Raw genomic sequence first — 144,179 nt, forward strand, 5'->3', positions numbered from 1 at the left:
TTCCCGTGAGTTTAGAGAAAGCGAAAGCTCGTTGCAATAGAACGCGAGTGAGAGCGTAGCCATCACGAGAATTCATGCTGAAGCGGGAGCCATGGGTGCCGCCATGTTCGACAACGCTACTTCTTAGCGTCCGTAAACATTGCGAACGTTAAACTCGCCAGATAACGTACGTTATCATAGCGTGCGTATACCGCAGAAATCTAATAGCGTTCCGAGCATGCGCAGTGAGGACGACGCTATTTCTTTACGCACGTAATGCTGTTACGTTCGGTTGCAAACGCTAAACTAAAGCTTTCTAATGTATCTGTCCTTGATGCCTGGGTGCTGTGCCCGTTGCACCTGGTGCTACGACCGCGGTCGACATTATAACATACACTGTCCAACAACAGTACCGCCACGGCAGATGCAAAAAGGGTTTTGTTCCGTCAGCACATCGAGCGGCTTGCTAAAACGGCACGTAACGGAAACACGTAACACTGTTATCACTCGTGTCTTTGTAACCGTATACTGTTCGTGCGCCCTGCTTTAGTGTCGTTGTGAGGAAGAAATACGTCATTACTCCATCATGAAAGCGTCGCGTCCGCAGGCGGCGCCGTTGTTGCGCTACGCGTGACGTAATCAGAGCCAAATTTAGCCTCTCGCTCGCCTTTTGGAGAGGCGTAGCTCGGCAGTACGTCGAGCTGTACGTTTATCGATCCGAGCGGGTATGGTCACGTCTGAGAGAGCTAACTCCGCCATAATACGAGAGTTTATGATTCATCAAAGTCAAAACTTTACTCAACAAGCCTTATAGAGCTTACAAGTGCTCAATTTGTTGCATACATCTCGTGGTTGCTCGGCTATGGTGCCCTCGCGTTCGACACGTATAGTCCAGAAATTGCGTGAGAAGGCTCGGGCACCAAGAACGAGAGATGCCGATTCGCGCCCTGCCCATCCGACCACAGAGGGCCATCACGTCCCTGCAAGGTTAGGCCTACGTGAGGGAAGTGTTATTCCCGGTAGTGGCAGGTACTGGAACGAGTGTTTAAGAGAACACAAAATAAAGGCGCACAATGTGGTTCAAGGCCACACGAGACTTCACTGGCGCAACGGTGGCTGTGTGCCCATTCTTAACCGTGGCGAAGTGTTGGCAACGCACAGCCTTTAGCTGATGTTCAAAAGTATACAAGCAGAGCAGGTTAAAAACTTTGTAGTTTTTTGGTTAGCACTCCGCTTGTGTGGCGCTATCATCGAGTAAGATAGTGGTCCCAAATCTATTGCTGTTTCGTGCTACCTGCAAATGTTTAGCAAGTTATCGTTGAAGATTTCCTTGTAGTAAGATATGACGCCTTATAATTATTTTTCTCCTTCATGCACGAACATGTGATCTTTGCGATGCTGTTGGAAGCATGCGCTTCATGTGCCTTTCTTTCTGTCTCCTCGTGTGCCGTATCGTGCTTCTTTTTTTTATCAATTACCAACTAAGTCTAGCTTCCTGTCTTGCCAATGTGAGCACGCGACACGATGCCCGATACTCTCGAAATTGGGTTGACGTAGCGAGTGCGTGCACTAAAGCATGACATCAAGCAGGAAGCAAAGAGTCCTGTCTGAAATAATTGAGCTTACGTGAGGGCGGAGGCAGTTAGAAGGCAATACAGGAGGATGTATATCCTCTATAGAGGATATAGATCCTCTACTCGCGTATACAAGAGTAAGTTTTTTTTTTCTACTCACACAGGTGTGATGCGGAGCTTTGTGCAGCGTGCCCGAATTAAACGTGACGAAAATATCAACATCACATTGTTTATTGGCCTGAGTATTCGAATAAGCGGACAACAACGACGCATATCTATTACGATTACGATAATTCAAGGCGAAGGCAAGGCAATGTGAGCGCCGCAAACCGCGATGACAGCTGCCTGGACCATGGTCAGACGAGCGGGGCCATAGGTTGGCTGCGATTCCGTGGGCAGGGGAGCCGGAACATGTTGCTGTTGGAGCGGAACCACTTGTTTGCGACTGCAACAAAGGGCGGCGAGCTTTGATGAGCGTGAGTGTCTGAGCGACTGAGCTTATGGCGAAAGTAAGGACAGCGCAAGAAATTGGGGGGCGAACCAAAGAAGAAGCTGAATGAGGCAAGAACTTATTGACGCAACGTAATTGCCCCGAAAACCTACAGGGCACAATTACCCATGCCCAGGGCGAAGCTAATCATCAGAAAACATTCCACATACCGTCCCCCTGACAGAAACGTTACTATTTTGACGTATAAGGCGACATTCTACTAGCGCGTAAAAAAGGACACGGACAGGAACATGAAAAGAGACACACCGAATGCTAGCCTGTTTTCATGTTCCTGTTCGTGTCCTTTTTTACGCGCTAGTGCGATGGCTTAAATGTGGCGGAGGATCACGTCAATGGTAATATATCAAAGTAACTCGATGCACAAGAACAAGGGAAAAAAAATCAGTGCCCATCATATTCAGTCTCCGTATGGCTAGTAAGGCATTGCGCACGGACCCCTTAGTCAAGATTGGAATAGGTTAGTGGTCATCCCCATTCTACATTTGTTAATCAATAAGCTCTTGGTTCTCGAAGCCTTGCATCTTCTCACATTTGGGACTTCCGGAAAGGTTTCACTCTGCTTATCTGAATCTCATAAACTTTGACGGTCGACTAGGAAGCGCTTCCAATTCGGGGTAAAGGTTTCTGGTATAGGGGGCCGCGGTGCCAATATTAGGAATTTTCGAGCAGGGATTTGAAAAACTGCTCTATAAAGGTTATTTCACGTAACTTCAGGCAAACCTTTAATATATGCGAATGTGACGTAGCTGGACAGGACCAAGGTAATCTTGTTTGCCGTCGCTTGGAGATACCGTGATTATTGTTTTAATTCCATCTAATTAGATAATTATTATTATTTAATCAATTTGTCAATCATTATAATTATATGAAAAGCGTCATTTAGAAAATTGTATAGCAACATGAAAAGCTCCCGACACAGCTTTCTGTTGCTCAATACGTGCTGCATAACATTGTTTTTCCGAGCGTACAAGAAGCCCGCAAATGCACACAAAGAGCCTCGAGCGGCCAGTCGTGCGGCAATTTTGTCTGTATTCGGGAGCTTCTTTCACGCTCCGAAAAACACTGTTATGTAGCACTTACTGAGCAACAGAAAGCTGTATCAGGAGTTTTTCATGTTGCTCTACTTTGTTCTTATGGACACATTTAATCTAGTTATGATATTGGGTAAGTTGATTAATTAAGACTGATCATGTAATTAGGCGAAATGCAAAAGTAATTTGTGTATCTGCAAGCGACGGCAAACAACATTACCTTGGTTACTGAGTAATAGAAAGCTGCACGGGGAGTCTTTAATGTTGCTCTTCAATTTTCTCAAGGACAGTTTTCATTGAATTATAATTAAACATTGATTAATTAATTAAGATTATTTATCTAATTAGGCGGAATGCAAAAACAACACTCGCCTTTCTGCTTGCTCGTGAGGCTATGCAACATTTTATGTCGCTAAGACCGAAAAATTGATTGTCCATTGTTTTTTTCTTGTCAGTTTAGCCTGCCCTAACTGGTTCAACTAGTCCCGCCGTCCAAGTCAACAACGTCACCTCTTTGCTCACTAGGATGGGCCTCATCACTGACAAGCGCCAACCACGAATGTCCTTGGCTGGACCAGACGCGTGAATGCCCCCCCCCCTCCCCCGCCCCGTATAGCTCGTGCAACCCCGAACCCGATCTTTCCTACGCCGCCGCTGACCATGCGTCGGCCAATGCGATTGCACCGACCGCTCTGCACGTGATCTGGTCTACAGGGGAGGGGGGGGGGGGGGGTTCCACCGGGGTCCGGACAGTGCGCGTTTTTTGTTTCGCCTATCCGTTTCGGCCTCGCAACGCCGGGTCATTTGGCAGCTCCGACCAGAATCAAATGACTGCGCTGGACTCTGTCGTCGCGCATGCGACTCAAGTTATAAACGGCCAGTGCGTTTTCCTTTGATCCGCGAGCTTTGCTATGATACGGCGCGCTCATCGTCTCGCAGTGCTCGTGCCAGTAAGCGGACCTTGAACGCAACACGCAGATGGGGTTTCAGGCCACATACATATAGAAAAAGAATAGAAGAGAGAGAGAGAGAGAGAGAAACGCCACCGAACGTGTACGCCGAAACGTATCACCGAGCCCAAGTTGTGAGCTGCCGCAGAATCAATAGGTCGCGGGTGCGCTGCACGTAAACTGCGTCGTCGCCGTCAAGACGGATAGAATTCGTCGGGAGATGCGGTGGCCATAAGCGGCTTGCGTCTCTGTGCGACCGAGGGGCACGTGAAAGGAGGTTTGTCTGTGCGTGGTAAGAAATATACTCTCCTCAAATCCACCAGTGTTCTTCATTTGGACGCACGAGCCCAGCGGTGTCAGTGTTTGTTTGTCTTCGTTAAGCCGCATTGAGTTGCGTCTAGACGTGCGAGAGACGATTCCTAAGATTGCAGTGTAACCGGGCACATGACTTGCATGCATATGTGCACGCGCCTCTGCTCATGTATATACTTATTGCATGTTCCTTCTTTCTTTCTTATTTTTGATGTAATCTTTTTACAGCTTCTGATCCCTATGGGCCGGCATGGTGGAATATGACAGCGCTGCGTGCGATCCCTGAATTGTGCGTGCGCTGCACGTTTTTCACTGCTCCCTTTCTCTCTCTTCCATTGTCCTCCACCCTAGCGCAGAGTAATGAAATACCGAAATTCAGCGAATCCGGCGTCTGCGCTTGTGCGTAAATTAGCATATATTTTTGGTTTTGAGGTTAGAAATGAACCGCTACTGGTGAGCACCTGTACTGCGCGCGCTTTTATTTTGTGGTCACTTTTTTTTTGTTGTTCCACTAAATTCTTGCATTTAGTGTTCAATACACCAATGAGTCCAACCATGTGGGATGGACAACTATATCTCCGCTCAACCTCTCTACCTTGCTATGCACCATTTTCCTTTCTCTATACCAGGGTAGCAAATCGGATGTACTGTTCTGGTCGATCCCACTGCTTTTCCACTTCCTTTGGCTTCACTTTGTGTCATATAATGTCCAGCTATTCCTGTTATTTGTGTCGATTTATAATACCAACACTAAGCTTCCTCTGCCCTAGGTGACTTTAGTCATACCTTTCGAATTATGATGGACGCACCGAGCTGTAGTCCCTCCTTCAGTGAGCACTCTGTTTAACAATAGATAGTTTTAGCTATATGCTGCGCTACAGTACGGAAACACTACTGACAGCACTGCCAACCTTTCCGTCTAGCTGAATTTCCATTCAGCTAGACGGTACAAGGTAGACACTGTAGTGTGCGCAATGTGCGCAATGATTTACATTATGTTCTACGCGCCTACACGCGCCTTGAGGTCCCAAGGGCAGTCTCAAAAATCTGCTTGAGACTTATGCAACAGCTCCGTCGGGCTTTAACATATTCTTGTACAGGGGAGCAGCGATCATAGTGCTTTGCGTGCGACGAAAGCCCTATTAGACCACCTCCGGAAAACCGGCCTGGTACAGACGCTCTACACGCTTGTTACCGAGTATTTTTGTGCCTGTTGCTTGGGCATTCCGCGCGCGTGCGTAGCGTGTAATATATATCTATATACAGAGATAGAAAGCAAAGAGAGGAAAGGCAGGGACGTCAACCAGACGGACGTTCGATTTGCTACCTTAGATTAGGTCTCTATAGGTAGCGGAGAGAGAACAGAAAGAGGACCTCAGAGAGAGAGAGAGAGACAATCAACACTGCATATACTCGGGAAGCTTTGGGTTACAGCTTCGCCGCTTTCGCGCCGCGAGCGCAGCGGAGGAGGACCGGGGAAAAGGAGAAACATCGGAAGTGACGTCAATATTGGAATGACATGAGCGTTCCGCCTAGCTCACCGGCTTGGGAGTAGCCATTTGCGCGTATTTTCCAGGCTTCTGCGTTGATATTTGGCAGAAAAAAAAGAGTACTTAGTAAGCGTACGTATATCTGAACTATCTAACACTGTACCTGGAATACCAAGATCGTGATGACAACGTTTTGCCTGAGGTTCTAAGCCTGTCATAGGGAACTAAGCCTGTAAATATGGAAACGTACACTCTCACCGGGAGAATAGATAAGCCGCAAGAAGACGCAAAAGAGGAAAGACGGACAGCGACTCCATCTTGAACGTTCCGTGCCCGCTCGCCATGACGTCGCAAATTTCGACGGCTTCTGCTTGAGTCGAGTGATATTTATGTCGCTAAAAATGGGCTATATTAGATTCTAAAGCAGCGAAAAGCTCAACGTAGCAAGCTTTGAGAACGTTCTCTCAGACACAAAAAGCCCTAAATGTGAGAAAATTACTTTCAGATCTCTGATACCAATCCTGGCATATGTGGGCGTGGTGGTTCCGGTGCCAAATGAATCGGATTGGAAGTTCCCGATTTCAGTTTCCCTTCTAAAATTCAACGTCTAAGGGCCGACCTACGCCCAAACTGCACGCGACACTACGCGCCTGCCGCACACGTGCGGTCGTTCAAGAAAGTGCTCATGTTGCATACAGGTGCCCACATTTTCAGCTTGCAATGCGTCAGCACATGAACCGCAAACCAATATTTTTGCACCTCTCTGCGACATGTGCAGTGTTCCTCATGACCGCACGCGTGCGGCAGGCGTGCGGTCTGAGCCTTGGGCCTCTACCACAAAATTAACGAAGATAGAGCTTTGAAGGAATGCTCCTTCAATCCAAACTGCTTTAGCGTTTCACTTCTGTGTCCCTTAATTAAGTGATTTAACGCCATGTTATTTCTACGTGGACAGTACAAAACGGGGACTTAGTGTTTTTGTGAAATTCTTGATGTCACGAGTTTGTGGCAAATGCTTTTCGAACACTCTAGCTAAGAAATATAGCTCTCAGTTATTCTACATTTTGTGGTATCGAAATTGAAATGGCATTTAGAAAAGCCAGGCAGTTCACTAACCGCGAGTCATTTGCCATCGATATCACTTACTCCACTTAGAACCATACAGGACGGGACAACCTCCGTGTTTTGTCAGCTTCTCCCCCTCGCCGTCCGCGTTCAGGTTCCACCAGAAGGCTGCATTTCCCTGATATAAAAGAGAACAACACCGGATGAATGCATGTGTAAAACAGAAGCCAAGAAAGAAGCGTTAGTTTCATAAGAATCGACTGGAAGCTCGGTTCATGCATAGCAGTATAAAAGTTGCAGTTGTCTATCAAACAATCATTTTATTATTAAGCTAGCTGGTCTTGCAGTTATGTGTCCTCCCCAATTACCTATCATCTCTCAGTGATGATAGGTAGTTTGAGAAAGTTGAGCAACGTAAAAATTGTTGGACCTGATTGAGAAACGACAAAACCTTTTTAGAATTTCAAACCTTGTATAACGAGACTGAATTTGATAAAATGGAAGTCTAGCACTTTAGTATTAGCACTTTAGCAGTACACACTTTAGTAATTTCCATGTTAAAGCAGTCAGTTTAAAATGTATAAAGGATATATGCAAGGTATAATATACCCCTCTTTTCTTTCTGCTAACTTAGAGAAAGGGATACGTTAAAGTCTGTACAAACACTTTAATAATACGTGTGTTGGTAGCGGTGTGATAACGAACTTTGTCTGAATTTATCTCCCTTTAGTAGCTGAATTCTACATTCTGCATGCAGAGCGGTAATGGTTCATGAAAGCTATACGATTGTTACGACAACACACGTGAAGCAGCAACTGAATTGTTAGAAAGAAAACTGCATAATGCACAGCAAAACGACATTCACTGAAAGTTAACATCCGCGGCAAACAATACCAGCTCTCAAGCATTATCTGTCGACTTCGCACTTACGCATCATTCTTATGACAAGTATTTTACAAATTAATGCGGCTGGAATCAGCTATTAGCACACTGAAGGCGACACCATCAATGTTTGTTTGTAATTAGCATACAATTACAACACAATAATTATATCAATTATGTAGATACAACAAAAGTGCAGTTTTGCGCTTGTGTTCATCAAATTCATAGTCCTTCGTCTTTCAGCTTGTGCCCAACAAAGTAATTATTATGGATTGTTTCTAACTCGCCCGTACCAGTACCCTTCTTGTAATTCTAGTTACAAACTACAGCCAAAGGCCGAAAGTATAGGCTACTATAATTACTCCCTTCGTTCATGTAACTATAAACGAACCTTAAGCCCGTCTTCATAGTGTTAAATGTGTAACGTTTACAAAATATGAATCAGGATACCTGACACTGCTTTTCGTCCATCTGCAGAGCGTCAATGCTTTGCGTGTTTATTTTTTTTAACATACCTCTTCATTGCGCAAACGGCACGCCAGCTCTGGTAATCTGTTTTTCTTTTTCAGGACAAGCGTTTTGGCAGTGAAGTGTAATAAAACCGAAGCGTGGAGGCCTCCGCCGGGCGACGTCCGACGGCGCGATATGAGGCCCCATCTGCAGCCGGTGTGACGTCATCACGTGACGTCACATCATGTGATCTCACTTCAGGGTCAATGGTGGCCACCGCCGGGAGGCGACCGACGGCGCGATATGAGGCCCCATCTGCAGCCGGTGTGACGTCATCACGTGACGTCATGTCACGTGACTCCACTTCAGGGTCAATGGTGGCCACCGCCGGGCGTCGCGCGAAGGCCCGAAACCTACGTTAATATGCTTCGCATAAAAGTTTTCAGGGAAGAACCGGGCTCATATTCACAAGACCTTCTTACGGCAGAACTGTTAGCAAAAGCAAATCCTGTGAAATGTTATAAAGGACATGCTATTTAGCCATGGTGGCCGGCCAGCGGAAGACAGCTCCGACGAAGCGAGAACAAATTACGAAATTCTCATGAGCAAAACTCGTCCCGCACTACTTATGACATGCCTCGAAGCTCGCTACAAAGTAGCGAGTTGGAGTAGCCTCACCTTTTTGGGCTTTAATCGCACGCCAAGATTTGGGAACACGGTCGCCCCTCCTTCTTCGACATCACTTAGCTGCAAAGAGGAAAGCATGCTAAGCATAGCGCAAGCGCGATATGATTATTACCAGAACTGACACGTGAACAGTTGCACCAGCAATCGAATAGACTAAAATGACTGAGCACGTCTCGGAAGGACTATGAAGAATGACAGTCCTTATATACTATACATAGAAGTAACATGAAGTTAGTTGCGGTTTTAACTTACCTTAGTGTTGCGTGCACTAGCCAGATGTTTTCGAAACACAGTCTAACCGTGTAGCAAGACATCTCATAAACTCCGACAAGAAAAATTGCAGCTCCTTGCCTTTACGCGGTGCCGCCAGCAATGAATGCCAATGCTGAACAGCGTTTCTGGGTTGATTGTCAGGGCAAGAAATCGCTGACAGTGGGAATGATAACGTGGGGAAAGCCCGCGAATTTTCCACGTTGCCCGCTGCGATATTACGGCTTGCTTCGTTCGTTGTTTGATGATGAAGTATACATATTTTTTCGTGTGATTGTAAAATAACCGCCGGAGAAAGTTCGTATGTCCGTCAAAGCAATAATGGTATGGTAATCGGATGTTTCACAATCGAGGTTCTTCAGTTAATGTACAGACTCAGTCTTTTCTATGAGTACGTTGATAATGTACTGGTTCACGCTTTCGGCGACAGTAATTGCATTGCAATGCAGTACATTCGAATGTGTTTACGGCGGAACTAGCGGAACCACGAATCTCATTGTGATATCCTTCGTTTATAACTATTATTGCTGCAGCACGTACAGGTATGAAATTTCATGAAACACACTACGCACGCGATAACACAGCTTAAAACACAAACAAGTCATAACAGGCTAAACTATAACTCCCCTTCTCGATTGTGCTTTGGAAAGTATATCTTGCGTGGGCGTGTGCACGTGCGTATGCGTGCATGTGTGTGTGTCTGCGCGTACATTGCATAGAATTGTTTATCCCTTACGTAAATCTCGGTGGCAGCAGCATGTTAAGCTATCAGCCACTTACTGATACAGCATCATACTTTTGTGGAATTAATCGCGTGAGAGAAGGATTGCGACGTGCATTTCCCTTCTGAGATTCCAACAAATTTTCATTACACATGTGATAAACGCAAGTCATAGAGTTCGTGAGATCCGCAATTGACTTACGTAAAACATAAGCGTAGCTATTCGATCACCTGACGTACGCCCGAAGTCGTCAATCTGTAATTGAAGCGAGACAGTAGTATAGAGATTGCACAAGTTCAGAGTAAGAATGAAAAGGACTGGCTCACTACAGTTGAACTGCGGAGCCCGTCTGAGGGAGATTAAGATGCACAAAATGGAGAGGCCACAGGCAAGAAAGCAGTTGTTATGACGCGAAATAAAATTAAGTGCCTTCGAAGATACACCACAGTGTAATGCATAAGGGGGCCCATTCTGTATTGCAGTCATTGCTGTCTTTTTCGTTTGCAGTGGAAATATTTTGAGCACGATAAGTGTATCGAGAGTCGATTTTCAATCGGAGTGAATGAATATATCCCCCCGCAGGCAGTTCAGGGGCATATAGCAAGTCGGTTCGCATAACTGACTGGTGTCTTACCGCATATTATAGCGCTGGAGCTGTTCGTAAAAACCGGCTGCTACGAAATCGTCATAATTTTGAACATATTATTAGCGAAAACGTGCTGGCCAATGGCAAAGAGCGCTTACGAACGGACAGCTTTGCGAATTTTATTTCCTGAATCCACAGAGTCGCCCTGAATCCACAGTGTCGCGGCCTACTTATCTACTTCTATACGTTCCACGGAAAGGACATGTTCAAGTTAAGTGGGCGGTACTTGTCAGATAGCGGAGACACTGTCGGAACGTTGAAGGATTCCGTAACTTGTTGAGTGATAAGAAAAAGTTCCTGCGATACGCTTTCGAAACATCACACGTCGACTCCACTTGTAAGATGACGGGGGCTGGCTTCACGTTTCGGACATCATCTCCATTCCAGAATTCATTTCTTTTAAACCTCCTTGATCCCCACCAATGAGCTCTTCCTGAGCCGTAGCTCTATCCTGAATCCTCACGCAACAAACATGGCGGCTTATCGCTACTCAGCCGCCAGGACATTTTTGGAGCAATCTTCGTGGTGTTTGTCGCTCACCGTTCGGTTAGGATCGGCGAGGATATCATCGAGGTAGTCAATGTGCGCGGCAAATTGGCCTCCTACGCCATAGTTGGCAATCTGCGAGATAGAGAGGAAAGAGATTAAAACAGCATAAATTGAGGAACATCAGCATACAGTTGCCCATGATAGCAATCACGGGATCAGGAATCCATTGCCTTTGTAACTTATATGACAAGAAGGCGATCTTGCCGCACGAATGCAGGGCCGGCTGCTGCTTGTGTCCCGAAGCTTCAGTATTTTCCACATATGGGGCTATACAATAGCCTTGTGCATGTTGCATACACCTAACACACACACACACACACACACACACACACACACACACACACACACACACACACACACACACACACACACACACACACACACACACACACACACACACACACACACACACACACACACACACACACACACACACACACACACACACACACACACGCACACGCACACGCACGCACACACGCACACACGCACGCACGCACGCACGCACACATATATATATATATATATATAGAGAGAGAGAGAGAGCTAGCATTGCTATTGTACATGTATGTGGACAACATGTACTCTTCTACGTAAGAGTATAAACGCCAGATTACACGGGAACGCTTGCTGCACGCTTGCGAACAAATGAGCGCTTCCACTTAACATTCACAGCGTAGAATGACAGTAAAAGTTGAATGTTCACATGAGTGGCGCTATTTTTTTTAGAAAAGGGCTCACGGTGTATGTAGGTCGAAACTAATGACACCGAACTGTGCCACTATTCATAAGGAATTATTTCTACGCTGTTGGTTCACTAGGGATAACATTGGACTCCTTCGTGATAAGAATGCCTTTTAAACGTATTCACATAGCTTACTTACGTTTCCTGCCTAGCATATTGTATGCTTGCTCTGCATTGACTGTGTACTGCCTGCCTTTATCTTGCCTGTGCTGCCTATCGACTTGAAATGAAATGAAATGAGCTTATTTGCCATCACGTACAACAAACTGATGGTAGTACTCCAGATAAAAGCTGCAGTTATGCAGTATGATGAGCTCACAGTCCCTAGCTCTGTATACTATTCCTACGTGGCTTACGTCGCTTAACGCAATAGATTAAAATGAACTATATTGCTTGTTAATAGGACAAAAGAAAAGAGAGATTGGCGTGTGCCGTTAGTCTACATTGTATAGCCGGATATGCGATAACTGAATATCGTGCCTCACAGAACACTCACCTTTGCCAATATTTGGCCTCGTTTTCTTTTTTTTGTCTTTTACCTTATCAGCATGCAGCAGACCCAGCATTCGGTCACCGAGTTCGAGTGGTGAGCCTCTTCTTGTCGCGCATTTTTTGCCGGCCTCTCGAAGTCAGAGGCTTCATACTAAAATTACTCTGGGGACGTATGACACTGCAGTCGTATAATTGCTAGATAATCATATGGAGTATATATGGATTATTGTAGTCATACTCTGGTGCGTGCCCTCTGAGAATTTAGGTGTTTTACGCTCACACTAACACAATGGTTACCTGATTAGGTACGAATAAATAAATTATGTCACTTTTGGGTGCATGTCTTGCTGAATATTGATAAATGTTGTGGTAGCCACTACGCATAGTTATGTGCGTATCGCTGAACAACTACTTTTGTGGTCTTCCGAGAGCAACCTAACGTAAAAATTAAAAGCTATAGGAGAAGCTACTCAATGCCATACAAAGAAGTTGCAATGAAAGTATGTATTCGAGCAGATTAAGGTAAAAATCTGTAACGTCGTTATGACTCAGATAGATGAAGCTTGGGCAGATCATAGAGTTTCATAGAATATTACTGGAGGAAACCCTGCCGCACCGATCGTCCAACCACCATGGGAACGATGGACGTAGTAAATGTACTTGTCTGGTATCCATACTTGCGGCTTCAAACGTTTCTTTAGCTTTGTTTATTACGCTTTATCTGCCTTTATTGGCATCAATGTCAAGGTAATCACTAATTTTCTAAAGGTAGAAGGCAATGAGACTCTCCGAACATGCATAATCGCTGCTAATTGCAGTGGTTCGGCCTGTCGAGGGATTTCATTCCCCGTGGCCAAATCAAAACGTGCCCAGCGATTCAACGCTCTTGCTTGCCTGCGGGAAATTCCTACGCTATTCCGGCTGTCGACGCCTGCATCCGTGGCTCAATGAGTACTGCGAGAAGGTGGCTGCTTGGGCTGCTTAACGAAACATTTTCTTTAAACAGTGCGTTCTGTGCTTTGGCCTTGTTCCTTTCTTCCACGTTTTGCGCCCTAAGAATGATTTTTCTTTGTCTAAAGTAATGATTACAATATCGCGCTTCTGGGCTAGAGGTCCTCCGGTCAAAAGCGGCCGTCGCACGATATTGTACACGTTTCCTTTATTCATTTGTAACGCAATATTTGTCGGAAAGGTTCAGTTTGAAAAGTCATAGAGCCGTTTGAAGCCGTGAGGAGGAAGCTTAGGCAAATCCACCTGCTAACCAGCATTCCCTTGTTGGCTGAACTGCCCTGCTTGCAGCTCCCGTATACATTAGCACCAGTGCTCCGTCTAGTGAGTTCAATGGAAATGTCTGCGGGGCAACCATGGCGTGCTGGCTGAGCAGCGACACAAATAGTGCTATCACCGTGGATGTTTCCGTCTACTATTGTCAGCGTGAAGCCCAGTGGAAGGAGCAAGTGTTTTTTGCTACGAGGTCTTCGTAAGTTTCATCGTTGTCCTTCCTATTAGTCCATTTGACGGGGACTACGTTATCGCTTACCTATTGCACCAGATAATGTAATCAATATAGGCCTGCACGCACCAGCAGTCTACCACGCTGGCCACGGCCGAGTCGTTCAATCCACACCGCATATCTGTACTCCACCTCGTTTGCAGCGCTGCCGAAGATACGAGGCGTACGCAGGCAATATACCTGCGCAGCGGGATGTAGTTCCGGGCGCAACTGTCTGATTAATGGCAGGATTATACTCCGTTTCAGGCATAAGGTGCAATGCCGTGGAAGCTCCGCAAAAATTTCGGTCTCGAAAATTTATCGCTCCGCTCGTTCGGTCCACGCCTCGATGCACGCCAAAGGCGTTTGCTCGCGCGAACATGCACGTGAGGCTGCCGCGACGGGCTGCAAATAGAAAACCAGAAAAAAAAAACTACGAAAGGTAAAATATGATCGAAAACAAAGCATTATCAGCCGTATAGCACAGTTAGTGTGCTTTCAAGAATAAAGACTTCCTGCGTTCAATACTGAGCCTATATAAAAACAGTTTCCCACCGCTGCGGTAAAAAAAAAAGAAAAAAAAAACATCGCACTATTTTTAAGCGCGAACGCAGCCACTGCAGAAAGTCTGTCTATCCTTCACAGCGTTGCACTTAATGTCTGAGACGGAGTCTAGCGAGTCTTGTATTTGCTTGGTACGTGATACAATACAGCGATATGTGACACGTACGTTAAGGCCTTGGCGCTTGCACGTTGTATACGGCGAATTCAGCAGCCGCCGAGTAAATGACGTGACGCAGATGAACACATGTCGAGGTGCGTTCGGCCTTCCTACTGGCTAAGGATTCCTGCAGCTTTTACGGCCTTGCGAATGACTTGCGGCATGGAGTATAGCTTATGGATAAAGTGTGCATGAGTACGCTGGGTCGACTTTGCCACTGGTCTATTCTTAGCCTATCGCTGCATAGTTTTACTGAGTCGTCTAACACAATGCTTTCGCCATTGTTTGCATCATCGCAGGAAAAACACACTCATTCTCTTCCGGCACGTAAATAGCGTCGCATAATCACTCGCCTGTGCCTGCTTAATTCTTTCCTTTATAAGTCACACGCAAGGCTCGCGCTACTAAACCCGTTGCTGAGAACATTCTCATGATTGACCCGCACACGTTCAATGGCAAGCTTAAGAGACCGAACATCGGCAATAAACAGCACTTTCTTTCTGCAAAGAATAACTCTGCGGAACGCACTTCCTCGTAGCCCATTTTCATGCTCGGATAGAGCAATGTTTCACAAAGCTTCGCTTCCCACAGATTCCAACATGTCCGTTAAATCTACGTAATTTTTACAGTGAAGCTGTTAGCGTCTAGTCGGTTGAGATATTTCGTGGTGCGTCCTCACGAAAAAACAAAAATAAGAATACCTCCATCGAGCAAAAAAAAAAAAAAAAGAAACCTTCAGTGACTGAAGTGAAAGGTGCGTGCATTCTTTGGTATCACGCATACAACATACGGCGCAGCATTCGTTTCAATAAAGAGCAAGTACGAAACAAGCATCCAAACGACACGATTAATGATAATGCGCTCCTGATAGCAATGGGAACACATAGCGCTCCCCCCATACATTTTTCCGGTAAAGATTACTGTTCGGCAAGCTGCCGCGGCGACGGCAGCTTGGGGAGTGACATCACTAGCCTTTCACATTTAAAAGAACCAGCCTAGCAACTGATTTCGTTGTTGTTGCACTACTGTGAGAAGGCAACACATAGTTAGGACGCCCGAGGAGCAGCGTCAATACGAGGAGCGGCTAAGGGTAAAAGAAACGGCAATACAACCACCAGCAGTGTGCTGCCAAATTACCATTATTCACACTGCTACCATTACTCTAAATTACCATTAGTACCATTACTCTAAAGCAATAAAGCATTGCACACCTCCCTCAGAAGCTGTAGTGGTGGTTTTCAACAGCTTCGCTGGATATCCTCTTCCGCAGGGCGGAGATGACGAGTCAGTTTTTTCCCCTAATAATGTCATAACCCGTGGAAACGCCAATTGTATAATTTTGCTAGTGTCTACATTTTAATGCATATTCAATTTTTATTTGGGTCCTATTAAAGCGAATAGCTTTCTTTAACTCTTTCGGCCGTTTTAGTGGTAGGTACGACGATGGTTGGAGGACACTGGATGGTGATCGGACTTGTGCGAGGGACGTCGAGGAAACTCCCTGAGGAAAAGGGCGCGCGCTCTAGGGCAACTGAGTTGCGAAGAGGGGCATGGGGAAAACATCGAAAGGGGTGTTGGAGACGGTCGCGCGTGCGCTCGCGGGCAAGCGAGTTGGCGAGAGGACCCTGAGCGAGGAGGAGAGGCTGTCGCTTGCTCATTCACTCTTTCGTCTGTTCATTCGTGCTATTCGCTTGCATTGGCAATCATAGTCGATGCTTGCTGCATAACATCTTTTGGCAGTTTTGTTTCCTCTTTTTTCTTTCTTTTTGTATTTTGACTTAAGCATTTCGATGTATGCCCTTAAGGTGCAATAACGAAATGAATTCAAAATTCCTAGGAGCTTAGAAGTTAAAGTCGAAGATCGCGGTGCGGTGGCGTGGCAACTCAAGCATCCAGAGTTTATTTGTATGCTTCTTCTACGCCGTTTTCTTTTATGCACGTCTCTCGAAGTCAGACGATGAGTGCAATTAAGTTAACAATAGTGAAATATCGATACAGAAAAATAAAAAAGTGAACACTCGGACGCGTGGGTCTTGTTCACCAGAGATCCATGTGCTCACCTGATAATGCTCCGCTTCTCCTTTAAGGTATCGAGCTCCTACACCCAGCAGGGACTCGAGGAATCGATTTAATCGCGTTGCCACAGGAGCATCCTCGTCACCTAGCCAAGCGCTGCGAATGGGTAGATCATTTAGCACTCGCGATACGCTTATACTAGCTGTTTAACCAATGAAACGAGAGGTGCCATTGTGAACATTGTCAAATTTTGCCATGTTTTCAACTTTGCCATGTTGGCATTTCCAGCCAATCAGAGAGGCCTCGGCAGCCCTGTGAGTCACTCACGGCTGAGAAGATGGCGAATTTGACAGTATTGACAAGATGACAATTTGACAAGATGGAGGAATTTGACGATGCCCAGAATAGCACTGCAGCATAGAAACAGATGACAGTACGTACGGAGAACACACTGCTGGACCAAAAAATGTACCAACGTGAAGTTTGAAAGTGTGTTGGGTTTATGTCACGACTCATTTCACCTCAGCGGCACCAAGGGTTCCGTTTAGCCGATGGTTGTCGGCCTAGCGCTATGTTGTGTCTACGTCCTCACCTCTGTGCCCATATTACTGACACGGGTTAAACTGATGCTGCCCCACCAAGCATCCCAGTATGCAACGGTGTGGCAGTACTTAGATCAATCATGTGATTCAGCACCTCAGTCAGGAACTCTCGCAAAAGTCCCTCACGAAAGCATTGATTCTGCGGATGAGTATTCCCCCACTGTTTCTTTTGTGTAATTTTCATAAGTTATCCTTAGACAATGATGAGAAATGGACTTGTAAGTTTCCATGCTCACAAAACGTATTCCAAAGAACGAAGTCCGAAATATTTACAAATGTCATTGCAGTGTGCTGAAATCACTGTGCGAACGCGGTCTAGTAGGAGAAAATGGAACAGTGGCTAAAGAATAATCATAGGTTTAGGGTAGAAGCTTGGGCAAGTTGGTCGTAGTTCATAACGGTGGTATTGCGTAGCGCGCGAATGCGCTGTTTTCTCTGTCGTTTTCCCTACATTCGCACGATACGCAATGCCACCATTACCATAGGAATAAAGCTGCTCTTGCAAAATTATCACGCCTTCTTATTGTAATACATCATTTACGACCGTCTGACAGGTATGTGCTCAGGATATTTAGCTCATCCGTGTGTTAGTAAGAAAAAAAAAAAAAAAACGCAGAGCGTTCTTCAATAATCCACATTCAATGGTTACGATTATGGCAATTTGTAAATAAATTAGGATAAGCCCGCTCCTGGAAGGTCAGTTCATTTACGTGATTGACTGAACATAAATTTATTAAACGCTTCCGAAAGAAAGAAAAGCAAGCGAGCAGCCTGGATCGTTTACTGTGTGCATGGTGTAATTGTTATAGAGATGAAAGAAGCGTGAAATATGAAAGCGTGCAACCGGTTAACAACACAGGAGCCCAGCAAAAGGAGACGTTTTGGTGCTGACGCGAACGAGAAACAGGCATTTTTGCTCTCAATCATTCAGCAGGCTCTGACTTTCTTGTACTGCATCGAGTGTCATCGAGTGTTTTTTTGCGCGTCTTGATTCTTCAATTCCCTTACCGCCAGAGCTGCTTAACGGATAATTGGTATGGCTGGTGCGGGCAATGATTACAATAATTAGAATAGTTAGCAAACGTTAAAAAAAAAAAGCAGCGCCGTCTTACGTTGAGCTGGTACGGATCAGGGATGTCTCAATACCATCGTCTGCGAAGTGAGTGGATCGGGAAAGCTGTGAAAGCAAGAGCAACGATCACTCAAGTGTATGAAGTGCAAAGCCTCGCGACGTTATAAAGCACATTTGAAGCGCGGTGACCTTTTAAATGCGATCATCATTCTTTAGAACCTTTACCCACTTTGCATCGTGTTTGTACCCAACCTCTTTAATGCCACAATTTGAGCCACTGCGTATGTGCTACTGGATCGGTTCCCGAATACAAAACTAGGACCACTTGGTATTGCGCCACTGAGGCTGAGCGGCAATAAGCAACTTGGACCACAGCATGTGCAACAAGGTATGTGCGACCGGATATGTGCCCGTTCCCGGTCAGTGCACCAGAGTGGGTATGTGCCACAGTCATAACAAATAGTCTAAAGCTTCACCGGTGATGAGCGGAATCCAAGTCGCGTCACGTGAGTTTTTCAAGCGCAGCAACGTGACACGTTAGTGCGCTGTGCCACGAATGCGCCTGGCTACCCGATGAAACAATTCGCAGCGTTCGCAAACACCGATGCTCTACGCGTCTCGGAGGCCATGCGTGGACTTCGCGGCGGCGCCGCTAGCTGGCGCAGCGGGTCCACAGGGAACCGCGCGAGAGGAGTCTGGCTTCAGTAGACGCCTCATGCAATATGTGTTTCGGCGATGGCAATAGGGTGTGCCGTTGCGTTGCTTCAATGCTAAACGCATTAACATCGACATTCGTGGTGAGATAGCTTGTGCGATAGTTTTTGTTAACGAATACGATTATGTTGCTATTTGAGACTCAATTACATAAGCAATGAGTATTCGCACTCATTCTCAGTTGTATTTGAATGAGCTGCTCTTCATTTAAGTGCTGCATTTGCGCTGAGTGGCATGCATCGGTCTAAGTGATTCGTACAGTGGCTTCTCGATTGACGCTGCTAGAGATTAGCTCACGCGCCTAAGTGTAACACCTGGACCTTACACCTAGGTCTAACACCTGTAACACACAAGTTTAGCAGCTTAGCTGTGGCCCACATGGTAGTGTTAGCATTATTCGGGCGGATGCAGCGGTAGCCTGGCATGAGCCCTTCGGTGTCAGCGACTAATGTTCACGAAAAGTATTGGCTTAGAAATCCATGCAGTGAAGGTATCTATTGATAGTTGCTAAGTGACCCTTATGCTGTAGAGCGGCAGTGATGTATGTACCTGTTGCACTGCAGCTGAGCATCTGCACAAGAGGAGAGCGCCTCGCATGAGGGGTGTTTATTCAGTTACGAGATGAGATCGTCCTACGATTGCAACATAGCGCGCTTAATACATTATATATATATCTATATATTCCGTGAATATAGACACCAACATGCCCAATGATATAGTTAATTGTCACGTAGTGGCAACGCTAGATGCCCGCATTTGCACATGAGTTTGTAAATTGCACGTTTCATTTATCAAGCTCAGCGGAAGGACATTAAGTAAGGGAACTCTCAGACCGAGCGCCGACACTCAGTGACCAAAGTACTCTCCGCGAAACTGACCATCCGCTGGTAACAAGGTGCGACGTGAAGCGCACATGGCCATTGTGTGCCGCCATGCCGCACAGGGTCGTTATGCTACTAATGCGCCCATACGGTTTCGCTAGGAGATTAGTAGGAGCATGAGCCATGAAGTACTTGGAACCACACCTAAAGACTGAAGCCACTAAAGTTGCAGTAAATCCGGGCATTTCTCTTGCCCCTAAATAGAAACGAGTTTCTGAGCTCTCTGTTGGCCTTGCTTTATTGTAGGCCTGACGTGTCCACTTGGTGCTACGTCAACGTAGTACATGTTTTTGTATTAGACAGTTTTAGTTACACGTACGTAGAGGCTTTGCGTACGCAGAGCTTCTACGTATCAGCAGTGCGCATGCGTACAACGTAGCGGGCGCGCGCGCGTCTCACGGACGTACGTGAGATTCAATTCTTTGCGTGCGTTTCTTGCGCACGTAGACAGCTGCGCGCGGGAGTTCCGCGAGATCACGAACAAGCGATAGCGGGCCGCGCGCGCGCAGACGGCTTGCATCGAAACGCGGCGACAGGATTGAATTGGCTACCGCCGTGTTCACAATTCCCGATAGATGTAGCTACGGGGTCCCTCTTGGCGTGCGTAGCGTACGTGTAGCTAAAAGCGTGTCAGATGGCGTGCACGTAAGGCACGTAGGCTTTTCACGTTTGCGTACGTGAAGCCTCTACGTACGTGTAACTAAAACTGTCTATTGAATGCTTACAACGTAGGCGCAACACACGTAATCTTAACTCACCCGAGGCGTGGCGAACTCGATCAGATCGTTTATGTCACGCTCGCCGATGATGTCGTGGAAGGTGATGATGTACGGCTTCAGGTTGGCCTCCTCGATCTTCACGGGCTGAAGCCGAAAAAAGCCACCTTCTCCGTAGAAGTACCGGCATCGAAGCTGGCTGTCCATCTTTGGCGTCTGCGAGTGGCGGGGGAAAGATATATTTAACTATATATTTATTGCTTTATTTGATGGGTATTGAAAGTGCTGTCCACCTTTGTCGCTAGCCTTTCAACAGTCGAGTGTCATATGAACAGAAGGAAATGATATGACGGGAAGGCAAATAATTTATTTATTTATTTATTTATTTATTTATTTATTTATTTATTTATTTATTTATACTGCAGCCCAACACAGGGTTGTAGCAGGAGTGGGGACAATATACATTACTATACACTACACATTAACAACTGGAACACTCGAGCATAAACACTGGAAGAAAACTGTTCTTGAATGTGTTAGTACAGGCATAAATAGGTGTTATGTTTAAGGGGTGGGAGCTACGGGTACAATTTGCGTTAGCAAATGTGATATATTTACAATCAGAAAGAGCAGAGGTGGAGTTATTAATTGCACATAAATGTTTTAAGGCTTTAATGTGATAACGTGAAAGTAACGGCTCAATGTTCAAACATTTTTGAGCCTGTGTTGGTGAGAAAGTGCGGCTGTAATTTTGGCAAATGAAACAGATAGATTTTCGTTGAACATTATTGAGCGAGCATATTTCGCATTGTTTGTAGGGGAACCAAACGACAGATGCATATTCCAGAATAGGGCGAATTAGCGTTTTATATAATAACAGTTTAGTATCGCGGGGGGTCTTAGCTAAGTTCGGTGCAAATAACCTATTTTTTTAGGGCTTTCCCGTTCTCATATTCAATGTGCTTATAACATGAAAGATGTTCGGTTATAATGACATCTAAGTATTTATACTGAGGCACTCTTTTAAGTTGGATGCCATCCGGAGAATAATCGAACCAGAGGGGGCTCTGTCTATCGAAAAATGACATCACGACTGTTTTACTACAATTGATGTTCATTTGCCACGTTTTGCACCAAGCGAAGATAGACATAAGGAATTGGGCAAGACGGTGGTGGTCATCAGTGGAGTTAATAGATTCGTGTAATAAGCAGTCATCTTCATAAAGTCTGATTTTAGATGTGGTGCTACGAGGTAAATCATTGATGTATATTAGAAATAATAAAGGGCCTTAAACGGATCCCCGAGGAACGCCTGCCGTTACGTCGACAGGAGTTGAGTCCACTGAGTTAAAAGAAACAAATTGTGAGTGATAACGAAGAAAACTGGCTATCCAAGAAACAAGAGAGGGATTGTTAAATATGGCGTTTCATTTTACCAGTAGTTTGGAATGAACAACAGAGTCAAAAGCTTTAGAGAAGCCAACAGAGATGGCATCCACTTGATTACCTGTGTCTAGGTTATAAGCGATATCATTACCAAAATGGTCTAACTGAATGATAAATGAAGAACACTGTTTGCAGACCACTGCAAGAAACTGATCTACCTGTAAGAAAAGCAAATGAAGTGCAGGTTAACCCGCTGACACGCTGTACATGATAAAAAAATGAATTGTTTTTGAGTGCCTTCTTTCTCATCGCTTGATCCGCTCTTCCTATTTTGCAACTATTTTTTATAGCAACCGTATTGGGAAGTACTCCAAGACAGCTGTATCGACTGCTTCCAAGTTCTGGAGCCCGAAACAGGACTATGTTGCTAATGTCGCAGCGCGACGAAGAATATACAATGCGCTGATATGAGCAGCGAAAATATTATATGCCGGCAAAAATACATTGAAAAGAACGAGGAATCCGGTGCGCCGACCGCTGAGCAAAACAGGTAAGAAAAGCAACTGAAATCCAGCCTAACCTGTTGAGCCAGTCTACCTTATCAAATGATGAAAGACTTTTGAGAGCTTTCTTTCCCATTGCTTTTCTTGCTCTTCTGATTTTTAGCCCCCTTAGTGCCACCACGTTGCACGCTAAAAACAGTTGCACCCTTTGGGGTGTATATTAGCCACACCACAATAATCGTTATCTGTCTTGCTTGCGTTTCCTTTCTTGAAAACTCCGCGCTCGTTACTTTCCTGTCTGGAATGCTGAAAATACGCATGTCATGTCATGCTGAAAATACGCATGTCGCTCGTGATGCCGCGTTCAGACTACAGTCGCATCCGCTATAAGTGGCGAATTTATTGCAATTTACGCAACTGCTGGAACGACTGTTTACGCAGCTAGCAACCGCCTACGTTCACACTGAGCCTTTCGATAAGATACGTTTTTTACGACTGGCCAATCACTGTTCTGGGACAGCCGCGTTTCGCATTTTTTAACATGGCGCCGATCAGCAAGCGGCTGTTAGCGCAGGTCGAGGCTCTTCAAGCCCAAAGTTTTCAGGCGCTGGTCATAGAGTACCGGCCTCTGTCACACTTCTTCAATTAGTAATTCATCACTGCACAGCGAAGAAGCTTCCGCACTTAGCATCATCACTAGGCGCGGGCAATGTGCACAACACAATGAGACCGGAAAACCGCACTGCACTCAGGGACACCGCGCGCCTTCGGCGCGAACCCGGGAAAACGCGGATGGCGTCGGCAGCAGCAGCAAGGAACAGCGTTGCAACGCCGCATGGCTGGGAAGGCGGTCACCGGATGAAAACGCGGAATATGTGGAGGCCGGAAGCTCCGTGACCGGAAGATGCAAACCGAAACTGCTTCGTGCATTGGCGGCGTTGTAACAGTCGTATCAGTGCTTGTCGTAAAAGTAGCGGGTACTCCAACATTTACGCCCAGGCTGGTTGCGATTGTTGCGTACTTTCCGCTAAATGCAGCAGTAGTGTGAACAAAGTAGTTGCGCTTTTTGCGTTTACGCTTACGTTGCGTGCGAACGATCCGTACGTAGCGCACGTAGTCTGAACATAGCATGACTTAGCACTGAACATAGCAAATCCAGTCTGGATGATCTCCAGACTTGTCTTATGGCGAGTATGACGAAGAAATTCTGTTAGCCCGGTACTTTTGATAACTTTGTTCACGTATATAAGTCGTTTTTCTTTGGTCACGAATGTAGGTCGATAGCTCATTGTAGGTAAAACTCTAGAAAAAGAAGATATGGTCGACTTATATTCGAAAAGATACGGTACGCCGCATCTTGAGGAACCAAATACTCGAACCAGCAAGGAGGCTGTATTTCCTGGAGAGAGGTGTTGCACCTCCTCGTGAAGCTTTTTTTTTTTTCAGAGGAAAATGACCTTTTCAACCAGTTTTGAAGTGTATTAAGTAATGCTAAAATTTACCAGTCAAGTAATGATGTTGATGGACTCACTGGGTACGAAGTGAACTGCAAGCTGCGATTAGCTGCTTATTCTCGCGCATGTTTATCTTCGCATTCAAGAGGAGTCACTTGGGCGGAGCAAATGCCCAGCATGCCTCTACTAAGCTAGACCCACCAATATCTTCTACCATCATGATCCACCATCATCTTCCTTTTCCTTCTCCTCCTCCTCGAACTAGGAAGTTTAGAGAACTTTCTTTGCCTTAAGACGACCTACACATCGAAAAAATAAGAGCTTCGAAAATTTTGACGTCGTGTCCAGGGCTTCACCGCGATAATCAAAACGAAAAAGTTCGGATTTCGTTTCCTCCAGCATTATTTATTCTTTTTTTTGTTTCCTCTCCAAATGAAGCACGACGGAATTCTGAAAGAACACTTTTCTGGTCTAAACTTTTGTTTTGTTGCTCTACGGTTTGCGTCCCTTTTAACATCCACCGAAGTGCTATTTTTTCATGATCGTTTCGATGATATTTCAAGTCCACTGCTGAGTGTAGTGGCATCGTACCAGTACTAGCCTGTGGGCTGATATTGTGACGGCATAAAAGAAGCTAAGGAATGCGCAACTATCTATGGCAAGGCCTACCGTAAATGACAGCTACATGCCACATTAAAGTGGACAAGTTAGGCGTAACGTTAAGAAACAAAAGAATAGCACAATGTATTAGAAATGACGCGGAAATATGATAGTATCGTTGAGTTCGATCGGTAGAGGTCAAACTAGGCACACGCTGTAATCTGTAGAACAGATAACGGCGGACCGTCGTCATCTCTTGTGGCTGCGTCCTGGCGTAAAGGACAGGCACAAGATGCTAAGGGAATCCAAACTAAAGCCGGATGTCCCAGATGACTTTATCCGCTGAATTCCGAGCAACAAATATGTGACTTTATTGCTGCAGTATCTGCATCAAACAGGGCTACACGCATTTATTTTGCACCTCTTGCAATTTTGTTTCTTTGTGTAAGTAAGCATTGCGGCAAGTCCTCCGAATAAATAAAATGAAGGGGAACAATATCGGTGGCATTTTAGAGCGGCATACAGGAAAGAAAACATAGTTGAGGAGTGTAGAATATTAGTTGGCGGGATAAGATTATGAAATTTGCAGGCAATGAATGGAGTCAGCAGGCGCAGGACAGGGGTAACTGACGATTGCTGGGAGATGTCTTCAGACTGCAGTTTGACTTGAGTAGTCTAATAATAGCGATGATGATGATCATCATCATCATGATCATGATCATGATGACATTTTCTTTAGAACGAAGGTTTTAAACCAGAGTTCGCCTAATTGCCGCTGTCTTGCTTCGGCCGAAGCAGTCGTCGTACTCACTTTTCCTCGCTACAGTCGATAGTTAATTCAATTACGCGCCGGCAGGAGTTGCTCACCCTGAGCTGTTCTCCGCGGCAGAGGCGCTTGTAGTTCTGGTCCTCCTGCGCGATGGTGAGGTTCTCCGTGAACAACTTCGTCCGGAACTGCAGCCGTTTCTTGTTCCGCTCGCGGACGGGCACTCCGTACGTCTGCCATTCGAGTCCTATAAGATACCGCGCGCAGGACAAGAAAATTGGAATGAACACGGGCGACGCGCCGGTCACTTCGGGGCTCGGCCCTGGTACGAGTAACATACATCGGACAGTTTTTGGGTTAAACGAGTACCGATATGACATTCCCTAATCTATTCCTGCTGCATCAAATGAAGGTCATCGACCACCAAACCGTCGACAAAAAAAAAAAAAAAAGAAGTACTGACACGCCTCCTAGCGTCTTAATCATTCACTACAATAACTTTTCTTTTCAAACCGGCTTTGGTTTCGTTTCCCGTGAGAGCTATATGTCTTCTGATGTCATGATGCATATCGTATAATCATGTGGGAGCAGTACACCGTGACGTTCCTCTACGCTCTCCAGCTCGGTCGGTTGTCTGCAGCACTGGGCTGGCCAACAAGCTTCGTGATAGCTGTGACAGTTAAGTCAGTGCAGCGAACTCTAGGGAAATTTCCTAGATCTCGGGATTTTCACATCCGTTTAAGGAAACAAGGAAATATATCACAATCTAGGGAAATATCGCACTAAGACATTGATGCCGTGGAAGTTCTGACGCGACGGCGTGTTCGAATTCAAGACACTGCAAATTACCTTTGCTTTAGCATGCAAATTGTTGAGCTTTGATCGTAGATTGGCGGCAGTAAAAGCATCTCGTCAAGTTACACGACAGGGTGTGGATTCCCGGAGCCTTTTTTCGAACTGCAATGTCTGTACATTCTGAATTAAATATTTATCAGCAAGAGGCATCAGAAGCGTATGCTGGAGCACCGTGCAAGCAAATAAGCACGTGCAAATCTGTGCGTAATCGGGTGCATATACCTAGCATCGAGCGTATTAGTGTGAGTGAAAAGAATGGAAGTAACGCCAGGGACCAAGTCTTTGTTTTTTTTAAGCTTCACACGCATTGCTTGATCTGTAGGAAACCAGAAACTATAGATCATGTATTTCTAGATTGATGGGCGGGTGTCTTCTTTTGGGACGTACTTCAGAGTACTATCAAAAAAGACTTTCCTTTAGATCCACACACCCGCCGTGGTTGCTCAGTGGCTATGGTGTTGGGCTGCTGAGCACGAGGTCGCGGGATCGAATCCCGGCCACGGCGGCCGCATTTCGATGGGGGTGAAATGCGAAAACACCCGTGTACTTAGCTTTAGGTGCACGTTAAAGAACCCCAGGTGGTCGAAATTTCCGGAGTCCCCCACTACGGCGTGCCTCATAATCAGAAAGTGGTTTTGGCACGTAAAGCCCCATAATTTAATTTTTTTTTTAGATCCACAGGGTATTAGATATTTATCTATAAAAAACGATGATGGACTGCCGTTTGGCCTTTTTATGCTAGTAGGCCTTCACTGTCTATGGCGCGCTCGTATGGCGGGGTATCACTGCGATCCGGATGCTCGGCCTGCACAAATACTTTTTCGAGAATGCATGTCGAGGTTTGCAGAAATTCAGAAAGCACAAGATTGTGTACCTGCGTGGCTGTCGAGGGTGTAACCCTTGACCGGGCTCGAGGAATTCTAAAATACTCATTCCTGTAAGGCTGACACTTGGTGCTGAAAACTAATTTATCTTGTTTTCTCAGATGCCATTTGTTGTTTCATATAGTAGTACAAAGCAGGCAATAAATAAATAAATAAGAAGAACACATTAATGTGGTTGTGGCACTAAACAGCCGACTGGCGATCACGAATACAAAAATTTACCGGGAACTGCTTACAGGCAGAGCCACCTTGGACTGTGAAGTGTTTGGGTGAGTTTTGCTTTGGAGGAAAGATGTAAGTGTGCCATGTATCTTCGTGCTTCGCTGCAAATGACGTGTAAACGCTGAGTGTTTTGGTCTTAAGTTAGGACACGGCAATGACAAAAAATTTGTTCACATCGTTTGCGTTGTTGTCATGAAGTCGAGCACTGTTTTGATACTGTTACTTTTTGTGAGAGCTCCTGCGTCCATCTTGCTTAAAGTTCGAGAAAGGTTCCGTGCAATCTTGGCACTTAACATGAAAAACAAATTTGAACAACAACAAAGTATATAGGATGTCCCAGTTACCTTAAGCCAAGCTGTTCCAGGAAAAAAAAAGTAAAGAACCCTGCGCAACATATGATTTAAAATTTACGGTGTTAGATTTTGAGACTTCTTTCTGACACCATGTTTTTAATCTTTTTTTGTCTTGAAACAGCTTGGTTAACGTTAGATGGGACACACGGTATACGTGTTAACGTATTCTTTTGCGAAAGTGACTTCAATCAAGAGGCTGTGTGCTTCGCATAACTTGCACTGCGTAATCACTTCAGTTTGAGTTCGTCACTTCATCATCTTGATATGTTAAAACGAATATGGAAATAAAGGGATGCTATACAATTTGCAGTGTAGTTGCGTAAGGGAAACAAAAGCTTATCTCTACAGAAATCACATTGAAAAACTTTACAGCCACATTTTGCAAAAATCTAGGGAACCCTAGAGAAACTTTTCGTACGAGTTAGGGAAAAGACTGTATCTGGAGGTTGACAGAACTGCTCAAGCGTTCATCATCTCGTGTAGGAACGCGAAGGACTAGCGATATTCTGGAGAAAGTACTGACCTAAGGAGGTGACGTCGCTCGAGGACTGGGTTCGGCAACGTGGTGACGTCAGAGGGACACTAAGTTCCGAATATCTGAAGATTAACCCTTACACCCTTACGCTTAGATCCTTCTCACTTACCCACTTCGCCTAACAGGCCTAGAGCGATCATCTGTCCGCTCTCTGTAAGTGCGCTTAGACTACTTAGTAAAGGTCAAGAAACTCTAGCTGATCAAAATCGGCAGCCTTTAATGTACCAAGCGTGCGGACTTGGAATATAACACATAAAAAGCCGTCAAACTCCGCTTCCTCGAAACAAAACGTCGCCTCTGGGCAATGAGGCCCTTTGTTTTCCTGCTTTAATTGGAAAGGACTTGCGGATACGTTGGTGCACGTATTCTTTTGTTCCACCTCCAGGTGAGCATACCGAAAATTAATTAATTGCTTGGCTGATTCATTAGTTGACATCGGAAATGTTGGTGATATTGTTCGCCGGCTTTCCCGCGAGAGTTTATTGCCAAATGACCAGGCAGGAACGACATCGGAAAACGAGACAAAAAAAAAAATACCGGAGGGACGTTAGTGAATGCGCGCATCCTGCGCATACATTTATCTTGCTACTTGTAATTGTGACACATATCTTTGTTCTCAGAAAGCAAGAAAAAAAAACGTGTTGAACTCTAGACTTCTAAAATGATTGCAGTAAATCTGTACTAATATTTGTACGTACAAGTCAATGTTGCTGTGTCGTACGTTTTACCGCCTCTGTTCTCACATTACGTGCGCTTGCATTTCTAGTGGAAGACTAGGTTTTCTTTCTCGTTATTGTTTTACACAACGGCTCCCAGGTGCCGCCGTACAGTGCACACAATTAACTATGTTCGGGGGTGCCCCACTCCTTCTTCTTTCCCCTCTTTTCTAATTTTACTACCGTGCTTCCTTCCCCTAGTGCAGGGTAAGCAACCAGAACTACATCTTGTCAACCTCCCTGTGCTTCTATGTCACCGTTCTCTCTCCCACAGCCACAATTCTTTCGTCTGTTGTGTATACTGTCAACAGAACGAAGACAAGGCGACTCGATCATCAGCGGTTGATGTCAGATCCCACGAACGCCAAATTGGTCTGAAACTTCCAAGGAAGACATTTTCTTTAAACGTAAGCGAAAGAAAAGGAGTATGTTCAGCCTGAATTCAAGTCCCTGTACATGTTTGATTTAATCGCTAAGCAGCGTTATCTTCCCCCTCCCTCACGGCCAGTGTCATCCGCCACGTTGTCCCTTACGCGCATGCGCAGCGCGGAAAGAGTACATAGCTTCGCGTCGTCTGCCACTTTTCTACATCACCTTGGATAAGACTATCGTCTCTCTCAGTCTGCACGTCCCGTTGTTTGCGCCGCTATTCGTTTTTTTTTTTGTCAAACATGTACCAATGAGCCCAGGCTAGCACTTTATTCACGATAGATAATGCAAAGCAAAAAGAAAAAGAAGCACATTTAAATGGATACAGATCGCAAGTAACCAAGCATTGCGATGCTACGACCGACTACCGGTATGTACAGAGTTGAGCATAAAGGACACGGACACGAGAAAGAACGATGGGACACACGACGGTGTCTGTGTTTTTCATGCGCAACTCTGCGCATGTTTATGGCGTACCAGCAGGCCCAAATAGGTACCTTAGTGACGAATACCGGTTTTTTGTGCAAGCGGTGGTCGGCGAGCTGCATAGCTTGTGTCCGATACTCGCGGCATCATTTGCCGCGATCTGTATCTGAAACGCATCGTTAAGCTTCAACATGCACTTCTTTGTCAACAGTGTCAAACCTAGTCAGTAGCAACACGGTGGACGGAAACAGCTTCCAGCCGGAAATCCAGTGCCGACGATTCAGGTACGTCAGCAGCACTTCGAAAGTTTTCGCTATTCAGCTTCAGAAAAAAAAAAAAAGAAAGAAACTGCATACTGGGAGTTTTAGACCGAATTATCAGTGCTGTCAAAGCATTACTTCTTTTTTTTTAATGACTGCTAGTATTTCGTTCGCTATTTAGAGGACTGAATGGTTAAGAGATGCATAATAACCTTCGTTCATTTAGAAAAATAAAGAAACGTCGCAGACGAGAAAATAATGACATTGGACGTTATGCAAACGCGAAACAAATGCTGTAGAGATTATGTACGGGTCAAATGAGTGGCTCACCGGCTTTTCCCACGGAGTTCAGTACGTTGTCGTGCTGTGACGGATAAACAGAGCGACAGAAAGAAAACGTGAGCGATGGAACAACGTCAGCAACTGTACACCAGCTGTTATATACCGAGCTCGCGTGCCCACCACGACAGCACGAACCGCATGTACACGGCATTCGTGAGCTAGCCGAGCGTTTCGCACCACGCACGAACCGTCAAGAGCCCCTCTGATGCAAGCTGCCCATCGGATGTGAACCGTTCTCTAGTGACAGATGCGGTGACAATACAGTGCTGTTGACATCGCCGAAAGCGCATGTGTTCTTGTCAGGTCCGTTAAGAATGGTCGCGCAGCTCAGTGCTACCTTTCTGCTGCGGACCAATGAGCCAGGCCGAGGGGGGCCCAGCGGTTAGTTTACCCGGAAATTGAATTTTTTTCAGAACAACTTCGTTTCGCGATGATCGATCGGGATCTTAAAGCTGGGCGGGCGAAATTTCACGGCATGCACTTGTATCTTGATACAATTAAAAGTAGCGGAAACTTTCAGTCACGAGAAGCTTGATTCCAGAGACATATTGATGCTGCGAATTCGTCGTGTCGAGTCGACGTAGTCCGTATACGTATGTGTACGTGGATTTGATAGCAGTCTTTAAATGGAGATATTGTGAGGACCTATACGGAATGAACATTTGCGTTGTCTGTTATGATATTGGCTCTAATGTGTAGCTTTTGATATAAGGAGGGTTACCAACTTATTTGAAGTGTGAGCACATGACGCACCTTTTTGATGAGTAAATCAAGGTACTTCGCGAAATGTCCTGTGGAGATTGACGGCGGATTTTCATTTGCTGCCTTTTCTAAGGCTCGCTCCACCCACTCCACAGAGCGATCGTAGAAACCGTTGTGCACTGCCACTTGGCCCATGAAGATGCAGTCCCGTGCTGCGCGAGAAAACAGAGGTTTCATTAATTCACTAATCTACATATTTCGTTACGTTCTTGATGTTATGCTATCTGAAGGGCGAAGTTGTGTTCCTACCACAGTTGTTACAGCGACGCGCGTTGTGCATACGTATCACAAACGAGTCTTCACGTAATTACGTAAGCAAACATGGCTCATTAAGAGAACCTCTGTCACTAATGGGGTTTCAACTCATGATCTGTGTTAAAGCCATATAGATCTAGGGATTTCAATTTTTATATTGAGTTCGCCACATAGATAGCTACTAATACGTAGTTTCAGTAGTTTCCAATGAGGAAAATTCACTAAACCTTGCGCGCAATACAGAGGCTTTCTATTACTGTGCCTTTCTGACCAACGTGCTTATAATAATAATAATAATAATAATAATGATAATAATAATAATAATAATAATAATAATAATAATAATAATAATAATAATAGTTTGTTTCGTTCGTCTCATGCACACGGACTTAGAATAATTGGCCGCTTTTCCCTGGCTACCAATGAATGCATGGATAGCTGGCTCGCAATGTTTGCTCCATACTTTATTCGGTCTTCAATTACAGACAGGCGTTGGCTACGTTGATGCGATATTTTCCAGGGTTTGACGGCTACTCCTGCGAACGAACACCCCGTTGAAATGGCAAATGGCGTCATGGGACTCATTATTGCTGACGAAGCGCCTCCGAGTAACGAAGCTCAGTGAATCATTTTCAAAGGTTCTGCGACGAAGCGCACCCCTGGCACCTCGGTTTCAACTACAAGACGAGGACGAGACCTTTTTCAACTACGAAACCTTTATTTGCTTTTTTTTTTTTCAGAGAGAGCCACACAGGTTTTCACTGTAGCTTCGCGCGAAAGTCGGGCGGTTGACAAAAGTGCCCTTTCATGAACCTTACATCACATTGCGGGCTTCCGCACGACTGGTTTGCCGTATTTTGCGCAGGTTTTTGTGAAGGTCATCCCCCTCATCTGCCGCGGGCTCACCTGTGAGAGAAATGCGACCGGGCACAGTGTGGTTTCGTGGTCCCGAGGTGATGGCCAGGTGACCGTCGACGAGGTTGGTCATGTTCAGAAGGTACGTGTCTTGGAGACGCGCGAGCGAGAGGGCGATGCCGTTGAAGTCGTCTTCCCACGGCAGCAGTCTGCTGGCACGCATCTCGGTTATGTCGGGCCGAGGGTCTGGGTGCGGAGAGTACAGGGAACGAAACAGAGATACGAGAGCATTCAAAATGCAGGCAGGCCGGACAAGCGTTGTAGGTAAATGACTGTTAGATATCTTGCACAAAGTGAACGCTGAAAGTTAGTGGGCAATTACAAATGCTTTCAAAATACTGGAGTTAGAGTATCCTCTCCACTCTAAACAAGGGGCTCATGCAGTCGATGACCCGCCGTGGTTGCTCAGTGGCTATGGTGTTGGGCTGCTGAGCACGAGGTCGCGGGATCGAATCCCGGCCTCGGCGGTCGCATTTCGATGGGGGCGAAATGCGAAAACACCCGCGTACTTAGATTTAGGTGCACGTTAAAGGACCCCAGGTGGTCGAAATTTCCGGAGTCCCCCACTACGGCGTGCCTCATAATCAGAAAGTGGTTTTGGCACGTAAAACCCCATAATTTAATTTTTTTAAGCAGTCGATGCGCACGGCTCTAAACAAACGCGCGAACGTGCGCGCACACACATACGCACAACAGAAAAAGGGCTGAAGGCTCTAATAAATTTTAAACACACAAAGAATATTAGGCAGCGATGCGAGAACTCGAACCTCGTCATCACTGCTGCAAGAAAAACATGAAAATGTTGAGAAACTTATGAAACACGGCATGGGTTCCAGCTCGCTTAGACAAAGCTGCAAGAATGGTATAGGTCTTCACTGCTGTAAGCGACATCAAATAAGCCATCCATTTTGAGGATCTTTAAAATTACCTTTTGCTGCACTGACGGGCAGCAGGTTCCTCACCTGATGCATGCAGTTCGTTTATCTGCGACTCGATGGAGCCCAGGTCAACGACCATCCTCTTCATCAGGTGGAAGGCATGGACAGGGTGCTTCATGTAGTCAGCGACCTCGGAATCAGTTTCCAGGTCATGGTAAGGCTGTCTCGTCTCCACAAAGCTGCGCGCGCAACGTATTCATGCTTTGGACAGAAAATACGCCGCGAGAGCGGAGCGTTTTCAGCTAGACTAAAAGAAAAAGACACGAAAGTATGTTTGCTCTATTACTTTTCTCATATGTACTGGTAAGCGGAAAACACGGGTTGTCGATAGCGATGTCCCACGGGAAGAAGAAAACAGGGAGGCTATCATACTCTTGAAATACGCAACATGAAAGGATTCGTCAACTCTATAGTAAGTTGAGCTCCTTTTGAACATGGTGAATGCGGCCAATTATGCAAACAATTGCAATCAATGTTATATATCTATATATACATAACAACTGCTTCTACAAGTTCTCGCTCTTTGAAGCTTTCAAGTTATATTCAGCTCCTACATTGTTGACTGCTCGGTAATCAGCGGCAGATGTGTGACATGTGACTTCGAGAGCACCAGTCGACGCTCGACCAGTGAAATTGGTGGTTGGAGAGAAGGGCTTGCCCGAGGTCACCTGAAATCTCTGAAAAATCGTGTGAAACGCCTCAGGCATGCAGATATATTCTCTCTGCACTCCACATTGCTGTCCTGAATATTGGCCAGCGTATGCGAGTTTTATATGTAGTGACCACGCAACGAATTAGCGATGCATTTTCGGTGTTGCCCGGAGCTTGACCTCGACGTGGACGTGCAACAGAAGATCGCATCGACCGTGCTCTTGACGTGGCGAAAATGTACATTCGCGATTCCGGTGTATTCGGCAACTACACGGGACGCAGTTTTGGCAGAGTCGCAACGGAATTTTCTTGTAGGTTAAATTTCGCTGACACAAGAACACGGTTCGCTAAAATGACGTCACAACTGTTCTTTATATGGTTCCCATTTTTAGGCAATTTGGAGGCCACCGTTGTTGTGAACATGTGGGAGGGGCGGCTCATTGGGAGAATTGTGCTATGCTGTAAGGAAACGATTATAGCGCTTGGCCTGTCTTTGAGAAATCACCTTTAAGATTAACAGCCTGTAAGCACTAACTAAAGTGACATCTGTATCCACGAAACAAAACAAAACAACAAGAAGAACAAAAACAACAACAACATGCAAAGGAAACCAGAGTGTTACCGATAGTGCCAGAATTCGAATCTAGCACCTTCCTCATGGGATGAGAATTTTGAGCCATATGGATATCTCCTCAGCGCCTTTCTGCATACATTTCTTGCTTCTCACACTCAGTACCTAATGTCACTAGTACAGATCTTACAAAGGGTTTTGTTCAAGCCCTACGCTTTTAAATATCTCAAAACAATGGTTCCATGCGCACTTTTCTGGTTAGATTCCTCTGATATCACGCGTTATTTGCTTTAATTGCGTTTAACCTGTGGTACTTAAAATTCGACTTTCATCAGGTCTAATGCAAATTGTTCTAAAGACTCTTATATGTCTAGTGATGTATGCTGCATAAAGTACCTTGCGCATGCTGCAAATTTTGTACAATTCCGTACGCAACAGACATAACAGAACCGGTTTTGCGTGGCAGCTGTGGTGGAGCGGCGGAATTCGGACTTGCTGCAAGATGGTACAATGTGGACTTGGTGGCGCTGCGTTTGACGAATGGCAGTGCGGCGTCGCGGTATGGAGTGCGTGTTGCGACGTATGCCAGCGGGCGGTGAGGGGGGGGGGGCGGCACTTGCTTGCTGCTGGAAAAGTGGCGATTAGTCCTGGTCGCTGGGTCGGGTAGACGCTCGGAATCGCGACACGTCGGACAAACGCTTCGCGACAGCGCGCCATCATTGATCATCTGAGCCTTTCGCATCGCAGAGTTGAAGCGCGTGAAACAGGCTTCAAAGCGTGTCTATAGTGTAACGTGAAGGTGACTGGCCGAGAAACAAGTACAAACGAGTGCACTCCTCAACCGTAACAATATTTAAGCCACCATTGGACGAATTAAATGCCACCTCATGTGCTGAACCCTAAGGACACAGCTGTTGTAATGTCATTCGGGTTTGTAGGCCGAAGTGTGCGCTCACTCATTCTGTAAGCAGGCCGTACGGTCGAGCAACGAATGCCACTGGCTTGGGCTACATGGGAGCGAGCAAAGGCAGACGGATAGCAGGAAAAATACAATTTATGGTTAATATGGTTGGTTTGATATAATGATTTGGCGTAATAGGACCTCACCACAATAACCAAACTAGTATTGCAAAACAAGGCGGCTGGGCTCATGGCATCATGTTGTTCACAATATCGCAGTGTGTCTACAAGCTCTGAAAGGAATGCTTAAAATACTGTCGCCCAAAATGCTCAAAAAAGACGGCCGCTTATCATTCTTTCACGCCTTAATTGTAGCACAGCAAATGATCATTTGGTCCAATCCACATTCATCAGGCAACCTAAGCTTCCGAGCTCGTGAGGCCCAAATTAAAGCCAATTTTCGCCCAACGAATATGTTCTAACACTCCATTTTTTCCTCGTCAATAAAGGAATGTAATTCTTTACGAGTGAACGTAGTCACTCTAACAGATTCATCCTCTTGCCAAAAATTATTTCTAACATATTTAAGAACTGTTCACAGCTTTCGAAATGTTGTGTTAAATGTGCTCTGTTCTACTTTGTTACAAAAATATGGCATTTCTTGCTCAATTAGTTTTTTTGTTTCTTCGGTTTACTTACATGGTTGCCCTAATTGATAGGTGTAATTGGCATTGTTTTCTTTTTACTGATCAACTGATTGTCATTTGTTATCTCTGCCTTCCCACCTTATATATTGCCCTACAGCGCTCTTATGGTATATAAATTAATAAAATAAAAAAAAACAAGAAGCCACAGGCTGTTACATAGAATGGCTGATAGAGGCGTACATAACTGTGATATTGAAACCAAAACTGGCGCAGAACCAACGACACAGCACGGAGCTCACCTGATGATGTTCGAGTGTAGCGTCTTGAGGCGTTCCGCGTATTCCAGAAGGATGAGACTGACTTCTTCCTCCTGCTCGACCAGGTCCAAGAGGTCGGCAATCGAGGAGTAGAAGTCCCGCTGGTACTGTACTGCACTGGCCAATGGCAGAGTCAGTAAAACTGCGATGGCCATCAGAACACCCGCAGCCCGATGTCTGCTGTGAAAAAAGACAAAAGGCAAACAAGCGTTACAGTTCGCGGAAGGTGTCAAAACCAGGTTGAGCAACGCATAGTTCTAGTCGTTAAAATATAAAAGCACTCCCACATGTGACAACATTGCCAAGCATGTCAGCGTTATTCGCAGCCAATGAAAACAGTCATCTTGTTTTGAAACAAAGAAAATACGTAGACGCTTCAATATGGCAACAATTTGTAATTGCAAGGCAGAACTTTTCCGTAGCTACGCCTTTTATAGGCTGTGTGCTGTAGTTGGGGATTTTTGTTAATTTTACTCAATTCCATTTTTTTCACAAGCCACTTGTTGGCTGATGATGAACCTAGCGCAGTGTCTGTCCTGTATACGTTTTTCCGGAATAATCTTTTCATTTGTGCACCAGCACTTCCGTTTGTGTATATTTTTGGCTTGTGTGCATCTTTGCGCTTTACGTTGACAAGTGTGAATGCCATAACCAAATAGCTGAGATGATGGGATCGTAGTCGATTAGTTAAAGAGTACGTTTGTTGATTGTAATGCCTGCAGAACGAACCAGTCGGTCGTAAGGTTTACGGCCCACTGTTTTCTTTCACTACACGCATTCAAAGCGTTCCTTTGTTACGTGTTAAAGGAGGAGGCCGATGAGCTATGCGGGAGTTTCTAGCCTTGCAAAGTTATGCGGGCATAATACTGCTATCCCCGTGTTTCTTCTTTTAATGTGCGGTGATAAACATGCGATAAATTCAAACGGCAGCGTGTGCAGGTTTAACGCTACAGAGACAGATGGATGTGATTGCAACGAGGAGAAGTGAAGTGCTGCTACCCAATCAAGTTCACCTGTAGCTATGTAGGCCTGCACAGGGCCTTAGATTGGGAGGGGGGGACGGGGCAAACTATCTGGCAGTACCCCTTCGCTTTTTCTTCTCCATATGAAGGCACCACCGTTCATTTTTAGATCACATGAAAATGCCCGTCTCTGCGAGTACACAGCCTGCAAATAATATTGGTGAGCGATTGCAAGTGAGTGAGTTTCCACGCATTCTGCCGACCTATGAATAAGCAAGTCAGATTTAGTGTTTGATGAAATAGAAATACGAAAAACTTGTGCATCACTAATCGTGTTACAAAGTCTGCCGGACACGTCCTTGAGTTCGAAACTTACTTCATGCAGGAGGATCTGGCGCTGAAGTACGCCACCATGTTACGTTCAACTCTCTACCAAGAAACACCGCTCAGTAAACGGACCTGCAATGTACGGCATCTCTTCCATTTTTGTTCCATTGAAAACAATATTTCAAAACACGCGCGTATCTTGGTCGCGTAATTCGATGACTCAGAGCTGAAGGTTGCTAGCGCCATCTGAGGCAAAGCGTATATACCAAGTGCAGCTAGTTGCAGCCTCCGAGATGAGCATACCACGACGCCGTGGTGAACAACATTCGTGGCGAACTCACTTTTGAAGCGTTTGGAAATCCAAGCTCATCGCTTGAAATGCGCCGGATAAGAACCTCTAGTCAAGAGCGTATTTTTTTTTCAACCTCATTGCCTTTGGTAATGAGCCGACATGCAAAGTCCCGTACTTTGGCTCCCTAGCCTCTGGATGCATGGTGCCGCCTTCTTTCGGTGATGGCGCAAACGAAACGCATCACCAGTCGAATAGGCAGGCGTAGACTCGAAGATTGTCGAGGAAGCGCACACGAAGAGACATCGAGGGCCCACAATTATAGCTGCAGTGGTGCCGTACGTTGGCAGACTGTCAGTAGTAGTTTACAAATCGTCAATTATAACTTTTATTTAAATGATGACAGCAAAAGGTTCTGCCGAGTGCTGTAGCACAAAACCTGTAATTCGTTGAATTAATGCTAGTATTTCACGCAATCCAACTGTGCCACGTTAGGAGGTTATAATTGTGTACGTTATGAAAACGTCATACGGTGCTCACGTTGGTACCACTATCGTTCAGTCGTTTGTGTTGACGTATTGTATGTACACAGCATTGCTAGGAAATTATGTTGAGCGTCTCTGTCACATTGTACACTGTATATATTAACATCACTTTATACATGTGACAATTAGTTTATGTGTAACTGCCTCTCCGTGGGTCTATGTGGTTATATGTTAGTGAGTGAGGACTACGACACTACTTTGAAAACGTGCCCTGTGTACGATGCTTCACTTTTTGTACATGTTATCGTCCTAATAGAATTATGTCGCGATTGTAACTCAGTGTTTTATCGTCTCTTGTTGAAATAAACCTTTTCTAAACACTCACTGCGAGAGACTGGCTAAGATTTGGGCGGTATTGGGCAGATGCTGTTAATAAAAAAATAGGTACAAGCGTCAGGTAGAAATGGATAAAAATAATGTTTGAAGAGTTTAAGGGAATCTTCTTTAAACAACTATGAATTATTCCACGGCTGAGCAAACATCCCTGTGGTAGTTTCCACGAGAGGAGCATCCCAGAGAAAGAATATTTAGAATGGAAAATTTTAAACCAAGGTGCCTGAAACTTGCTTCTAAAATGTTTTTTTCCTTCAGCAAGAAAAATGGCATGTTAAGGTTAATAGTTCTACTTTTTCCTCGAACGGTTAAACCATGCTGAAAGCTATGCGCCAAGTTGGCTTCATGGTACAAGGGTATATCATATGGAACTCGAATGTTCTATGGAATGACACCATCACTAATAAAGTGTATCTGTTTATGAAATCCATTCAGAAAGTTTTGAAACTAGCGGTTGAAGAAAAGTACTCATGATTTAGAAAATTGTTTTCGTTTTCGTAATAATTACGCCCTTACTAGTTCGCTTTTATACCCCAATTATCCCACGTGCAGCGGTGGCGTAGAGGTAGAACACCTGCCTCGCGTGCAAGAGGTCCGTGGTTCGAATCCCGGTGCCGCGCAATTTTCCACCGGGTAAAAAAAAATCCGCGTGTTGATAAAATTGCATAAACAGGCCTGGAGTGTGGCCTGACCCCGGTGACCAGAACCGGTAACGCACTCCCTCACCAGAGCAGGATTGGCCTCCCTGGTGCAGTACTTGGCCAACCTCGTATAGAATAAGAATGGGCTGGGGTGCGTTTGGCAGGCATTCTCAGATCATGAACAGCAGGTTGCCATTATTCCCCAAGATAAAAATATATAACAGCTGTGTCTTACCAGTACTGACGTACGGGGCCGAAACCTGACGGCTTACGAAAAGGGCTCTACTTAAATTGAGGACGACGCAACGAGCTATGGAAAGAAGATTACGTTAAGGGATAAGAAAAGAGCAGATTGGGTGAGGGAACCAACGCGAGTTAATGATATCTTAGTTGAAATCAAGAAAAAGAGGGTAGGAGATGTAATGAGGAGGGAAGATAACCGATGGTCAATAAGGGTTAGGGCTGGATTCCAAGGGAAGGGAAGCGTAGCAGAGGGCGGCAGAAAGTTAGGTGGGCGGATGCAGGACAACATGGCCACAATTAGTACATGACCGGGGTAGTTGGAGAAGTATGGGAGAGGTCTTTGCCCTGCAGTGGGCGTAACCGGGCTGATGATGATATCCCACCTAACTTGTCGAATTAACACACACAGTCATATATATATATGTATTTATATTGTGGGATTGTGAGTGCCCTTGTTTTCTTCATCGTGCGGGTAGTCGCATCGTCATAGTGGACTGGGCCGAGGATCCTTCGCCGCGTCTCTCATGCTCAATACAGGTCGACTCTAACTGTGACGTCACAATAGATGCATATATATATATATATCACGTTGGCCCCGGTAGTGCAATGAAGAAAAAGAGTACGACGTACGTTGAATACGCACGGTATATTTGACTGAGGTTTCGGCTGGTGTGTCAAAGTAACATGCACATGTCTTTGGGCTTCCTTATAAGGCCGCGATTCATCAGATGAAGTTGTGCGCAATAATACGAAGAAGAAAAAACACCACAAACACGCGGCGCACAGTGCAGAAAAGAATCGTTCGTTTACTCAATATTAAAATGCAAGCCACTTGAAATAAATAATACAATAAAACGAAACATGGAGATAATAAGGCACCGCGTGATAGTACATTCAGGGGGCAGGTGAAGCGCACTGTTCAGTAGTCGTCATAGCGATAAGGATGAATGACCAGGGCTTTTAGTGGCATGCGTACGGTGGCATACAGTGTCGTGTGCAGACTATGGACATTATGGGACACAGAATTGACGCAACAGCGAAAAAAAAAGACAATAATAATAAAGGGTTCTTGAAACAAGGTTGCGTCTCATGGCATACATAAGGCGTCACGGCTAATGTTAAGGATGCTTAGTAGGCACGCTGGTTAGTGTGCCTGTGCTTCGGTAATCCCAGATGTCACGGTGTTAAGCTTATAGATTAGGTAAGACTCGCGCACTTCACGATCGTGATGGGAACGAAAGCCTGATTCAAGTATAGTGGACCTGAGCCTTTCAAAAGAATGCCCTGGTCAGCGAATAAGTCTTGATAATGGTAGGCTAGGAAGTGTATTAGCATGCGATCTGTGGTTATTAAACCGTATTCGAAACGACGTTTCTGTTTGGCCAATATGCTGTTTTCTGCAGACTGTGCACTCAAGCATGCATACAACATTCGAGGTATCGCAATTAAATGACCGGCTAAGTTTTAGGGTAAAGTCTGAGGACGTACTAATCACTCTCTCTGTGGTTTGCATGTGCACACACTCCTTGCAACGCGCTTTGTTGCATGGGGCGCCGCCAGACGCCTTGTTGTGCTCATTTAATTTTGAGGATGTTAACATATCGCGGAGGTTCTTACACCTTCGGTATACGACGCGAGGCGGTTCAGGAAAAATATCGAGAAGATGTTCACTTTGGGAAAGGATATTGTGGTGGCGTTTGAATACAGAAAAAGCTTTTGGCGCTGATGCCGAGAATGTTAGTACAAGATTGGTGTTGTTACGTTTTTCGTGTAACCGGTCTTCTCTAAGAATATCGGCTCTGCTTAATTGACCTGCTCGGCATATGGCGTCGTCAAATAACTTTGACGGATACTGCCGTTTAACGAGAGCAGTTTCGAGTTGTTCGCAATTAGAAATGAAATGTTTGCGGTCCGAACACAATCGCTTGAAGCGGTGAGCCGGACTGTAGGGGATACCGGTTTAGCAATGTCGCAAATGGCTGCTCCGGAAATGTAGAAGCTGGTTTCTATCAGTAGGTGTGCGATAAAGTTTTGTCAATAATTTACCTTGCGATAGCGTAACTGTGACGTCCAGAAAGTTGACCCAAGTTGACGAGTAATTGTGCGAAAATTTGATTGAAGGGTGAAAGTGATTGAACCCGTCTATGAACTTTAACAGGCTAGCCTCTCCGTGAGCCCAAATTAAGAAGATATCGTCAATAAAGCGCGCCCGCGCGGGCCTCATCTTCAAAGCGATCATCGATGCTTGCAGAGCGCGCGTAGTGCCGGTAGCTTCGTATGCGCGTTTCGACGTTTCGTTCGCGTTGAAGCGGCAGACGCACGGAGGTCAATTGGCTCGCGGCTGCTGACGCGATTCCTAAGTCCAGCGTTTTCCCAGTTTCCGCTGTCATTGAGCGCGATGTGTTCATGTTTACCTCTGCGCGCGTGATGCAGTGCTGGTAAATTTAGTTAAAACACGTTGACGGGTTTGAATCCGTGATACAATGGGTAAGCGCGACTGAACAAGGACGTAGAAAGAAGCAGACACGCAAATGCAGCGCTGTCTCTGCGTGTCTGTTTCTTTCTACGTCCTCGATGAGTGACGCTTACACATTCTATCATTGTTCATTTAGTTCGTAAACGAATGTTTACAAGCTTATACGGCTGATAAAAGCACTATCCTTACTTCGTACAGCTGTCCACTAATGTGCTATTGCAATCGGTGCTTCGCCTTTCGGGCCGGACTTTGAAATTTTTTGCAAGCCTCAAGAAAAGCCCGAAAACTGCTGACGAAGTCTCTTGAGGTAAAGCGCGAGAGAGCTCGTAGGACGACCGAAGGCGACGAAGACACGGCGCTTTCTCCATCCCCTCATGTAGCACTACGTGCTGTCTCGCGCTTTACCTCAAGTTATGCAACACCAACTAGCCCACCAGTCTGTTCTTTTGTACTGACGAAGAAATAGCGTGCTCAGTATTGCGGTAACGTTAATGTCTTCCATAAACTGTGTCGTTCAATTAGTAAAAAATTATCAAAGGGCACCACAGTGAAGGGCAGATCATCTTCATCGGGCACAATCAAATGTCGTTAACCCACTGCAATAAATAGCATACATGAAAAAAATCACCGCCGAAGTACTATACGCTCAGATGGTTAAACAGAGAAACTGAAACCTACGGCCACGGTGCTTATCACTGGTTTAATCCTGACGGTTCATTACACGACGACTTGGTAGGTTGCCGGATCGTCGGTACGCAGTTGCATGTATGCGCTCGGCTGCACGAGCCTGTTCTTCTGCCAGGGCGGCAGTCTCGGCACCGCGTGGACGAGCTCGTTCCCGGTTCTGCTCACGGCGTTGCTGATCGAAAGCTGCCTGCTCCTCAGGAGTACGTATGACGCGGGGCCTACCTAGCCGGAGACAAACTGCTGCGCGCGCTCTCGGTTATGATGGAGAGCAACGACGTCACTACTGGCGCAGCCAATCGCGCGCCTCTTTCTTTTTTTTTCTCGCATGCGCATGGTGTGGCGCCGGAGGAGTCCTCGCCGTACAGGCGACAGACGGACGGACGAATCGGATAGCCAGATATAGCTTCGCTGTAAAAAATAGAATCCTGAACAGCCAATCTGTTGGTTACAAGTCCGGATACTCCCAACACAAAGATAATATTTGCTCTTTCTTTCTAATTTTCTCACGAAGGATTTTGGGATTCCAGCGACGACGCCAAACCGAAAAGGAGAGCGAGCTTATAATTGCGGTTGCGTTATAGGACAGAGGAGGAGCGTCACGTGATAAAAGAAGCCTAAAAGGTAGACTGGTGTAAGGCTGGAGTCAACAGCGGAAATTGTGATCATCTATCTTTTTCGTGGTTTGGCTAAGTTGTTTCTAGGTTTCGCGAGGTTATGTTAGGCTTTGCTAAGTTTTTGCCTTGGCGGGCGTGACGCTGGAAAGTTTCGAGCAGTCGCAGGCCGGGATCGCTTTCTCGGCGACGTCGAGCATTCAGGAGTCGACTCTTGCGTTCCCTGGACTGAAACTCGGGAACGTCGACTCGGCGTCGCCTCTTCACAGCCTCAGCTTCGGCGCGGTGTTCCGGATCAGCTCAGCGGCTACGCATCGCTTCTCGTTTGCCAGTACGGCGCTCTCCCTGGTAAGCCGCTTCTTCTTCGGGCATCCGGACTTTCTTCGGTCTTCCCATGACAGCAGCACGTACGCACGGAGTACAGGAGGCAAGAGCTCAGCCAAGGACAAACTAAAGCGCCATCGGCGCTCTGCGCGTTCGCACCGACGTCGGCAAGAGGTGTGTCTGTCCCGAGCTTTTACTCGCCTATGACGTCACGACTCCGCCCTACGCGCGTGGGGTGCGCCGAGGTTACGTGGCTCGGTGCTCTCGCAGGGGGTTGCTAGGCAAGGCGAGGCGGCGCACAGCTGGACTGAGTTTTCTGGCTCGGCATATTTAGCGCCAGCGAACAAGGACAGAAGGGAGACGACACCACAATGCGCTATACGACGGAACTAAAAGCTTAAACAGCTTCGCTGTTAATAAAGCTGCATCGATAAGAGGAAGCTTTAGCTCGGGCCCAACTCCGACGCGGCCTATTCAAATACATCTAAAGCGCAAAAACGTTTTTCTGAGATAACCCCTGGACCGATTTTGATGAACTTTGTTGCATTTGAGAAAGAAAGTTAAATTCTAGCCACTGAATTTCGATTTAGGGTTTGAATTTTGTTTGAAAGATTTTTAAGTATTCGACAGCTTGAAAAAAATAGAAGCACGAAGTTTACAAACTCATAGCTCTGCATAAAGAACAGATATCGCGGTTCTGTAAAATGAATCCATTAGATCATTCAAAGCGGACAAATTCGATACGTCATCTTACATTTTACGTGAATTTGTTACGTTGTTTACAAGGGTTCCGCAAAAGCTGTATTTCCATACTACTTATTTTTTTATATATTCATGTGTGACACAATAATTTTGTCCGCTTTAGATGTGCTATTAGATGCAATTCACAGAATTGTATTATCATTTTTCGTTGTTGAGTTACAGAGTTGTAAGCATGGTAGTTTCGTTTTTCAAAAATTTTCGATTTTTGCCAATTTTTATTAAAAAAGTGGTGACCTCAGTCAAGAGTGGGAAACCAACAGTCACTAGATTTTAATTTTTTTCTCTTAGATGCAACAAACCTCATCAAATTTGGTGTAGTGGTTGCCGAGAAAAACGAATTCTCCTTAGGAGCACTCGAGCTAAAGCTTCCTCTTAAACCCTATCATAAACCAAGCATACTGGGCCGAGTTCGCCGAGCGCAGCGGATACTGAGAGTTCACGTGATGGGCCGACTTTTGGAGAGAAGGAGGGAGAAAAGGCGAAGAATACGGCTATACGCGTATTTGGCTTGTGAACGTTGGCTGCGGGACGTCATGCTGCCACCTTTCCTGCTCCCATGGACGAGGATTTTCGGCACCAAGTACAGCTAAAATACGTTAGCATCTTTCGCAATTGGTACTGGAAATTATCGATTTATTTCGTCTTTCGACTGTTTTGTCATATCGGGAAGATAACTTTGTCTATACGCGTATACTGCACCTCCCATGGAGAAAGGTAAGAGTTAGGAGCGAGCATTACGTCACGCAGCGAGCCTTGGCAAGCGAACGCTCCATGAAGCCAGTTCATTTGCTCAGTGGCGGCTCAACACGTGACCTTTTGCGTGGACATCACAAAGCAAGGATCGAGATTTTCTGAGACATTTGGTTCCCAGTAGATGTGCCAGTAGATTTTATTGTGGTGGTGGTGGTGGTGAATTGTAGCAACAGGCGGGTTTAGCCTGGCGAACAAGGCCGGCAATTGCTCCGCCTGAGCGTCTCGCACAATACCGCTGAAGGGTTTCACCATATGTCCATCAAACCAGTCTCTCTTAAGAAATCGATGAGGAGACGTGAAGTTTCTTTGCGCGCTATAACTGATCCCTCGGGAAATATAAGGTGTTGCAGGCGCGCATGCGGAAGGTCCTTGTTTTGCAGATTCTTCAGGAGAGTGTCTCTTTCATGTTGGAATTGCTGGCAGGACCACAAAAAGTGCTCAATGTCTCCTGTCTCGTTGCATGCCGTACAGTTCGGAGAATTGATTCGCCCCGTTTTAAATAACCAGGCCGGTGTATTAGCAGATCCTGTCCTTATTCGATATAGAAGTGTGGCTTCCTCTCGGTGCAATCTCTTGGTTACGCAGGGCATATGCGGTGGAACCCAAAGCGACGCAAAGTGATTTCGAATGTCAGATTTTTGCACTTGATTACTCTTTGGAGCCTTGATTTTGGGAGGATGATAGAGCGCTGCGTATGCAAGCGCATCAGCTTTTTCGTTTCCTGCGATACCAATGTGGGAGGGAATCCACTGAAACTTTACTGTGAAGCCTACTGTGAAGCCTTGTTGAGTTCTTTCCCGATGGCTAGTGATTTGCGTGGGAACTTGAGGGATGGCAGTTGTAATGCGGACTTTGAGTCCGTAAGAACAACCACATTCTGCGGAGGCAAAGTCTTTAGTTTGCGCAGAGCAGAAGCTATTGCTACGCCTTCCACAACTGTCGACGAGGCTATACAGTCCAGACGGCCAGACCACGTATATCTTAGAGAGGGAATGTAGAATGCAGCTGCACAGCGGTCTTCGTCTGCCTTGACAGAGCCATCTGTGTATACTTGTAGGTGATTCGCGTAAGTCGTGCTCAGGTGTTCCAGGACTAATGACTTGGCTTCTGCAGATGGAATGCAGCTCTTTGATTGCAATCGTGGTACACTTAAGTTTCATGTGATGTCCTCGAACGTCCAGGGTGGTTCTATCCTTTCTCTCTGTCTCGAGCAGCGCAATCCTAATACGCGAAGCGTGTTCAATGCTGCATAAAAATGTGAGCGCGGCCTGTTACCTATACGTCGTAAGAGGGCTCTACCGGGCGTAGACTCACTCAATCGTAGGAGCTGGATCATCAGAGCCTGGGAAGCCTGAAGTCTTAGAGGGCGTGACTCAGCTTCGTAGAGCACTTTCTTGTTTGACGCTGGCTGAGGGACTCCAAGACAAAGCCGGATACCTTTTCTGTGGATGGCTTCTAAGCGCTCGTATTGGCTGTCTGAGGGTGACATCAGAGGTAGCTGATACAGGATTCGACTCGTAACCAACGCTGTATGTAGCCGTAGCATCGACGTCGGGTGGTTGCCCCAGCGTATGCCAGCGACTCGCTTGAGCACATGTAGCCTGGGTGACGATGACGCCACAACGTGGTCAACACCGCGGCGCCAGAGTAGCCTGTGGTCTGAGGTAACGCCCAGAAATCGGACGTTGGTGACTTGTCGAATCTGGTATCCGTCCAAATTCAGCGTCAAGCGTGTAGATTTTCTTTTCACTCCAGGAAATAGTACGAATGATGATTTCTCTGCTGATAGTGATAATCCAATCGTTGCCAAGTGGCCCTGAATGGCTTTTACTGCTCCTTGGGCTATTCGTGCGAGGCGGCGATGCTGGTAGCCGGAGACCCATATGCAGATATCATCAGCATATATAGATATCTTCACTGGTGTTCGATAGTTTAGTACTCTTGGGAGGCTACTCATGGCAATGTTAAATAATAAGGGAGATAAAACACTCCCTTGTGGCACACCGCGAAATATACGTATTTCATCGCTCAATGTGTCGCCAAGACGAACTCTGATGCGACGATCATTGAGGAACGTATGTATGAAGCGCAAGAGATGACCCGTGACGCCTATAACTTGTAACTGGCTGATGATGGCTCCTTGAGACACGTAGTCGTAAGCCTTAGAAACATCCATGAAAACAGCAAGTGTCGACAGGCCATCCGCACTGTAATGTTCTATGTGGCTTAGCAGGTCCAGCCCATTGTCTTGAGCGCTTAGACGCTGCCGAAACCCAGTCATGCACGATGGTAGTTTTCGACCCTGCTCGACATACCAAGTGAGTCTTGTGCACGCCATCTTCTCCATTAGCTTCGCTGCACACGAGGTCAGTGATACCGGTCTGTATGAGTCCAGAGCTGCAGGATTCTTTCCAGGCTTCAGAACCGGTGCCACCCATGCTACCTTCCATAAATGTGGTATAGCCCCACTGGCCCAGACTTGGTTAAAAAATGCCAGCAAATCACGCCGTCTCTCAACCGGTAGGTTAGTCAGCATCTGATTACTGATAAGGTCAGGTCCCACCGCACAGCGACGTCGGAGGCTGCTCATAGCTAGTTCCAGCTCTCTGAGTGTGAAAGGAGCATCCATTAGAGACGACGATAGCGGCGGAGGCGGGTTGGTTGTGCCGGCTGACCTGCCGGAAGAGTATATTTCAGCGAAGGCATTCGCAAGACAAGCGAGTGTCTTGCCTAACTTCAATGCTAGGGCTTCAAATGGCTTGTTTGGTCGAAAGTTTCCAGCAAGGTTATTAACGACCCACCATATCCTTGGAACTGGCGTGAAGACCGATAGGCTTGCACAAAATGATGCCCATTGATCTCTTCTTAGTTTCCTTGTATAACGTCGAATAACTGTGTTAATCCTGTTATATATAGTCTTCATTGGTGGGTCGCCCTTCGTCCTCATCAGCCTCCGTTCCGCTCTTCTACGGGCAGCGCATTGATTTTTGAGCTTTAGATCCGGAGCGGGGAAGTGATCGGGTAGCTTCAGCTCAGCGGTAGCCAATCTCTTGCTACGTAGCATGTCCGCGAACAGGTCTCCAGATGATTCGCTTAGGCCGTCCCTGTACGTATCCCAATGCGTCACAGGACAGGATCTTCGGCCGTTGGTTCTATATCCAGCAATGTTAACGAAGACAGGAAAATGATCACTGCCCATTCTATCTTTACTAGTCGTTGAAGATGCGAGGATGTCCGTTGAGTGTAACGTCAAGTCAATGACACTGTAAGAGGCCGGTGGTCGAAAAAACGTTGGCTGTTTGTCATTTGCCACACAGAGACCCTCGATGTTTAAAGCACTAACAATTTGCTTTCCACGTGCATCAGTCGCCTTGTCGCCCCAGAGAGTATGGTGCGCGTTGAAGTCCCCACATATAATCCTCGGAGCTGGGCAGCGGCTGCAGAGGTCTCTTATAATTTCTCCCATCGATACCTTCAGGCGAGAGCTCACATACACGGAGGCCACGCTGAGGCTTTGGTTTCCCAGCCGCACTTGTACAGCAGCGACTTCCAAAGCACTGCTGCAAAGGTCTTGTACTGGTAGAACGTAATGTGGTATTTCACGTCTCACATATAGCATGGCGCTTCCGTTCGGAAATGTCGGAATACTTTTGTTTCCATGTGCGACATAACCAGCAATTGATCTGGAACTTGGAAGACCAGCCTCGGACAGGGCCAATATTGGCACAGGCATGTTGCGTAAGAAAAGCGACAGTTCAGGTAAATGGCACGCAAGACCCGCACAGTTCCATTGCATAATAAGTGGCACCTGTGGACGAGATCGTGAACATCGTGTCCTGACCGCATCCATATTGCTAGGTGCTTTAAAAAGAGGCGGAGCTTAGAATCACTGACTCGAGCGCCAGGACTACTTCGAGCATTTCCTTCATCGAGCTCGCCGGCATCTTCTCTATGTGTGATCGCAAGGCCTTGAAGAGAGCACGTAGCACCTGCTGACAGTCCTCCAGTGGTGTGTTTTCTTCGCAACGCGATTGGGGTCGCTGCAGTACAGACACATAGCTTCGCTGTTCCGGTTGTTCAGCAGTCTTCTCGTCTACGGGGCCTCTGTTCATTGATTTGACTGCTTTAGCCAGTCCGCTGCGCGATGGCACCACTGTGTCCTGGATTCCTGGAGAAGGCTTCAGGCTTGGAAAATCAGTTTCACTCTTTGAGCTCCATTTGATTTCGTCTGACTCTCTGTGACTTTCTGTCTTTTTCTTTGTCGTATTTCTCTCATCGTTTCTTGTTGGCCCCAAGATAAACGTTTTCTTACGCTTTATTGCCGCTGCCCGCGTAGGACACTTACTATAACTAGCTGGATGACCACCACTACAGTTAGCACATACAAAGTTCTCGCTGCACGCGCATGTTTTGAAATCGTGCGGTCCTCCACATCTCTTGCACCGCTGCTCACCACGGCAGTACTCGGCCACATGTCCATAGCGCTGACACTTGAAGCACCGAGGTGGTGTCTCAACGTAGTCGATGGTCTCGTGTCTTGTGAAGCCCAAGTTGATCTTCTCTGGGCGGTCTTTATTTGGAGCGAACGTAAGAACCACGGAGCTGGTTTGCCTGGACTCCCAATCGGATTCGGAAATTTGAACGCGTCGCGTGACTCTCCTTGCATGGTAAACACCTTGTGGTTTTAGGTATAGCAACAGTTCCTCGCCAGTGTACCACTTCGGTACTCCTCTAATAATGCACGTGTTTTGCAGGTACGAATTGGGCACTCGTGCTGAGATTGCAGTCCCTGAGATTGACTTGCAGCTGAGAAGGGAATTCACATGCTCTTCTGTCTGTACATCTAGAAGCAGGGCTCCTTGAGCAGTAAATCGGCTCCTAACTGGCGATGCGCCAAGAATTTTTTCAATTTCAGTAGACAGAACAATGGGATTTACTTTTTTCAGGTCGGCTCCTTCTGTGGCAGGCGTAACGATCACTGGGATTCCGACGGTCCTCTTCTTGCGGTGACGCACAAGCCTGAAGCCTTCATCGTCCAGATCTGTGATGTCAGCTATGTCACAATCGTCAATAAGCGTAGACTCGTCGTCTGTTTCTGTAGCCTTGTATCGCTTACAGTCACGGTTGCTCTCAGGGTCAGTCGGTGGCCTCTGGCCCGGTGTCAGGTCAGGCGTAGTCATGACGGAGCTCTCGCCGCTACCAGATCGGGCTCTTCTGCAGGCTCCTATCGAAGCGACGGGAGGTGAAGGCCCCCCCGGCCTCCGGTAGGGAAGGTACCTTGGCGAGTCGTCCGACGTCTTCGAGAAATCTGTTTGACAAAACGTCGAAAAAATTCAAAACACTAGGGAGCGATAGAGCAGTGCGACTGTTAGATTTTATTCGCTGCGCGCTTGTTCGGCTGCTCTGCCGCGGCTCTGCCTGCACAGCGGGAACGCTAAAACCAACCTCGCATTTTGACGTGCGATTACGTGTTGGGCCGACAGGTGTGGCTTCAATGGCGTTGCGCGATGCTCCAGGGCTGGTAACTTTTTCCTTCCTCCACACTTTCCAGCAAGGATGGCTTAAATTCGCGGCGGCGATTTCCCTCCCCCCCCCCCTTTTTTTTTTCAGGTTCGCTATATCTCGTTCAGCGGTGACAGCTGTAGAAAAGGCGCGGACCTATATGAGAGCGGACAATTACACGCTTTTACCGGAGTTTGGGCCAACCCAGCCGGCACACGTGTCAGATGCGTCCCGCAGACAAGACCAACAAAGCCCAGTTAAGTGGCTCGTGTTAGTGGCTCGTGTTAAGTGGCTCCCTCGCTTTGTTAACTAATGCGATGTCTCAATCGTTTTCTTTTTCAGAATCCTGCTCTTCCCACATTACTCTTTATGTGCTTCAGAAGTTGACAGTCACTTTACGCCAAAAAGCATGAAGGCGAAAGCCTGCGCACTAACCAGGCATTTATTGCCACCAGAGGTCGTGGGTTACAGTGATTTAACTAACTTCGGTCATAATTAACAACAAAAGCTTCGACTCTCACCAAAGATCGTGGGTTCGAGTGCCTTAATTAACTCTATCTTAATTAAGTTTGCCTTAAAACCAAAGGTCGTTGGTTCGACTCCCAGCAGCGGTCGTGGGTTTTGGCGCCACTTTTTGGTGACGCACAATTTTGGTACCATAACGCCGGATATCGAATTTTTCGAACCATGAGCTATCCATGGTTTTCGCCTTAATAAGAGGCACAAGTCATTGATGCAGACATATCACAAACGACTTCGCACTGCGCCATGCCGACACACATTCTAGTGATCTTGCTACCGATGAATATACGTTACATCTCGCAACAACTGCCGTAAAAGTCGCGTTAAAAAAAGAGTAATTGTGAATTGGATAATGCGCATAGCCAACGAAGTCCCCAAACACACGGGTGAATCTAACCGCGAGTAAACGCGCTCCGTCGATGAAATTCCGCTGCGCACGTCGACGAACTGCTCTGCCCTCTGCAGGTTTTGCCATGTGAAATTTCCTTAGTGACCTTCTTGGTAACGTACAAAGTCAAAGTCTTGCCAAATTTTGAGTATTCCTTTATGTTAGGGAAGAGAGAAGACACACGATACATTTGAAGGTGGAGCAGCACCGACGAAGGTATTGGCGGCGAGGAGTTACGGAGTCGCCATCTATCGGAAGCGCCTGGCTGGCGTAGTATGAGGGATCACGTGACGCGCTCCTCATAGGTCTTGCTGTCAGCGCTCACTGAAAACACCACGCACGAGCTCTCCCGGACATTTCAGTAAGTGCTTTCGGAACGAGAGAAGTTTGTTACTGTCTAAATAATAATCATGGGCAAACTAAAAGCACAGAATCGTTTGCAGACGCTATCTCTTTACCGAATACGTACAGTGAACGCCACTGCGCGCGGTCGCCGCGATGGAGTCTCCCGAACCGGCTTCTTGCGTGAAAGGTAGGTAAACGCTAAGAGCAAACTATGTGAAATATGTTCTTATAGTGTTTGTATTACTGAGTGGAGCGTAATAGAACGAAGCCTCAATGCAGCGATCGCACAGATTCGCAGCGACCGACTGCGCGTCTGCATGCTTGTACGCGCACTGTTTCGCTTTCACCGCGTGCGCGTTTTCGCACCGTGCCATGTGCTTTAGGCCGCAGAATATGAGCATTTGACAGTATACAAGCAACCATTGTTGCGTGAGCGCTATCAGAGTTCAAAAATAATTTCATTGTAGAGACTTCGACGGGGACTGTGATGTGCCGTCGCGACGATTCAATCTCTTTTTTTCTTCTTCTAAATTCTTGGACGTTTCAATATTATTTCTCGAGTTGCGTCGCACTGTATGTTTATCGGTGTTCTCAGCGTGCGATTTCCCGCTGCTTCTTTTTTTGTAATTCAGTGCATTAATTCATGACACAAACATGACCATGCTTTTTATTTAATGTGCTTCTTACCGCTCCCTTTCCACTCCAGTGAACTTGTCACTATCTATAGCATCGACAAGTTCATAGACCAAACCGTCATGACATTAGTCGGGCAGCGGACTCGGGCGAGCGACTCAGTGCGCGTTTTCCGAACATCACAGACCCGGCGCCGTAGCAGAAATCTTCCTCGCGTCTGTGCTTGCTGCATACCCGAGTTGTAGCCGATGGCTGTTTGCCGGTTTTACGTTTCGCGAGTCAAGCTTCACGCAGCTTCTTGTCCTGCGGCTACGTGTGAATAAGGCTGACACCGGGCTCCGTTGCGTACGTCCGGCACTGCGGCACCGAGCAGTAGCCTACCATGCTGCGCGCCTTCAAAGGCAGCCACTACCTATTGTGGTGCTTTCAAGCGTTGTAAAGGAGACACTCGAAGCGGGAGAATCTCGCCATTAAATGAGGACCGCAGCGTACGAGGGAATTTAAACTCTCGTTTTCAGCTCGCTTCGGCGCTCCCGAAGCAGCCGACGCGGACGCTATGTCCACTTGATCCCTAATAGCACGTCACGCCGACGGTGGCGCCAGCTTTTCCAGTGGTGGAGCTCGAGGCCAATATGGGCGCTGGCGGCAAAGCCGGGTTCCTTTGTGGCGTAGGCATTGCCCTCCTACGCCGCAAAAGATCAAAAAGAAATCAATTTAGTTCAAAATTTACACACAAAATGGCAAGCCGAAGACAAACAAAACACTGCGTGGTAAGCCTTCTCAGCTCAGAGAACGTCAAGGTGAAACGACTTCATAAACACGGCGCGAATTTTTCAGTGAAAATCGAATGGCAGTGCTAATGCAGCAGCCAACAGCAATCTTCGCTCTGAGCTGTCCCTTGTCAAGCAGTTCTGTTCGATAGATTGGGAAATGGTGGGAAATCTGTTCTTCATTGTGGTTAGGCACAATGTGGAAAATGTCCTTGAGCGAAAAGAATAAAGCTGTTAAAGAGGCACTCGTCTTTGTTCGTTCCGATAGAACACAGGTGTTGTTTAAGCCTTTTACAAACGTGCCAAGGCGAAAACCTCCTAGTTAAAGAAATAATAAACATCACTTCAGGATGGCGATACTAGCAGCAGTTAAACATGCGCGAAGCCTCACGTGAAATAGATCCAGAAACATGAACTGCGTGACAGCTGGTGCGACAATTTAACGGCCGCACAAACCGAACAAAATCACTCCTAGTAAACTTCAGCAGCTTTGACACACCACACGATGCGCTCGTACAGCCTTGCGTCCTAGCTAGAGCAGCACGGTGAAGAAGGTGCAAGCGGCATTCAGAAACAGAGCGAAATGCATTTAATCCGTATGCAGCACTGCGGACAAGCAGAGCCAAAACATGGATAGGCCGGGATCAACTTCATAAACGTGATTGAGTGCAACAAAAACTGAGAGGAAAAGAGAAAACATTCGTGGAAAGAAGAAATTTCCCGCGGAACGGCGGTGATCCATTGCAGCCATTGCTCCCTCCCATGGAAGGCCGTTGGGAATGACTAGAACCGGGTCGCCGGTGGGTTTTACCAGGTATTTGTAAACCCCACTGCACAAGAATGCTTCTCCGACATTCCTTGAAGCTTTGGCCGCCACACACATGCGACAGGTTTTGTTTGTGTTGCTCCAAAAAAACGTGTATCAAACGGAGAATCGGGAGCAACGACGCAGAACGCTTTGGCGGGTGGCTGCTTCCTTTCCCGAGTGCACTTACGAAGGCTGCCACCAGTGGCGCGTACGTCGGCGGGCACTACTCGCATAGGGCGCCAGTTTTAGGAACAAATAAAAAAATGTAGGAATAAACTTTAAAGAAATGTGGAGAAAAGAACTCAGCTTGGAGCAATTGAGTTTGTCCCGTTCGTGTTGTTATGCAGATAACTTCGCATGCGGCTTTGACAGCCCTGGTAACTTTAGATTAACGTCAACTATTCTGAACAATAACGTACTGTGCAAAATACGATAAGAAGGGTGGAATTACAACAAGAAAGCAAATATGGATCATTCCTCACAATTGGTTGCGTGGGCGTGTTAGTTTTATAGTTGGTGTGTAGAAGGAATCAGTTTTGCCAAAATTCATATATGTTTTGTAGTCCTTGCGGACCGCTTTTATTTCTTTTGCTCTTTCAGGGCTAGTATCTCTTTCCTGATTATTGTTACACTTGTGCGTTAAGTTTTCAGTCGAATAGTAACTTCCCTTGCAGGCCCTGGATCGCATCTTGGTGTATATCCTCTTAACAAACCGCAAGCAAATTTGGTTATCTGTATCGCCTCTGTACCCATTGATATTGTGCCATGGGTTACGTTTATATTCATGATCATTTCTCATGTGGGTGTGTTGTTCATTTGTGACACTTGCATTTTTGTTGACGCTTTAAGGAAATGCTCTTTACTCTATGATTGAGATCGAGCCTCCCTACAATGAATCTGCGCTACTTTCATGGTGCGAACTGAACGGGAAGCTCTTATGAAAGCCGTAAACCAAATTGTTCTGAATTGTGACCGCACTTGATTGTAAAGCTCAAGCAACGTACAGTTTCCGCTTGGATTATGCTTCGCATTAAAACAAAGCGTCTTGAATAGTGGATGTGTGAGCAGATACATTTTACTTCATGGGGAAGGGAGGGTGTTCAGTGGTTTGTCTATGTTTAAACTACAAAGAATTTAAGCTAAAGATAAAAATTTTGCATTTGTGACGGCGTCTGAGTAAACTAGGGCACTGAAAGTACAGCGCTGATAATGTCATATCTGTTCTTTTTAATGAGGTGAAGGAGAATCAGAATCGAAATCAGGGAAAGACTTCTATTTTAGGGTAACATTAACTATAGCTGCTTAAAAATGATCATAAGAAGCTTTGGCAATCCATTCTTCCAAGTCGAAATGGCAGCAATTAATGAAGAATCTGCAAATAATCATGACAGAATTGCACGTGCTTTTAACTAATATTTTCAATCCCTTTTTACTAGAGATAACTTTGAACGTCCTCCATTTCTGGCATAGCATTTGAAGTCTGTGATCACCCTACATGTGTCGCTCAACGGCGTTTAGAACTTAGTCTTAAAAGTCGGTAGTAAGAAGCGCAGGGATACTGCTATAATTTGCAATGTTTTTCTTGTTCGTAACTTCATTTGGCTAAGTAGTTATCTCAATTATACTTAACAAGTCACTACCGACTGCACTCGTTCCTTCTGGGTGGCAATGGGCTAAAATTATACCTTTATACAACTATGTTAACAAGCAGATGTTAACTTACGATCGATCTCCCTAGTCTCTGATTCTTGCAAACTATACTAGAAAATATAATTTATGAGCATGTCCTGACGCACCTAGAGTCTAACAACATACTAAGAAAGTGTAAACATTGTTTTCCTCGTGGTCTCAGTAATTTAACACACCTGGTTTAATTCACTCACGACATTTCTAAATCTTGAGATCTTAAGATAACGGCTGACGCAATTTCCATGATTTGTCCAACGCATTCGGCGCAAACTGGCTCATCCTAAATAATCCTGAACTCATTGAATAGATAGCCAGCTTTCTTTATCAGTGCTCTCAATAGGTGTCCTACACAGATTCTAACTCCCCCGTTGCTCATTTATCATCTGGTGCACCGCTCGAAACTGTCCTCGCGATTGCGAGCTATACCACAAAATTACTTCTCCTGAAGAGCACGTTGCTCTGAACGATGCATTCTGACACTAAGTCATGGTGTGGTACCTGAAAAATGAGTGTTGACTTCAGCAAAACTGCCTTTGTGTTATTTGCTACGGCGTTTAACTCGATTTAACGTTTAACTCGTTTAACCTCGATGATGCCTCGATAACCACTCTTACGGCATACATCAACAAATGCTGGCGAGCAGGTCGCATCCCAGAGGCGTGGAAACGCTCTAAAGCAGTCCTGATACCGAAGCCAGGCAAGCCGTCCAGCCTCGATCACTTGCGGCCCATTTCCCTCACATCCTGCGTTGGCAAGGTGATGGAGCACGCGTTCCTCTCCCGCATCAACCAACACTTCGAGGACACTGGAGCCTACCCACCCACTATGGTGGGCTTCCGGTCACACCTCTCCACTCAAGACGTCATGCTCCAGCTCTACCACCAGATTATCAATGACCCAACTAGTGGCAACCGGGCCATCCTCGCCCTAGATCTGGAAAAGGCATTTGACAATGTAGCACATGCAGCAATCCTGAGCCGCATAAACAAGCTCAACTTGGGTGAGCGAAGCTACAACTACGTCAGAGACTTCCTGTCGCGCCGCACAGTCACCCTCGCGGTCGGCAGCATGACATCCGCCGAACATACACTAGGAAGCACCGGCACTCCTCAAGGATCGGTCATATCCCCGCTCCTTTTCAACCTCGTGCTGCTGGGTCTCCCGGCCTACCTCGACGAGATCGATGGCCTCCATCACGCCTTGTATGCAGATGATATCACCCTGTGGGTCAACAAGGGCAGTGACGGTCAGATAGAATGCACCTTACAAGCAGCGGTCTCTGCAGTCGAAACCTACCTCCAAGACACAGGTCTCCGACTATCTCCACTGAAATCGGAGCTGCTCGTCTACCGCCCGCGCCGCCGGCCCAAGCCTACAGCCGAATCGCGCCAATGTGACGACATAATCCTCTATACACAAGACGGCTCCTGCATTCCCCGAGTCCCGAAGATACGCATCCTAGGCATGCATATAACAGCCAACGGGTCAAACATAGAAGCTATTCGCAAAATCGAAGGCAAGGTTACAGCGGCTACCCGCCTGATCAAACGCATTACAAACAAGCACACGGGCATGAAGGAGGACAGTGTCATGCGCCTCATACACTCTTTCGCAATCAGTCACATCACTTATGTGGCTGCCTTCCACAACTGGAATGTCACTGAAAGGGAGAAAATCAACACCCTTATACGCAAGACTTACAAGATTGCCCTTGGCTTACTGGAGTCCACAAGCACTGCTCGTCTGCTACAGCTGGGGGTATACAACACGCTTGAGGAAATCGTGGAAGCGCAAAGAACCTCTCAACTCGAACGCATGTCTCTGACAGCCACGGGCCGGTACATCCTGCAGAAACTCGGCTTCAACTACCACGTCCAACACGGTCAGAAACAGGTCATTCCATCCGACCTCAGCGACACGCTGATTGTCGCCCCTATACCTCGAAACATGCACCCCGAATTTAATCGGGGCCGACGCCAGGCCCGTGCCAAGACACTGCTGCGCTCCTTGGGTGGAAAGAGGACTGCGCGCTTTGTAGACGCCGCAGAATACACACGAGAACACCGGTTCGCGGCGGTAGTCGTAGACGTTAGCTCCCGGCTTACGCACGCGTGTAGTGTCGCAACGGAATACCCCGAAACAGCGGAAGAGGTAGCGATTGCGCTTGCGCTTACCGACCCCCTCTGCGAGGTAGTTTTTAGCGACTCACAATCCGCAGTTCGCAACTACGCGCGGGGGCGCATTTCCTCCGAAGCTCTCCAAATTCTAAGGAAAGCTGGTCGACAGCACTTCGATAACACCGCGATCATATGGTTTCCAGCGCACGTCGCCACCCCCACCGATGAAGGCCTCATTAACTTGAACGAGGTAGCACACCGCTCTGCGCGTAAACTGACCCGCCGCACAGAATCGGAGACCACCTCTTCGAGTTCGGAACTCCTGGTTCAAAACCCGCGAGAACGCCTGGTCAGGTACAATGACATCACCAAGCACTACCAGCTAGGCAGGCGGTTGCTGCCCCCACCTCACCCTATGCTGAAACGTCGCCAGGCAGTCATCTGGCGACAACTGCAAACACAAACATTCCCCAGTCCGGTGCGATTGCAGCACATTTTCCCCGCGCAATACCCGACTGCTATTTGCAAATTGTGTCAGTTAACTAGAGCGACGCTGTCACACATGTTGTGGGAGTGTCGGGTTACACCAGCTACAATGGCAGTAGCTCCGGAGGCTCTTGCGTCGAAGTGGGCCGCCGCTCTGCGCAGCTCCAACATCAAGACACAAGAGTGGGCTGTCCAGCAAGCCCGAGAGGCGGCGACGAGGCAAGGCCTCGAAGTCCCCTCATGGGAGACCTGAGCCCGGGTCGTCAAATTTGCCGGATTCCAAATAAAGTTGTTTCCATCCATTTAACTGCTTCTGTTATGTCGCACTGCTTCAACGATTTCCTACGGCTAACGGCTCTTGAATATGAGTATTTTAACTCCTCTTCACTCATCATTAATCTTGGATCAAGCACATCGAAGTAGTGTACAAAAAATCAGTAAAACTTAGATACCCTCAACGCACTCTTCGTGTCACTCTTTAAGGAACTGAACTGCTAACATACAAAATATTAATCCAAGTCCTGGAATATACATAGGCAGTCCGGAACCCCTTTCAGAAAAAAAAATAATAATAAGATCGAGTCTACACATGAACTAGTTGTACCTTTTATCTGCTTTATCTGCCTCAGATGTGATAGCGTTTTCACCTTCCTCTAACGCATCTAATCTGATCCTAAACCCTCTGTCAGCACGTCACCATACTGAAAGCCAAATGCTCCTGCTGACAATTATTGATTCGTCACGCTGCACCCTCTTAATTAAATGTATTGAATTCACTGAACCTTCTTGTACTCGGAGCTATCATGGGCCAAACCGTTTAGTGTTTGGATGTAGAACTGACATGTGCAAACACTGCTTTTTTTCCCTTCCCTTAACATTAGAGTAACGACATGCTTTGCCTGGAGATGTTCGATCATTGCCAGTGACTAATGTTTTGGCTGCATATCACGTGTGACGTTCTCCCCAGTCCCGGAATAGCTGTAGCGGGGCTTGCAATGTGAACATAAATAAATAAATAAATAAATAAATAAATAAATAAATAAATAAATAAATGGATCGACAAATCTCAGTCGTGCGTGACGACCTAAGAAGCAGAGAAGTCAATGATCGCAGCATTGCTAAAGACTACTGTACTACTACGCGAGCTTTTGCATTCCACTGCCGTCGAAATGCATCCGCGGTTTCCGCGAACTGAACATGCGACATCGGTCTAAGCAGTGTAGTGTTATATAGCTACTGAGCCACCATGGGGTTTGCGCTACCAATCAGGATTAATAAATTGTGCCACACACGTCTCCGACCGAGGCGGTTCTCATGGAGGGTCCTTCGGTTTCGGGTAAAACCGGATAATTCCCGATTTTTTTTTCCATCTCGAATAAGTTTTACACAATATTCCATCCTTTTGTATGGTATGGTATGGTACGGTATGGTATGATATGGTATGAAGAACTTTATTGGGTCTTGAAGGTCAACCGTAGGTTGACGCGGGCCGCTCCCACGTTGGGACTGTCAGGCCGAGCCCTTCAGCCACATCGCGGACCTTCTGGACTGCCCGTAATTGGTCAGAGAGTGATTCACTGTGTAGCATTTGCCATCCTTTTGTGAAGCATAAGAAATAATGCGGGTGTTGCAAAAGCAATTAAAGAAACATTGCCCGCCTGAGAAAGAAGTCAAGGCATATCACGTTGCGAAAGATTTTTCGCGAGAGATTTCGGGGGAGGGGGGTAGGAACGCGACAATATGAGCAAGAAGTGAGCCGCGAAATTGCAGCGAAACTGCAATGATAAGGATTACAGCGAGCCTACAATCTATGGAGAATCGGCGCAGTTTCGGATTCCTGTAGGAAAGAAAAGCCGGTTCATTAAATCATTTACTGACTAAGTCTCTTGCTGTATTATGTCTTACGTCACGGTGGATGTACATGCTCTAAAGGATGAGTTTATATATCTGCTAGAACGAAGCGCCCGGGGCAAAATTCCCGTGCTGGACTGCTGGCAGGACGATACCAAACGAACCGCTTGAATTGCACTGCAAACGGCAGTGGTATCCTTGGGAGGATGTCTTTACAACGAAAATACAGGTATGCTGGCCCGGCAACTATAGAAAAGACACACAAGTATTCAAAATGCAACTGGTGATGTAGGTCAGCAAGGGCTTGTAAGATAAAGAAAAGCACCACATCTCTTGTGAAGCTCGTCCGTGTGAACTTCTATTCCTGCTTTTCTTTTTTTATAGTTTGCAGAACAGGTGCAGAGAACAAAGTAAAAGGAAGCGTGGCCAAGCATCTATGCAGTGTGCTCGCATTTTTTTGTGGTTTCTTTAAAAAGAGTAAATAATGCCTGTTATCAAAGATTTGTATGTACATAGGCTTGCTAGCTTATATATATATATATATATATATATATATAAGCAAGTCTAGCAAGTCATATCTTACTGCTATGGCTTCCTAGCAGCTCTCCTTTTGTACTATGTTCCTGTGAGGGAGTGAGTGACTGAGTGAGTGAATAAACTTTTATTTGGTCCAGCAAAGCGCGATAAAACGCGCACCCGGCTTTTCACTTGTTTAAATAAGATGTTCTTGTCGAGAAAAAAATCATTGCTTCTAATAATTTTTAGTGAAAACTACATGGAAAATCTGCAGTTTTGGCCTACGAACAACAAAAACCTAGATATCTCTCCGACGTTTTACTCTACAGAAATATCACCGAAACAAGAAGGAATAAGACGCGCGAACAAAGGACCCTATTCGTATGATGTTTTCGTTGCATATAAAAACGTCACATAAGGAGTATTGATACGTTTTCGCCTAGGAATTTGTATTTACAGTCATTTAGCGTTACTTTCGTCTCTTTACCACTATTTTCGACCATTGCTGTTAATGATATTTGATCCTTTTTATACATTGGCCTGAGTGTAGAAATTTTAATGTGACGCAAGATGTTCATTTTGTCCACGTTTCTGTTTTTTTCCAAAGCAGTGCGAATATCTGGTCAGGCTGCAGCTTAGGAACTTTCTCTGCTTGTCACGGCATTCTTTCTCTGTACATAAGACAACCTAAAACAGAGTTCGAAAATTAATATTCGTCTTCAGGTAGCATATCTGTGAACGTACAGTGGGATCCGGAGTTAAAGTGAACACTTTAAAGCGCAGTATTCAAATTTATGGTCCTCACCCACAAACGCTGGTTGAAACTTTGTCCGTGTACTGCATAAGCGCACAGAAAGGTACCAGGGTCCCCAACCACAAGTCATCTGCTGCAGAGCCGGGCGATTGTGGCGAGAAAAAAAATCGCATGTGCTATAGACTCGTATGTTAGTTTTAATGGTAGACCAAACACCGCACATTGCACCTCGTAGAGACCCATACCAGGAACATAATTCATAACGTCTATAAACAGAAGCCCACGTTCAGAACCGGGCGCTTTCATGCTGCGACTCACAAAAACATGACGTTCGAAAACGGGCCGCAAAAAAAAAAAAGAAGCAGAAATCAAGGATAAGGAAAAACATGAATAGTTCACAAATGAGACAACGCGCATTCAACAGCACTCCTTTCGGGCAGCCCAACGCTTTCTGAAGTATGCACACTACTCTGCCGAGCAAGAGGTAATGAAACAAAAATGCAGGCATAGGAATGGAAGTTTCCCATTTCTGACCTTTGCGTGGTCCACATAGTTACGACGATTAGTCCTTCACTTGCGTGCGTTTTAGTGCGGGCACTTCCTCCGGGTCCTTTGGTCGAAGCGGGTGCACTCTCTCTGAAAGTTTAATTTGGCGCCTTGAGTGAGTGTGTGGCGCGGTTCCCGAGTCCTCGGCTTTCCAAACTGGATTTGCTCCTTGTCTGAGCTTGCCAGGTATTCTGACGCCGGAAGGCATAGCTGAACAGTTTCACTACTTCGTAGACTTGATAGTTACTTGAGTGAACAAAAGAAAGCACTCAGTCAAACCACATTCTTGTACGGTCAATAGCGGTACTTTGACTGAAGTACATTGACTGAAGAACACATTGAAGAGAAGCTATATCGCCGAGGAAAGGTCACCTGTCAAATCTTCCTACAGCAGCAGCAGCAGTACAATGCACAGCTATTTGTTCCTTTCTTGCCAAGAGAAACGCGAGGTTAAGATTTCGATGTCTATTGCTCCGGGCTCGTCTGAACACAACGTTCATGGAACTCTTCGTTCCGTTCACCTTTCTCGGAACCGGTGCCCATTGTATTGAAGGTGGTTTCGCGCCGTGATACACAGCAGAAAAATGCACATGCGTGTCGTCTCGTCTCCAGCATAAACTACAAATCATCGACTCTTCGTAGACGTCGAAACTATACCATGGCATTAACTTTGCACTTGAAGCAAGGCAAAGGGTTTACATTGCTGGTCACGGCGTTTAACTGTTCAACAGTGGCTAAACAAGGGTGGAGCGAATGTTCCGACGACATGCCATGTCCTTGACAAGCCTCACAATAGCTGTGTTCTTGGTTTTTACGTATGCCGAACTTTGAGCATCTGCTCTTTGAAACTTTACTTTGTTGAGCATCTGTGGTCGCAACAGTTTTGCAGGTCCTACATGCCTGTTCGTGAACTTCGTTCTGGGGCTCCTTTTGGTCGGCTTACCACGTGCACGTGTCCTGTATGCGAATGGGTTAGAGCCTGCTATGTTCATGTTATCTCTATGAAGTTGCCTGTAGAATTCTTCGCGCTAAGTTTCCGAAAAAATGTGAAAGATTTCGTACACGATTTGCTTCTGTAATATATATATATATCTTTATTTTTTTACTTTAATAGTGTGCAGCGTACTTGAGTAAAATTGTTTTTTTTTATTGTTTGATATGTAGTACAATAACTATTGTGTACTTCTGTGTATGTCTATATCAAAAAAACATTTCTTAATTTGTTATTTTTGCATGTTTTTTTGTTTATTTTCTATTATTTTTGAGAGTGACCGGCTGTTGACCATTTTACTGTGAACGGTGTTGCCCGTTGCTGCTTGTCACCGTCCCTAAAGCCACAAAGGCTTTGGCAGATCCAAAAATGTCTCCGTACATTAACTAATCAAGATAACATTATTTTTAAGAGAGCCCTCGCGTGTAGCGGTCCGACAAAGGCAAGTTTCCTTGTAGAAACTTTGGATCGAAACTGAAGGTTTCCGTGTTCTGGCACCGTTAATCAATGTTATACGCTTGGTCGACGAAGTAAACCAATGTCTCCTTCTCTAAGCTCTTTCAGCGCCATTTAATTCTGTCCATTGAAATTTTAGTCTATCCCCATTTCTTGCATCTTCCGAATCATGAAAAGCTCAGTGGTGCGGAACTCACTATTATCTTCAGTTCGTTAGTGACTTTTTTCCTTCACGTTTACAGTATACAGACGCAATGCGAGAACTCTATGCGTAATCCCCAGATATGAGAAAACCAACTATTTCACATCTACCATATTCTGAAAGCAATGATATCCAGCCACATGAAAAATATGCCTGGCGTAAGACTTTACCGGAAGAAAACAACACTGAAATAAGTGGACCCGAGGCAAGACGATTTACACTGAGAGAAAACACCCACCCGTAATGTCCAAGTCGTTTTTATGCAACACTTTGCATGTATTACTCAACCTCTTGTATTGAACAGTTGCATTGATTTCTTGTCCAACCCCACTTGAATACGACATAAGCTTGCTGAAACTTCTGCGATTCTTCTTTAAAGTGTGGTAGTGTTGCAAGAGTAATGTCAAGTATCTAAATTACCAGCGCGTAAAAAACGGCGGATGAACGTAAAGAGACATCTGAAAAGACATACACAGAGCTGTGTATGTCTCTTAACGTTCGTTCTTTGTTTTTTACGCACTGGTATTTGACGATCCTGAATAACAAACTAGCCTTCATTTCAGCTATAGTAATAATGTAAAGTGTTGGCAGCTTTTTCGTAGTGTGTACAACAAATTCCATTATATCTTAAAATACGCAGTAAATGGATTGTGCATGGCTCTTAACAAAATTTACCGACGATTATGATACTCCCTAATGCGAAATTAGAGCGCAGCTTTATAGGTGTTCTCACTGCGCGCGTCAAAATTTTGCCTTATGATTATGTAGGTTTATACAGTGAACTCTCACTTGAGTGAACTTCAAGGGACCGAAGGAAATAGTTCACTTAACTGAAAGTTCACTAAACTGAATATTCACGAGACCAACATAAGACATGGTATACAGAGTCAAAAGTTTGAAGTGCAATTCATGGTGCAACAGACATGGCATCCATAGTGTTAGAAATGTGTGAAAAAAATTTGTACATATCAACAAGTGCAAGGTTCATAACAGTTAAAATGCTGCCTTTCTCACTTAGAAAAAGAATCTGTAATGTTCTTCTGCACTTGTACTTTTAAAGCACAGGAAGTAACAAAACTGCCCAAAGAGTCAATGTTTTTGTACACTTCTTCTGGCACAGCTTGCTGTTGAGACACAAAGTCTCTCAACTTTCCAATGTACCCTACAACCTCAGCTAGAATTATAGGGCTTGAAACTGGCTCGGCAGTTGCTTCTTCTTCGTCGCACTCTTCTTCTTCAGGACGAACCCTGGAAACAATCTCCAGATCCGTATGTCCAGCACAGGTAATCAGTGCACTGTCACACTGTGCATAGTCTTCAAACGAAGTATTGCTATCGACCTCCAGCTGATGACAGATCTCTGTCCACATCGCGGAGTCTATCCTCTGAGCGAGTTCGTTAAACTGAAATATTAACTGTTCCGAAATTCGTTTAAGTGAAATATTTTTGCATAGAATCTGAAAGAAAACTGCCGGGGAGTTTTAAAAGTTCGTTATTCTGAAATATTCGATAAATTGACGTTCGTACAACTGAGAGTTTACTAGGAAGAGAACGCTGTGAGTAGCGCGCCATACAGTCGCTCGCTACTCTGGCGCCATATTGTAGCCATCGTCGCCGCACAGCCCGTCTTGCGCGGCCACTACGCTTTTCATCTCACGCTTCCTTTCCACCAACGACGAGGACGGCCCTTCGTCGTGGAGAAATCGTGCCACCAGTGTCAGTGGCGACAACACCCAAGGGATCGTCACATCGAGCCTTACTGGTAGCCTCTCGCCATAGCCCCTTGCAGGAGCAGTGATGCAAGCCACAAACGACGGTTCCACGGACTGACCTCAGCAGCTGACGCCGCGGACGAGCGTAGCCCTTTCCACCTCATGCCACCCTGGCTTCCCCTCGAAAGCGTTGATGAGATTACCCACGCGGCTGCAGATGCCGTGGCTGCCTGCAACTCAGCGCATGCGTAGGCCGTTTACCCTCCGCTACTCCTCCACTTTCCGTCTCATGCTTTCGCTGTAGCCTCCTCCTCCACTTTACTCCTCACGCGCTCTTTCATCTACCGATGCACTCCGCGTTCGTTTTCACCTTTCGCCTGTGCTCGTTCACTCGGTTACGAGGTATAACGCTGCTGACGCACACCGACGATCAACGCAGGAACGGACGCTTAAGAGCTTCGCTCTAAAATCAAACTAAGCGGAAGCACCCTTCCCGTCATTGCGCATTGCTGAAGCAATGGACACTGTTCATATACGACAGGGTAACAGCGCGAAAAGACGAAGGACAAGAATGGGAACGCACACCAACGCTTACTGACGACTGAATTCTTTATTGAGAAAGGAACACAAATATAAAGAAAACAAGGGTACATCATCGCGCATGACCAAGAAGAACGAGACAACGATTAGATTTCCCCAGAATTATTGCGATTGTTAAGATATGTTAGTTCTGCCGTTCTGCCTCAGTCAAGGTCAAAGATGGAGTGCTGACGGAAGACGTGTCATTCGGTGCGATAGCAGCAGTCTCAAATATTTCACATGCACAAGCGCCATTATAGCGTTTGCTGATCGTACACCGTGAGAAATCAGGCCAATCAGGCACAAATCACATTCATTGTAGTGTGAGGCGAAGTTGCTGCGCGTGCCGGAGCGAAGGCTACAGGTTACCGTTCCTCTCTGATTATTCAGGAGGGCGCACACGGATGGCTGACAGATTTGCTTTATCCAAATCTTCGGGATACGTGTGCATTGAGCGACTGTTTAACATCTTAAACAGCATAAGCAGAGAAGTCATTGCATGGCCGAACAGGCAACGGACCAAGGCGGTCTTCCTGGTAAAGAGCTCCATTAAAGGGCCGCGCAGCCCCATATAGCTTGTATTGACGGGTGCCACACAGACATCAACAAACCGGCTGAACTCTCACAGTCCTACCTCAACCGCAAGTTCCCGTCTGTGCTGCTCCAGGGAATATGTGAGAATAGGAACAAGTAAATTCATTAACGTTTCAACGGTTTTCCTGGATCGACACATGATGCCAAGGTGTTTAGTGAAGGCCCCTGCTTTAGAGGTTGCAGAGACAAGATGTGCTGGTGGTAACCTGCTTGGATAGTCTACATGCCCACTGACTCCATGGTTGGTGACACCGTGCTGCAATAATGAGCACAATATTGTGGAATGGAAGGAGCGCTATAACAAGTGCCACTTCCGGCAAAAGTCTTCTTATTGAGAATGCCTCTGGTTCGATAAAGCTAAAGCGTAGGCGTTACTTTGTTCACGCTGCTACGATCAAACCATGCTGCCTCACAGTAATGGGCGCTTGTGTGTTGCACATGTGCAACCAGGAGAGAGGATAATTTTATTGAGCTGCAAGAAATTCCAGAGCTCGAATCTCTTGGAAACGATGATGAAAACGACATTGAAAATTTGAGGAAGGCCATTGCACAAAAGCAGTGCTAATGTCCCATTTCAATAAAAGGGTACACATGGAGCAGAAACTTGGAGACTGACAAAGAAGCTTGAGAACAAGTTAGGGACCGCGCAAAGAGCGATGGAACGAAGAAGGGTAGACGTAACGTTAAGGGACAGGAAGAGAGCGGTATGGATCAGAGCAAACGGGGGTAGCCGATATTCTAATTGACATTAAGAAAAAAAAAATGAAGCTGGGCAGGTCATGTAATGTGTAGGTTAGATAACTGGTGGACCATTAGGGCTACGGAACGGGTGCCAAGAGAAGGGAAGCGCAGTCGAGGACGGCAGAAGACAAGGCGGGCGATTAAATGAGGAAATTCGCAGGCAGCTAGTTGGAATCGGTTGGCGCAGCAGCGGTAATTGAAGATCACCTTGGTCCTACAAAGTAGTAGAAGACGACGACGCTGGAGCCATTGCTCATTCATTTCGGCTCCCGCTTTACTCTACGTTTTTGCGACGCTTTCTTAACATTTCAAAGCTATACTTGTGTAAAACGGCATCGCAAAGGCAAAGGGACTTTGTGGACACATTTTTGGACGCAGTGAGTGTTTATTTCCACGTTTTTCAAGGACTCTACCATCGTCGCTCGACCGCCGCCTCGCTAGCTCTAGCGAGTGTAAACTCTGACTGGGCTCGCAGTCGCTATAGCGTGACCTCGCAGCTGGCGCGGTGCTCTCTTCCACGCTGTCGCTGCCGCTTCGGGTGCATTTTCTCGCTAAACAATGGAATGTCAAGTGTCTGGGGAGGACATTGCCTCGGAGGAAATCACAACAGATCAAGGCTGGCAAACCGCCGTGTCTCGCCGAGCAATATGTCAAAATGTACGCGCTAACCCCACTCCCACATATGGCACGCTGAAACGCGGCGAGAATAAGCCCCACGGTGGAGGAAATGTTAAAAACAACATCATCCGAGCGAGCAAAATGCTGCGACTGCCAAAAGACGATATCCGCATCATCAGACCCAGAGGGACTTAATATTGTCAAGGTTGGCCCAACGGTCGACGCCGACGCCATTGCCACCTCGGCTGGTATCAGCCCTGCGGGACAATATTCGGACCGCCGAAAAGACGAAACGTGAGCAAGTCACTGTAAACCGAATAACTGAACAGAGCTACCTCTGAAATGAGATAATTTGATCCGTACGTCCTGTACGTGATACCGCTATTTTTTGTTGTCTTGCCTTATAAGGTGGCTGCAAAGGAGAGCCGATTGATTGCGAGCAGTGTCACCCAATGTCACCGTCACACAGACGCTTACGATTGTGCGTGAACCAATGCATGTAGAACATCATACAGGTCGACGGCTACTGCAATCTCTAGTTTGATTCGACGGCCGCTGGGCACAGAAGCTGGGTAAAAAGGCACATGGTGTGGCCTGCCTCGCTCCCATTACAACCAGCCTGACGTGGCAGGCTACACAATATTTTATTCAGCGGCCCTGCCAAACGAATCACGCTTTGTTTACGGCCACCGAGATTTTCGAGCACGAACGAAACGACATCCGTACAAGCTCAAAGGCCACGTCAGAGACACATGGTGCACCGGCCAACACGCGCACGGATTGTTGTTCGGCGTGAAGTTACTGCAGTCACCGGATCCATATCGCACTTTTTTTAATCATCTCTTCCTCGAAGCTGCAAAGAAGCATACCACCTTTTTCATTTACAGAAAACAATTTTTTTTGTACTGCACATGCGTTGTGCATGTAGCACTGCGCTACCGTATACCGACTCAAAAATTCTCAAGTAACATCTAAAGTGCTCGTGCGATACATGCATACCAGGGTAGTACGTACCTTGCGTTCTGTGGGCCTTGCCGTTGCCGTTCCTCAACCGAGAACTGTCTTCGGCAGTCAAAGGCGTTACTGTTTGTTCCACGCCGTGAATGCATACGGCCATGCCGTGTGCATTCGGATGCCTGCTAACAAACAATGCTGCACCAACTTGGCACTACCGACTCCGACGGTGCCGGAATTTCGTGAACCAGCCCGGCACCTTTCTGGCACTTCTTGAAACGAATGCTACAGTACGGAGGGCGCTAGGCTGCACCATTGAAACGAAGGGCAGGGTGCAGCACCTCGCGAACTGCTTCCGATGGCACAGGTGAATCGAACGGGCCATCAGTGTTTTTTTCTTTCTTCCATGAGCACGGGTGCCGCCATGTTTGCCGCGTGATCGCGCTGGTATGATCGACTTTGGATTTAAGACCAGGTAAGCGGCGGTACGGCTGTAGGCATGGGTGACGGTTCGGCAAACGCCGTTGTTTCGGGTCCACCGATGGAAAGCTGCTGGATCGACGACGCAAAGCTCTGGCCCATGGTTCAACGAACGCGTAAGTTATCCATTTTCTGTCATTTTAACTTTGTATGTGTTCACGCGTGAGTGTTTTGGCACTCGATCGTCGTGCATCCGCGTCCCTCCTTTGCACCGAGTGATTCAAGCTCATGAAGACTTCGTGTGCGCCGCTCATGTCAGTTCGCTCGTCATTTACAGTTGTTTTTCTTTCTGTTCTTATAGTGCGGTGTACTGACGCCACGATCTACTTGAAGTGGTCGTCCAGCCTTTCGCGCTTTGCTTGACTGCCTCGAATGTGTGTGCTTGAGCGCCGAATGAAAAATCGTGTCCCCTTATACTAACATCTCGCTCGCTGGTATTTTAGCTTCCCACGCATGTTAAGGTAAGCGTTTGCCTCGATACTGATGCGATACTCTGCGAAATTCACCAGTGCGGCGGCGGCGCACTAGTTAAGGGTATTTGACTTCAGAGCTGCAGATCGTGTTTTTTTGATGTGCTAACTGAATGCTAACAGGCGCTTCATAGTCGTGATCGAACTGTCCAATTGCGATCGGAGACCGACGTAAGCAGCATCTAGCTCAGTGTGTTAGAAAAGGTGGTACAACGAAAAAGAAATAGAGCTGAAGAAGTAACCCTCTAAAAGCCTTGTTTTAACCAACAGTGTAATATTATTTACGTATAATTTTGAAAATCTTTGTAGCGTCGACACCATGCATATAGTTGAGTCGCAGATAATCAGAATCGGCGGACGTAGCACGTATTTTACCCAAGAGAACGAATAAAAAAAGGTATTTTTCTAAAATAGGTTTTATACAACTATCTCGACTAGCTACTGGGCGCGTTTATTATTTGCTTCGGACCTACTCAATACATTTTAAGCATTAGTGCTCAGCCAACACGATCCCAATCCTTGGATTGTGTAGTAGCGATCATTTTCTATCGCGATCGAAAGTGAGAGCCGGATCGGGCGCGTCCGTCTATCCATCCGTTCTCCTTCCTCCTCCTCCTCCTCCTCCTCCTCCTCCTCCTCCTCCTTATAGTACTACTACTACAACTACCAAACGCCAGTGTGGCTGGCGGTGACTACCATCTTGAGCTGTTGGGTATAAGTTCAATTTCCCGTTGCCGGCGTATTCTCAGCGTCGTCGTCATTATATTAAGGTGGAAAGTTGGTCGAGTTGGTATACATTCACAATGGTAAGAGCGCGAACAAAACGACGACGGAGTGAAAGGACACCGGACAGCGCTCATCCTGTGTCCTTTCACTTCGTCGTCGTCGTCGTCATTCGAGCTCCTTCATCCGACTCTCGCCTCCGATTCTCGTGTACTACCTGCGCTGAATCAGCGTGCGCGCGTAATATCTGGCTATGTCGACTGTGGAACACCGTATGGTAGTTCCCTCCGCGCTAACGGCGATTCAAAAGCAAGCTTCCTACTGCGTGAACGCCAGCCGGCTCCTGACGCTCACAAAGAAGTTCTTGGAAAACCGCAGCTTCGTTTAGAAATGCGCCAACTTGGACATTGCATTCCTATGAAGTTTATTTGAGCAGCTCGAGGATAGCGTACTACTGGGGTACTACTACTTGGCACGGACGAAGTGGAACGTGTTCGCAGTGATCGAGCAGCTGGGCAAGCCCCCTTTCTTTCTGAGCCTCAGCATGTCCGAGCTCCACAATGAGCGCCTGCTTGAAGTCATCGAGATAGTCATTGTGTTCGCCGAGGCACGCCGCCGAAGGCTCGATGTCATAGCCAGCTACCTGCAAAATGCTTCGCATGACTTTGATTCCCACAGTAAGTGGGATCTGTATAAGTTTTTTCTTCGTTGAACAGCTTGGCTAACGTTAGCTGCGAAGCATGGTATAGGTGACTCGTATAATTCATTTTTGCAACATTATACCACACGAACATGTGCAGTTTTATAATACATTACCTTATTGATTTGCCACATTTTCAGGGAATGTGAATGTTTCCTGGCATCCTTTAGTCTTCTAATACAAAAATATTGCGAACGATTGACGCGATTGAAGGATGCCAGGGGGAGGTCGGGAGGTCCACCTGATGTCGGCCGACAAATCGAAACAGCGCTTCTATGGCTTGATAGCGACGGCCTCTTTAGACGTGGTTGCTAGAGAATCACCTGTGGGCGATTCTCCAGTTCTTCACTGGCCCTACCGGGTGCGCCTACCTCAAGCCACAGCAATAATGAAGCGCTGCACTTCGTAGATTACCCAAACTGCGAGAATCGCGGCAAAGAGTATAACCGCAATTTTGTGATGGCGCTGGTATGGTGGGCTGTAGTAAATGACGGGTTTACCTTGGCGATAGAGGCCGACAATTGCTCGGCCTCAGTGTCTCTTACAACTTCGCTGTGGTATGTCACCTTAGGCCCACAAAACCTGCCTCTCCTATAGGAATGCAAGTCTTCAAGCTTTTTTGCGGGCTATAACTGACCTAGAATAGGATACTTAGAATAGGATACCGCTTGACCATTGATTGAAACAGGATACGATGACATTTGTTTGCGCGTAAAGCCAACCAATGCGCACTTTTCAGTAGACACGCTGAGGCCTTGTTCTCGTAGATAAGACGCCGTCATGGTTGCCGCCCGCTGAAGCCTGGCTCGTACCTGAGGTCGAGTCACCGCAGAAGCCCAGATGCAAATGTCGTCGGCGTATATTGAGACGTGAACTGACCGCGGTAGGTACTCCGCTAGTCCTACCAAGACGAGGTTGAACAGAATGGGGCTCAACACTCCACCTTGCGGCACACCACGTCTGATGTAATGTTCCGAAGTTGGGCCGTCTTCAGTCTGTAAGAAAAAGCACCTCTCAGTTAAATAGTCCCGAATCCATTGATACATCCGGCCACCAACTCCAACAGCCTCAAGCGAGTTCAGTATGGCCTCATGGGCGACGTTGTCGTATGCTCCTTTAATATCTAGAAAAAGTGCCACTGATAGGCGCTTGAGGCTTTTTTGATTTTGGACCCAGGTTACGATGTCAATGACGTTGTCGATGGACGAGCGACCTCGACGAAAGCCCGTCATGGCGTCCGGATAGATGTTGAATCGCTCTAGGTACCATTCCAAGCGAGCAAGAATCATTCTTTCCATCACTTTACCGACGCAGCTTTAAAACTACAAAGTTTAAAACTACAAAGAATTGTTTTCAGATCACAATCAGCCAGCAACGGTAGATAAGCCGATCGTAGGTTACTTGCTTTTAATGTACGTGTATCCGGGTGTGGTCCAGAAAAATCGGATATTCTAGGAAAGAAATCGTTAAAATCATTAGCTATACTCTGGCTATCAGATGAAAAGTGAGAAAGGAAGTAGTTATCATTGCGTAGCTTTTTACCAACACCTCTGAGGTCATTTATTAGGGACCAGGTTTTACGGCTGTCAAACCGGGCATTCCTAAACTTGTTGCGAAAGTGATTGCGTTTAGCAAGGCGAATAGCTGCATTAACCCTGTTTCTGCAAAGCTTAAATTTTAAGAACACGTAAGTAGTATTGATTAGCACTGGATACCCCGAAGTTGTTTTTTGACTGGAGCACAATGATCAATTGATGATAGGTTGTTTTGACGACTGATTATATAAATGGGAAGTTATACTTCAGAGATGCTGAGCCTGGCTGCACCACAATCTAAGCAGCAGACATGAGAAATTGAAATTAAAATCGCGCTTGGTACTTCTTCAAAAATGTTTAAAAAATGTTTGTTTTCATTCGTTTAAGAATGGCCAGGCTATATTTATCTGTCACATTCATCTTAGCATCCGACATATAGAGCTATTTTGGTTGTGCTTCCCATGGAGGGGCAGTGTTCTTTTTTTTATTCAAGGCCACAGCACTAGGGCTGTGCAAATATATTTAAATTTTAAATACTAATCAAATAGATCCTTACTTTTCGATCCTTATTCTACTTCAGGGTTCCCTATTCGAAGTTGTGGAATGTTTGCTTCGTTCAATACTATCAAAGACAACAACAGTTCTTTCATTCTGCGGGGAGAAATACTGAAGCGAGTGGATACGCGTCTGAATGATCGCGATGTAGGAAAACCGCGGATGTTGCGGAGACCATCCAGTTCCTGAGCAAACACATGGAGGAGGTCACTTACGGTCACCTTGCTTCAGCGTTGTGGGATGTATGACCCGTCGACACGTGGAATGCGTTAAGCCGGGTAAACTGGCATACCTAAACGGGTGTTTAGGAGAAGACCAAAATAATGCGCGCAAAGCGGTTCAAGGCCACCCGAGGATTTAGTGCCGCAAGGGCGGCTGTGTGCCCACTTTTGACCGTTGCGAACTGTTCACAATGCATGGCCTGTATTTGACGTTCACAAATATGCAAGCAGAGCAGATTAGAGAACTTCCTAGTTGGTTGGCTAGCACCTCTTGTATTGCGCTATCATCGAGTGATATTATAGACCCGAGTCTGCCGCTCTCTGATACCCCTTGCCATTTTTAGTGCGTGATCTCTGAGGAGTAATATTTTCCCTATTGCACCATATGACACTTCACATAATTTTTCACCTGCATGCGCGCACATGGAACTTTTGCAACTTTGTTGAAAGACAGCGATTCTGGTGTCTTTTATTTTTTCTGTGTCCTCGTGTCGCGCGCTGTGCTTAGTTATGTTATCGATCATCAACAAGGCCTAGCTTCCTGCCTTGTCAGTATCAACAACGCGAGATCAAGCACGATACTTTCAAAATTAGGTGGGCGTAGCATTGAAGCATGGCATCAAGCAGGAAGCAAATTCCAGTTTTAAATAATTGCGCTTATGCGTGGGCGGAGGCAGTTACAAGCTTAGGCGATACAGGTGGATGTACCTATACCCTCTTCGCGGGTAAGGTATTGATATTCCCCTCCCCTTTTCCGTTCCTCCAGTGTAGGATAGCCAACCGCGCTCAGTCCTAGCTAACCTCCGTGCTTTTCATTTATCATTTTATCTCTCTCTCTCTCTGTCTGTTCGCACAGGTGTAATGAGAAGGTTCGTGGAGCGTGTCCGAATAAAACGTGACGGAAGTATCAATCATAATAGAGTTTATTGTCATGAGTATTTAAATAGACGGACAATGACACATATTCATTGGCATGACTTAAGGCGAAGGCGTAGCGCGAGCACCACGAACTGCGACGACACCTGTCAGGGTCAAGGTCAGACGAGCGGGGCCAAAGGTTGGCTGCGATTCCGTGGGCAGGGTAGCCGGAACATGTTGCTGTTGGAGTGAAACCACTTGTTTGCAACTGCAGCAAAAGAATTAAAAAGGGAAGAAAGGAGTGGTGTGCTTTGTTATTGATAAAAACTGCATAGCAACACGACAACCGCGAGAATGATTGAAAGAAATGGTTGGGTACACGACGAAAAAACAGTGCGCAAGTTTGGAGACGGAAACAAGGAGTGACTGAACGGCACAAGAACGTATCTATTGAAGAAACATTAAGTGCATAGAAAACATACACGGTACAACTGCTCATGCTCCAGGCAAAGCTAATCATCAGAAGACATTCCGCGTTTCGTCCCCGTAACAGAAATATTATTGTTTTAGCGCTATCACAAAACGCTGTCAAGGAAGGACAATTCGTCATAATGCAGGGTGACGAATTGTTTAGGGTTCCGCCTATATTATAAAATCGCTCAGCTGTCAGTATTAATGAGTTGGCGAGTGAATCAATGAATGAATAGACGAATGAATAAATCAAGGAATCACTCAATCAGCCATTAGCACGACACAAAGAACTATAGATAAAAATGGGTGTGGCTATGAACGACTACATCAACGAAGATATAAACAAGGTTCTCATCATTCTCAATCACTGTCGGCAGAAGATAAAAAGTTGACAAAGCAAGCTTCAACCCAGCGACGGAGACAGAAGACTTTGTCAACACGAGAATGGATACGTTCAACGTTAGCGAAAATCATAATTTATAATTACCACGTGGCGGTTATGACGAAAATAGATCATGGCAATGGTCTATCGATGGTGTATGCCCCGGATAGGCGGTGGTCCCGGGTTCGAGTCCCGGTACAGGACGAAGTTTTCTTCAACTGCGAGGCTTTTCTTTCGAGTAACCCGTATGAGTTTCCTTCGTAGCAAGTGCTACGATTGGTTGGATGCCTCATTTTCTCTTTGTTATTACTAAGCATATAAAGTTAGAGAAAGGAAAGGGAGAAGTGATGTTAACCAGACAAGCATCTAGTTGGGTATACTAGATGCTTGTCATGGCAGCCATTAGGCGAGCCAAACTCAAAACACTTTTGCGGCTCTCGGTGGCGTTTCAGGCCGAACAGCGTCAAAACCAACAACTGACCTCAACAATAACAATAAGACTATGTCCTCAACTCGAGACGAGACGAAGCGATGGCTGATTTTACTATTTATGTTTTGTTGCCACGGCAAATTACAAGTTACAAGAGTGAATTCAGATCGAAGTGGGAGGACAGATAGCTGCCACACGCAATCACGCTGTCCCCGGCAGAGGTCACAGCGCGGACTTCCGGGCGAAAAGCGAAATTTAATGGCTGGCCGAAAACCGGCGAAGGACAAGCGACAGCGTCGGATCGCCCTCCGCGACCGCGACAGCTGTCGGTCGTCGCCGTCGGTCGAAAATCGCGTGCATGTGTTTGCACCTTAAGTCCAGGCGTTCACACGGGCCAGTCGACCTCGTGAAACGCAAAAGTGTCTTCACAGCCTTGTGGGCCGACGAGCGACAAGGACGGTGTTCGAGTAACGCCCGCGCGTGTACAGCGGCCGGTCGTCCAGTCATCGCAATGAATTGGAGAGTTTGTCTGTGGGTCTACATTTTATGACAGGAGCACAAAAAGCGCCCGACCTTCTCTTTGCTGCCGCAGACATCGCACGCATCACTGTTGCTCGTTCGAATCAATGTATAAAACTAGCCCGACGAATTGGCAGTAAGAAGAAAAGAATTGAGTGTCAAACATACTCGGTATCTATGGCTAATAAAGCATCTCCACGTGGATCCCTTCGCAATGTTTGGACTAGGTTAGTGGTTACCAACGCGGTGCATTCCTTTATCGTCAGGCTTTTGCACTTCGAAGCTCTGCATCTTCTCGCATTTCAGATTTCCAGGAATGTGTCACTTTCAAAACACTCTGCCTATGTCAACTATGATGGTAGACTACGATGTAGGCCCGATTCGTGCTAAAGCTTTCTGACGTGGAGGTGTGCGAATATGTGAAACTTTCGAATAAAAATTCCAATATTGCCCTCATTCATTCGATCTTCGAATCGAGCAGCCTATATTCGTAAATACGAATATTTTTCGAATATTTTTCCAAATCTCAAGCCGTGCGATCAACTTCATCTCGGCGGCACTATCAGACGCAAACCACCAGAAGTTACATAGTGCAGCACTCTATAGGAGGTCACTCAGGGAGCCAGAACTCCGGCTTTACCGCTATGTTGTTCGCACTTACTAATGAGCCCCGACAATGCGAATAAATTGTTTGACTGTTACTAATGCTTAATTTGAACTTCTAATTTAATTGAATTCTGGGGTCTTACGTGCAAAACCACGGCTTGATTATGAGGCACGCCGTAATGTCACGCTCAAGTAATATGACCACCTGGGTTTCTTTAACGTGCCCGCAAGGCACGAGACATGGGCGTCTTCGTATTTCGTCCGCATCGAAACGCGGCCGCCGCAAACGGGATTTGATCCCGCGACCTCGTGCTTAGCAGCGCAACACCATAGCCGCTAGGCCACGGTGAACTTTTCATGAGCAACGCTTCATAACGTGCAATGAATGACAAAATCTTGCTAACGCTGAGATTATACTCGGAATGAAGATCGGTCGTGGTAACGGTAGTTCTTTATTCAAAAACGGTCAAAAAGCATTGAGTGTTCGATATTATTTGCTTCTGGCACTATTCAATTCATATTCAATTCGGTCTCAAAAATTGCTATTCGTGAACCCCTGCAAGGGTTTTGTATCGCGGATCGCGCCAACGCAAAAGAGAACGCCTGTTTCCAGTTGAAAAAGAAACTGCTGCTGTTTCGGCCCTCGGCTTAAGGACTTATAACCAGTGAAATAAACTGCTTCATTGTAGAACGCGTGGGACCAGAGCCCGTGATCCTCAGTGGCATTTACATGTGTCGTCAAAACTAAGACACAATTAAGCGGAATGGCACACAAGGAGCAACACGAAAGAGACAGTACAGAGCGATGTGACAAAAGTTGCGCCATCGGCGACTTACAAACTGTATAAATTGTGCGTCGGTGTGATCAGCATGAGCCATTTGAAGTTATCACTCCGTGCAGTTTGTTCTTACCTTTCGCCCTACTCTTAAAGGGACACCAACAGGAAAAATAATTTAAGCTGCATTAGTAAAGCAACATTCTACAATACTAAAAATGTTACTATTGCAGGTAAAAGGATCTTGGTCAACAAGTATAAACGCGAAAACGAAAGAAGGGTGGTCAACACCGTCTTGTGGCTCTCGCACTCGCTGCCCGTGGCGTCACAGATTTTGTGTACAAATAGGTCACTTCATGTATCACTCCTCTGTTACTTGCAGCAGTATGTTAAGTACGTGACTAACGGCGTCTCCAGTCCCATGACAAGGTAAACGTCATCTCCAGTCGCACTTTAATAGTGCCTCTTTCTCTCTCTACAAGGCCGAGGATTATTGCGCTACCGTACGGTTCGCGCTGGAATGTCGCATGGCCACAACATCGCTTATGCGACCCGACGCTGGACATACCGTCAATACCCTTAGCTTTTAGTGGAACATCAAAGAGAAAAAAGTTACGTGAGCTAGCTCTATTAGCAAATTACGTTTTCACAATACTAGAAAAGCCACTCGAGCCACTCTCACCGTCAGTAGTGTCTTGCTAATCCAGAAAGGGACGTAAGAACGAAAGACAGATGAAGGCGACGCCATCCTTGAAATTTCTGCGCCAACTAGCCATGACGTCGTAGATTTTGACGATGTATGCTCGTCCAGAGGTAAATCTTGTGTCGCTAAATATCTTCTATATGTTACAATGTAAAGAGCGAAATACTAAAATTGGCACGTTTCCAGCACTTTTTTCTGACGCACAACGGGCAGAAATGCGAGAAAAGACACTTTGAGATCCGTGACGTCACACAGGCGTATCGAAATGGGGGTTTCGGTGCGAAATCGACAGAAGTGAAAATTCGGACTTAGGTTTGTCTTCTAACAATGAAGTTCAATAAAGTCGATAGCCGAGCAAGTTGCTATGGCCCGCATACTGAATACTGAAACGGGCAGTGCGCGGATAGAACACAAGGAACTCCTTCTTCTTCTGTGCGTTCTTTGTGCGCTGCCTCCCCCCCCCCCCCTTCAGTATTCAATATGATGTTCTAGTAATAAACGTTATAGGATTCTGTAAACGATGCAATGGGCTTGAAACAAGCTTTCTGAAAACAGCAATGTCAGATATGCAGATATATAGTTATTCTATATTTTGTTACATGAATATTGAACTGGCATTAGGAAAAGCCAGGCAGTTCGCTAACGTACAGCAAGGCAGTCACTTACTCCACTTAGAACCATACAGGACGGGACAACCTCCGTGTTTTGTCAGCTGCTCCCCCTCGCCGTCCGCGTTCAGGTTCCACCAGAAGGCTGCGTTTCCCTGAAATAAAAGAGAACAAAAGGAGAAAGGGACGAATAAAACAAAGTCCAGAAAGCTCGCCTGGGTCAGTTTCATAACAATACTTGTTCACCTTCAGCAATACAAAATTTGCAGCGGTCTACTAAACCTCTTTTTTATGCTTGAACTAGCCTTGTTACATTTCTCCTTCCTTCTTCCCAACTGCTCCTTGTCTTTCGTTTCGCGTAGAACAAATCACCTGTATAGCGAAGCACTCCGTACGTGCCGACCAAACGGCCATCTCTTTCATGTGTATTTCGAACGCCTCTACAGGGAAGACACTAAAACATATTTATCCATGATGGCAGCACAAGTCAAAACGAAGACATATAGAAAAAGATGGAACGAGCTCTGTCGTTCAACTTCTCTCAACATCAGTTGAAGGACAGAGCTTCTCCTGTTTTTTTCTTTCTGTCTCTTCATTCCAGCGCGTCCAATTCACCGTCCTTGTGCAAGAAATTTGCCTGTACAAAGTGTGAATTCGCGCATCCCTACGGATGACTCGTTGTTACAGCGAACGGCACGTGGCGGCGCCACCAGTGTCATCCCCAGCCGCCGCTGTGCTATGGCCAGCGCTAGCCCTAGCGACGCGCTTGACACGCATGCCAATGACAGCGAGTGTTCCAGTTCTACCGCACAGCTCCAGGAATTGCTCAATCCGTATTCCGCCTGTTGCATTGGAAAACAGCTGCGGGCGTGACGGCTAACGAATATGTCAATGTTAATGACGATCTGATGAGCGTGCTTAACATGCTCCATGCCAAGGGGGATGGTGCGAGATCCTTACAGCGAAGTGACTTAGATAAAAAGAGGATTTAATTCGGAGGTCTCAAGTGCTGTGTTGTAAAGGCGTTGGATCGATTTAGGATTTTCAGGCAAAATTGACTTTCTTACGGCGGAGCCGTTCATAACATCAGGCGCCATGAAATGTGGTGTACGACATGTTATTAGAGCCGAGGCGAGTGGCCAATGGGAAATCGCTCCGACGAACGAAGAACGAATTAATAAATTCCTCCAAACATAACACGGCCCGCGCTGCCTATGGCGTGCTTCGCAGCTAATTACAAATTGTCGACGAGCCCTCTGGAGTAGTCTCACCTTTTTTGGCCTTAATCGCACTCCGAGATGTGGGAATACGGTCGCCCCTCCTTCTTCGACGTCACTTAGCTGCAAAGAGGAAAGCATGCTAAGCATAGCGCAAATGCGGCATGATGAATACCCGAACTAATACGTAATAGTTTCACCCCGAATTGGATAGACCAAAAGGAGGGAGCACGTCTCGGAAGTATCACTCAGATACTAAGCGCTCATATGCTATCTAAACTAACAACAGGAAGTTAGTTTCAATTTTTGAATTGCCGCAGTCTTGCATACACAAGGACGCATTTTTTAGCACTCCAGCGGTATAGCTCTACGTTTGATAAACCCAAGAAATAAATACTGCATCCCCTTGTGTTTAAACGGTGCCGCACGGTAATGAATTCCAAAGGTTAACGACATCTTTAGTGCGATTGTGAGGGCAAAGCCATTCCGACTCTAGAAGATATGTTTTTATGCAGCTATGAACAATCATCTGCGGAAAGTCCAGAAACTTTCGCGCTAATCCACTGCCAGTTCGTGGCTTTCTACAGTGGTCATTTGGCGATGAGATGCGCATACTTTCGTATTTGTGAACCAACACTTGGCGCAAATTGATATGCGCGTCAAACATTTAATGATATAGCTACTAACCAGCTCGCGATCGAGTTTCATTAGTTATGTGCCCGCTCACATTTTTGATGAAATAACTCACATGCGATAGCGATCGAACGCATTTTTACGGCAAAACGTGAGGAACCGCTAACTTCTTTTGTTCATGCGGTTATTTTAGTTAAAATGAATGCACCCCTTTCAGATGAGAAGCGTGATGGAACACCTCACACATAACAACTTACGTGAACACGCAAACAAGACAGAACAGAATAAGCTATAACGCACTTTCTCGTTTATGCTTTCAAATGCGCGTGCATGTGTGTGTGTGCATGTTTGTCTATGCATATGTGACATAAGTTAAATTTAACCATAAAGTAAATTCCCAGGTGTGCAGCATGTAAAGAGAGCAGATACACAATGAAATAACACCTCACTTTCGTGAATTTAGTCACGCGCGAGGAGGTTTGTAGATTTTATTTTCCTTTTGTTGTTTCTGCTTATTATGATGGCGCACGTGATCAGCACCCAACGAAGAGCAAGTGAGGTGCACGGTCGACTCACGTAAAACATCAGCGTAGCCACTCGATCACCGGCCGTACGCTCGAAGTCGTCAATCTGTAATGGAAGCGAAATTCAAGATGGAAATGTAGCACACGCTCAGAGTAAGAATGAAAACTGCTGGCCTGCGACGGCTGATCTGCAGTATACGTCTGATGGGGAACAGAAAGCGCAAAATTGTGAGGGCATACGAGAAAAGATAAAATGCACTTCCAAGTCGTTTAAATCAAACTGGATCTTAAGATACACCAGAGGGTCATGCATGAACACGCTAATTGTGATATCGGGTCGTTGTTGGCGGAGTGACACATAAGAGAAAGGCTAAATCAGCGTAATCAAGTTATTCTTTCAAAACGGTGCTTTAATTTTGCCGTGGTTTGTTGATCATTGTAACAGAAGATGACATTCAAAAGTTTGTTTCAATTTTCGCGCCGGTACGTCTGTGTGACGTCGATGATTTCGAAATACCTTTTTTTTTTCGGATTTCGCCCGTTGTCGTTCAGTAAATGTCGTTTAAAATGGCTAAATTGAGTCTTTGTCTATTTCATACCCCTGTCACACGAACAGCCTCAACCGTGGTCAAGCTAACAGTGGTTGCGGCTGACCACGCGTTTACTGCTAGCTACACGGCGGACGCGACCACATATTCGCCTAACCACTGTTATCACAAACCGAGCTGCGCAATCTTGGTTTCCCTTCGCAAACCGAGGACCAGACTGACTATAACTTGAATCAGCGTGAAGGGACGGTGCCATGAACCAGAAAATAACCATGGCAGGACGAGCTCTGAGTTCCAACAGAAGTTCATTCGAGCAAGTACTACTAATTTATAATCTGTCGCCAAAACAACCACCACCATGAGGATTGGCAGGCATGCGCACAGGGGCACCATACAAGTACAGGTGTTTCTCAAGAAAAAAGAAGCAAACATTTCTAACTTTCATAGCGTAAGTGACGCACTTCTGCTTTAGCTATGCAGTATGCCTCTACAGTTTCTATTTATTCTTTTGGTTTTTGCACATTTCAGGCACCTGTTACCGCCGAGCAGTTGAGCGCATGCACATCTATTGCAATGAGTGGCTAGATGGCTACGGCATCTGTGCTTTACATTGTTCTTTCTTCTTGGGCTGCCTTGCTATATCGTTGAAGCATTGCCAAGTTTGCCAAATGTGTATACCTTTCCACAGCTTAAATGTATTTCGTAGGCGACATTCGAAGTGCATGCGGTGTCGTGACACGTATAGAAGACAGCCTTTCGTCACCGCTGGCGCTGTCAAGCAGAGCGTACACAGTACAAGCGCCGACCACAATACCGACATCTGTTGTCCGTGCTCCCGCGCTCGAAAAGATCGTTCCTAGAGGACGTCGATAATTAAAAATGAGGAGTTCCCGCCGCTGTGACGAGGCAGAAATGAACGAACGTAGTTGGCTGGCGCACCCAGCCGGAAAGCGGTGCATTGTGTTCCACGCATTCTTACATTATCACCGACCATATAGGCGTCGGCATTTCCTCCACGTATCTTATGAAACGATCTTTGTAGACAGCCAGGCTACTCCGGGCTATACAATCTCTCACCTGTCGGTTTGGGTCGCTGAGGATGTCGGCGAGGAAATCGTGGTGCGCGATGTACTGGCCTCCCACGCCATAGTTGGCCAGCTGTGAGGAGCACAGAGCAGCAATCATAAAAAATGCAATAACAAAAACAGTAAAGAACATTTCCATACGGAGGACAGCCACAATGGAATAAACTATTAATCTTCTTTTATTGATCTGTTAAAATGAAGATCTTGGCGCGCGAATGCGGCGCCGGCTACTTCTTGTCTTAGGAAGATTTAGTGTTTTCTTCAGATTAGTTGCTCTACAATCCAGTACTCTAGTATAGATGACATAGACATGTTGCATACTGTTGCACATATATACGAGGTGTTTCTTTTTTTATCGTGAACAGAAGTTTTAAACATCTCTCCCGACATCCAGCCCTATTCTAATTGAGGTTGATTACTCTAAGGTATGGATATTACTTGCACGAGAAATAAAATGAATATTTATTTAATCAACGAAGTTTCGCTAATGTTATCCATCTCAGTGGGGCAGCCCAATGGACAGAGGTGGATAATGCTTTCTTTATTGAGGGTGCCGTGAAGCTACACTTTATGCACTTTGGTTCATTTCATGGCGCTCGCTGCTGCGCCTATCCGAGTTGTGCGAGTGGCAGCGCGCGCTTTCTTTTTCTCGCGTATTTTCATCTCTTGTTGTAAGCATGGCCGTACTTGCCAACCAGGGGACCTCGAAATTCGGAAAGTTCGCCGTCGGTGGGAGGACAAAGAAAAAAAAAACATCTTTTTTTTCTTGGCCACAACCACCTCAGAAACAGCTCTTAATGGTTGCCAGTACACTTATACTAATTAGACGTTTCGGTGCGCTTGCTGTGATCGAAGACGGCCCATACCCGCGTGCATAGTTCGCGAATGCACTACGTCCCATGACAGCCACCCCTTCTCACTTTCGATATGCGTCCCCGCAGAGCACTTGTGTATAACGCCGAAGCTGACTTAAAAAAAAAATAACAGTCAGTATGAAACGCATATTGGACTTTTCCGTCACGCGCTTTCCTCAAGGCATGTCTCGATTCGAAACGCACTGTTATGCCTACACTGACTAGGCACAGAAGGGTTGGATTTAAGGTTGACTTCTGCTCACTACCTAGTGAATAATGGCAATTACGATGCCGGCTGCGCTGTATGAGGTGTTTTTTTTTTCATTGTTATTGCATAGGATTGGCACACATTTTCGGGAGATTTCTGGCCGTGCACATAAAATCGGGAGGCTCGGTCGTAATTCGGAAGTCTCGCGCATAAATCGGGAGAGTTAGCCTTTTGCTCGTCTAAGCTCTCCTCCTACCGTAAAAATGTATGTCACCAGCACGCACGTATTTTGACATAGTGGTTGGATGTGTACGGTTTCCTATCGAAACGTTCTTAATACGCGACTTGCGCGCATTGTTGATGAACCATGTCGAGTGAATATCGTAACATTGCAGTGCGTGTTCAAGAAACTATTTCCCTAGGCCAACGGTCTGGCATAACGCACCACCAACATTATTTTCTGCTTAGCTCACGGGACCCAAATGAAAAATATGTTGTTTTGTTTACTACTGTACTTATAGGCAGCATATACCGGGTGTTTCAGCGAAGAATTTCAAAAAATTTTGAACTTTGCCGGTGGCAGACATCACAATTCTTGTTCATGAGCTGGTCTACTCGAAGAGGGGGCATGCAGAAAAATAATTGAAATTCATAATCGACGAATTAAAAGAAAGTTAACTAATTAAGGGTTTAACTATTTACCTTATGGCCGACATCGGAATTTGCAAATTCTAGCCGTGGAGTTCGCGAGGCACTTGGAACGAATTCTCAGGATGACACCGGTTCAGAGATATTAATTCCCGAACTTTCCCGAGAAGTGCATTGGCGTTGCAGTTACTTTCTTAACAAAACGTCGTTTTATCCATTCAAGCATGGCACGCTCTAGTACGCTTGTTGCACGAGCGAATCAATAATATCCTCAGAGTTATACAGGGAATGCTCGAACACATGCAGAATTCCTCAACATGAGATCCATGCACTCACCTGGTAGAACTCTGCTTCTGCTTTATGGTAGTGTGTTCCCAGACCAAGCAAAGACTCGACGAATCGATTTAGCCTCGTTGCCACCGGTGCATCCTCGTCGCCGAGCCAAGCACTGCAAAGCAGGCGTATCGCTCAGCGTTCCCGATATACTTGGTCAAGCCCTGCACCAGCGATACCAGGGGTGCTATTATGGGCACACTATAAATTCCGCCATGTTGAAGTTTTGAGCCAATCAGGGGGAGGTAGTGGCCGCCCCGGGAGCGAATCGCAGCTGGGAAGATGGCGTGTCTGACAATGTGGCGAAATTTGACCATGCCCACCACAGGACCCCCTCCACAAACCACTGTTGATCCCACCGCTAGACTAACAACAGCTAGCAGCTTACAGCACAGCCGCGTGTTGGGATGATTTCGCTGCTGATTTCTTCTCAACCCCATCGAGTGCCCGGCGTTAGCTGATAGTTGTTAGTCTAGAGACGGCGTAGTGTACGTCTTTATCTCTGAGTCATCAGTAAATGCTTGGAGCGTATTATATATCTATATATTTGTACATACTGCCAATCCTTTGCACAATTTTAGCAGGAGGAGCATTCATGGATAAACAAGTTCGAATGATAAAACTAAGATACTAGTGCCAGTGCAATTTCACAAAAGATGATAAAAAGAAATAGAGCATACTATAGCAAGGGCTCAGAAGCCGGAAAAATGCATTTCGAATAAGCACTCATAGTAAACACTAGAATTCAGCATTATTAAAACAATGCAACCATAGCAGGACTGGCATACGTGAACAAAAATATAGTTATATCATTAAAAGTAAAGTGCCTGTCTAAATGCAACTAACAACCAAAGTATTCGAACATGTTTTTTAAGGAGTCATTGGTAGAACATGCACTCCCTATGCAATACCCAGTACTGTATACGCTGTCATAGAGATGTAAGAAACACGAAATACGGAATAGCGTATACGCAGTTAACACAGGAAGTCACCAATGGAAAGACGTATTGGCGCTGACACACCTGCGAAACAGCTCCAGTCGTGTAATAGACAATGCAGAGACGTTTTCACATTCCTGTACACCATTTAGTACCAGCACGCTTTTGTTAGGCGTCTCAAGTTTGCCAGCGTTCTCCTTTTCTCTTACGTCCAGCGTTGCTAAACGAATGGCGGGCGTGGCTGGTGGGGGGGGGGTCAATGACTCCAATTATTACAATAGCCAGAAAACACGTGAAATATACGGCGCCATCTTACTTTGAACTGGTCCGGATCAGGGATGTCTCCATACCTTGCGCCCCGTAGTGAGTGGACCGGGAAAGCTGGGAACGGAGGAGCAACGATCACTCGCGCGACTGAAGCCCACAGTCTCGTGACGGCGAAGCATATATATCTGAAGAGCTGATGGGGCCACAATGAGATTTGAATACATAGGCAATGAGTGATTTCGGTCATTCTTGTTTCTTTCGGAATCAGCTCTTTTCTTTTTAAATGCTGCATGGACGCTGAGCGGCATGAATCGGTCCAAGTAGCTTGAGCCGTGGCTTCTCCAATCAATGATGCCGAAAATTAGCTCACACGCAGGCCTAGGTATTACAGTGGCACATAGAGTAGAGTTAGCAGTAGCGACAAATGCAGTACCAATCTTGCACGAACCCACTGGGAGTCAGTGATAAATGTTTGCGAAAACTGTTTGCTGAGAAGGTCAGCAAGATATCTATCGATAATTGTTAAGCTGTCCTTCTTTTGCGGTATAGCGAGGCAATGATGTACGTGTTGACATGCAACTACGCACCAGCGAAAGAAGAGAACGCATTGCAAGTGTGGTGTTTATTAAGATATTAAATTGTTCTTAAGGCTGGAACAACGTCCATTCGTAGGTAGCGCGCCATGGTGAGCTTGAAACCTGCAGCTGTCGAACTTTCTTTTTTTTGCGCGAGAAGAAAGGTAGGAACGTTCTCAACGAAATAGTTAACACGTAGTGGAAACGGTTGAGCGAGATAACCACATCTGCCCAGAATATTGAAGAATTCATATGTGTAATTTCTCCAGCGCAGCACAAGGATTTGACGACAGCTATAACAGAACCATACAAGGTAGTGTGGAGAATCATTGAGTCAAAGCATTCTCCGCGAAGCTGATCAGCCCTCCGGGAACATGGTGCGACGTAAATAGAGAGGAAAGTTCCATGGGACTATGCACGGCGTAAAGCGAGTGTAGGCTTAACTATTGTGCCACTGTACCACACAGTGCTTATGAGACTAATCTGCCAGTGCGAATTCGCTTAGGGATTAGTAGGAGAATAAGCCATCTAGTCTTGGTAACCACATTCAAACGGTGAAGCAATTATTATTATACAAAATCTATGCATTTACCTTCACGAAAAGGTCTCTGAAGTCTCTGTTGGTCTTGCCTTTATACAGGCCTAATGCATTACTTGCTGCTAAGTAAAGAAATACGATTTTGTTTTTAAACGCTTACAAGTTAAGCGGAACACACATAATCGTAACTCACCCGAGGCGTTGCGAACGCGATCAGATCGTTTATGTCACGGTCGCCGATGATGTCGTGGAAGGTGATGATGTACGGGTTCAGGTTGGCCTCTTCGATCTTCACGGGCTGAAGGCGCAAAAAGCCATCTTTGCCGTAGAAGTACCGGCATCGAAGCTGGCTGTCCATCTTTGGAGTCTGCGTATAGTCCCGTAAATAGTTGGTTAGCTATATATTTGTTTATAAGGTGGTATTGAAAATTCCGGCAACTTGTGTCGCTAGCTTTTGCACAATCGAGTGTCATATGAGCCGAGGGAAATGCGACGATAGGCATCCTAGCCTTTACTAGGTGAAAGTGGTGCTAGGCAAATGGTGTAATCCGTAGAACAGATACTCGGTGGCCGTCTAGAGAGGCACAATAGGCGGTAAAAGAAAGAAACGTAGTCGAGGGTAGCGGAGGTTTAGTTGGCACGACAAGAATACAAAATTTGCAGTTATACAACGGAATCAGCAGACTAAAGGCAGAGGTATCTGAATATAGCTGGGTGGTACCTTCATTTTGCAGATCGACATAAGCATTGGCTGATGATAACATTGGCGGTGATTATGGTGAAGACAATGGGACGAACGTTTTAAACGAGCGATCTCCAACTATACCGCTGTATCGTCTCGACCGAAGCCAAAGTCGTCTCACTTTTGTTCGCTGCAGTGGACTAGTTAGGTGAATTGTGCGCTTGCAAGAGTTGCTCACCCTGAGCTGTTCTCCCCGGCAGAGGCGCTTGTAGTTCTGTGCTTCCTGCGCACTGGTGAGCTGCTCGACGAACAGCTTGGTCTGGAACTGCAACGGCTTCTTGTACCGCTCACTCACGGGCACTCCGTACGTCTGCCAGTGATGTCCTACAAAAACCCATGCACAGAACAAGAAAGGGAAGGAGCGACGCATCGATCATTTCTAGGGTTCTTACCTTCGCCGGACTAACATAGATTGGTTGTTTAAAGAAGTACTAGCATGACGTTTTTTAATTTTCCATTATTTTTGCTTTAAATGAAAGTCCTGGACCTCTAAATCACGGAAGAAAATAATTCTTGCAAGCCTCACAATGCCCAAAATAATATAAGAAACCAGCTTGTCCACGAACTAGTTTCGGTTTTAATTTTCCGGAACGCATATTATAAGTATTATGTCTTTTTTTATCCTTGCCAATATTTTTGTTCAACGTATGAAGTGTGCATGCTTAAGACTGGGATACTAACAATTGTGCAGTTAGGATAACGAAAGGAGCGTCAAAGGGGCACTGAAAGCTTGTACCGTAAGCGAGAAAACAATGACGTTATGTCAGCGCCAACAAATAGTTTAGAGAAGATGGACAGGTCACATTTATGGCTCACCGGCTTTTCCCATAGAATCCAGTACGTCGTCGTGCTGTAACAGAAAAATGTGACAGGAGGAAAAAGTGAGTGATAGAAGAGCGTTACGAATTGTATACAAGCTGTTGGTGCCACGCCAAGCGACCCGCCACTGATGACATGAAACGTATGTATACTTTATTCTCGAGCCAGCCAAGCGTTTTCGTACCCCTCATAATATATCAAAGGCCAACTGGCCATTGGATCGAAATCCTTCTTTGATGACAGAAGGTGTTGTCAGAGTTGCTTAAAGAGCATATGCCGTGGTCAGATCCGCTGGAAATGGTCGCACCGCTTTGTGCTACCTTTCTGCTGTGGATTAATGAGCCAGGCAGAGGGGCTATTGGTAGTTTAAGCCGAAACTGCTATTATGTCAGATCAACTGTATGACAACGTTTTATGAAAATTGGGAATTTATATATCTTGGCGGCAAGAATTCGACAGCATGGACATCAACAATCATCAAAAACAATCATCAGTCAGAAGTTGCAGGATCTTGGAGAAATATCGATGTTTTAAACTTATTGTGTTTAGTCGACGTACTTATGTATATGGATTTGATGGCAGCGTCTAAATGGAGATATTATCATGGCCTACTGAATGAAATTTTGCTTCATTCGCTATGCTCTTGGCTCTAATGTATAGGGGTTGAATTAAAGAAGTTTACCAGCATCTGTCCTTGCGAGACAAGGGCTCATCGACACCTGATGACGTCCTCCCAATCTCAACTCATAAGCGGCTCAGGCGCAAAGTTTGTCGGCTATGTATGCCAAGTTAACCCCGCCTGCTGCAACACCACTAAAACTAAAGCCACTAAAACAACCCTCACCATCACCACCAGAGAATGAAACCAAGTTGAAAAAAAAGATACATAAAAATAGTTTAGGAGTTGCTGCCCCTGAGGCTACGCCGCCTCGCACGGTTCAAGGACTTGAGCTTTTCGGTGGACGGCGAACTAGCACGCCAGTCTCCTACTTAGGCGACTTCTGTCGCCTCGATAATTCCCTTGCTGACCATCGTGTTACTCCTACCAATCAACGCATTTATCAAACAAAGGTGGCCACGGATTGCAGCCCTTACCAAATATTTACGCCAGAGGCGAAATAGGATACACTTGGCAACCTGGCGGCTCAAATGGACAAACACGGAGCTCATATTGGAGTAACGAAGTACATTCTACCTCACGGTTGGTGCAAATTTTCAGTAGCCGCGTAATCATGAGCACGAGCACACTGCTGTAGCAGCACCAGCAGTGAAAAAGGTCATCCGTGGGTCGGCGTTTGTCTGGTTGAGCCCCACCAGGTGGCGCCACCAATCCGGCCGCTCTCGTTTACGCCCCCGCTCAACCGGCAAAGAGCCCGCGCTTTCCGAACTACCGGGCGCACTCAGAAAATCCATATTAACAAAGTTTGAATACCGGCAGTCTCCGCTCCCCCTACCCCTATATGCTCGGTACTTGCAGTACGTGATAGCAGGTAATTTAACGAGTGTACTTCACCATTTGCGGTTTGCGGCCCGGTGCGTGTTTTTGACTCTGAACTTCCACGGACAGATTCCTTAAAAACCCGAACTTGATAAGTCTGAGCATACGACGCACCTTCTTTATGAGTAAATCAAGGTACTTCGTGAGATCCTCTGTGGGGATTGACGGCGGCTTCTCGTTTGCCACCTTGTCTATGGCTCTCTCCACCCACTCCACGGAGCGGTCGTAGTAACCGTTGTGCACTGCCACTTGGCCCATGAAAAAGCAGTCCCGAGCTGCGCGGGAAAACAGGGGTAATCTTAGTTTAGTAATGCACATCCTACTAAATGCTTTAAATGTTTCACTATATATCTGTAGGGCGTAGATGCATGTGTTCATACTACAGATTCAATAGTGATACGCATCACACATATCGCTTACGAGTCTTCACCTAATTCTGCACTCAAAATGTGACCAAATAAAGAATGTCTTTTCGGTTACAAGCCCTGTGTTCTTATGTAGAAACGCGTCGTGACTGACTGTACGCTGAATTGAAATTTAACTAATCTAATTATAAATATTCACTAGAAATCTCACAGAAGAATAATCCTAAAAACGCGAATTTATGCTTGTCCAGTGCAAAACACCTTAGAATGAAACTAAGTTGGCCACATTTAATGACAGTAGAGCATAATTCATGACTCAAGAGGATAAATGTTATATTAACGTGACGTGCGGCTTGGAGCCACCTTATCATTTGGCCGCTCGCCGATCTTTCTACGTTACCCATTTCACAGCTCGGAGGAATGAATTGGACAGAATCACAATAAGCTCACGCTGTTAGCTGATCTTTAAAACAATGTATTACCATCCACTCGATTGTAGCACGAGGCTAGAAAGTGATAATTCTTTTGCAGCTTCGTGCTACAGTCTGGTAGAAAACAATTTTTCGCTGTCATCAGTTTTTTTTTTTTCGCACCTTGTGGGTGAATTCATTTTCCGTATTCTTTGTCCCTGTGGTTCGAGTTGCAGATTAATTCAGCCTCGCTCTGCGACCTACTGGCCTCCTGATTAGTCCAGACGGTAGAGCGCCCACCCCTGATAGGCGTTGGCCGCTGGTTGAATCCTCCGGACCAGGAATAATTTATGAACAGTGAAGTTTACTTTCAGAGAACCCGCACAGGTTCCCTTTCCAGCGTCGTGCTACAGTACAATGTGACAATATGCCCTTTCCTGAACCTTCCTCCACCTTATGGGCTTCCGATGAACTGATCTGCCTTATATTGCGCAGGCTTTCTGTAACGGTCACCGCTTCATTTGCCGCGGGCTCACCAGTGAGCGGAATGCGGCCGGGCACTGTGCGGTTCCGTGGACCTGACGTAATGGTCAGGTGACCGTTGACGAGGTTTAACATGTCCAGGAGGTAAGTGTCTTGGAGGCGCGCGAGTGACACGGCGATGCCGTTGAAGTCCTCTTCCCACGGCAGCAGTCTGTTGGCCCGCATCGCGGTTATGTTAGGTAGAGGGTCTGGGACAGAGAGGAAATGGAACGAAAGAAATATGAAGGCATTCAAAGAGTAGGCAGGCAGGACAAGCATTGTAGGACTGTTATATTTTGCACGAAGTGAAATATATACTACGAATGCTTTTAAATAATGGGGTTAGAGTGGCTTTTCACACTAAACAAAGTGTTCAAACAATGATCCGCACTGCTCTCTCTCTCACTCACACACACGCACATCCATCAACACCCCCCCCCCCCACACACGCGCGCATGCGCACATGCACAGGCACGCCCCCCCCCCCCCCCCCACAATGACACATGCACGCACACACACACACACATGAACGTGCGCGCACTCGCATACACATCAAGAATATTAGGCAGTGATGCCACAAATCAAACCTCCTCGCCATATGTGTAAGGGAAACATGAAAAAGTTGATCAATACATGAAACGTAGCATGGGTTCCAGCTTGCTTATACAAAGCTCATAATACAAGGTCTTCACTGCTGTAAGTGCGATCAAATGCGGCAGCCACTCTGAGGATCGTTATAACGATGATCTGCTGTACTCAAGGGCAGCACGTTCCGCACCTGATGCGCGCAGTTCGTTTATCTGCGACTCGACGAAGCCCAGGTCAACGATCATCCTCTTCATCAGGTGGAAGGCATGGACGGGGTGTTTCATGTAGTCAGCGACCTCGGCATGAGTTTCCAGATCATGGTAAGGCTGTCTTGTCGTCACAAAACTGCGTGCCAAACATATCAATGCTTTTCACGAATCCACATGAGATGCAGCAAGAAGTGGCAAAAGAACAAGTACGCTGTAGTCATTTCCTCATCGGTATTGACAAGCGCAACACGCCAATACTCGAAAGTGATGTCCCGTGTGAAGTAAGAAACATTCAAGCGATCATGCCCTTGAAGTATGCAGTCATTGATGCGTCCGCCAACATTATGCAAATTTCATCCCCTTTTGAACAAGGCGCACACTATGCACTAACCACGCCACTTCAATACATTTGCGGACAAGCTACAGTTTTCTAATACGTCGCAAATACAGCCTTGTGGTATCCGCTTTTAGGCAGGTTGGCTTACTACATTTAACTTGAACATGTAGGAGTGCGGCTTGCGGGTGGACATGCGAAATGTTGTGAGAAATTGACATAACGCTTCTCCTGTCTTTGAGAAATATCCTTCAAGATGAAGGGCCCCCAAATAATATGTAAAGGGACATCCCAGTTCGCGAAAAAGGAAACGTAAGGCAGACCACACTGTTTACGATAGCGCTAGTATTGAAATCTAGCAGTCATACACGAGAATTTTGAGCCACAGGGACACTGTTTCGGTTTCGTATATGCCTTGTAGAAGTATTTCTCAAAATCAGTAACTAATGAAGGTTCCACAAATAGTTGCGCTCGGACCCAACTCCACTACATTTTTTATTCCAGACCAATTAAAAGTATAACAATGCTTTCATATATGCATTGTTGTGGTCAAGCTTATCTGGTGTTACGTATGCTGTGCATTAATATCCTTTCACTAGTGGTAAACAAATGTTCCCTAGTTGACGGCTGATGAATTTCACTCTGAATAGTCTACTATATCCATTGATGTGTTCAGGCGCAGCCCATCTTTGCTCAGTTGTGATGCATAAGAAGGAGACTTGCGTGATCATAAGTTGAGTGGTCGAGCGACAGGAGCGATGCCGAATGTAACCTGGACTGTGCCGAAATTTGAGCCCCTTCTCAAGAAAATAATGCCCACCTTTGGCCCACACCATAAGCATACAAATGACTTGTAAGTTTCGATATTAATTGATTTTGCGGGCCGGAGAGAAGGCCTGAAATGCGGCACAACGCGCCCGGTCACACAAAGAACTCTGTCGGCCGGAACGACGTGGTGGCAGCCAAAAAATCTGGGAAGAGATCAATCCGAGCAATTGTCGTTGCAGGTTAACGTACCTGCACAATATATAGCGGCTTTTATGGACACAGAATATACAACACAAATTAAATTCTGGGGTCTTACGTGTCAGAACCACGATCCGATTATGAGTCACGCTGTATGGGTGACTGTGGATTAACTCTGACCTCGCGGAGTTCCTTAACGCGCACCCAATGCACCGATACCCGAGCGTTCTTCCATTTCGCGCCTATGTGAATGCGGCCGCAGCGGCCGGTATTCAACTAACTGCCTCGAGCTCACTCAGCAGCCACTGCGTTACCGCGGCCGGCGCAGATAAAGGACAGATAGGCAAAGCGCTAGACTGCAATAAACACGATTAGCTCAAGCAATCTTGGTGACCAGCTGTCACCACACCGTTTCGAAGAGTATCCCAATAAAAATAATTGTTATCATCATCACTGAAACAGAAACAGGACTTTTCTGACGCGATCCTATCTTGGTTTCGCCTGCATCAAAGGGCGCTGGCTCCATCATCATCATTCATTAATTCATTCATTCAGCTGGGGCAAAACTCGCGATACAAAAAAGTGCTTACCTGAGGATGTTCGAGTGTAGCGTAATGAGGCGTTCCGCGTAGGCCAGAAGCATGAGCCTTACTTCTTTCTCGTGCTCGACCAGATCCAAGAGGTTGGAAACCGAGGAGTAAAAGTCCCGCTGGTGTTGTCCGGCGCTGCACAATGGCAGCGCCACTAAAACTGCGATGGCCAACAGAGCACCTGCAGCACGATGTCGGCTGCAAAAAGAGAGATAGCTTTTTTGAAGAGAAAGCAAGCGCCGTTTTAAAGCGTAAATTCGATGCTCACGGAGATTCCCGAAACGATAGAGTCAGAACGACGGATAGTTCAAGCCTAAGATACATAGAACTTGCACATGCATGTCAACATCCCCACGTGTGTGGGTGTTATACGTAGTCAAAAGAAAAGACACATCGTTTTGTACCAAGAACAAAAAAAAAAATACTCGAGTATACTTATGGAAATAGTGTTCGACAAGGACCATGTGACCGATCTACGGTGACATCACAAGACCGGGCCTTAAAAGACACTCCACCACACTTCTTCGTCAGTGAGCGCAGCGGAATCACAGGTATCACGTCATTGACCAACAAATTCTCGTTGTTGACACAAGCTTCCCTGTTTCTGACCACCGAAGTGACCATTGCTGCGCGAACTTGTCCTGCAGCAAACAAGGGTGACGGCGAACACGGCACTTGCTGTCGGCCCATCCCCGGCTTGCCCTCGGCTCTGCAGCTATGTATGCTGGACGAGGACCATGTGACCCATTGATCTGCGGTGACATTCCAAGACCGGTCCTTAAAAGACACAGCAACACCTCGTTAGTGGGAGCAGCGGAATCAAAGGGATGATACCGTTGACCAACAAACTATTGTTTTTGACACAGGCTCCCTTGTTTCTGACCCCCGCAGTGACCATTGGTACTCGAACTTGTCCAGCAGCAAACAAGGGTGACGGCGAACACCGCACATGCTGTTGGCCCATCCCCGGCTTGCCCTCCTCTGTTCTGCAGCTATGCATACTCAACGAGGACCATGTGGCCCATCGATCTATGGTGACATCACAAGACTGGTTCTTAAAAGACACTCCGTAACACTTCTTCGTCAATGGACGGAGCGGAATGCTAGAGATCATGCCGTTGACTAACAAATTCTCGTTGTTGACACAGGCTTCCCTGTTTCTGACCACCGCAGTGATCGTTGGTGCACGAACTTGTCGAGCAGCAAACAAGGGCTACGGCGAACACGGCACTTGCTGTCGGTCCATCCCCGGCTTGCCCTCTAAAACAGCCCTTCAAAGTCTGCAGTCAGCCTTACGACGCAAGCACCATGAAAAACTGGTATTTGAGACCAAAGAGGTTCTCCACCTAGCTCTCATAAACGGATATGACATCATCTTCCAATGACTTCCGGGGCACTGTGGTATCGTCGAAAATGACCTTGCTGATGATGCCATCCGTTCAGTCCATAAGGCAACCTTGACACTTCTTATACCCTTATCAAGGACAGACGCTGCGAGGGGCGCTTACTTGCTCAAACCAAGACTGAAACTTTGTGGAACATCCCGAATTTCTCCAACTGCCCTCTGCACCGGCTTGATCCTACATTGAAGCTGCAGATTCCATCGAACTTCTGCCGCCGTGATGCAAATGTACTTTGCCACCTCTAGTTAGGGGTGGCGTTTACGAAAGCCTACTAATTCCGTATTGGTATGACCGACACACTGATTTGTGACTCATGCATCTGTGAAGAGGCGATCGAGCACCTGTTGCACTTTGTATTCTCTACGATATCAAACGCGACGTCCTTAGGAGGCTCTTAAATCGATTAAATAGCAGACCATTTTCAGAGACTAAGATTCTCGGACCATGGCCCCATGCGTCGCAGGCTTACAAAGCGACGGGGGCACTGCAACACTTCATGAAATCGACTGGCCTGAGTGGGCGATCACAGGCGTGAAGTTATGGACAACCGCACGTATTCTCACTGATAGTACCTTCTTCCCTCCCTCTCCTCCCTTTTCTTCCCTTAATCTCATTCCCCTGTGTAGGGTGGCAAACAGGACGTGTGTCTGATTGGCCTTCCTAGCTTTCCTTTCTTCTTTGCCTCCTCCTCCACCTCATCTTGTTGTGAGACTTCATGTCCCAAATACAGTGTCCGGTTTCAGTTGCACGGAACTTTCCAAAAAAGTGAATTTTGTGGGGATATCTCCGTATATTGTATCAGGTTATGCGTCTTTGTGACCACTAGGAACTCGGTATCGTGTGAAATGTGGCAGATAATTAATATGCATATCTTAAATAACTGCTTAATTAGTGATTATAGAGGGAGCATAGCAATTTCGGAATCGAGGATCCAATCATTTTATTAACTCAACAAAAACTTCTCTAAACAAAATCGTCTTGGGTGCTGAGAGCCTGCAGTACTTGGCACTGCGGGCAGCCCAGTATGGCAATACCGAAAGAAATATCAAATAGTACACCCATGACGTCGATCTCTCTATCCTCTCCATTGCGAGTGCAGACCAACAGTAGCACAAGCTTTCGCTGGAGCAGGCTTCATGGCGGCCTTAAAATTTTTTAGTCGCCTGAATTGGCGGCCAAAATTGGCGGTCATGGCGGCCCTGAAATTTTTGCATGATGACGCCAGAATCGACGCTGAGCGTGCTCTATTTTATTTCCAATCTTGTGGCGGTGCCGCAGCTCGGATGATCATGTTTGCCAATAGCAGCAAATAAAGAAAGGCGTTATGGATCACAATGAAGAGAACCCTCCCCTACGACTCTCCTGAAATTCTTCATATCCTTGCCTTCCTGAATACACCCGGGGGGGGGGGGGATGTTGACAGAAGACCTAGCTACGTCACTGTTCATGACACTCGGAAACACAGTTGGTTTAGTCGACATCGTCTATGCAAAGAGCAAACGTGCAAGTCAGTCAAGCAGCCTTTTTCTCGGATGGTGTGCTGACCACCTGCGATGTGCCCTCGCGTCGCGGCTGCCCATCCCGCAGTGGCTTCGTACTAGGCGCTCCTTTGGAGAACCGGCACGATTTCCAGATGATATTCAATTGGTAACTATTTCGTGTGAGAAACAAATTGTAGCCGATTTCTTTTACGCCGTGAGCCTGGATGCAAGCGAACGCTTCATCCAGTGTGATCAGACAGCCAGAAACTGGTCCGCCGGTGGTGTCTCTGTGGGAGAAACGTCAGAGAACGTCACACGCCAGCCGCGCGGTCATTGCCTTTGGCTAAATGGCGGTATGGTTGTCGGTCGACAAACCCCTGCCCAGCTTGTCGCACGCCGGGCGTGCCATCCGGCGTTACGGCACGGCAAAACATCTTGAATCCGACTGCCGGTCTGATGCGTCGCGCACCGCATCAGATGCCGAATCGTACCCTGTTTTTCCTGCTTGATGCGGTCGCTTTGATTGGTCTCCGGCATGACATGGCATGACAAGAAATTTGAGTCCTGAGGGATTGAGATCTTGGGGAGCCATAACCGAAGGCTCCCGAAGATCAAGTCGGTGGCTCCGCCCACGATGGGACCGAGAGATCAAGTCCAGCTGCAATGTCATGGGCCTTCTGGACAGCCTGTTGTTGAATGTGGAGATTGCTGCTCTTGAGATATTCCTGCCATTGTTCTTTCGTGATGGGTGGAGAGGCGTTAAGGGCTGGGCACAGCCAGAGCATGTGGTCAAAAGAGGCTGAGTCATGACTACCTTTGGGGCACGGCTGTGAGTGTTCAGGATCTATCGTGTTAAGGGACCGAGGAGTGGGATACGAACGGGTTTGCAGGAGTCTGAGTGTGCTAGACTGAGGTTTGTTCAATTTGGGGTGAGGGGGTGGAAATGTCCTCCTGCCTAGTCGATAATGGGAAACAATTTCGTGGAAAGCACATAATGGATCTTTGTGGATGTTGACCTCGTTCCAAGCCTGGCTACCCGCGACAGCGCGGTGCGCGATATCGCGCGCTCTTCGGTGAGTATGCTCGTTAGGAGTACATCCAAGCGGGTTAATTGAGCTATCTAGATGGGCTGGGAACCACGAGATTTGGTATCCTCCTTCGTTGCTCTGCCTAGTCCTTTGAAGTGCTTTAATCACAATACTATTCGCCTGTTCAGATATGAGGGTGGACGAGAAGGATCTAACCGCCGTGGCGAGTCCGAGAAGATGATAGCGGGAACTTTTCAGCTGTGAAAAGCCAGAGCGATCGCCGCTTCCTCCACCACATGGGCAAACTTCGTATAAACAAAGGCTGCATTGACCAGGTTCTACCGCATCTACTGTCTGCCGTCTACCCGTCTACCACCGAGACAGCGAACTTATCCCCACTGTCATATCAGGCAGCATCGACAAAGAGGGCATCTAGTTGCTGCTGATTGATCCTTTTAAGGATGGACTTGGCTCTCGCGAATCTTCTACCCTCGTTATGCACTGGGTGCATGTTTCGCGGAAAAGGGTCAACCATGATGCGAGTTCTGGTTTCCCGGGAGGAGCTAACTTGATTCGCCGGTTCACGTCTGGGTTGGATTCCCGCTTCATCTAAAATTTTAATCTCTGGCTTAGTGGATGAAAGCCTCATTATCTGAGCCTCTGTGTGAGCTTCTATTAGCTCATCGATGGTGTTATAGAGTCCTAGCTCCAGCAGATTCTCAGTGCTTGTGGACTGCGGAAGGCTGAGCACGCGCTTGAGGCCGGTTCTGATGAGGGAGCCGAGCTTGGCTTTTTCCACTTTACCCCAATTAAGGTACGGCGCGATGTAGGTGACATGACTCAGGAAGAATGCCGCGAAAAACAGCTCCGACACCCATCCTCACGCATAGCAGGTTCCACGGCGAGCGTTTTTCTTCAAGTGATGCCGTATCCTTACAAAATAGGTCGGCAGCCTTTTGAGCGACCCGAATGCAGTCCAGGGGCAGGTGTCGGAATACAAAAAGCTTTCATATCTCTCGGAGCTGCTAGCCTGTATGCCTCTGCGAACTACAGATGCGAGCAGCATGTGGCGTCTTCTTACACAGAAAGTCACCCTTCTTGGTATTGCCGGCGTCCCCCGATTAACGAGCGTGATAGGTGTCGACAGGTGTCACGTGATGAGGACGCTTCGCAGTGCCCACCCGTTGCAAGGGCTACACCAGAACAATTATCATAATGATCAGAGAGTGCTGACCGACAGCAAAGCAACTCTTTCGAGTTCCACTCGAACATCTATGGAGCGAAGTAGGATGCCAAGTCGATCAGCGGCTCAGCGAAAGTGAGTTAAATTCCCATTGTATTTTACGTTTAATGTTCTTGAGCAAAGCTTCGCCACAGTATACTAAATCGAAGAGCATCGCACCACGTTCATAACGCCGGAAGCGTGACTGAGTAATTAATTTAGGAATACGAACGAGCAGAGCCAAAATGGTTTAAGTTGCTTATTGGTTTGTAAATGCTGCTTCTTATTCGAATGCGTCGACTTGGACATAAAATTCTTGTTTTTTCTTGCTTTGCCGAAGAATGAACTTATGCGCCTTATTTGCGCCTCACTCATGCCTCCCCCCGCCCAGCTCACATTTAAAAAAAAAAAAAAGACAGTCTTGGCCTAGCTATTGGACCTTTCTTGCTGAAAGATAATGTTTGTCTTCTTCCCCTCCAAAGGTTCTGTCTGGGATCGCCACTGCGTCTTACACTTCCTTGCATAGGAATATGTTTGCGTTCCCCTTCCAAAATAAAATATATGTGCCTATTTCTGAGACTACCACAGCGTGCATGTAATATGCTGCGTCTCGTGTTTTTTCACTCGAGATCCCACTTCTCTAAACACTCAAGCAACCGTATCATAGCTCATAATAGGCTAAGGTCGCTAGCGTCATTTGAGGCAAATAGTATCTACCGTGCGCAGCTAGTTGCAGCCTCCAAGATGTGTGCACCGCGGGTAAAAGAAGTTCTCCGAGGCGGTGACCCTGTTCCTTGCTGCTCGCTTTTTGTTTCAGTTTTAACCAGTTTGTTTACATTGTGCCTGGGCTTAGTTGCTCAGGAATGCAGCGAGAAGAAGCGTAGCGACCTACGAGCCCATTGAAACCAGGTACGAAGCCTTTTTTGCCTTTTCCCTTGGAGTGTCTCCAATCGCTACGGCGGTAGGCAACCGAGAACGGCGGCTCGAGCCCTGTGACCGCCAGCGCGTTTTGAGGCACATAAGTGCAATGCAGGAACGCGTCCAAGACTGCCAACACACACCATGTGCATGACATCATGAAGCCGGCACGGCTACTCCTTGGACACTAAGGCGCTGACTGCCCCCTGGGGTGACCATGGTGGAACCCAGCGAAGGTGAAAGCGAGAACTCGTCTTGATGAAACACTCAATCAGGAAAACGACAGTACTTCAAACCATGACCTAAGCGATTATGAAGTCATTGAGTGTGATGAAGAACCTTTCAAATTCGTGACCTACAAAAAGAAAAGAAGGAATCCTGGTGGTGTTCCGACCGTCAGAAGGACACAATTTTTGGCAAGTGAATCTAAATTGTGCTGCATCAGAAATTGCCTCGGCAGCAAAGGGAAAGTGCAAACGTTCTGAATAAACGGAGATGGCAGTTTTACAGTGAGTGTTACCTCAGTGGCATCTGCGAAAAGCCTGCTTTTACTGCACGAAGTCGCAGGACTAGGAGTTAAGCCCTACATACCGGCTTCGTACACTCAAAATGTCGGAATGATCTGTCACGTGCCATTTTAGTACACTGAAGGACAACGTTTCGAGTTTTTGAAAGATTTTGTAGTAATATCAGCCCACCTAGAAGCAAGATACTACCGTCTGGAGGATGGTACAGTTTAATCCCGCTCTTTGCACAGTGTAATACTAGGCATCAGAGATGATAAAGCAATGCCTCAGAGAATCCACTTGGGCTTCACCAGCCACCCGGTGGAAGAATACCTATGTCCTACCTTGAGGTGTTATAACTGTCAGAGGTTCGGACACTTGGCAGAATACTGTCGTGGAACACGTCGATCTAAAATCTGCTCCGAGGACCATGAGCATACTCAATACAAGTCTACGCGACAGCCTAAATGTGCAAATTGTGCGAGTAATCACACGGCTGCCTTCTCAGGATGTCCGCAGATCAAAGCCGCTTCCATGCTACGCAAACATTATTATTATTATTATTATTATTATTATTAATTTTTGATATGGAAACATACAACCACACAAAGAAAACAGGAGGGGAGCAAGCTGACAATGCCTGCCTACTCTTTCGGGAGGAGGGAATGAAAAGAGGAGAAGAGGTGAAAAAGATAGGAAACAAAGACATTGGAAAGAAAATAGGAAATAAACAAATGACAGAGGCGCGAACAAAAGAATGTAGGAACACGGAAAAGATATCTATAAACGGGAAGCCAAATCAGTTTTCTGCATGAAAGTTACCAAGGCTCCATGGGCCGGGTCACGCTGAGCATTACTATTGAGCATTGAGCAATAGCATCCTACGTATTTCTATTGATAATTTGGTAAAAGTTTTTACATCACAGGATCAAACATTATCATATGCGGGGACTTTAGCGTCCACAACGTAACAAAGGGGAGTAATCACTGTGATGCCCGTGGGAATATGGTTCAATGCTGCACGGTAATATGCAATCTCAGTATTGAATGATGGATGTGTGATATTTATGCGTGGATATAGCTGCGCCAGTTGCATAGACGTAACAATGTGTTCTAATGATCTTGTTACCAATGCTGGGTGGACGAAAGACTCAGAAACACGTGGAAGCGATCACTTCATAATTCTTATGACATCCGCGTTTAAAATGTACTGTGAAACGAAGATACGTGGATATAAAAAACTGCATCTCTTTCGTCAACACTTGTCCAGTCGAGTGGATTGTGAAGTTTATGTAGAGAAACTCACATCAGCGATACAAGAAACAATGGAAATGTGTACGAAACAAGTGCCCATTACTGACGAGTGCACATCATTTGGAGAATATGAACAATTGAGAGCTGTTAGAAGAAAAGCAGAAAGAGCTTATCACCAGAGTGGAAATATAGAAAAGTATAGAAATTTGCAGCAAATCCAATCAGTCATGCGGAGACAACTACAAAAATTATGGAAAAAAGGTGGCGTGAATATTGCGATACGTTGGCTCCACTGACACCAGTTTCACGAGTATGGAGGACTGCTCGTGCATTAAGCGGCCCTCTTGTTCAAACACAACCATTTGTGATCTGGCAATAGCCAAAGGTACTTCACAGTTAGTGATAAATGAGAAATTCTGCAAGGTTATAACTAGAACAAGCGTATCTGTTACAAGTGCTGAGTTTGAATGTTCAGTTGAAATGGCAAAAGAAAAAGCTCTTGTGTGGTTTCAGTCAACCCACGCACAATTAGACTACGAATTCTCTATGATTGAGCTAAAATGTGCGCTTGCGGCTTGTAAAACAAAGAGTGCTGTAGGTCCAGATTACATTACATACGGTATGTTGCAAGACATGGAACCTAGCGGTCCCTTGGCACTTTTGGAATTACTCAATGGCTTGTGGAAGAAGGAGTCTGTCGCCGATCCTTGGAAAACGACACGTGTGGTACCGATATTGCAGCCTGGCGAAACACCGCTTTCTCTTCAATCTTTTCGTCGTGTGAGTCTGACGAGCTATTTATGCAAAGTGTTTATGAAAGGTCATGGAGAAAATGATTGACACTAGGTTACAATGGTGCTTTAAGCAAACGGAAGCCCTTCCCGATTACACGAAAGGATTTCTAAGGTGGCAATGCACCATGGATGCAATTTTGGACATTGTTACCTATGTTGAACACGAACGAGCCAGGGGAAATGTCACAATACCGGTTTTTGTTAGACAATCACCGAGCCTTCGACACAGAGAGCCATGCTCATGTACTGTGTGGCCTGCTAGAACTGGGAGTCTTTGGAAGGGCGCTACGGTGGTAATCGAACTTCTTGAATGGCAGATCAATATTTGTTCAAACAAGCGGAGGAAAAAGTTCCTCCCATAATATTATTGAAGGAGTCGCACAAGGCAGTGTCTTAAGTTCGTTTGTCTTTAATTTTGTGATGGCGGATTTACTGCGGATATTTCCACCTGCACTACTCTACATATATGCGGATGATGTTTGTATTTGGGCCTCTGGTTCAAGCACCAGCCTTGTTCAATCAACTTTGCTGGAAGGCCCAAACATTGTGCACAAATTCTTAAAGGAAAGAGGAATGGAAGTGTCTTACAGTAAGATGACTGTGTTGCCTTTCACCAGAGGATATCTAAAGGATTTTCAGCTGTGCCATGAGGGACAATCTTTTGGCACAGTGAAACAACACAAATTTCTGGGAGTTATACTAAAGGGGCAACATTCTTGGAATTTTCACAGTAAAGCCCTCGAAGAACAAACATGCTCAATAATAAATGTTCTCCACCGCGTAGCAGGCACGACATGGGGAGGGTTGGTTTCATCTTTACTAAAGTACATAACCCACTTATACAGCAAGAGATAGCACATTCTTCAGCTGTTCTGCGTGGAATCTCCCGTTCATCGAGATATGTTTATGTTAGCAGCACAACAACTGCCATTAAACCAACTGTACTTTCGATACCGTGGCTATATTCAAACGTATACAGATGGTTCTTGCCAAACAAACTATTCTACAGCTGCCTTTGTCATTCCAGAATGGAACCAAATACAAACGTTTAAACTATCTCACACGATGTCATAACAACAGAAGAGCTTCTTGCATTATTGTCTTTGTTACGCTATATAAATTCAATGCAAAAAGGGGAATAATGGTTCATCCTTTGTGACTCACAGGCAGCTTTGTTTTCACTTCATAGTGACATCAGCAATTCGCAAAACATGGTGTTAGTTCACCAGACACTAAAGGAACTCGCAAAAGCAAAATCGCGCAATAATGTTCCAATGGGTACCTGGCCACTGCAGTATCCCTGGGAATGTTGCGGCAAACAAGGCAGCTGGACAAGCGCATGTTAATAACGCCACATATGGTTTCCTTCTAGCGCAAGGCAAATTGCGACACATACTAAGAGAGAACGCAGCCCGTGGTTGCAAAGCGACATGGTTTGACTAGAACGCGAAATCTTCACATTTATTTCACGTTGGCCCATCGATTCAATTTAACATCCTATCCCCATGAAACACAGCCCGAGCATTTGAAACACTCATTCGCCATCTGCCGCTCGATACAGCGTACCCAAAACACTTTTTAAACCCAATTTCAAGAGTTGATAGACCGGAATGCACTTGTGGCCACGCGGATGAGGGTGTACAGCATCCTCTAGTAGAATGTCCACGCCGCGACACACACGGGCAACGATTAGCACATAGTTTCGTTGTATTAGATCGCAGTCCCTTCAGCCTCAGGAAGACCTTAGGTCCTTGGCCAACACACTCATTGCAAAGACGAGTGTTACTGGCTCTTCAAACATTTCTAGAAGCTAGGAATATTCTCGGAAAATATTGAGTAGAGTGTTTAACTGTGACAAGAGCATTGTATGTGTCGTTTTGTTCTTTTTACCCGCATTTCGCCAATTCAGTGCCTGGTTTTATGTACCTTCATATGAATGTAATCCGTGCGTTCTTATCTGCCCTGATTTTAGCCTACTTATGTGACCGGACTTTGTGTTTACTTTAGTGCACATATGTGACTGGAATTTATGTTTTTATGATTTGGAGTTGACTTTCAGTTACAGTGTGGCATTAGTGTACTTATGTGAGTGGAATTCGTGTTATGACTTCATTAAAATTTATTCTTTAAAAAAAACTATGTTAAAAGGAGTAGACGACGACGACGACGAGGACAACACCACCATCACCACCACCAACAACAACGACAACGACAACAACGACAACAACAACGACAACAACAACAACGACAACGACGACAAAGACGACAACGACAACAACCACAACGACGACGATGACGACAACAACGACGACGACGACAGCAACAACAACAACGACGACGATGACGACAGCAACAACAACGACGACGACAACGATGACAGCAACAACGTTGCTACTGCGATGCCTCGTATAAATATTTTCTTTGTCCATGGCGAAGCAGCCCTATATATAGGCGAAGCGTGGTGAATTTCGAAGCCTTTTGAAATATGCTGCTGAACGCACGGTGCCGTCTTTTCTCGTTGCTGGCGAAGACGAAGTACATCACTTATTGTGCAGACTCCAAGAGCGTCGACGGCGCGCACACCGAAATCGCGGCCGTATATTTGGAACAATTTCCTTACACTGCGCGGATCAGCTACCGCTTGTTGCTTTCACAACAAGCCATGTTTCTTCAAGTCTCAACAAGCCAATCCCTTTAAATGGTGCCAACGAGATGATCTGCTGGGCCGGGATAAGCTAAAACCGAGAATTCAACCGAGAAACCGAGAAAGCACTGCACGGAAGTCACCTGTGTTTCGTTTGGGAGGTTGAAATCCGTGCATTGAGTGTAAGTATAATTTATTTCGACTTATGACTACTGATCGTAGTTGTTGCCTGGCTCCAGAAAGGCATATCGTTCTGGAAACTACAGGCTTCGTCGGCCTGTCCGATGCAACTGCGTCTTATGTCGACCTCGTGTTTCGTTTCGAATGACAGCAGCGTCACCAATAGTTGCTAATGCTACAATATTTGCTTACGAAGGCCGATCAGAAAGTTTGGTAATTGGTAAATAAAAGAAAAACTACCTTTTCTTTGAAAAAAAGACTTTCTTTGTAAGCCTAAGCGAGCTGCAGTGCGCTCAGCAAGCGGGCTCGTCGCGACACCCGGCGATGGCCGAGGTATCTACGTTACGAAGCGGACCGCAGCTACCAATAACAGTCGCGTATGGGAATCCGCTTTATCACGAAACAAAAGCTTCCAGAAGAGAATGAGGAGCAGGCTTCTGTTGAGTAGAGAACGTTTGAGAGAAAGGGAGCTTTGAAGCTCCGCTTGCGAGCTCCACACGCCCTGCACGACTGCAAAATTTGGCCCATACGTTCACAGCAGCGTATGCTATACGCGGGCTGTGTTCTTTTTCGTCAATCCCGAGAGAGAGAGAGAGAGGCAAGGAATAGAAAGGGAGGTTAACGACAGATTATCTCCGGTTGGTTACCTTGTACTGGGGGAGGGGCAAGGGGATGCGATAGGTGAGAGAGAGAAGGATTAAAAACAAAAGAAAAAAAGAAAAAGAAAACTACACACACAAGCACGTACACACAAACTGTTTCTGTGGGCACTGTCACGCAGCCCGCAAAGGCGTTCCTAGTGTTATGCAGTGTCACCGTACAATTCTGCGTCACACAGTGAAGTCACAATCTGTCAGAAAGTCCGTTGTCTTTTAAATACCGCAGCACCGCCTTCATAGCCGATCGCGCTGATGTTCGCGTAGGCCAGTTTCCAAGGATCTTGTTTTCTGTCATTGGGCGCTTGTCCTGTTTGTCTAGGGTGGCTGAGAGTGCTGCTCTTTGCGGGTTGAAACGAGAGCACTGACAAAGAAGGTGCGCGATTGTTTCATTGCACCCGCAGAAGTCACAAAGGGGTGGTTCAGTCGCCCTATGACGTAACGCTTTTCCAGTCTTTTCTATTCTAATTCTGCAATCAGCTCTCCACGATTGGTCAGAACATTTCCGCCCCCCCCCCCTTTGCCTGTCTATCACGCGACCTTCCGAAAAACCTCAGTATCTCCCCATCTGATATGGCGTGACACACTCCTTAGGCGTGACTAGTCCCAACGAAAAAAAAAATTGAATATTTCCGATTCGACGACTATTTTCGCCCTTAGGCCTCTGCTATTCGTCAAAAGTTTTCGGACTGCCGCCACTTCGCCTGTCCATCATGCGGGGTCACAAAATCGCGAAAGCTCACCGCGACAAAGTGACGTGTACGCGTTAAAGATGCATTAATATGGCAAACAAAACAACTCTTTTTTTCTGAATAGCCGCGGGCTGCCCATTCCCAAAGGAATAAAAGGTGGCTGCCTGCCAATCGCTCTGGCACTGGCTACTCGGAAATGCCGAGGAGCATGGATTTATTCTAATATAATAAAACATTTTAGGTGGCAGTGCAACGCTATCGAGCCTTTTCATCACTTATAATACATCGCTTTGCCAACTCTTCTTTGATGAGGATCCGTCTTAGCGGCATTTTTAGCCTCCGTTGCACGCCGCAGCGATTTACGACCAGCCACCACAAACTGCAGCGGACCAATCGGTGGTGCTGGCACCACGATCCTGATACGGTTATCTACATTCACTGCCCTGGCTCGGCCCCATCGAAACCCTCTCCACTCGTACGTGCTGCTTCCCTCTTGTCAGCCAATGAGATGAGAAAAACCGCTCAATGTAGGCCATGCTATTCGCTTTGGAAGCATAACAAAATGGACCTCCTATAAACGAGGAGAGCGTTTGCTTCGGCTTTTCAAACAACGCTGTGGGTTACCGCCCGATGTTCGCGTCGGTGGTTATGTGAATTTGACCTCAGGAGATTGGAATAGTTTCACGTCATAGGGTCCCATAACCCAGGAACACTTTAAACTTTCAGAGATAAATCTTATTATCCCCCCTTCCTTCTTCCAGCACTCACAAATTGTGTTTCTGAGTGCGGTTGTGTCGTACTTCCTGTATCTTGCAGCATGTGCCCAGGCGTGTCGTTTTGGTGCTTCACTGCAGCAGAGGCGCCCAAGTTTTTCACATGTGCGCTATTTTAATTAGTAACGCACTGCGGTTCCTGGTGTGTTCAGAGTTAGCACATTTTGCACTCGTCTGTAGTGTATTCGTTTCCGACTTGAAACAAACAACGCACGCAATCTTTACTATTGTTTGGCTGTCGCTGAAGAAGAAACAACGCAGATGGAGATACAGCAGAACTCATCTGTTAAATCCCATTTGGACGCAACGTGTGAGCGACCACTAAGTCGTCGTGCCCATACCGGCCCCGTGTTTGCGGTCGTCGCTAACCTGTGAATATCGTCGTCGTGCGCTGCAGCCAAAAAAAAATAAGTAAACAAGTCGGGGGGCCACAGCAGCACTTGCTCAATGGAAAAACCTCGCATAGAAATACTGTAGTCTCAACTACAGTATTTCTACGCGAGGTTTTTGCGTTGAGCATCCCGCGTAATGCAACGCTGGAGGCCAGGAGTTGAATCCCACGAGCTCGTTCTCAGCAGTGAATGCTACATTCCATCTGCTGAGCAACCACGGTGTGCGACGCTGCCGATCAGAGTTACAGAATTGCGCCGTAGGTGTCGTCGGCGACGCATACCGTTTCTGGATTGAATATTCTGGCGTAGTCATCAGGGAATCTTTATTTGCAGTCGCTTATAGCGCTGCTTTTTGCCTCTGTAACAGTTTCTGATCATTTATTTTAATGTAGACTGATTATTTTTTCATGTGCGTCAGCTTAAGCGCGGAAATGTGAAGAAAAAGTGCCCACTGAGGCTTTGTGAATGCATTGAGGATGCGGCCTCCCCAACCGCAAGTCATCTGCTGCTGGGCCGATTTGTGAGCGTGGAGAAAAATTCGCTCGTGCCCTAGACTCATATGGTCTCTTTAACAGCAGCCCTCACTCTACATTGCACATTGAGGAGCCCATTATACGAGACGCAAATTACGTAGGGGCCGGCCCCTAAAGCAGAAGCCCGCTCTATGAACCGTGCACCTTCATATCGCGATTCAGGGAAGCGCGACAGTAGAAAACGGGCCGCAAAAAAGAAAAAAAAAAGAAAAAGAAAACACCTGAATCATTCACAAATAAGAGGTAACATGAATTCAAAAGCACTACTTTCAGGCAGCCCGACGCTTCTTTAAGTATACGCTATATGCTGGCGAGCTAAATATAATGAAATAAAAAGCAGGAAAGGGAGCGAACGTTTAACATTTCTCACCTGCGCATCTTGGCACACATAGCTCCACCGATTGGTCCTTGGCTTATTTGTGTTTTACTGCCGAGGTTCTCTCAGGGTTGCTTGGCCGTAACGCGCACTTTCTCCGAGAGTTTAGTGCGGCGTCTGAAGTGAATGCGTGGCACTGTTCCCGAGTCCTTGGATTTCGGCGCTGGATTTCCTTCTTGTTCGGGCTGGCCAAGTACCTCACGTCGAACGGTACGTGAACAGTTTCACTACTGCTCTGACTTGATACTTAGTTGATTCTATGGCAGAAAACCCTCAACTCACGCCCTTGTCCGGTTAAGAGTTGTTTAGGCGTTTTCTTTCAACTGAGATGAAAACTTTTCTGACCGAACAACAGATGGACGAGATGCTAAATCGTCGAGGAAAGGTCGAAGCTCAAATCTTGCAACCACCACAGCAGCTGTACGATGCTGAAATAGTTGTTCCTTTCCTGCAATAAGAAACGCAAGGTTAAGATTGCGATATCGATTGCAGACTTGTTTGGGCAGAATTTTGACAGAACTCTTCGTATCATTCGCCTTTTCAATGATCACTGACGATTGTTGTATTGAAGACCACATCGCGTCATGATACGCAGCCAAAAAAAAAAAAAAAACAGCACAAGAGCGTGTGCCCTCTCGTCTCCAGTGTAGACGAGAAATTATTGGCTCTCGAAAAACGTCGAAACTATACTATTGCATAGATTTTAAGCTTCAAGGAAGACAGATCATTCCCTGTTTAAAGCAATCTAGAGTGGAGAAACAAGGGAACCCTCATGCTTGAGTCAACGTTTCAAGAACGAGATTTATTTTTCTCAAGCGTCTTGAAGACTAGCTTTACTAAGTCAGGCCTGACAAAGGCAAGCTTTCTCGACAAAGCGGTTGGCTTCAAGGTGAATTCTTTCTTGTTTGGCTACCATTGATCAATGTTAGACTTGATAGACGAAGCAAAGCACGATTTCCTTCTCTGGTTATTTGAGGCAGCAATTATTTATGTGTGTTGAAAAATTCGGTGCTGCAATATTTCTTGCATATCTGCAATGGTGACAAGCGTACAGCCGCAGAATGCATTAGTAATTTTAGGTTCTCTAGCGGTTATTGTTCAAGTTTACAGGATTTGGGCTCCGTGTGAGAACTCTCTACAGGACATCAGGTACAAGAAAAGCAACTATTTCATGTCTTAAATACTTGGAAGGGCACCTGTCAAACCACTTGAAAAATATACGTGACGTAAAACATTGTGAAACAAAAAGTGAACCCGTTACATTACCGCATACTCACGCCGAGAGCGAACAACCAGTCATCGGCTCCAACTCGCTTTATTAAAAAAAAAATCACATATCAAACTTGCGGCATTAGTCCAATCAGAAGTGTTTCAACATGTATGCGATACAATTGCAGTATCGTTGTTTTTATCATGCTTTTCATTTTGGTTCTCTATCGCGGTGCGTGCATCTGTGCACACAGTACCAGAAAGGGGCTAAGACGAGTGGTAATTTGGGGTTGGGTTTCTATTCTCCTCCAATGTACTTAGTTCAGGCAAGATTACCTGTGTTGGAATCCTTCTTTTTCCTTCTTTTGGACTCTCGGGAATTGCGCTCACTCTTCGTATGAAAAAAAAAAAAAATATTGCACACAGAAAAAAGCTCCTCCTCACCTTTTAACAAGGACGCTCTTCTGACGTTTTCTAAGGCCTACGATGCGCCAGTAGGAACGGCACCAATGGTGGGAATACGTGGTGGTTATCCTCTGCTTGGGCAATGTGCGTAAGCGTGAAGCTCCTCTCGACGGCAGACGTTCGAAAGTTGTGGTCACACAATCCCTTTGTAGACGCTTCGCTGTGTCGTCGCTTCGCCGTTGTCCGGCCGAGGAGAGTTCGACGTTTAGCTAACGCGACCCCTCCGCTACCTTCTGTCTAGCAGCCCGTAACTTGCACGTACGGCAGGGTTCACTTTCTTCGAAGAAACAGAAGTTCCGGCAAGCACACGACGAACGCTATGGAACGTCTGAGCAGTGACGAAGTCCCTCTCGGCAGAATAAACAACGCCGTCCCTTTAGCTCCTCGGCAAACGTTGTGCCTTACGCACCGTTTGTCAGATACTCATTCTCTCTGTTGCTTTGTCCGTCCTTGTCTTCCGAGAGAAGCCTGTAGCAACACTTGTGTAGGATTCGGCGAAAAGCTGGTAATCAAAATAAAAGAGACACCCTCGCAACTGGAGATCAACGGCAAGTCTTGGCGTCGACGACACACGATATAGCAGCGATGCCGGATCACAAAAGCAGTTCGACCACTTCAACAAATATTATTGGAGAAAAAAAAAAAAAAAAAAACGGAACCTTCGCCCACTTCGCGGGAGAGGCGGAACTCCTGTTGGCGCCCGTTCGCCGAATGAAGAGGAAGGTTTGCCGCTGCCTCGTCTCCGGACTGACCTTGCGACGCGGGCGGCAAAATGTAAAAGAGAACGGTGTCGGGGGGTTGCTGCCGGCCAGGACCTCTTCCACTCGCGCCCGATCGACAACGGTCTCTTCCGGACGTTCAGCTCTGCAGTGGTCTTGGTTACGCTATAGCACTTCTGAGGCGGTTATTGGTGCGAGGCGGTCGGCTCCCGGCCCCTCCGTCTTCGTGTTCCCACGTATACGCGCTAAGGTGCCCCGGCGTCGCTTTTTGGGGGCCGCTGTCGTCACTATCGACGCTAGGCAAGGCCAGCCGGCGATCGCCACGTCGATCCTTTCGCTGCTCGAACGTCCCAAGAGCATGTGCCCCGTGGCGCACGAAAGTGTTTCGAGTCCGCGCTCGCATGCGCTTAGACACGCAAGCGAAGACTTTCATTTGCGCTTTGCTCTTTCTGTTTGTTTCCTTTGATTTTTTTTCTTTCTCAGCGTACGTCTGCTTTGACTGTGGCGTAAATTTTTTTTTTCTTATCTGCGCTAGCGTCTTTCCGCGGTCAGCGGTTAAGCGATGTGGTCTCCTGCTGGGAGGCGAGTCGGGAGATCTGACCTCCGCGGCTGAGTCAGCGCGGTTTCAGACGTTTATCCCGCACGCGACGCGGCGTTGACGAAAGTCTCCGGCTTCATCTCTGCTTCTTCCACGTGCTTCAGTTTTCTTTGACACGAGGCGGGCCAACGTCTTCTTAGTGCAACGTGGCTTCCGTGCTGGCGGGGTCCGTGGTTTCGCGCGGACCAACACCTTTAGGCGATATTACAAGGTGCGCGCGTATGACGCGGACGTGTTCGCATTTGCACCCGAGGTTGCAAAGCAAGGTGCAGGTTTCGGCTAGTTGGTTAAACATACCTACACTATGTGCACGTAGGGAAGAACAGACCAAACAGAGAATGGACAAGTGAATTGAGTGCCACGTGTTCGTCAATTCTGTCCTTTGTCCATGTTCTGCCTTTGCACTGTCAGTTATAATTCGCAAGGTTTCAAGTTACACGATACCATAAGACCCGAAGAATGGGTATCGGTTATCGGAAATGCCGTTTTCAAGCATAGGTACTTACGAGTGCTTGAACGTTAGGACTTACCGACATAATGTATAGCGCGAAGACACAATTACACAGAAGGGACACAAAACACGTCACAGGCGCTATTCTGTGCCCCTTCTGTGTAATTGTGTCTTCGCTCTACGTTATTTCGGCAAGCAAACACCCTACTAGCCCAACAACAAGTCCTTCTACCGAATGTCACGACCTTGCTAATATTCTTGTCACTCGCTGATTTCGCTGTCACTCGCTGCCGTCGCTTATTTCTCCGCAGAAGTGTACAAGTAGTTATATAACATTCTCTCGTAAGAGTGACATAAAAGAAAATTAGAATAGACTACTTTGCTTCTGAACTTGCCTCTTTGGCTCTATAAGTACTGTGTACCGCTATTCCCAAGTCCATACGCCTAGCTATTAAACAAGCTGATTTCCTAATGAGTTGTCCCCAGAAATTTCACGGTCATAAGTGAACAAATCATCCGAGACCATAGGTCCATATGCAGTCCACAGAAAAACCGCACATAAGTTAATTAATTGGATGAGGGTTGGGTGATTGTCACGCGAACTTGCTCACCCATTATCGCTTATGACGCATCTGGTGCACGTGCTGCAGTCCGGTAATTTCACTGTCACCTGCAACCTCTCAGAGGGTAAAATGTGAACCAGCTTAGGCCAAGAACACCACTGCTTTCCAATGATTACAATAGAAGGACGGTTTCTGCGTCTTAAGAGATGCGCTAAACCTGCACCTTTAGTTTCACTGTATTTGTGTATTTCGTATACCGGGTTTGCGTGGGAAAGCTGTAGTGAAAAGGACGTGGGGTTGGTGGTGCACAGCTACGCTGTCAAACGTCCAAGCGGCGATCTTGGCAGGCGCTTTCTGTCTGAGTGAGAAAAAGTAACGCAGAAGTAACATTATCCGAGCTGTATGTCGAAGGCTACTTATCGCGATTCTTAGTTTTCATTTTCTAGGCGCCTCCGGGAAACATTACGTGCACGGGCTCGCTCTCTGTTATCACTGCTGCGATAGCGAATGGCTTCGCTTACGCATGCGCACTCGAGAGGCAAAGGGCGGCCGAAAGGTTCGCCAGCTGTGAAAGTAATTATCATATTTTTTCTTACGGCTTCCTGTCTTCTTTTTCCTTACTAGACAGCAAGCTGTGATTACGAGATAATGTGGCTTCTAAAAGAGCGTGGATTAATATTCTCTGCAGGGATCGTGCGTCAAGCTAAATACAGAAAGAGGGAAAGGTGAGACAGCGAAAGGCGGGGACGTTAACCGGAAGACAAACATCCACTTTGCTTTCTTGCACTGGGGGAGGCGTAAAGGGAGATAGAAAGATAAAGAAAGAAAAACACACACAGCGAGAGCCACTGCTTAGTTAGAAGCAATGAGGCGAAGAACATAATCTTTCGGAGGCAAAAAATATACCCAGCATGATGTCAAGTATATATACGCAAGTAATAAGAGACAGCCAATTGTCCACTAATGTATTGCTTAATATCTCGCGGTAGATTTCGTGGGTCTGTCGGAATTCTAGACAGGACGTTGTGTTGTAGGGCGAAAAATGAAGCCTTAGCTTGGGGCCAAATTCTGTAATACTCCTTCTATTATATTGATTTCTTATCATCCATTGAATTGAGTGGCTGATACTGGTGATAACGAGAAGGATGGCTTACTACCAGCCAATTACAAAATATAAAAATAAAATAAAAAACACGACTGAGCGATACGGCCCTCATTCTCCTTTTACTATATATTGACAGTTTGCAGTGGCCCATACCTTCACGTTCGCGCAGATATTGTGTCCGCAGTGCAGGCCCATTATAAAACCAAGGTCGACTCACTGGCATGTGCGTTCTGCAGCTAGCGTCAATAAACCCTTATGTGCAATATATTCTCCGAATGACGCTAACGGTGAAGTGCCCTCGCTAAGAGCGACACAGAATACTCCCGTTTGACTGGGGTTCAATAATAGGCCAGTCAAATGGGCAAATTCAGTGTCACAGTAGCTTATAGAACTACCACCATGCTCAATGTTTTGATTACCGCGCGAATCCAAATACGCCAATTCCTGCAAGTGAAAGTAATGTATTACTGTTTTTTCTCCACGACTGCAAAGCAGCTTGGCGAGGCGATTACATTTGACGCAGGTCAACTTCGTTGGCCTCGGAGACAAGTTTGCGGTAATAAGTATTTTACTTTGGGTCGAGAGTTTGACGAAATGCCGTCTGCTCAGATAAAATCATCGTTAGTATTGAAGCAAGTCACTGATAATATTGTCAAAACAAAACTTTTCGAAACCTGTACAGGTCGCCTGTTCAAAATATATTGAGAAATTGAAAAGGGCGGCCGCTTTATAGACTAGGACCAAGGAATCCGTACTGATCTCGAGACATAATTTTGCTTTGACTATTTGGCCAATGACATGCTTGATTCATAACAATGGGTTTGCTTGTATACGCTTGTTCATGTTCTCATCCTTGTTATTTCTTGTTAACATTCTTATTCGAGTAAGTAAATTGCATATTTTGATAGTATTATGAGAAATTGCCTACAACTAACTAGATGTTTGCCCATTTGCACGACTACATGAGTAGTCAAATGAATGTCAAGGATGGAGACGACCTTCCTGCTGGCATTGTTCGCCATCGCTTGCGCGTTCTCGTTCCAACAACGTGCGACTCATCGCTTTGAACGTAGTTAACCATGCGCATAATATTGAGCCTATGCAGATGTATGATATTATACGGAATATAAGTGGATGATTTTGAATATATCCCTTCCTTTAAGCTATACCCCCTTGCAGCGTTCTTTAAGGACCTGACCTGAATAGTTATGGATGATAAGTTACGAATAGCCATAAGTTCACAACTGCACGCTTCCGGATGAAAGGGAGTAGAAGTCATTACTGGTGGCTCATAGGCCCTGCATTTCATGAAATTAAACGAAAATAAAGCGATTTTGACGGCTGACCATTTTTTCTTCTGAAGGCATAATAATCATGTCCCATGGTACGTGGTTTTCAGACAAAATGCCGCTGCTGTGAAACCTTGTTTACTGCAGGTGTCCACACGCAGGGAAATTATTTAACGTCTTAGCCGTATAGCGAGAGAGCCCTTGGTCTTCTGCGCATCCCAGGCTGTGCTGTTCTGACTTCTGAGTTCTGCCTTCTCTTCATGAGACACGAGTTACGCTGCTTTGTTTTCCTTAATGGCCGTGAAAAGAAAAGGACCGGGCCTTGTACCAGCAGCTCTGAGCGTACGCTCCACGCATAATGAAGTGCTTGATTAGCATGTAAGCTGCTGCGCGTGAGAGCGCGTGAGATGCTCCTGCTGGGGCGTAATATAAGACGGCCGCTGTGTTCGCGGGAGTTTTGAGCGGTTGAGCACGGCGTCCTCGCTGTATACTTACAAGCCAGAGTGACGACTGTGCTGCTACGTTTTTTTTTTGTGTGTGTGTGCAGTCGCGGAACAGTGGCACGTTGTGCTGACAGCTTGAGTCGCAGCTGCTTTGTTTAACGTGCGTGTCACGGTGGCGTGCCGTTGTGGCGTTGTCGCGTTGCCGTATGTCGCATGACGCTTACGTGTGCTTCTTTTTTTTTCTTTCTCTCCTTTATTCTAGCAGTTGGCGTTTTGCATGCGAGCCAGAGCGACGAAAGGAAAGCGCGTTGTTTTGCATACGATGGCGGGGTGCTTTCCCTTCAGTTCTCTCGTAGTCTTGTTTCTTTCTTTCTTTCTTTCTTTCTTTCTTTCTTTCTTTCTTTCTTTGTTCCGTGGCGTATTTTACGCACTGGACGCGAAACTGAAAGCCGAGCGATCGCGCTTTTCTTTGATTCGCGCTGAAATCTGAGTGTTCACATGTGTGTTACGTACCAGGCTTCAGAACTTTTTTCACATTTGACAGTTTTGGCGCAGGAAACGTGCTTGAAACTTGCTGGGTGAATGCATTTGTTTATTTAGAACACAACGCAGTCACTTTTTGCGTCAGTACACAGGTAACTACACAGGATTTCAACGCAGTCGAAATCTGTGGATTCGAGGCGCGGCTTGTGGCGAGAACCTCTTGGTGGCATCGCTGTCCGTCTTTTGCTTTTTCGGCAATTTTCTGGCTTATGCTTGCCACCTATCGTGTAAAGAGTGGTCTCTTCGCTATTGGAGATGCGCAACGGACAAATACATGCTCGTTAAGATTTAAGTTTAGTGTCCCTTAAGAGGAAATTCGAGGAATAATTATTGAAGACACCTGGCGCAGAAAGTTTTGATATTTACTGCCTGTAAGAAGCAGATTGCCGTAGGCAGAGTTTCTTGTATGTTATGGTGATGATAATGATGATAATGACGATTATGATTATTATTGCCGTCCCCTTTGAAAGTAGGTGGTGACAAAGAGTCACCTAGGTTGATTGATCTAATCAGGTTTTACTACATCTATCAGAGTCTAGCTTTCTGCCTATCTCTCCTGGAGCTCTGCTTGAAAACACTATCTGTATATTGTAATAATATTGTATGCCTCTAACAACTGCAGTTCCACCGATCGCTAAAATAAATGTTTGTAGCAGTAACTGTACGAAGAATCTATCTCTTTCCTGCTTTTACATTTCTCGTCAGTACTCTAAACGTTTCTTAATCATCTCGACTGCTAACCAGTTATTCCACTTTGAATCCAAGCCTTTATGGAAGGTGAACGTTTCCTACAGGCCTTGCTGGGAAAATATGTTGTCTTCCATTATGATGTGCCGTGTCGTTTCCCAACTTTCGCTGTAACAGGCACATACGTGTCTCATGCTGCTGCGGATATTTTCTCGGGCATGCATCTTTTATTTAGTAAAACTAACATAGTAACAGTATTAGAACCCCATCTCAAGCTAGCATCTGCTTTCGCCGTCTTGCAGTTTAGCTAGCCAGGGGATGACGGGCTGCACAAAGATTTGTCTAAATTTGTATTATAGTGCTCCTGACTTGAAACGGTGTACCCGAAGCTAGTTTGTCACCCTGAATTTGGTTAATGGAAACGGTTAGACTCATTTCACAATTGGTGTTCACGAGTTCGGCTGTTTTTGGAACATTCAAATCAGAGTGAACTCATGTTCACGATATGGTTATCGAGTGCGGATGTTACTGGCCAAGCATCGGCTAGCTTTCGCTGACGCGTACACTCGAAAATGCGGTGGAACCTATTAATGCGGTTGGAAAAGCGGGATAGTTGATAGACAGTCATCTTTAGAACTTTTTTGAAGCGCGATGACAAAATGAAACAGAGAAACGAAAGGAAAAGTGCCCTGTCCTGTGCTTTCTCTGTCTTTCGCCCTTTTGTTCCGCTTCAGAAAGTTCTAAAGATACGACATAGTTATGAATGCAGAACTCATTTTTATTTAGCAATGTCTTCTAGAACGTATATCTAGCTCTCTCACAGAAACAATCATTTAGGCGGGAAAAAAAGTTCTAGGATAAAGAAATAGCAGCCGCGACTAGCAAAAAAATGAAAAGCCCATAATTATCTCGGTTACGAGGGAGAAATGGGTGTCAGCATGCAAATTTCGAGTGAATTCGCATGCTGCGTTAAGACTGTAATGCATGTTCAAGAAAAATATTCCCCATGCAGCTCGTTACATAAGAGCGTGTATACATGGCAGTATACACACTTTTATTTTAAGGTATTTCATGAAACCGCGAAATTCAATTGCTGTATCCGCTGATTGCAAGCTTGCATCAACACAGGGCATATCAGGAAGCCTTAAATATGGAGCCGCTATTTAACTACATGGGAATGGAGAAATGATTCTTCTCGACAAGAACTGCACCATTATGATGAGGCTTGTTGCAGTTAAAAGTTAAAATGAAACCAATGTACGGGGCAGGTCTTTTGGTTAGATTGTAAATTTCTTTAGAAAAAATATTCGCAATTGCAAAATTTCAAGATACTCATGTCCCAAATTTACAACATGTAATCTAGCAATGAAAAACGATATCAAAATTCTGTAAACTGCACCAAATTATATATATATATATATATATATATATATATATATATATATATATATATATATATATAGGAAAGGAATGTTGTACACTGCGATGAAATATACCACCAATTATTGTGTAGTACTATTGCGAAACACCACGTAATTATTGTATGAATTGTACTGAAGCTGTCAATTCATATATCAAAATTGTCCGCTTTAGAGGATAGCAGATGCTGTTTACAGAACTAGGCTATCTGTTTTTGGTGCAGACATACGGATTTGTAAACTTCGTGTTTCAATTTCCTTTTAGACGTACCAGATTTCTGTAGCTTCTCCAAAAACTTCCAGGTCCTAAATCACAAATATGAACGCCATTTCCAATACGATTCAACTTTCTCCCTCGAATGCAACAAAGCTTGCTGAAATCGGTGCAGCCGTCGTCTCACAAAAGCATATCTCTTCATTTTACAAATACTTGAATGGTGAAACAGGTGTTGACCCCGAGCTCAAGCTTCCTCGTAAGACTTCCACTTTGGAGAGACAACTTGCTGCTCGATTTTAGCTGCGCATTGCATTTAGGCGTTACTACTTTCACGGCACCGATTTCGCTCACTTTCTTCCTGTCACACGCACCACACACGCGCCCGCACGCACAGCTCGAAAAAATGCGGACGCGGACTCGCAAAACCTGTTGCCTATTGTGTCTGCGCTAACCAGGAACAACGCGGGAAAACCCCCACTCTAAAGGTCAGTGTGTACGTGACTAATGCAGCCCCGGCAGTCGCTGAATTGCGATGCGCGTAAGTGACGCAGCCACCAGGTTCTGACTAGGATCGTTGCTCCACATTCTCTTGCGTCATGTGTGCCGAAGATCCTTTACTCGATATGATGCTCCCGCATTCGCGACACCGCTGTTTGTCTTTACGCAGAGACAGAATTTGCCAACGCTTCCTGCAACTTCATTCATATGTATAGAGGGAGAGGAGGAAAGTTGATGGTTCATGTTAATGGGGCGGAAGGCGAAGGACGTCCGGTAGACGCGAGTGGCTGTGTGCCTATATGAGCCGTCCTTGATGTGTTTCTTTTTTATTGTTTTTGCTTGATGTAGGGGAGGAGCACTACGCTGTGGAGAAACGCTGTGAGGCCCGAAGCTTAAATTTAAATGTACAAAATCTTGCTTGGGCCATTTAGTAACGGCGTTAACGGTGTCCACGTTAATAGTGCGCTACGGGAAACCAGGGGCCACATATCATGCCAGTTAGCCATGCCAGTTATAAGGATGTAGATGGCAATAGATGGTATCAGTTGGATCAGTTGGATCAGTATAGATGGATCAGTTGAAAATAAGTTATGGCTGATTTCTGAGTCAAACTAGGTTACGGCAGGACACGCGGCCATTGGGTGCTATAGGAACAGTCAAAATAGACACAAGTATATTTGCAAGTATACGGCATTGAAATTTGTATTACCGTGTAAGAAGAGTACGCTTAGAGAGCATATACCAGAACCCACGAAATTGTTGAAGCGAGTAAGTGTATGTGGGCAAGGAGTTGGTCATTGAAGAAGTCTCAAGAATGCAATTACGCAGCATTGACACGAAGCTAACGAGGAAGTTACTGAGCGATTGCTAACAGTCCCTCCTGACGGAGGCACGCAAGGTTCTCGCTGAAGCATTAAGCGAAGTGTGCGCTAAAGTGTCGCCGTGAAATATCTATAAAAGCGATGAACGAGAAGGGGTACTCAGAGGTGCTCGATGTTCGTTAGTCACAACCGCATGAAGCCAACAGATAATGAAGCCATGGAACGCATAAAATAAATTATCTGTTCGTTTTAATTGAAGTGTAGGAATGATGAGATGATAGTAATAATAAATATGGACAAAAAAAAAGAAATTTGTCGCCGGTGGAAGCCGAACCCACACCCTTCGAACGACAGCGATGTGACGCTAGTGTTGACGCACGAGTGAGGGGAGTATGCACTGGGTATTTCATTTTTCAAACGTTAACAAAATTTTTAAGATTTGACTATGGCATACATACACAACTATGCTTATTGAGCTGAGTTCTTCGAAGAAGTGGACATTACTTAAACTAGAAATGAAAATTTACAAATGAGAAAAATGCACTAATCAACATTTAACTATTTACTTCACGGCACATATTGCTATCCATAAACAAGACACGTCCACTTGGAACAAACATTGAAAGAAGCAACAGTTTTGAGGTATAGAGTGTCCCAACTATCAAGCACCAAAATTTAAATATATGCAAGTGCCACGTAGTTGGACAGAACTAAGGTAATGTTGTTTGCCCTCGCTTGGAAATACTCAGATAATTTTTCAGTTCCGCTAAATATATAATTAGTCTTAATTAATTAATCAACTTATCAAATAGGATAATTAGATGAAGGGTATCAACGAGGAAATTAAAGAGCAACATGGAAAACTCCCGATACACTTTTCTGTTGCTCAATGCGTGCTACATAAAAGTGATTTTCCGAACGTGAAAGGAGCCCGCAAACACATGCAAAGTGCCTCCAGCGGCCAGTCGTGAGGCAATTTTGCGTGTATTCGCTGGCTTCTTTAACGCTCGGAAAAAAAAAAACACCTTTATGCAGCCCGCGTTGATCAACAGAAAGCTGCATCGGGAACTTTTCATGTTGCTCTACAATTTTCTCGTTGATACTTTTAATCTAATTATCCTATTTGAGAAGCGGACTAATTAATTAAGACTAATTATACAATTATGCGGAATGCAAAAAATTATTTTCAGCATCTCCAAGCGACGGCAAACAACATTACCTTGGTTCTGTCCAGCTACGTGACATTTGCGTATTTTTAAATCAGGGTGCATGCATAAACACAGAAAATAATGCAGTAAATACGTGCTATGGCTCCACATACATTTTTCACCAAGACGAATTTTTATGCATTGAAGCTCAACAATTTCTGGAACACGAATGCATCTAGTCGTCTATGCTTTGCGAAACAATATCTCGAAACTGGTTTCATCCTCAGAATTCGTTCCAAGTGGATATGACTTTCGAAGTCACTCGCTACAATTCCTAAATTGCAATACTGGCTGTAAAAAGTGATTGGTATAAAGGTTAATTAGCGAGTATTTGTGTAATTAATCAAATATTCATTTGGAATTCTCGTGCATATAATGTCCGCATCTGAGAGTAATCTAGCTCAGGAAGTAGAATTGTGCTACGTGCCATGGGTGACTAAAAGATTTCGTAAAAGGCGAAAAACGAAAACAAAGAAAAAGAATCGTTATACATGTTGGCGTATGTTGCCGGAAGCAATGCCAATCCAAGCCAATGGCAGATGGCCTACCATCTTACCTGTGACGTGCGCCGGCGTTTGCGAACGTAAATGAATATTTCAATCGTCTCAAGACGGGAGCTTCCGCTTGCAAATGAAATCCGACAGACAGAAGTATCTACAGAAGTCTTATAGAGAAAATCTCAGGCGGGACAATAGCTGCTGCCACGTCCCGCGCCCTATGGACCAGCGCCCACTGATCGCTGACCTCCCTGTGCTCCCACCACATAGCCTGGCCTCCAAGTGTTGCAGGTTTAGTATTGGGTGATCCGTAAGGGTCGAAATCGTTCATGCCTTTCATGTTTACACTCTTTAGTCGTTTCGCAACCGTGCTTATAGGTGTAGAACGCGGGAAGCGGGCCTTTGGGCCGTTGTTTATGTTGTGTTCTCGAAACACTACCTGTTTGTTCTGAAGCAGGCAATCCGGTTGCCGGCCAATGTCGGGCGATGACGTAGCTTCCGTGACTACGAAGTTTGCGGAAGACCTAAAAAAAAGGAGAAAGCTTGTGTGGTAAAAATTGTTCGAATAATGAAGAAGTCCAGCTATTTTGAACACTGAAACGGGGTGTAACTCTGTAGGCTTTGCAGGTTCACAAGCTGTTGCTTCCAGGCGCACAATTCTAAGTTTCAGATGCGCTAACGCGGGGTTTCAGGTCCTATAGTCGTGAAAAATGAGCTGAACAGCCAGATATAATCTATCTATGTGATGCATTAAAGTGAAACAATTCCATGCGATATTGTGATGCTTTGGCGAATTCAGGTTGAAAATATGTGGATATATCATAGTACCGAGGGCACTTACGCGATTCAAAACTTCACAAAATACAGTTCGCATCGCCAGCTTCTTTTATTTTAAGTTGTTCTGCATGTCCGTACGCACACTGAGCTACTACGTATAATTTTTTTAGGGATCAAATGACGTCTTGACTGTTTTTGGACTACACTTTTCGGAAGTCTAGTGGTAAGAGCTCATGCCTACTTTTTCTGCACTGCAATGGTATGTACGCACCTCTTTGATTTTTATAGGTCGTTTCTTCACCTTGGGCCCGTTAGTCCTATTGGCTTTATGGAATCCTGGTTTATATCCTTGCCACCGGCCATGTCATTCAAACTTGACAATTCTTACCGAAACATCATAAAACCTTGTTACCAGTCAGTCTTCGGCTGCCAGGGAGTGATGCAACATACGTATACGACATGTCCACATTAAACGTAGCCTCCGAGAAATGGCGGCGCGTTACTACGCATTCCTCTGATATTGGAGGCCATGCATTGAGGAACACAGTTTCGGTGGTCGCCGGCAGGACTTGCGTCATATACTTCTCAGTCTTACAGTGCTCACCATCTTGCTTTTTTTGTTAATATTGAGGTGCTGCCTCAGTTACGTACGAACTCTAGATTATGACACACATAAACGCGCAAGATAAGCAACCAAATGCAGGAATAAATAAAATGGTAGAATCCGGTTTACGCGCCGTGGTGACATAGTGGCCTTGGTGTCGCGTTGCAAAGTCCGAGGTCGCGGGATCAAATCCCGGCAGCGGTGGCCGCATTTCCGTGAGGGCGAAATGGAGAAAAAGAAAAACGATCGCGTACGGTGCATTGGGTGCACGTTAAAGAACCCCAGGTGGTAGAAATTTATCCAGAGTCCCGCACTACCGCGTGCCTAATAATAATATCGCGGTTTTGGGACGTCTAACCCCAGAAAGCAATAAAACGAGGGAAGCTAATTAAGTTGCCCACCGGGATGGCTACGCAGCACACTGTGAATAAATACCACCTGCGGCTAGTCGACTTCATAAACTGAACAGCCCTCGTGCAGCAACAAATTGCGCTGCAACTGTATTATGTAGTAACGTGAACATGTGGCTAGTATGGCCTCCTAGATTTAAAGCAATGCAAAAGCGATAACCTAGATAAAACATATGGAGCTTGAAAAACTACCGTACACTTGCGGATGTTGGTTCGTACACGCTTGTAGGTGTGACGACGCTGCTCCGCATAGCTATAGCACACGTTTGCTCCGCCAAGCGGACAATTTGTAATTTAAGTGCGTCTTCCTCACAATGTGAGATAAGGCTTGTTGTTTCAGTTTATTGCATATGCAGTTGAACCCGAAGTCGCTTGCTTATGGCCAGCACAACATCGCACGAAGAAGAGCATAGAATGTGCTTTCAAGGAACACCGTTTCCCGGTCCAATCAACAGAAATATATACCCGTACACCACCGGCTATTACTCGAGCATTATCTTAAACTCAAGTGTTGTCTGTAAAGTTAGCGATGTTGGCTTGTTGGTAGGTCATATTAAAATTTGTGGTTCTGAAGTTAGACAGACACGGACGTAGAATGCGCATGAGTCAGCATATGCAGCGCTACGTAAGCCACCTAAGGTCGATCGTGATGTAAGATCTTCGTTCCCCTTGCCTCGTCGCAATTGCGCCACAGTTACGAGCGCGACAGTTTCTATAACTCCTTCTGCGCATAGGCCGGATCCACGCAGCACGAAGTTCGACCTCTGTGTCAGCATAGTGCAAGGAGCAATCGACGCTGTTCATTAAACCCGCCGCTGTTATGGCTTACCGACCCGACTCACGCACACGCCAGTGCCATACTCCTCGGCTTTTTTGGATTCGCGCGTGTAATCGTTAGTAAACCCGGAAAGTGTCAAAGGTCTAACGCGGCTCCCCGTGTCTTACGGACTCTCGCCTAACTTATGTTGCAGCGCTTAGTCCTCGCAGCGCGTGGCTATAAGGCGGATTGGACCCGTGCACGCTTGGTCATCACCGTGCGAAGGAACTCCTGAATCTTATGCTGCTTAGTTTCGTTGATTCCGCGAGAAGCTATGTATATATGTTAGTGTGACGTGGCCGATGGCCTAACGCCGGCGTTAGACACTTAGCGGTCCCTGTCCCTGCTTTGGATGTTGGGTGAAGTCGTGACATCGAGAGATGGATGATTACTACTGCGCAAAGACGACAGCGCAAGGGTAAATGCCTCTGTACATCGTCAAAAAAGTGGAGACAAGCGTTTACGGTCGTTGCACGACCACGCGGAAGAAATGATCTTTAAAGAAATGCACGGCGGTATGAGGACATGTAAACACATATGGCGTAGCGAATGACGCGCGGCGCAATCCATACTATCCGTGGTTCAGTCAGCGTCCGCCAGGCGGCGACTCTACTCGATCTCGTGGCTAATAGCTGTCGCGTCAATGAAACGTGTCCGTTTGCATCGCTATAGCTGTGGTGGGGGTGGCCGCTTCTCTTCGCGACGTAATTTCATGACACTGTAACGTTACGATGAGTCCATTTTTTTTGTCGGTGACGCTTTGTGTGCTTTGATGTGTTCGTCTCCATTTCGGTCGTCCTAAAGTGTTTTCGGCGTGAGCAAATTTTATTGGGATAGCAATTATAGGGAAACTGCAGGCGCATTTCTGCTGCTCGAGAAGTCATCAGAAATCTGCTGCTCGAAAGAAGCCATGCTATGGTCCGAATAATCAATATATGAATATACTTGTGAAGTGACGGCAAGTTTATTCTCTTATTTCTTGAAAGAAAAAGGGAACCGCAGCAGAAGTCGAATAGGCCTGAAGAGGCTTCGGCTCCTCTACATACAGTTGACAATGATCCAGAAAATAAGATTACTGCAACATTGAAAGTTTGTAACTTTGTATCATATGTCCTCACATCATATCATATGTATCATATTTCTTTATTTTGTAAGTAATTAAAAAGTTTCACACACACACACACACACACACACGCAATTTTTATCTATACATTTCTCTTGTCGCGGAATACAAATCAGCATACGATACCTTGAAATAGCGGGCTATTTAGTAGTCTAATTTCAGACATTGTCGCAGTTAAGGACCAACAACTTGTTTGTAATGGATGCAGGATACCTTAAAGCACGCCGGGAAAACGAAGGATCCTATTTAGGACAAGTCAGGCTTTCGCTCCGTTCGGGAAAAGCGTCGACTAGGTATCGTGCGAGCATTTCGTGCAAGGCTGCATCTGTACAAGAAACATTCATCGTTTATTGCATAAGATTCTTGTATTTCGAGTGGTGGCGTCCAGAAGAAAAGATTGTATATTTATCTGGGAAGTCGCCGGCATGCGATTAATGGTGCGAAGCACGCCTATCACGACGTGGCGGATGTATGTGTACGGTGCGGACATCGTGATGCCGGTGTGATCCCGTCAAGCCTTCCGTGAGCCTCACGAGGTTAAGTTGGTTAGTTTAGGGTTAAGTGATGCTCCTCTGGTCATGGAAATCGCGGCTTAGTCGTCTCCCAAAGGAACGTAAAAGACGGGTCAAGGCGAGGATCTTCGTGCTGACCTCTTTACTTGGGGCGGAAGCTGCGGTGACCTTGTTAGTAAAGAGATAATATGGACGATCGCGTAGTGATTCGTTAAAGAACCTTCGTATAGTGAATCAATCTTCTTGCCCTTTGAGTGGTCTGTGTGCATTTATTTTCGCACAGAAGTATTCGGGCTTGATCGATGTATCGCTTTAATGAAAAGCGCATGGAACAGGTGACGCAGTGCTAAAGAAAATAAATATTTGGTATTTTTGCGGATACATTATATTTACGAGGTCCACATAAAGGACAGCATCAGCCGACAACAAACCGATAAAGGCTCGAAATAACTTCCACATGCCGCTTTCTTTGCAAATTTATTGAACACGGTCAATAGGATTCTGCACCCAAAATATAATGGCCTGCGTATACACAGTCTACTCCCTATATACCGAGCGTTTCACTTAGAAACATCTTCAGCCCTGCCCATCAGCTTTCTATTCAGCATACGTTCAGGTATTCTACGAAAAGTCTGTTTCTTTGATCTTTCTGCGCATGCTTGTTATATGTTGCTTGACAATTTCTTTTTCTTTCTTAGCCAACAGTGTGCTTTTTATCTGTTTAGTTCTCCTCTATCCCAAATATAGCATTCTCTGAGGTACATCTCTAATCTTTTTACCCTGTGTTTAAATGTTTCTTTCCAATATAAGCACATATGTATTTTTGTTACCTTGTTTATGATATATGTGTTTATATACGTATATATCAGGTTGACAGGCCAATGGTTCGCAGGCCTTATTCAAGCATTTTTTATTTCTTTTCCTTCTTTCTTTTGCGTAGGCGCCTCAACGTCACTGCCTTGCCTTTCTGATGCGAAAAATAAAGGTGGCTTTGGTGGCATAACCTCCGGTGGCGTCCGGTGGAGGAAGGTAACCTATGCTTACGGTCACCAGATTCCGCACGGTGCGTGATTCCTAGGTTGCTAGCATCTGCGCTGTCTAATAGCTAGCATTATGATTTTGGCAAACACGCTCTAAAAGGACCTAAGCCCCTAGGTAGACATGCTTGCGGATAAAGCGACGTTGCTCGTGAGATGCTAGGCGACAATTCACGCACTCCGTCCTCTTCGTCGTCGGCGTAGCAGTGCCACCACGTGCTCTGCACACTCTCTGCAGATGTTCTGCCCGCAGACTCTGCCGGCTCGGCTGTGCCAATTTTTGCTATAAGTCGCCCCCGCGCACACCAGATACTGCAAAAGGATAGACAGTTGGGCGAGTTGGTACAGTAACATGACCTTAGCTTCTAGCGCGAAGTGAACACGGACACAGAAAGGATCAGACAGGACGAGCGCTCGTCCTGTCTGATCCTTTCTGTGTCCGTGTTCACTTCGCGCTAGAAGCTAAGATCGTGTCACCAGATACTGGATGGACTAGGGTAGCTAGAATATACATTTATTTCTCTAAAATGCAATAAATATAATTTAAATCGGTTCAGCAGTGTTCCTGTAAGAGCATTCCGGCGTTTTACATGTATTTTTGAATAGGGAAATCAGAGTTGCATCTAACTAACGCTTCTTCTTAACAGCAATAATGAATAAGTAAAGCCTTTTTGTTTATAAGTGCTGTTTGCCATTGGACCGCCAACTCGTCTAACAATATGCCCAGCGTCAGGATTGGTTGAAGTTTTCTCTCACGGACAATTCTAGCGAAGGAGCTTTTCGCGGAATAGCTGCCCTGTTCCTCTACAATCATATTTATTAATTTGCCAGGAAAAGCTTCAGTACACGCGCAGGAAATGCGTCCAAATTTCGTATTCTTTAATTGGCGGCGAAACCTCGATTTTACGTTTGTAACACAAGAGGTGCTTCAAAGTGTTTTCCCGTCTTTGGACCGCTTTAGCACAGCGAAACCTTCCGGACTCTCGAGCTTGAGTATTTGGTTCTTTTATAGCCCAATGGTAAATATTTTCCACTAAACAACTAAAAAAACAGCACCACGATATTACTATTACTATTATTATTATTATTATTATTATTATTATTATTAGATTTGAAAACATATATACACTTGACAAAACAGTGAAAGCGAGAAGCGGACTGCCAAATACCACCGGAAGGGGCACAATTAACTCCTGCCGACTCTTCAGGAACCCTTCAGAGAGGAGGAAACAGTAGCATAGAAATGTAAGATAGGAAGAAGGGGAGGAAAGATGAAAGCAAGAGCAAGATGACGAATATCGAAGAGCAAAGGAAAGCACACACAGTACAGGCCACGCACAGCAGGTCACGCTACTAAAGAATGTTGAAATAGATAAAACAGTGTCTGAGGTGGTGTCATTTGAAATTTTTTTCAGTATCGGTGAAATCAATGGCGGACTGCTGTGGAAACTTCAGGACGCCATCAGTCACTCGCCATCAGTCTTTTCTGCGCGTGCATCTTTGATCGTTTACCACGGGAAAATTGCTATTTTACTATCGGAGAAGTGTAATTTTATTGCAAAAGGAGTCGTACCGACATTCGAGGTGCATTCGTGCCGTTTGCGTTGCGGCGGGTGTCGTGCTGTCACGCTATCGACGGCGCATGCGCGACACGAACCTGGAGGCCTATATAGGGCGCCTCCAGAGACGCGCAATGCATTTGGCTGCCACAACGGGGAAGCCCAGCGGACGCGCCGTCACGCTCCCTTCATTCGACTGTCCTAAAGTCTCTTGCTAAATTGAAAGCACCACCAGTCTTGGCATTCTGCCGCCGCCGCGCGACCTCCTCGCCTACTCGTCGCCCCTATATGGACCCTCCCCCCCTCGGGAAGCGGTATTGCCGCCTGTTTTTCTGCACGACGATTGGTGCAGAAATTCGCGAGCCCTTGGAAACGCGCGGATATTGCGTTTGCTTATGTTTTTTTTTTCTTCCGCGCCATTTTTCTCAGCTCGGCTGGCTCGGCGTAGCGAACGTTGTACGCTGTGGTCTGTGCTAGCGATATCCCGTGCTGTTGCGCAAATAACTGCAACAAGAATCCTGAAGATGGTAGTGGTAGCAGTAAACGACTTTATTGGGGTCCTGAGGAGCTGGGCAGGAGGCCTGCTAGGTAGGTCCCTACTCAGCCGTTGGCTAGTCCCATGTCGGAACAGAGAGGCTCGGCTCGTTCACCGGGCGGCCCTCTGGAAAGCCAGGAGCTGGACGTTTGTGTGGGGTCTGTGATGGCATTCGTCCAATCTTCTTCTCGGTGAAAATCCTGTAATACAGGGTACTTCCAGAGCACCTGACTTAATGAGCAATATTCAGTGCCACAATCTGGGCATAGTGGATCAATGTCCGGGTGGAACATGTTCAGAAAACCCCTAGAGGAGTAAGACTCCGTCTGGAGCATGCGGAGCGTGCTAGCTTGTGGTCTGTTGAGCTTATGATGGGGGAAGGGAAAACTCTGCCTATTCCCTCTGTAATGGTTATGCAGTTTTATGACACCACAAGGAAAGCGTGACTGCTTGCGCAGGAAGCAGTGGCTGCATAACACTGGCCGAAAGAACTTTGTTTCGACAAAGTACAGGGTTGTTTGCCGAGGTGAGGCGTCTTTCTTATTGCTAGTATCAAAGCATCCCCTAATGCTGCACTTTTTTAATTCTTTCGGCTCGCTCACCAGCTGTTTTTGCTGCGGCAATTTGTACTTTGCATAAAAATGAGGTTGTCCTGAGTATGCTTAATATTCTGCTGGGACTCCATTACCTCGCACGTCGCCAACTGTTGTTATTCAGTCGGAAATGCAGCACTATAGATTTTGCTTTCCGCTGTGAACTTTTATGTGCGAAGATATAGCCTCTCGGTCGCACTTTTCGCAATTGTTAGGATCCATTGCCAGTTTTACGGAAAATTGAAATAGCGGCTTTTAGAGGAGCCATTATTTTCAGCTTACGTCAATGTGTGAGTCAGTCATACAATGAATGCTGGCCCTGAAAAAATTAGTGGCACGTATACCCGTGGTATGGCACGTATACCCGTGGTGAGCGCTTGCCAGTCCACATTGCGTTTTTTTAAGGCGAAAGCCTTTCGATCTCTTTTTCACAGTGTGAACAGAAAATATCACGTGACCCAGGAAAGCCAGAAGTGACCCAAAGCACGTCCAGCCGTGTTTAACAGATGAATGATTCGACAAGTTGATTAATTATTCATTAGTGATTGAATTAAGGTAGATAAGGGAATGGAATGGAATGGAAAACTTTATTGACTCTTTTAAGGTTTTAGCGGGTCGAGGCCGAAGTCTTCATTCTTGAAGCTTGGGTCCTCTTCAGCCATGGATGGGCCCCTAGTCCAGGGCTCCACTGAGCCGGGCCGCCTCGCACGCGTGCGCTATTAGAGCCCTTTGAGCCTCTAGCTCGCGGCTGGTGAGCCAGCTCTCCCATTGCTCCGCACTTGGTGTTTTGTGTTTGTGGAATGCCTGGTTTCTTGTACACTCCCATGTAATGTGGTATAATGTTGGTTTAGCTCCACACCACGGACAGGCTGCGCTATACTGCGTGGGGAACATCCTACTTAGTATGTGTAAGTTTGGGAAGGTGCCCGTTTGCAGTCTCCGCCATCCTGCGGCCTCTTCCTTTGTTAATGCTTTATGTGGTGGGGGATATTGATATCTTAGCCCCTTCTAGAGGTTTAATAGCTCTGAATAGCTGTTCCCGCAGTTGATCTGTGGCCACTCTGGGGTGGTTGACGTCCCTGCTCGGCTGGTCATCTCTCGAGCTAGGCTGTCCGCCCCTTCGTTGCCCCTGATCCCTGCGTGGCTTGGTATCCAGATAATGTTATGTGTGGGTTGTCCCTCAGCGATTGGAACTCTGCTGAGGATCTTGAGCGCCGTGTTACTAATTCTGCCTCTTATATAGCTCCGGCACGCCTCTTGTGAATCTGTTAGAATATTGAGGGATATTCCTGTTCTATAACCTTCTTCCGTAGCCAGTGCGACAGCAATTTCCTCTGCCTCGGTTATGTTAGCCACCCCGGCCGTGAGTCCTGTGATTAATTCTCCTTGATTATTTACTACTACCGCTGCCGCGTTGTTTTTGTGCGCTTGTGAGTATAGGGACGCATCGGTATAGACTGTATTGTCCCGATGTCCCATCGTCTTTTCGTAAAACTCTGCCCTAGCCTGTCTCCTACTCGCATGGAGGTTTGGGTCCATGTTGCGAGGGATAGGTTGTATGCGTAGTTTCTTTCTTAGTGGGTCTGGTATTGTGGCCCTGCTACTTTGTGGTTTTTCTACTTCCCGACCTAGCTTTGTCAGGAGCGCCCTTCCCGTTGTTGTATTGCTGAGTCTTCGTACCTGTGCGTTGAGCTGGCATCCCCTTAGTTCTTCAAAAGTGTTGCTGATTCCAAGTTGCATGAGTTTGTCGTTGGATGTGTTCCTTGGGAGGTGGAGAGCTGTTTTATACGCTTTCCGGAGGATGGTCTCCACTTGCTCTTTTTTGGTTTTGGTGATTGCATGGTACGGCAGTGAGTATGTGACCCGGCTGACTATCAGGCTGTTGACCAACCTGAGTGTGTCCTCCTCTTTCATGCCATATCGCTTGTGTGCCACTCAGCTAATCATTCGGCCCACCTGTCCTGCTGCTTTGTTTAGCAGGCAGATTGTGTGGCTGCATTTCCGGCTTCCTTGCAGCCACATGCCGAGGATTCTAATCATCTTTTGTTCCGGGATGTTCTGTCCTTCTAGCCTTACATCGAACGGGGCATCAGTGGGGTGTCTGCCCACCCTGAGGAGTTCAGATTTCTCCGTGGAGCATCTGAGGCCTCTTTGCTTTGTGTATTCTTCGATGCAGGTGGCAGCTTCTTGTAGTGCCTCTTGTTTATCCCCTAGTGAGCCTTGAGTAGTCCAGATCGTTATGTCGTCCGCGTACATTGCGTGACTGATTCCTTGGATCTTGCTAAGTTTCTTGGTCAGGTTGACCATCGCTATGTTGAAGAGTACTGGCGAGATTACTGAGCCCTGCGGAGTGCCCTTGCATGGCGTTTGAAAGGCGTCACTCCGTAGGTCTCCCAGGCCTACTGTCGCTGTTCTGTCTGTTAGGAAGCTTCTGATATAGTCATGGACTTTTTTCCCGCAATTAGTGGTGTTAATCCCCTCCATAATGGCGGCGTGGGACACGTTGTCAAAGGCTTCCTTGATGTCGATGGCCATGACCACGTTTCCCCCGAGTTTCGGCATTGTCTCGAGTACCTCTTCCTTTAGCTGTAGCAAAATATCTTGGGTAGACAAGTTTGCCCTGAAGCCGAAAATGGTGTTGGGGTACCATCCTCCGTCTTCAAGATGCGTTTGGATTCTTCGGGTTGCTATTCTTTCGTACAGCTTGCCTAGGCATGATGTAAGCGAAATTGGTCTGAGATTTTCAATTTGGAGTTTTTTGCCGGGTTTGGGAATCATCACCACTACGGCGTGTTTCCACTCCGCTGGTACTTTGCCTTCCTCCCATAGTTTGTTGAGGTAGAGGGTGAGCTGATCAATTGCTTCGTCGCTGAGGTTTCGAATTAGCGAGTTTCGGATTTTGTCCGCCCCTGCTGCTGTGTTCTTTGTTGTAGCCCTTACAGCCTCGACGACCTCTTCTCTTGTGATGGGTCGGTCTGTAGTTGAATTTTCTTCATCCTGGTAGTCGCCTCGGTAGCCTTCTGCCAAGATCTTTCCGTAGCATTTTTCCCGTACTGCTTGGAGCAGTTGTTCTTCTGTTCCTTCATACTGGTGGATTAACCTCTGAATGGATTTGCTGCTTTCCGCCTTGCTCTTGATCGGATCCATGAGTGTTCTGAGGATATGCCATGTTCTGGCTGTGCTTAGGGTGCCATTCAGTGAGGTACTAAACTGCTGCCACCCCTGCCTTGCCAGCTGCGTTGCATACTCCTCTGCTTGCTGAGTTATTTCGGCAATTTTCTTCTTAAGCTTTCTATTTAGCTTGTGACGCTTCCACCGCTTGGTTAGGCCTCGTCGTGCCTCTCATAGACTGAGGAGTCGTTTGTCCACTTCTGGTGCTTGTTCTGTTCGTTCCACTTCTTTTGTGTAGAGATCTCTTATTTGTCTGATTGATGGCTCCAATCCTCTGCCGAGGTTATGTCCCCTTTTAGCTGTTTACAGTGGACTCGAAAGACATCCCAGTCTGTTAGACTTGTCTTGCCAATCTTCCTCCTGATGATTTCTGCCTCTGTGCTGACCCTGATGATGTAGTGGTCGCTGCCGAGGTTCTCTTGCAAGTTCTCCCATTCGACTTGCTTAGCGCCCCTGACAAAGGTTAGGTCGGGACACGTGTCCACGCTTACGCTATTGCCCTGTCTGGTGGGTTGGCTTTCATCTGTGAGTAGCTGGCAGCCTAAGTTTTCTGCAGCTGTGCAGATACTGCGCCCTTTCTTGTATTCGATTCTACTGCCCCACTGCGGACTCTTCGCATTGAAGTCTCCTGCTATTATTAGGGTGCTTTGCCCTGCAAGCTTCTTCGCTTCTGCAAAAAGCTTAATGAAGTTGCCTCTGTTTTTAGGTGGGCTATATAGATTGATTACGAAAGTGCTCTTAGCTTTCTTTTTCCGTTTTGGAATCACTTCGGTCACCATATGTTCTAGCTGTGTGTCTTCTAGTTCCTTATGTGTTATAGTTGTTATTTTGTTCCTTATTAAAGTCGCTGTTCGTCCATTTTCCTGACACGTATATCCTTTTAGGGTTGGGATGCAATTTGTTTCCTGTAGTAGTATTAAGGAAGATTAAAGGTGATTAAGGAGGATTAAGGTGGAATAAGGTGCATGAACGATTATGCTGTATTACGGAGTATTAGGGTAAACTAAGGTGCATGAAGGAACATTAAGGTGGATTAGGGCGATTAAGGAGGATTAAGGTGCCTGAACAAGGATTAAGGTGTACTAAAGAGGACTAGGGTGGATTAAGGTGGGTAAAGGAGCATTAAGGTCGATTAGGGTGGGTTAATGTGGATTAAGGTGGTTTAGGTGCCATTAACGTGGATTAGGGTATATTAAGATGGATTACGGCAAACGCACCGCCATGTTCACACTTGCCGCCACCGACGGCTCTCGCCACGCTAAGCTGTGTGAAACGAACAATGAATGAAGATTGGGCTTGCTTCTAAGACATTAAGAATGACGAAGCATTGGAAAGATAAAAATACAACGGACAGAGAAAAAGAACTTACCGACATGTGTGCCATCGGCGAAGTAGCTCAAGAAACAACAAAGCGAGACGTACGCCTCTTCTTTGTCCATAAATTTTGAGTACAGCTCTTAGGCGCCCGTTTCTGCGTTGAGCGCCGGCGTAACCAAGTGGACGAGCACAGCGAAGGATCAGAGAGCGAACGTAGAGCGCAGCGGCTGATGAAAGATGGCTCCAGCGAAGAAAGCGCGAGGAGGAAAGCGGAGGAGGAGGTTATGGCGAAAGCTTGAGAACAAAAGCGTAGTGTCGCGCACGACGGGCTCTGCGGCGACAACCACTACGAGATGGCGCCAGAGTAGCGCGCCGTCGTCTGTTTACCGATGGCACGCGGAAAACGCGTCCCAAGATACTATATTAACGCGATAGCGTGAAGGAGCCCGTGTCGCGGAAGATCCGGCGCCGGCGTCCAGCGTCGGACATCGCCTCGCTAAAAATGATGTTGAACCAAATTTTAACCAGGCACACCCAACCACTTCGCTACCACCAAAGTTGCTCATACCTTGTCTTTCATTCTTCAAAAAGTTATTCCTCAGAATTTTGAGAACGGCACCCCATAAACAAATGTAAAGGAAGAAACACCGATAGCGCATATCATTTATGTTAGCTCTTCTCAGACAGAAATATTAAAAGTGCGAAACAATAACACGAGATCGACCCATGTGAGAGGCCGCGTTTCTACCAGAAAGCTCGCCATCGTGCACAGCCTTCGCAGCCAGCAGCGTTTCCCGGTAAACGTTACGGTTACATCAGCTGCAGTTGCCGGACAGAATGAACAGAAGTAAGGGGTCTTTGAACTCTATCGCGTTCCACTCTTAAAGGCGAAGCTTAAGCGTCCTCAAAGTTTTCTCCGTCCTTCTCTGCACAGCTAGCGCTTTGGGACGTTGTGTTGCATTACACTGCCCTGAAAATATATTTGCAAACAAAGCACTGCATGATTTGAGGTCTGCCTGCGACGGCTGCTGCGAATCGCGCCCACACGTCACCCATGCGCTGCCTCTTGCAGTCTCCCGATTAGTGAGGTAGTCGCGCCAAACTGTGCCCAACGTGCCGCACGAGACAGAATGTCTGCGCCAGCGAATATATCGCGAAATGAAAACACGTATAGATCTCGCATTAGGAAGTATCGTAATTGTCGGTGAATGTTTTATTCCTAACCTAACATGTGCCGAACCCGAAGGCGGCACAATGTCTCGCAGCATTTTCGTAGCGTTTTGCAACGAGGAAAATGACTGGGGAATGAGAGCTGGCCCCGAAGGAGGGCGTACAGCGTTCAAAGTGTTATCTGCACACGAGGTGAGAATGGGAGAAACCGACACGCTACCGCTCGTGACGCAACGGAGAAAGTCATTAATGCTTTTGACCGAATCGAAGGCAGAGCGCACACAAGTTCGCTAGCTTATATTATGGTGGGCGTGATGTATACGTGTCCGTCGTGTCAAAGAAGTATAATACAGTCGACCGTCTCTATAACGAAGTGCTTGGGGCCTCCACAATGCTTCGTTACAGAGGTCACTTCGTTGTAAAGGTCGCGGAGCACGCAGCTCACACAAGAACATGGACAGAGTTATTCTTTCGTTATACCGGTCATTTCATTCAAGGGGGGTTCGTTGTAGAGGTGCTCGACTGCAGTTGGCGTCGCCATGCTAAATGCCTGCGCAGGGTTTGAACATCTCGCTGCTGTACCCATAGAGAAAGAAATTCAACAAGAGGGGACACTCGGCAAAAACTGGCAACAGGAAACACGTCATGACTAGTGTCAACCTCATTCGTTGGTTGACGCGAGCATCAGAAAAAAAAAGTGAAATGAACTTACAGACAACGTTTTATTTTTTTTATTCTTTCCCACTAAAACTAAAAAAAAGTTTTGCGTGTAAATGAACTTCTACTTTGCGACTTCTTTTTCTTGCGTTGCCTAGCAACACGCTAGCGGCACGCCAGACGCGCATGCATACGTCATGCGCCACACTTGCCACAGGAGCGAGCGAGGCCGGCTGCGCACGTGAAGCTCGCGTGCTCGGCGACCCGTCTGTTTTGGATTTGGCCCATTTTCTTGGGCACCTGGCGTTCTCTTGTGTTCCGTCTGCATTTCGACATGGCACCGCTGCGCTACTGGACTACAGCAAGGTGACGAATTTTGTTTGACAGTCTGCGACACACTTCAAGCACATTTCGGCTTACTGCACAAAACTGAACCTATGTAGTGAAGCAGTTATCGAAAAACAGCTCCGCCATTCAAGCCTCGTTATTTGAGTTAATCACTCGTACTGGAAGATGTTTGGCACGCTTTCTATGAGCCCAAGCATTATTATAACTTATTTCGGTAGTTTTTGGGCACGCTCGGCCCACCTGGCTTTGTGACGAAAATCACCTCGGTCGTGTCACGCAGTTTCGCGTGTATTGAATCTTACCGGGACAAATTTTGGCGCTTTCTCTGACCCCAGACATTATTGTAACTAATTTCGCTACTTTTTGGGGTACTTTTCAAGCACAGCGGCCGCGCTCAGCGTAGTGGCGCAGTTAGTTTTACGTGTACTGAATCTTACTGGGAGAAGTTCGTGACGCATTCTCTGACCCTAAAAATTATTGAAATTCCTTGCGTAACTTTTTGGGATATATTGAGGCATGCTTGCCGCGCCTGGGGTTGTGAAGCTGTTAGCAAAAAAGCAAGCCGGCTGTGGTGACTGTTAGTTTTGCGTGTACTAAATTTTAGTGAAACAAGTTTGCGAAGCTTTTTATGGCCCTGCCTCAACGTATACCTTATTTCGGCACTCACGCTTGTTGAAAACGCGACGAGCGATTGCCGAGAGTGATAACACGGGAGTGTGTTGCTTGTGCCTGCAGGACGCGTAAAAGATAACGCCCAGGAGCTCAAGGACTTGACAATTCTGTCTTCTGAGGGATTAAAAACAGGCTTTGCACCCACGAATCTGTCCTGAGTGCGACTAGAAGGCATTCTGCGAGCGTGTCACATGGTCTGGCTGAGAAACTATGCTGTAGCCACCTCTGTGTACTTGGCGGACCATCGCGTCGACTGAGGCCAAGTTGTTTTGGAAACGCGCAGTCACCCGTGTGTTTGTGCTCTTAAAGTGCAGTAAAGAATGCCCGCGAAGGGAGGGATGCTTGAAAATCGGATGTTTCTTTTTTCTCAGATGGTACGGCATTGTTTAGGAGGAGTATATTTGCTACGAAATGTATGTAAAAGTGAATTTATCGATAATGCCGCTCATTCACCATTTACGCAAATTTCTCCTCTACACACAATATTCCTGCTAGGTGAATATACCAAAATGATACATGCTTGCAATTTACTTTTTTTTCAGCTGATGGCATTCGGTCGCGCTTAGTACGGTACGACTGCTGCTTACCTGGTACCTCAAACGAGCATTCATATAGAGCAAAATAAACATTTCATCATTTCAGAAGACGTCTTGCGTTTTCTTTATGAAATTGCACGTCACACAGATTCGGTGGAGGCTTGTAAAGATCATTCGCAATCATTTCTACTAAATAATAAAACGATTCCGCGCCAAGGTCGCCCGTGGTACAGCAGTAGAAGCAAAAACAAAAATAATGGCGCGCCGATCAGTGGAGCCGGCGTGGCGTGTACCAACTGGCGTTCAAAACGCGTGCGCCCAAAACCGAGACATGTTAATACCATCCGCTTGGTGCGCTAGAGCCAATTCGGCCGCTGGGCTCTATGGGAGCGTCCGCTCTTGTTGACATTTCTTTCTCTATGCTGTACCTTCGGCGTCAGATGCAATCATCTTTGCTGACAAGGAAATTTATTCACCCGTAGGCACGCTTACAACTGTGGTATGAACGAAAAGTACAACATAAGGTACAGCACATGTAATATATGATACTTGATGTAAACAAAACAGATTAGCAAATGAAATAATAAATGGTGTCTGCTTGACACTGGCTTTGCCACGCAACAACAACAACAACAAAACTCATTACAGCGTCCACGCAAAAGCAAAAGCGTCAGCCTTGAATTTATGAAAGCTACACGGGGCACATACAGATACAGTGTCAACTCAGGCAAGAGAATTCAGCATTATTCTGGCTGTAGAAAGACTTGCGCGAGTAGAGCTGCCTGTGCATTGTCCTTGGAGCCAATGAGTGCACGCGTGAGCCTATTTCTTATCGCTGATAACCACAGTAGTGGTTCTGGCAATAATAGTAGCCTTCTACAAATACTTTGTCATTGTATGAATCCAGAGAAAAATGAGAGCAGTCATGGTAAAGGACTTCGTTAGCAGCAAATACCTCTTAGCTCAATATCCCATGCAATGCCTTCAAGACATCAAACTTGATGTTGAAGGTCATATTTGGCAAGAACGCGCTTTTTGAGCGCCGAAAAAGAACCGTTCTGTCGTCTCCTTAACTTGCCAGCGCTCTGTCCAGTGCTATTTACTCGCTCGTCCTGTGTCGCGCTGTTTCTGTTTCTATTCTGAAGGTGAACCACCCAGCCCCTTTGAACACAATGCCAACGTTCACATGCCAGTGCTGTCAACCCTGCCGTTCCCGTCGCCGTTCGCCAGCACGTGGCTGACGCCTTACGACGGCCGCCCTGTGCATACTGCGTCCGCATGTTAGGGTTCTGAGTCTCTGCGCATGCGGTGCCGTGGTGCACGCAAAGAACAGTTTACCGTCGAGCTAAATATACCTAATGCTATCACTGGGCGCTGGCCATTGCCAACGCCTTTCCGTCAGTCTCGTTTCACGCAATATCGAGGCGCGACCTCTTTAACGGCACTTCCGGTGTTCCTCGTCATGACAGCGTTGTGGGATGCCTGGCATGTGCCAGGGTGCTGTTCCGGCAGCGCCGCACCAGTTCCCTCGCGTGCTCCGTCACGCATTGTCGCCTCCGCGCATTGCTATAGTGGCGGACAACCTAAGCATGAAAAGACTATATGTACGTTGTTCAACTCAAAAATAACTTCCATAGGTTGGCCGGCCTATTAGCTTCGCTTATTTTCGCGAATCGAGAAGTTTCCCTTGTATAAACCCAAATCACTGATTTCAGTGTGAAAGCTGAAGGCCTTGCAAAATTTTGTGGCTCATCCTGCTCAACCAAAGGTGCTATTTTAGCTTGAAACTAGGAGGTCTCATTTTCCAATTCCCTATACGGTTCCAATTCTCTTTCTCTCTCTCTCTCCCTATATATATATATATATATATATATATATATATATATATATATATATATATATATATATATATATAATATGAACGGTGCTTTGCAAACGTACCGTGAGACATAAGATAGGTGCTGCCTTACAGGAAGCCCGTAAAACAGAAAGATTGTGCCGTGCGAGTCGCACGGCGCTTTTTCGTGTTTTGCGGAATCTCTAAAACCGCTTGGAAAAAAGAAATAAAAAAACGAGTACATTTATGTAGCACGTATTGAGCAACAGAAACATGGACCGGGGACTTCTTATGATGTTCTGTAGTTTTCTGATTGACAGTTTTGGTGAGAAAATATATGTGAGAATTTAATAAACAATAACTGATTATGTAATTGGGCGGATTACAAATAAATAATGGTCTGACTTGATCCAAATGACGGCAGAGGTCACTACTTGGGTGAGTCCAGCTGCGCTGCACTCGCATGTTTTAAAATTTTTGGCACAAGTGAGTCACGTGGGACACCCTGTATTATTAAATTGCGCAGGCGCCACTTGTGAACCCCTCGGCGCCCCCAAATGGCTCAGCGTGTTTATTGGGAATACAGTTACCCTATACGCTCCTTTCGTTCAATAGCCTGGCAAGGAAACAAGAGTTCAGGATCGCCATTCAGCTTCTAGAGTTTGTGAAGGAGTACATTTACCTAGGTCGATTACTCCCAGGAGTCCGTGATCGCCGGAAGGGAAATTGCAGAATTAAATACGGGTAGGAGTGCATGCAGCAGGCATTACCGAATCCTGATTCGGAGTTCAGCACTGTCCTTGAAGGCAAATGTGAGCGATGATGGTATTTTACGGGTGCTTGTCTAGGGGACAGAAACTGGTAGGTTAACAAAGAAGCTCGAAAGCAACTTAAGGACCGCGCAAAATGCGTCAAATCGAAAAATGTCACCCGTAACGTGAAGATACATGTGTGAAGCAGCGAGCAAACGCTAATAGCGGATATTCTAATTCCCATTAAGAGAAGAAAAAAAAAAACGGAACTGGGCAGGTCATGTAATGCGTCGAGTAGGTTGCCGGTGCGCCTTTGGAGCTACAGAATGCGTCCCAAGGGAAGGGAAGCGCAGTAGAGGGCGGCAGAAAACTAGGAAGCAGGAGGGTAAAATTAGGAGATTAGCAGGCGGAAGTTTCAATGAGCTATCGCAATACAGGGGTAATGGGAGATTTTAGGGCCAGGCCGTAGGCCCGCGGTTTTCAAGATATAGGTTGATGGTGATCATCAGCTCCCTTTAGGGAGCCGCAGGTGCGCGTATGACTAATCTCGCCGCTCGCGCCTCTATTGGCCAGACGCAGTCACATGTGCAGACAGCATCCTTCCTGCAGACACCAACTTCACGGCTGCGCCGCTGACGCCGCAGCTGCTGCACCTCCAGTTAGCAGCAGGGAGGCGTCGTGTGTCACGTGTACCTGCGGGACGATGAGGCTGGCCGCATCCCCATTTCGCAGTCTGGTCAGCTGGCAGCGAAGCGGGATCGTGCGTGTTGTTCAACCTGCCGTGTCCGTTGGTGTTGCTTGGTTGTTGCGATCGCTTTGTAGACCGGTTGGTGCTTTCCAGCGCCACTGAGTCGCGTGTATGACTTGGTGCTGCGCATCAAATCGTTCAAAGCGGGCACACGATGGTGACGCATTCTTCTCGATTCCTTGATTGTTGATTCCAAACGACTGTAATTACTCGCGAACGCCACCCATCTGCAGCTCTTTATTCGGCAAAGATAGACGATGTATGTCGGCTTATGTTTCAGACGTCCCCGTGCAGTTGCTTCTTATTTTACGCGCTCATTAAAGGGTCCCTGAAACGGTTCGGACAAATTTTGTAGTGCAGTAGGGTACAGCTACAGTAAAATATTAGCGCCCCAATTTAAGGGAAGCGTCTCGTATTAAGAAGGTGACGGACGATTACAGGTGACCCTCCTCCCTAGACATGCTTTTATTGCGGTACCAATTATATGGCCACTCCAACGCATTTCTTCTGTCGCCGTCGCCGTGATGTTCCATATAAAATTCAAGAGAGAAAACATCGTTGCCTCGCACCGTATGCTGTATGTGCAAGTGACGACGTGTGACAGTAAGCCGATGATGGCGGCTCAACTCAATCCCGCGTGATCAAGCGAGGAAGCGCGCCGTCTTCGGTCGCGTTGAAACTAGAGGTAGCACAATGGTCAATTCGCTCGCAGTTGCTTCCACGCTTCCTCACTCCAGCGTTTTGACAGAGCGAGTTTCCGCAGTCATCGGGTGAGACATGTTCATCTTTTCTTGTGACACACTTCGTAATTTAGTTGGTAAGTGAATGTTTACTAGCTTATACGGCCGACAAAACTACTGTGTTTACTTGCCGTAGCTGTTTGCTAATTTGCTATCGGAATCGATGCCCCGCCTTTCGGGCGATACTGCTACTTTTCTTCTCCTCAACTTGTCCGCCGAGTCTTCGGGGCTAAGCTCCGTCTTCCTTGGCGTTGCGTCATGACGTGACGTCGTGTTGTATATTTCCGGTTTTCTTGGACCGATCGAGCGATGCCTCTCCAACCTCTCCCTTAGCCATATGGACGTCGAAGCCCCGTAAGAGCTATCCAAGCAGCGTGCATTGCGAGCATTCTTCAGAGTAGCAATGTGGGCTTGTTGATATGGCATTTTTATCTTAGTTACGTAAGCGCCAATAAGATTGGACACAAGAAGACACACAGGAAAATGCCGTATGTGTCCTGTTTGTGTTCTTGCTTCCAGTCTTGCTAACGCTAAACGAACTCAGCTCAAGCAAGCGTTCTGTCGCAGCGCGGAGCGTGCCTGGTATTCCGGTAGGGGCAGGTGAGCTGGGCGTTTCGATAGATGGGCGGGTGCGTAAACTGAAGCCCCTCCATACTACTGCCTTTGTGATGAAGGGGATTTAGCGTAAATCTGAGCTGCCCGAGCGACATGCTCGGTGTAGCTACCTGGTCTTACAGTTTGACCAGCCAAACATACATGTGCTATTGCTACAACCACGATGTAAAACATTTTGAACATTTAAATAGACGCCGTGCTCACGATTACGCTCCTGCTAAATATTTACACCAGCAGCAAAGTAGAATACCACTATATTAGTTCTGTGTTTGGTTGAGCTCTGTGACACCAGATTGCGGCAGTGTGCACGACGCTCACTGGCGCGAGAACTGGCAGAATATATTGTGGCGAATGGACGTGTTTTTCCAGGGCTCCGTGGCGGCGACGAAATCTTAAATTTTCTTGTGCATGCTGCGAGGTTGCTTCTGTTTTTGAGTTGCTGATTTTTGAGCCTTTAAATAATCATTGGGTAGTCTTTTTCTTTCTATCTCTTTTTTTCGGGTGCGCGGGTGTGTTTCGTGTATATTTGGTTTTGCAGTGTATTGCAGTAGCTTGGAAGGGGGAAGACTATAAGTTATTAGAGGTTTTACTGTGTGTTCTTTAGTAGGAAAGTGAGAGCGTGGCCGCGTGGTTGAACACGTGCGAAAACCTGTCATACCTTAAGTCTGTGCGGCATTGATTGCTTTTAAAACATTGGTGGGAATTACCTTGTGGCATTTTAAGGATTTAAGTTCTATGCGTATCGGTTTTTGCTAGAAGGCATGTGCTCTAAAAGCTTCGGTATTTGCATAAGAAAAAGACGTGCAATACATGGCAAAAAAAACGGGAAAACGTGTAGTGTGCCGGAGGGCCCTCAAGGCAGATGAGGGGATGGATGAGAACGGAGAGGAAATCGAGTCAATCGGCACAAACGGTGGCGTCGATGCTAGGCTGAAGAAAATGGAGGCTTTCCAGGATGAGCTTGTCAAACAGGTAGAAGAACTCAAAAATAAGGTAAATATGGAGCGTCATGCACGGAAGGTAGCGGGAAAAAGGACTTCAAGATGCCCAGGGAAATCTGAACAGGGCCGCCACTGAGAACTAGAATGGTCGAGACAATGGGACACTGTCCGTCGATGTGACAGGAGAGGGAATGTCAGCAAAGCACGTGGAATGCGTGCAACGTGGGGAGGGGGTAGCTGGAAAGAGCGGCACCTACCTTGAGGCCGCCGCACAAGAAAAGCGTGAGCGCAGGGGTCATTGCCCCTTGTCAACTCCGAATTACTTGGAAAAGGACAAAGGGAAGCAGGGAGAAGTAGGAGAGAGTACTATGGTAATTATCACTGGCGACTCAAACCTGGCTAGGATCTCATAAGCAGCGGTGGAGAGGGTGAAAGGCGATAAAAGAGAACCGGTAGGGACATTTCTAGGGCGGCCACTGGGTTCTGTAATGGAGCGAGCAAAAGCAAAGCTCGTGGAAAATGCCCACGTGCAAAACCTGTCATAGTAGCAGGTGGGCATTATGACGTCCTAAACAGGAAGGGGTCTGGACTAGTCCAGCGCTTGGCGAAGGGGGAAGGCGACTTGCGCGAGCTGTCCCCTCAGGTACAGATCATGGTATGCACGGGGGCGGAGGTGCCTGTACGTGACAGTCAC

General features: G+C 46.3%; 2 protein-coding genes across 2 annotated transcripts; both read right to left on the bottom strand.

The window, feature by feature from the left end:
* Nucleotides 1–1,309: 1,309 nt before the first annotated feature.
* Nucleotides 1,310–62,313, bottom strand: LOC126528087 (prolyl 4-hydroxylase subunit alpha-1-like). The gene is made up of 15 exons (XM_072284538.1): nucleotides 62,125–62,313; nucleotides 36,239–36,436; nucleotides 33,195–33,349; nucleotides 32,158–32,418; nucleotides 31,054–31,214; nucleotides 30,289–30,322; nucleotides 25,380–25,525; nucleotides 20,612–20,785; nucleotides 18,299–18,363; nucleotides 16,629–16,740; nucleotides 11,110–11,190; nucleotides 10,125–10,178; nucleotides 8,923–8,991; nucleotides 6,994–7,090; nucleotides 1,310–1,998 (listed from the first exon to the last, which is right to left on the bottom strand). Exons 1-15 carry the CDS (start codon nucleotides 62,139–62,141, stop codon nucleotides 1,910–1,912), a joined length of 1,713 nt encoding a protein of 570 aa, XP_072140639.1. The 5' UTR covers nucleotides 62,142–62,313; the 3' UTR covers nucleotides 1,310–1,909.
* A 12,255-nt stretch (nucleotides 62,314–74,568) lies between these two features.
* On the bottom strand, nucleotides 74,569–112,613 carry LOC126528086 (prolyl 4-hydroxylase subunit alpha-2-like). The gene is made up of 16 exons (XM_050175949.3): nucleotides 110,937–112,613; nucleotides 109,278–109,731; nucleotides 94,432–94,629; nucleotides 92,523–92,677; nucleotides 91,759–91,953; nucleotides 90,562–90,722; nucleotides 88,947–88,980; nucleotides 88,309–88,454; nucleotides 87,582–87,755; nucleotides 86,325–86,389; nucleotides 85,074–85,185; nucleotides 83,020–83,100; nucleotides 81,447–81,500; nucleotides 80,292–80,360; nucleotides 79,079–79,175; nucleotides 74,569–74,793 (listed from the first exon to the last, which is right to left on the bottom strand). The coding sequence occupies exons 2-16, from the start codon at nucleotides 109,295–109,297 to the stop codon at nucleotides 74,705–74,707; spliced, it is 1,650 nt and encodes a 549-aa protein (XP_050031906.1). The 5' UTR covers nucleotides 109,298–109,731; nucleotides 110,937–112,613; the 3' UTR covers nucleotides 74,569–74,704.
* Nucleotides 112,614–144,179: the final 31,566 nt, after the last annotated feature.

This window comes from Dermacentor andersoni, chromosome 9 (genome assembly GCF_023375885.2).
Source record: "Dermacentor andersoni chromosome 9, qqDerAnde1_hic_scaffold, whole genome shotgun sequence".
Classification (NCBI taxonomy): Eukaryota; Metazoa; Arthropoda; class Arachnida; order Ixodida; family Ixodidae; genus Dermacentor; species Dermacentor andersoni.

Bases quoted from the DNA above. Each gene is read 5' to 3' on its own strand.
- LOC126528087 (XM_072284538.1), bottom strand. The intron at 33,350-36,238 runs GTGAGCTCCGTG...TTGCGCGCGCAG, and splicing joins CTACACTCGAACATCATCAG to CTTTGTGGAGACGAGACAGC. The intron at 11,191-16,628 runs GTGAGCACATGG...TCTATCTCGCAG, and splicing joins GAGAAGCGGAGCATTATCAG to ATTGCCAACTATGGCGTAGG.
- LOC126528086 (XM_050175949.3), bottom strand. From the start codon at position 109,297: ATGTGTGCCAAGATGCGCAG. The intron at 81,501-83,019 runs GTGAGAGATTGT...CTTCCATTACAG, and splicing joins TCAGCGACCCAAACCGACAG to ATTGACGACTTCGAGCGTAC. The intron at 74,794-79,078 runs GTAAGTGACTGC...CTTTTGCTGCAG, and splicing joins CCTGTATGGTTCTAAGTGGA to TTGCAAACAAGTGGTTTCAC.